The sequence below is a fragment of the Agelaius phoeniceus genome, chromosome 5 (genome assembly GCF_051311805.1).
Source record: "Agelaius phoeniceus isolate bAgePho1 chromosome 5, bAgePho1.hap1, whole genome shotgun sequence".
Classification (NCBI taxonomy): domain Eukaryota; kingdom Metazoa; phylum Chordata; class Aves; order Passeriformes; family Icteridae; genus Agelaius; species Agelaius phoeniceus.
The window spans coordinates 53,961,784-54,105,962 of record NC_135269.1 but is presented as its reverse complement, the minus strand read 5'-3'; the positions used below and the strand labels follow the sequence as shown (position 1 = coordinate 54,105,962).

The 144,179-nt window shown below is 38.0% G+C and overlaps 3 protein-coding genes across 7 annotated transcripts; 1 reads left to right on the top strand and 2 right to left on the bottom strand.

Moving 5' to 3' along the window:
• Nucleotides 1–45,688: 45,688 nt before the first annotated feature.
• IL17REL (interleukin 17 receptor E like) lies at nt 45,689–91,138 on the bottom strand. Of its 3 annotated transcripts, XM_077179051.1 has the most exons (16): nt 90,719–91,137; nt 72,827–72,854; nt 66,665–66,814; nt 65,808–65,917; nt 63,869–63,983; nt 62,234–62,278; nt 61,277–61,416; nt 60,937–61,008; nt 58,122–58,176; nt 57,280–57,443; nt 54,950–54,997; nt 54,234–54,291; nt 53,725–53,870; nt 51,185–51,244; nt 50,084–50,141; nt 45,689–46,523 (listed from the first exon to the last, which is right to left on the bottom strand). In XM_077179051.1, the coding sequence occupies exons 1-16, from the start codon at nt 90,818–90,820 to the stop codon at nt 46,519–46,521; spliced, it is 1,356 nt and encodes a 451-aa protein (XP_077035166.1). In that variant the 5' UTR covers nt 90,821–91,137; the 3' UTR covers nt 45,689–46,518. The 3 variants fall into 3 exon arrangements, with proteins under 3 accessions (XP_077035166.1, XP_077035167.1, XP_077035165.1); XM_077179052.1 differs by lacking the exon at nt 45,689–46,523 and having other exon boundaries at nt 46,554–50,141; nt 54,950–54,994; nt 90,719–91,138; XM_077179050.1 differs by lacking the exon at nt 45,689–46,523 and having other exon boundaries at nt 46,554–50,141.
• Nucleotides 91,139–97,639: 6,501 nt separating this feature from the next.
• Nucleotides 97,640–111,763, bottom strand: MLC1 (modulator of VRAC current 1). 3 transcript variants are annotated; one of them, XM_054631491.2, is made up of 12 exons: nt 111,605–111,763; nt 110,744–110,927; nt 108,541–108,630; nt 106,464–106,517; nt 106,214–106,315; nt 104,494–104,595; nt 103,539–103,610; nt 102,955–103,071; nt 102,187–102,243; nt 100,956–101,078; nt 99,380–99,547; nt 97,640–98,205 (listed from the first exon to the last, which is right to left on the bottom strand). In XM_054631491.2, the coding sequence occupies exons 2-12, from the start codon at nt 110,921–110,923 to the stop codon at nt 98,131–98,133; spliced, it is 1,140 nt and encodes a 379-aa protein (XP_054487466.1). In that variant the 5' UTR covers nt 110,924–110,927; nt 111,605–111,763; the 3' UTR covers nt 97,640–98,130. The 3 variants fall into 3 exon arrangements, with proteins under 3 accessions (XP_054487466.1, XP_077035163.1, XP_077035164.1); XM_077179048.1 differs by lacking the exon at nt 111,605–111,763 and adding an exon at nt 111,461–111,596; XM_077179049.1 differs by lacking the exons at nt 106,464–106,517; nt 111,605–111,763 and adding an exon at nt 111,461–111,596 and having other exon boundaries at nt 106,214–106,300.
• Nucleotides 111,764–115,788: 4,025 nt separating this feature from the next.
• On the top strand, nt 115,789–143,389 carry MOV10L1 (Mov10 like RNA helicase 1). The gene is made up of 26 exons (XM_077178011.1): nt 115,789–115,867; nt 116,945–117,129; nt 118,272–118,428; nt 118,833–118,945; nt 119,741–119,931; nt 121,950–122,090; nt 122,970–123,196; nt 123,328–123,523; nt 126,015–126,209; nt 127,438–127,552; nt 128,870–129,047; nt 129,679–129,749; nt 130,126–130,217; nt 130,956–131,014; nt 131,558–131,673; nt 132,776–132,806; nt 133,917–134,095; nt 134,607–134,753; nt 135,529–135,650; nt 136,441–136,540; nt 136,942–137,106; nt 138,540–138,713; nt 139,495–139,644; nt 141,247–141,354; nt 142,039–142,176; nt 142,934–143,389. The coding sequence occupies exons 1-26, from the start codon at nt 115,789–115,791 to the stop codon at nt 143,027–143,029; spliced, it is 3,525 nt and encodes a 1,174-aa protein (XP_077034126.1). The 3' UTR covers nt 143,030–143,389.
• The last annotated feature ends 790 nt before the right edge of the window (nt 143,390–144,179 follow it).

Here is a 144,179-nt window from a genome sequence, read left to right as displayed (position 1 = left end):
TTCCCCCTCTTGCTTCCATACAAATATCTTGAACAGAGAAGTCACATCTGTAGCTTTTGTTTGCATTAGCAAACCATGTGTGGAAAAGTCCAGCACAAACCAAGACTCTGTTCTATAGGCCTCAAGATAGTGATTTCTTCCCAAATATAAGTATGGTAACCTAAAGTAGATCATAGATTATTCTGAGTTGGAAGGGACCCAGAAGCATCACAAAGTAAGTCCAACTCTGAAGTCCCATAAGAGGATTAAACCCTCACCATCAGTGTTATTAAGGAACAGAGCTAATCTCAGGGTCAAGTAAGTCAGTTAGAGAGTTTATTCTATAGACTATTAAAGAAATGCAGTCAGGATACACTAAAGAAATGTATAATTTTAATGCCTTCAGTACCTTGGAACAACATCACAGCCATGCATCTTAAGGCTCATACACTTTTATTTTCCATTAGAGATGTCTATAAGGTCCATTTTCCCCACTTTTTTCCTGCAGAGAAGTTATAAAGTATGTGGCCTTCAGTTCTTTCACATACATTGCAGTTTTGTCTTGCCAAACTTCGAAATCACACTTGAATGTTTATTGGTTTTGCCCAGTGGGATCTTCCAAAGGCAGTTTAGAATTATGTTAAACTGGGCTTTCAGCATATGTCAAAATTATTTAATAGAAAGAGAGAGATCACTCATCAGCTTAATGAGATTTAGAATTGCATTCCTCTTTCTCTACAGACCATCAAAAACAGTAGCTTTGATGATCAAACTTTCTTCTGCTCCCAGGTCTATACTTTGTTTTATGTCAGAGTTCTTTTATTGATTGCCTCCCACAGCACAATGTAGGTGGGGACTCTGGATTGCAAGTAAAATACTATAGTCTGAAATGTTCTTCTTGCAAGCGTCAAAATGGTACAATAGTTCACAAATGAGTCAAAGCTGCAAAGACTCAAGCACCTACTGCATGTGAAGAATTGTCAGCAGTTTTTGTTGGCTTCATTAAGTCATGAGTGTTCACAAGGCTGCAAACAGTTTCATCAGCTGGAACTTTATATGTGTACATAACTTTTAAGTTTGACCAGAACAGAGCTTTCAAAAGGAATTTCCTAATCATTCCCATTCATAAATCAAACCCCACTTTTAGTCATAGCACAGAGCAGTCTCAAGGTGTCTGAACTCTACCTCCACATAAAATATTTTGCCTGGAATGTTGAGATCTCATAAGCTTCCACATTGATGTGATAATTATGCTCCATCACAGCCTTTCCCACTCTTAAATGGTTTGTTCTCACTTGAGTTTCTCTACCTGTCCAGAGAGCCTTCTCAATACACTACAGGGTGGCCAACATGCATGTAGATGCTCTTCGCAAAACAACCTCTCTGTGGTTTATCTATGGAACTCTTGGAAAGGAGGAACAATCTGAGAATCAGCTCTTTTGTATGGATGATGGAAAAAAAAACAAGGAAAGAGAAATATAAACAATCAGAAACTGAGTAAAACAGGCTTAGGGCCTTGAGGCAACAAGCCTCAAGGAATTCTGGGCTTGCCAGAAGACTGCAGGCTAGATCTGCTCCTTTTCTTTATCCCTGGAGAATACCAAATTAGCTTTTGATGATGTATAACATTATGGGAGAAAAATATACACTAAAGATTATAAAATCATCTCTCTAAAGTGCTTTTTTGTTTCACTGGCTAACTTTCTCCTACTTTTAGTGGAACTATTTGGTTGCATACTCTCGAAGCAGAGAAATGTAGCTGAGCTGGCCCAGTTCCATAATCGGGAGTTAACAGAAGTGGGATTGTTTCTGGGTCCAGATCTGGGAGGGACAGAAGTGCTTTTGTTTCCTTTCAGTGGGATCCTGCAGGAAAGTTAAATAACAGAGAGACCCCAACAGAGAAGTGATAATTCTACATAGACTATAAACTGTACAATGCACAAAGATACACATAAATAACATGGGAATTATTAACACTCTCCAGTTTTCGGCTGTTAATTTAATGAACTGCTCTCAGAGCCATCAGGAAGAAAAAGCCCACACATGCACATACACATTATGTTATGAAATCAATGTTATTGTATGCAGTAGTCTCAATTGATAACTGCATCATTATTAATTAGATATTTCACTAGTGTATTTAGCTATATTTCCCAAGTGCAAGTACCCTGAAAATGTCTTTGAAACAGTTTCTGAAACTCATAGGGCAAGTAAAAAAAACACATTTTCCCTATTTGACTGATGCCTACAAGCAGTGTTTGAAGTAAAATTTTATTTCCATATAAACACTTTGTCAACTGCTTCCTTTCTCACTTATGTACACAGTCGTGAAGTTCATGATGGCCCATATTTAAACACACATATCTCACAAGACACACGGCCTGTATATTCCCCTATATCTCTGCTCATGGTTCATTTCACTTATCACAGCTCTGACACAAGTGTCCATGCAGTTGTTCCATTGAGTACTTTTGCACCCTTGTTCACATCCAGGGCTCAGTGCCAGCAGTCACAGCAAATCCCCTCACAGTGAGGAGCTGGGTGGCAGCTCCCAGCCCTACTTCCCTAGGGCCAATCCCACAGGACAGGAAGCAGCACCTCTCCCCAGTTCCCAACAAACACTACAAGAAACAACCTCCCTCCCAACCTACAAACCTGACTTCTAGCACTACCAGCTGGATTCACAATATTTTCCCCTCAGGGGACTTTTAGCATTAGATGTGCCAAAAATTTCATTAAAACGCAACATTGACTTAACAGCTCAAGTCTCTGGCGGTTTTCCCCAGGAAAAACTGGCAGGATCAATTCCAGGCTGCTCGTCCCATTACACAACACCACAGTGCTTCCTACACACACCACTGAGTCACAAGGATTCCTTAAACTTGCATTACTCTTCCTACTCAAACAAGATGTTGGGTTTAACGTCTGGTAATAATACAGCAGTATTTTGATGATTCAGAGTGTGGTGGCTCACAACTCATTTTGTGCTATTGAATTTAACACGTATTGCCACAGCGGACAAAAGTCTCATGAATGCGAGCTTTGGCTTGGAAGAAAAGGTCTTCTGGGAAATGTCTCAGTTAAGAAAAAGCCTACTAGCTTTTTTTTTTAATTTATATATTTTTAATAAACATTCCCAATATCCAAGCACCACAAAGGCTGGTGGGTCCTACAGGGTCAGACACTGAGGGTGGTGAGAGGTCCCCAGGAGACCCATCTGGGCAGGGCCTGTCAGCCATGCATGTCCCACCCCAGCCAGCAGCTGGGCAGCAGGAGAAGCCCCAGCCCTGGGCATCAGGCCGCTCTCTGGGAATGAAGAGCTGTGGAGGGGCCCTGCTCAGCAGAGCAAGGCTGTGGGGAGCTGGAGACCAGCCCTGCTCCAGAGTCACCAGCATGGGAATGGTGGCCCCAGGGGGGCTGGAACAGTGCCCTGGACCATGGGCAGGGTGGTGCATGTCTGGAACTGCTCACAGGAGGAAAAAGGCTGGAAATGGCCCTTCAAAACTACATAGCTTCTCAAACTCCTTTAAGAAATAACAGTCAAAAATTGCTGTCAGTCCCACATACCTGACTGCCCAGAGTCTGCATTGTATAAATATCAGATAACAGCTACTACAGACTTTCGAAATACAATGCTATAATGCATGATACATTGAACTTGGAGGCATTGTGATAGAACCTGTATTTTGCATGCACAAGCAATATATGCAGATTTGGAGTGATAGTATATGTGGACACATAATTGATCCAGCCAGGGTGGGAGTGTTAGTGTTGGCTAGAGTGTTAGTACACTCAGCAACATTCTCCCATACACATTTGTAGCAAGAGTGTCACTGTTTCAAATCACTAAAAATATTGAAGGGAGTTTCCTAATAATAGCTTTTTTCTAATACACCAGAAAGCCTGCTGTGATGGAAGACAATGTTTTCTCAGCTAAGACACATGTTTTGCAGTCTCCCAGCTCTTAGTTTTTGCTGTCTGTCCTTGACAAATCCCATGCGATGACAGAAAAATTGAACTCTGCCATCAATTAACATTCAGAATGGATGAGCATATGCCCTGGTAAGTACTATAAATATGAAGAAAAATCTTAAAAACAATTACTTTTATTCAATGGGAAAATATAGATATGAATTCAGACATTTAGAGTTTTAAAGGTTGTCTATATAAAAATCATTTTAAGAAAAAAGGGAGTGGTATTTTTCAGGAAGGGTCAATTTTAAATAAAAACACTTTCTCTTTGTTCAAAATTCAATATATATCATATATATATTCAAAGCTCAATGTATATTAAATAATCCATACTAGAATATCTTCAAAAAATGCAATGAATACAAAGCATAAGGAATAAAAGACTAAGCATATCTCAAGGCTGTATTAAAGGAGAAGGAAAAAGTGCACTTTCAAACATTTCAGCTTTGACATTCTGACCTGCAGGTCATTTAGCCTCTATAGAGTGGTTTTACCCTTTCACAGACTCTATTCTTTCCTTCAAAAATCAGCTGATTCATTATTATCATAAAAAAACTATGTTTATTGGCTAGAAGTATCTTTCTTCATGGACACATCAGCTTGAGGAATAAAAAGCCAGACAAGCGGACCATTAAAATGCCAAAATCCAATATAAAAGTGTAACACCAATTTTAGTTGAATCAATGACGAGTTTGATCTTCAGTTGTTCCTTGATCACAGTTGTAAATGCTCTTTCTCATTTGGTGGACTTGTGCAAGCCAACAGATCTTGGAAACTTGGAAGTGGCATGCCTTTGTGTTTGTTCTTTAAATTTTCCTTGAAGGGAGTTTGAAAGGTCCCTAACCAATAAAAGTAAAATATCTTTTAAACAATAAATAAATAAATAAATAAAATTTTATTTATATGTCAGGTGGACTTCGTTAATCAATACCATCTCTTTCAATTAGCAAATATTGTATCTTTAAATCTGACCTGCTGTTTTATAATATACTCAGATATTGCAGGTGGGAAGTTACACATTTATGAAGGAAAACAGTTTTTCCACCTACTACTTGTTTCAAAAATTGTTTTAGGAATCAGCTCTGGTTTTGACAACACTGAATATACAACTGGAGGAGCAGTTGATCCCAGCCCTTTACAAAAAATACCTAGAAGCAACATAGGAGATTTTAAAGGGATCCATATAAGTATTTTCAATTTCTAAATTCATGAAAGAAGATTTTAACTGTGATCAAAGTTTGACTTATTTTTAATGCTTCCTTCCTTATTAAATGGTAATTGTATTAAGTAGCCACTATGCCAAAAGAATCCTTTCAGCAATTACATCTTCCTTTTACTAGGAGTTGATATATAGGCAGAAGTCTCAGTTTGACATAAGCACAACTGGGAACATATGCAGGCAAAGAGAAATACATCAGACCTGGTAATTAGCCTTTTGCAGGGAAATAAGAGAAGGTTTGTAGAACTGAACTGAAATGTATGCAGCACCCATACATTCAAGCAGTGTCCATATTTATTAGTGACTCTCAGGATTGTGGTTTCAACGTTGGACTTTCATCTGATTTGTCTGTAAAAGCATCCACAGTAACACTAACTATTCTGTGCAATGAAGCAGACCTCCTCTGTGATAAGAGATGCCACTGTATCCTTCTCTAAATATAAATACCTGGTGTTTATAGCAGTTCAGATGACTGAGGGTGTTGGTGTGAGATATTATGAAAAATTTCTTTACTGAAAGGGTTGTCAAGCACTGGAACAGGCTGCCCAGGGAAGTGAACGAGTCACCAACTCTGGAGGTGTTTAAAACTTGTGGATGTGGATCTTAGGGACACAGGTTTGTAGTGGACTTGGCAGTGTTGGGTGAGCAACTGAGACCTGACGATCTCAAAGGTCTTTTACAACCTAAATGATTCTGTGATTTACAACAGGAAGTTAGGCCACAGAAGTCCCAGCATATTCTAATATTGTTATGGAACACAAAGGCTGTGGACAGCAAGCTGTATCACAGGTCAGCTAGGGCAAGACTGTGCATTTAAAAGCATTTTCTTACTCAAATCCATTTCCTTGACACTTCAAAACAGAAGTTGCTCACATTCATTCTGGCTTCTTGACTGATGAGAGGTTTTCAGGATAGAAAACCTCTATACGAAGCTTTTTATAATGACCTTGTATAGGTCAGATTATTAAAAGCTAGTAGAGTAATATTGCTTAGAGGCATTGCTCTGTGTGTATGTCATCCATTGAGGATAACCAAAAAGCTAAACCATGAGTCAGCCTCAAAGAATGCTGAAAATAAAGAAGATCCTGCAGGCTGCTTTTGCATTTTTATCCCATAAACAAGGCTTTTTCTAAAGAATGAAGTATGATTTGTCAGACTTCTTGGTGGTCAAAGAAAAGATAAAAAATAAGAAATAAGAATAAGCTAGAAAAGCAGATGAATTTTCCAATGAACTGCAAAAATAATTTAATTTTTGGCATTTATAGAGAGGAATGAACTTGCTTAAAAACATTCATATATTTAGGTTGCTTTGCAGTTGACCAGTTCTTAAATCCTTTGTGTAACCATGCCAGTGAAATTCTCAGTTAGTCAGATTAAAGACTGAAAACTGTACCTCTTTTAAAGACAGGGCCTTGCAAGTGCAGGAACAGCATTGTAAACAGAACGTTAGTATCTCCACTGGTTCCACACTGGAAGATGATCCTTCCTTTTGAGACCTGTAACACATAGGGTTAATGAAATTCTTATGAGAAAGAAATTATAAAATTAGACAAAAGCTAAATGCAAACAAAATATATACTTGGTTAAAATTTCCTTCACAATCTCCTCTATAACAGATGAAGGAAACACAGCAGCAGAAATAGATTGTTTTTCTGGAGACAGTATCAATGAGACCAGTCCCTAGACCATTTGCTCAAGTCCTGAGAGGCACGGAAATAAAAAGAAAACCCTGATATGCATTCAGCATATTGCAAAGAATTTGGTTACTGGAAAAAACATTAAAAACTTAAACAATTGTAACAAAAAGAAGACAAAAATCAGGCTTATTCGCCCCGTCAGTAAGAGTTACAGATTTTTCTGAATCAATCACTCATTGATGATTTAGAAGTTCAACTCCTTTTCGAATATGTTTGCTCAGTTGCCTTGCTTGATGGAGCATTCCTAAACAGCTGCCTAGAGCTGCTTCCCCCAGTCTTTGTAGTCAGAGTAAGAACAGTCAGACTCATCTACTTGCAAAGATGGAGCATACACTTTTCAAATGCTCACTGAATGCTGTTGCTCCTTCCCGTGACCACCCCAGTGTTCCATGTTCCCTTTCTCCTGGGATATTTCAAGTCCTACACCCTCTGCCTTGCTGAAGGTGCTGTTACTTCTCATGTAGATAGAAAACTCCATTTGACTTCAATGATTGTAATTCAATGTACATTGAATAGTTTCAGTCATTGCAAAACACAAACAGTGTTCTTTTATTTGCTCTAAATGTGATAGAGAATGACTGAAGTCATCAATACTTTACATGTTGAAGTTACATACTTTCAACAAAGCTGGCTGAGGATGGCAATGTCATATGAAAAAGTGACTGCATGGTTGTGTTTCCCTGGCAATTTAAAGACCAAAGCGAATCCACTTGTTACTTTCAACACTCCTCAAAATTCTACCAACTGTGCAAACAATATGTTTAATGGCACCAGACTAGCAGAGCTTGCTTGAAATTAGATATGTGCTCTGAATATCATTGGAATGCCTGTAACAAAAACTCCCCTGAAACTGCAACACGACATGAAGTATGATATGTCCCCTGCTATCTTCAGTGGAATCAGAGCAACCATGAACCCAGGCCCACAACAGCACCAGCTCCCAGGAACCTGAGACCAGTTAATATTTTGCAAGAAGTCACAACCTGTGAGTTAAATCATAACAGAATATCCAGGAGCCCTCATTCTGGCCTTATACTATTACCTGAGAGGTAATAGTTCATGTAATTAGAGTCTGAATGCTTAGATAAAGATACCAGGCTGTAGAGAAACATTTATTTTCAGTAGGATTGTGACTTGGATTACATTTCTCTATGAAAAAGAAGCATTGCACATTACTCCAAATGAGCTATTTAGGGCATGAAAAGAGCACTCATTTACTCTGATAAAGCACAGATAGGGACACTTTTCATTCTTCAGGGAAGGAAAATAGTGGACTACTGGTAAGGGTAAACTTCAGACAATATGTATCTTGTAGCACTACAGAAAAATATGGAAGATAAATAATGAGCATAGTATTTACATAAGTGAGTAGGAAAAGCTAATGAATAGGATGCCACTTCTTCCAAAATTGGAGGGATCTTCCTTGAGCACAACATGCATGCTGTGTGAAACTCTGTGGACAATCCAGATTTCCTGGAATCTGTACCATTCCCACAAGCAAACAGAAAAGAGCAAGTCAGTTACCCAAAAAAATGGAGCATGATATTGCAACAGCCTCAGGGTTAAAATTTTTCTCTACATTGGAGAAGAAGAGATGCTGAGGGAGCTATGGTTTTTCTATACATATCCCAAGTACAAAAACTGGTTCCAAGCCATTTCTCAGATGCTTTGCTTTCCCAAGCCTATCCTCAAAACCAAGCCTGGATCTACAACAAAGTGAGTAGCACACTCCAACCCTTCTGTTTGAACAGTTTTTCCATTAAGAATAGAATGCATGATTTGTAAGCCCAGAAGAGAACAAAAAGGGCCCTAACAGTACAAACCTGTTGTTCACCTTCTCTGAAAGACCATGGCCATTCCTTCCCTGCAGAGCTGCTTTTGCATGGAATGAGTGCTGGGTAAAGTTGCAGTATCAGCAGCTATCATCTATTGGCTGTGTGTTTTGGAAGGGAATAGCTTAATCACCTTTGAGCATCAGTGGGAATGTAACTGAATCACAAGCCATGAGAAACTGCCCTAATAAAGCCAGTAAGGCCAGAGTAGTGCAGCACTAGAAAAGGAAAATAAGGTGCTCTGAAGTCACAGCTGGTGGCAGACATGCTAAGCAAGACATGTTTTCTAGACCAGTGACACAGATGTCTCAGGGAAAGAAAAGACTGAAAAAAACCCCAAACTATATCATCATCCCCTCTGTGCCTGGAGGCTCCAAGTCACTTAGCAAAAGTCCCAGGGTCACAGTTTGAGTTAGTCTGGTTAGGTTGATCACAAAGAGCCAATGCCAGGGAATGCAGCACTTGGCCAGTATCTATATCGAGACACAGTGAAAGCTGTGCCTTATTTAAAGAAAGTCCATGGAGATTTAAGAATCCCAGTAGCACAGACAGAGGTTTCAACACTTCTGAGAAAACTCTGATATTCTTACACCTAGTTAGAGAACCAAAAAATCCAGGATTCATGTTGCTCAGGATATACAGCTAGATGCTGTCATTGGAGAGCAAATTTGAAAGAATGTAGGTCCCCCTAGTTTTTCATAAAAGAATCTGTATTTCTTAAAAAGATGTGCCTCTGAGAAGGCACACTCCTAAATCTGACAATAAATCTGTCTTCTCAAAGTAAAACACAAACCATGAGGTTCTATCCATCGTCTAAAATGCCACATAGTTCCAATGATATGCACCTAAAAGAAATGAAAACAACCACGATCACCCATGGTAAAAAGTTTCAGTAGGTTAATTACAGGCTCTCTTTCCAACAAGGGATATATTTGGTTATATTTGGGCTAAACTTTGAAATGCTTGTCATGCTTCTCCAAATTTGAAATTCACATTTGTTCATGCTGTGCCTTGGATCTCTATTTGAAAGAGAGAGGCAAGAAATATTTACCATGCACATGTTGTTCCAAAACCTGCAAGGAGAACAAAGATATTACTCTGAAATTAGATGCACTGCCCTAATCAGTAAGCCACTTCAAAATAAGTCTGAGAATAACTTCTTTCAGTCTTTTCCTGCCTTTTCAGTTGTTTAAAAACAAGCATTATCTTTCATGATGTCTGCATTTTTAAACTAAAATTTAGTTTAAAAAATTTAAACAACAGCTAAATAACATTTATCTGAGCTGATTTGGAAGAAGAAGAAACTACTTGCATTTGGGAACTGCCATTATTTTGTCAATAATAATTGAAAACACTGAAAGAGTTGTTCTGCAAGACATAAATCTTTAATCAACCAATTAACAGCTTTTTATACATTAATTCATACTGAAAACAACATTCCCATGTCAGAACCTCACAAATACAGGAGTACCACCACATAGAAACCATCTGCATATAATCCAAGTTATCACTGTTTAGCAAAAGCCTGACAAGCTAGAGGTCCTCTTAAACATGTAAGAGCTGCTTCTTTTCATCACATTCTAGTTCTGTCAGACTGACTTTTTGACATTAAAAAAAAGGAACAAGCCTATGCAGCATAGCTGGACAGCTCTTCCAAAATTTTAGACAAAACACTGTGTAAAAGTTTTTGTCAAACACACCTGCCCATTCCATTTGCTTATATGTCAGTGCACAGTAAGTCTTTACAGAGCTCCTATTTTGCAAAGCACCGTCAGCACAAGGCTTTTTTCGACTGAAAGGTTCTGTTTCACATGAAGTTGATAAGCTGATAAAAGTAAATGTGTCTTTCCTTTAAGGAAGGCTTGTAGCTACTAAAGCAATGAACAAAGACAGTACTTGGTCTGAATTTGCTCAAGATCACATACTGGCAGATAAGTAACTGCAAGTCACATTCATGTACAAATGCTCCCATTAGTCTTTGTAGTTTTGAGGTTTTGCTTTTTCTTTTTTTTCTTTTCTCCATTATAATTACTTATCATTCAAAACAGTAAGTATCCCTGCCAACTTTACTTGATCTCTCATCAGTCCCTGATGTGGAGGGGCTTCTGACATGCCTGCAGGATGTCTTAAGGCTGAGTGAAATATTACTTTACAACAGCTTGTTCACTCCTGCTTGGTTGATACTACAAGGTTGGGATGGGCTCTTGTGTCTGTTCCCTAAAGGCTTTAGTGAGTGCAGTCTTACATCTTTCACAATGTGGTTTTACTTTCACTCTGGGTCTCTCACAGGTGGACAACCTTGAAGGAAACAACAAGGAAAGTATTTGGGCTCTTGTACTTGCGATACAAGAAGATGCAGATTCAAGGAAATAAATATTCACCTCTTCCTTATGTCACACACACTAACAGTTCAGCTTTAAAGTATTTGAAAGATACAGGATATCTGGACTTAAGCTTATTTGGAAGGATACAGGACCCCTCCACTTCCTAGAATCAGTTAGACTAGCATCCCACCTCCCAGGGAGATCCTAAACCAGTTTAGAGTATACTTGAGTGCTGTTCTTAATCATTCCTATTGCAATAGGTCCACTTTACATGAAATATCCACCAGGGGAAAGTCATAAAAATAGGCAGGACAGCAAAGTTCCTATCCTTTCCCCACAAAGATTTTAGTATTCTGTGCAATGCTGAACAACATTAGAAAGAGTACTTGAGATAAACCCACTCTGGAGTAACACATCCAATACTGGCTGGTGATCTCTGTTGTGAGATAATGGGTTCAAAATCCCCCTCAATTGCAAAGAGAATTGAATCTGGGTTTCTCACATCTTCCAAAATTACAGTGCAGAATAACTGGGTAGGAAGAAGCAAGAAAAGAGTAATTTTTCTGTCTGGCTCTTTCGTGAACAATGTTTGTCACTTCTCACTTTTACCACAAATTTGTAAAAATACAGTTGTCAAAGCTTGTCTTTTTCTTTTAGACACAATGTTTTAGTGAATTTAGCACTAAATTTGCTGAGAGTTTTGACAACTAAAATAAAACCCCAAACTATTTTTTCTTGTTTCATTTATAGCTTAAAAAACCCAGGGCATGCAAGGATTAGAAATCACAAGTTTTACTTCTGTGAAAATATGTGTGAAGGAAACTGAAGCTATGCATTTAAAAAGACTCTCAGCTTGACTCCCCCTCCAGTTCTCCTTGCATCTCTTTCTTAGTTTGTGTCTCATGGTTTGGGACCTATTGCACCAGTCGCTTTTTTCAAAGATCTCCTGCCACACCAGAGTATCCACATGAGTATTTATCCTGCCCCAATCTGCTTCATCTCAATGACAAAGCTAAGAGTAATTTTCTAACCCCTCACAAGGCAGAGACAGCCTCAGAATGAGTTTTAAATGCATAAAGCAGGCTCCAGAGATCCCATAATTTCTGTAAATAGAATGTGCCCCACCTATCAAGCCCAAATCTAAACAGACTTCACAATAAAGAGCTGGGTGCTCTGCAATACCCATCACTGAAGAACAGATGTGTGAAGGAAGACTTTCTTTCAGAATATTTTTTATAAAATGTGAAGATCTTCTTTTTCATCAATCAAACTATTGCATTCTACAACTTGTTTTTAGTTTGCAGAATGCTCCCTGAAGGGCACCAAAGTGAAAATTTCTCATGGTGGGTTGAAATTCAATCTCAGTGTGGTGGGAGACAACAGTGTCTACCATCATGATGATCCAGATAAAATCCAGGTTACTTTCCAGAATTCCTTTGCCTTCACTGTCTGGGGATGGGATGGGATGGGATGGGATGGGATGGGATGGGATGGGATGGGATGGGATGGGATGGGATGGGATGGGATGGGATGGGATGGGAAGGGAAGGGTCTCACATCCAGATCCCCACACCATGTGCTGGTTTATCGGCCAGTTGGTGAGGAGTACACAAAAACTGACCAGGTACTGCTGCCTCTAAGCTCAGGGGGAAATCAATGAAACAGTTTCAGAAACTCATTTGCTGTCTTACAGCTCCTTCTGCTGTGCCAGTGGTGCAGGGACCATCCCCACAGACTCACAGAAAGTACTGCAGCCAAGAGATGTAGAGAGGTAGCCTATCTTTTTATCAGATACTTAGGAACAGAGCAAAGACTGGCACTGAATTGAGAACAAAAAAGTTCATTTTTCTTATGCTTCTCTCTTAAGATTGATGGCAAGCATTTGAGGAGGGAATCACTAGATTTAAATAAGTTGCAACTTTGGTCAGATATTTACCTATTTTTATGTTCAGTTTTCTAGCATTATTAACAAACACAATGAAAAGCTCCATTGTTTACCTCCATATTAAGCACCCATAACAGATCACAAAATGGTTGTTCTGTATGTTTCACTTCAAATCTAGTTGACTGCTAGCCATCTTTTTGTTCTGCATGGCAGCCAAAGATATCTTGAGCTTTTATACTCAGAAATGCAATATTGTCTCTAAAATCGGTTCTCCCATCTTACATTTCTTTTTTTTTTCAAGACAGTGAAAAAGAGACTGCAATAAGATTTAGTACTTACTGTGAGTACTAGGTACACTATGTCAAAAAAACAGGTCTAGCCTGGATTTGTGACTTTCATAATTTCATTTCATTGTTGCTGTGTTTGCCAAGTCCCCAAAACAACATAATTTGATTTCATATAAGTCAAATTACTACAAGTGTTACATGGTTGGTACAAATGAACAGTGTCTGAGGAAAAACATAAGACCAGATTCATGTAAACATAAAGATGATTCATTCTTGGAGTAATTCTGTGTCAATGGAAAATACACCAGGTATAAATTTGGCCCCATGACGCAGAGCTTCCAGGAAACATGAAGCTATTGTAACTAGAGATCTCGGCTGACGTATGAATTGAAAAGCAAAATAGAAATGAGGCAAATTCAGCATGGACATAAAAGAAGTGACATCAGCCCTATTAATTACTGAACTGAAAGAAAATAAAACCTGGATCAAAATAACCTTAAGTACAGAGAGAAAAGGATGAAAACATGAGGCAAGAGGAACAGCATGATGACAGATTTGAGAAGCAGCACATAGTAAATACAATGACTAAAATGGAAAGTGTTTTCCATGACATTCAGAACAGAAAACAAATCCTTGGCTTCTGAGAAACACAGTTCAGAGAGTGCTCAATGAACTATACACCTTTCGATAAACATCCTTTACGCCCATTAATAACCAGAGTAATAGAGCTTCTGCTAATGCCACACTCATGCATAAAATTGTGAAGAGCTGGCTTTTGATCTGATGAAATTAGGGTAAAGGTAATCTGTTCCTACATAATTGGTATTGACATTTTCATCACTTCACAAAGGGCACAAGTACTGGTTCCTCTCAGGAGATGCCCCACACTTTCAACGTAAACTCTCACTAGTGTAAAATGTAGGTGGCAGAGTAGGGTGCAAAAGAGAAAAGGTCAGTATGTATTTTATTACAAATAAACCTATTGGCACATATTTTTCCTAAATTTGAGAGAGAATGTCAGAATCACCATTAACCCTGCTGTCCCAATCTTCTGTCTTGGGGGAGCTATGAGAACATTACATCCTCCTCCTTCCCTGCCTGGTTTTTCTGCCTAAGGAGGATGAGAGAAGGGGGCCACCTACAACTTACGCCAGTGTGGTTAGACACGGTCAGGACATGCACTTGGTGCCCAGGACTGCATGCAGCAATCATCCATTAATGTGCACACATTCTACTGTGCAAAGAGATAATTCAGGCCAGAGAAGAGTGGAGACATTTTTCTTGCAGTTCTTTTAAGGAAACTGGCATATTTTATTACATTAAGGTTCCTCCTAAAGCAGGTAACTTATTAATGATGTCACCAAATATACTATAAACCCTTACTTGTCACATGGAAGCTGTGACAAGTCAAACTGTAGATTTCTTTCTCTGATAGCTTACTAAATACAAGAAATGGATCATAAAAACTCAGGATGACAAGTTCTCCAAGAGCAGTGAGGAGAGGTTTAGGCTCACTTCCAGTCACCTTATCTTTTCTCCTGATAATTAACCAACAAAAAGGGATGGGAGAATGACAAAGAAAAATAAACCTCAATGGCCTCTCTCATCCTTGTGACACAGTAAATAATTATGGGTTGAGAATTTACCTTTGTTAAAACATGAATGTATTATTCTTGCTGAAAGCTGAGGGCATACAAATGATCTCACCAAGCTGTATCCATAATAAACTGTACCATGTGATTATGAGTATAACCACTGTATGAAGTTCATAAGCACAAAGGAAATTTCCATGTACCGACAATCCCAAAAACGCAACAGAGGTGCAATCTGGTTTCTCCACATTCTCCAACATGGGACTTAGACATCCCATTCTTGTCAAATGAGCTTATTACAGTTGTGTTATTTAAAATAGTGTCATCAGAGGGAACTAGCTCTTTGTGACACCCCTGTATCAGACTTATACCTACTAGATTGCAGGTCTGCAATCTGAAATCACTAACAGCCTATACTTGGCTATTTCTGGCTGTAAAAATGACTCCAAATAGACATATTTGAGGGGATTTTGGCAATGGTAAACTTATTTTTTCCAAAGTACTAGAATTGCAATTACTGTGAGTTAGTTTATAGAGCTGACTTGCTAAATAATAGACTTTCTAAAAGATAATGAAAACAGATATACACAATGTCTTACTGCAAGTTTCATCATGGAAGTATTTCCATGATGAACAATTAATATTGTTCTTTCTTGGCTTTATTGTCATGAATTATTTATCTGTTATGATAGTCTTAACAACAAAAGAGATTTCTGTGTTTAAAAACAGAAATCTCTTCATTATCTTTTCATTATTCATTATCACATTAATATTAGTTAGTCTTAATATTAGTTAGTCTTTAAAATACTACTAAGTAAGGAAAAGAATATATTATTCTTGTTAGTCAATCCAAAACCAAGACATTTTTGTTCAACAGGAAAACATGTCTATGTTATTATCTGGGTTGATTTTTCTCTGTCATATTTTTTAAGGAAGACTTGTAAACAGGCAGGGATTTAGTAAAAGCCATTTTCTAAATAAATAAAAGTAAATTATTTCTCTGTGACAACCACCCTGAAGATTACTAAGAGAATCCTACCTAGTTTGATGCTTTTTTTTACACGATAAATGATGACCAACTGTCCAGGCTACTGAGCACAGACTGTCTTACAAAGTAAGGCAAGGTCAGAATCTTTACACATCTGAGTTGGCAAACAGCACTCTCAATATTTTACAAGTGCATCCCTGACCCAAAGTGAAAAATTTGGTGCAGGTGATGCTACTTAGTACTTGAATAACATAAGCCAATTTCTGTAATTATTACTTGATCCTGAAGTCTATCTTCAAAATTGCCAATGAGGTACTGATAATAGTTCAAGATCTGAACTATTAACTTCAGTAGCAAAGAATTTACACATTGCCCTTCTGAGGATTTCTGTGATAGATACGACTAATAAACCTATCCAGGAACTGGACAGGAAAACAGAGCTGAATGACTGAATGATAGACATAAAGTGATAACTTCAGGACAAGAAGGAGCTAGAGAAGCAGTACAGGCACATGTTATCAGAACAGGAAGCAGAGAGAGGAAAAGAATTTCCCATCAACCTCCCTAATCTCGCTTCCCTTGTTTGCTTTCCCATTATCATAGGAGAAAGAAGGAGAGGAAGGTTGGAAGAAAAGCTAAGCAGAAGAGAAAGGGGAAAGTGTGTTTTTAGTTCCTTCCTATCCATGACAGGCAATACCACAGAAACAATAACTAAAACAGCAGATGCAAAGGATCAAAGTGGCCTAGAAGGACCAGGAGGGAGATGTCATGTAGATGTGGGAATCACCACATCCCTTGTTATTGATACACTGTAGCAACCCAGTCTGCGGATGAACATAGGCTCATCCAGGGCAATAACACCAGCTTCACCAGTTCTCCTTACTCAGGAAATCCTAAAAGGACAGACATAATCTTTTTGTTGTTGGCTTGGAGTTGGAGTTTTTTTACACATAACTTGGAGTAAAGTGAATTAAACTGTGGTTTTCTCAACTTGCTATGTGGCCATGATCAGAGAAAAATGTCTCATATGATTTGAGTAAAATCCTCTACAGTGAAAAATAAAACATGATATTTTCTTTCAGTTTTACCAGCTTCTGTTATGGATATCAATTAGCCCATTTTATCGATAAGGGCTTGAAGTAGTCAGAGCTGATTCAGAGTCCAGAGGTCTGATTTACCAAAATAAATCTGCATGGCCTCCTTGTATAGTCTCTTCCCCCCCATCCTCACTCCAACTCACTGATATGTTGAAGGCATTTGCCATGCAGAGAAAATAATTCCTTCTACCATGTCTCACCCACATCTTAAGATCATTAATTTTAAATTACATAACTGGATCAGAAATTTAAATTACATAGCTGGATCAGAAGGAACCAAGAGGATCTGATGAACTATTGCTCTGATTCCAAAAAGCACTGTTCGTACAGCTCTGAACTCTCAGGGCTTTGGTCTGAGGTCTCCTTGCTTAGTTACCACATCAAATAACCAAGGACCTCTTGTCCCAGATCAGAGCATACACCTACAACACAAGATTAAAATGTAAACATATGTCCTACACTATTTACATACCTGACACCTAACAAAGGTTTCATAGACTACTTGCTCTCTTTTAGCTAGCTACAACTGCTATGTTACTGTACAGGGGATGTGCTCTGAGAGGCAAAATGCATAGTGAGCAAAAGATAATAGGATGGTTACATTAAATTTAATAAAAGAAGCACCTCCTAATTATAAAGCAATAGGCCTTATCTTCAAACAATTTTATCTTTATTAAAAGTAACTATCAGTGTGTGTAATCAGTGTATGAGTAGTGCTGCGGATGAAGTTACACAAAGAGCTATTTTTCTCTATCTTAACTAATTTATTTTGCCAACAACTAATGTTTTTAGTGTATTATACTGCCAACATCTGTGGTTTTGTCATCTATAGAAATTCATGCTACACAAGTCACCTCACCATGGAAAACATAACACACAGAAATTGAGGGAGAAAAGTCAAGGAAAATGTGATGAGAAAGAGTAGGGGTATTGGTGAATATCACAAAAATGTAAGGATTATTTTCCTTAGGAAGCAGGTGAATAAGAGACAATGGGATTTAAAAATACAAAGAACACGACTTATATTAATTTTCTCTGTGTCAAACCACAGAAGTAAAGATATTCAATCAAAATACGTTATCATCTCACATGATCTTTACTCAGACTCTGGAACTGCATTTCCAGATGTCACAAGCATCAGGGCAGCAGCATGCTTGAAAAGATTACAAATTCAGAGGTAGCAGCTGAAAATACGGAACAGAGCTAACAGCATTTCTGAGCAGATTAATCTTCATATTTTAGGGTGCAGTGAAAAAGTATCTTAAACTTTTCTGAGGTTTCTGAGCTGGCCACTTTCACAGTAGGATTGAATGTCTGATAGGGCCACCTACTAAACTACTATGTTACATTACCTCTCAGACTAGTCTTCACCTGCAGAGTGGAAATGTTGAGACTGAGCTAAATTGTCCTTTTTTCCTGTAAAAATCTAGGCATAACCTAAAAATGCATTCATTTTCCACCCCAGTGTGGTATCTGCCCACTATCCATACAGGGAAAGATTGCTTTTGACAGATCAAAATCACATGTGTACACATACAGAAAGAAGACACCTAGCATCACCTTCTGAAATGGGATTTATGTTGAATTCATAACTGCTGTAGGAATCCAAAAAGAGCTACATATGCAAGATCTAGGACATAAAATGCAGTGCTGTTCCTCTTAGATCCGTTTAGCCTAAATCACCTATGTCTCACAAAGAGCTGGAGGGACATCTAGTGGGCTTGTTGACAAGCAGGAAGGCCTTTGTGCTATCATTTTACTGCACTGCTGCTTCACGTGAGAGGTGCTAATGTTGGTGTTCCTGCTAAATAAATATATGAAATCTAAACTCTAAATCTAGCCCGATACTCATATCCAAACCAAAACACAATTCAAAGCAAATCTACACTTTGCTGATACTGTATGATCAGAACTTGTTCAAAATACAGACCTGAGGCATTTTAACTACAAATATAAATGTAAAGTTCACATTGCACCAGCCTTCAAAAGGTGTATATGGCTTAACACCTACAAAAAAGCCTTTACAGGGTGCAAGCAAAAGGTAATTCTATTTTTTTTTTAATCTTATATAAAAGTAAAAGAAAATTATCTTCCAGCTTTACCCCAATCCTATTGGCTTCAAGAGGAATAATGTACTTTGGAAATCAGAATGAAACATTCAGCAACATGTATTTTATAGTAACTATTCTTAGGATAGGAATTTCTACTTCCACTGGCCTTGTTCAATAATAAGCCCAAATATTTCCAAGCTTCTTGGGAATGGAGTTACAAGTGTACTTACACATTCAGAGAATACGGAAGAGCAGAGCTGTGGAATGCTCTGATTCTGGGGAATAATCCTACTACTTTCAAGTACTTTTGAAAAAAATTCAAGCGATACTATATTGGAGAGTGTAAACATTTCTAGAGCCTGAGTCCAACAGATGCATTCCAAAGCAGCACACCAGCCTAAAATCTGTATGTTTAGGAATATCCTTAATTAGTTTTGTAATTCCCACAAATTTTAATTTGAGCTTCTTGACCTGCAAATGTTTTCAACTTTGTTCCAGGCACGGGCAATCAACTTTATGCTTAAACAAACTCTTGAGGTGCTTTAGTCTAGAATCAACTTAGGGAGAATCAGGCAAAAGCCATTTCCATCTTCTTTTCATCCAAGAGAAAAGCTAAGTCTCAGCTTTTCTCTTTTCAGTTTTCCCTCTATAGCTCTCTATAGATGAAAATACAGAAAAATCCCCCAAACAGTGATTTTCAGTAACATTTTCAGCTTTTCAAATTTAAAAGTTATTTCATTCTATGGTTTGTTTTAATTAATATGAAATGGGACAACTTCAGGTGGGTTTCCATTTTTCTCATTGATTTCCCACAGACCTAGACAGTGTCTTTGTTCCTTCAAGGTTTGGAGGAATAAACTGACCCTCCTTCTACTTGTTCTATGTTCCTTTATTACTTTTTTAGTTAGGAGATCTCATGTACTTCTTCCTGTCTGTAGCAGACACCCACTCTAGCACACATGTTGGTTGCCCGCTAACCCCAGCTCTAAAGCAATCAGTTGGCTTATCATGCAAAGTTCATTTTCATGTACGAGAAGAAATCAAAACCTTTGGCAGGCTGACCTTATGAAACACAAGTGTGCACAACCCAGAAAAGAAGCATGTGCTTCCTGTTGCTTTGACACGGGAACTCTGCAACTTCTGCTGCCTCATCTGGACCCCCCTTTTACAGGCTGCAAGAGTACACAAAGTATGGTTTAATAACCAGACAGTATTAGTCCACAGCAAGCCCTGAGACACAAAGACAGATTACTGAGCATGACACTTTCTTTCACTGACATTTTGACTAAGGAATGGGGATTAACACCAGGATGTGTCCAATGCATTTCCTAATTTGATCATATTATAAATAGATCATATATACACGTTTCAAGATATCTCCTGAAAGACAAACATGTTCAAAAGTCAGGCCTCTGTATTTCCTAGCTACACAGTATTTACAGAAAAGCTACAAAGAGGATTAATAGTTACACAAAGCCTGAAGCTGATATTTGCCTTGAGTAAGGATCTTACACTGTGTAGTTTAACAAAGAGAGGCTGATTGCTATGTTCCAGTTAACCTCAGGGAGCATCCAATTGGACCCTGGACTGCAGAAGCAAATGACTGCACCCTGTATTGCTAGATGTTCTAAATCCGTTCAGAGCTACAGTTTAAAACTTCATTTTCATTTCTATGACACTCAAAACATATAGTTAAAATTAATTTTTAAAAGTTTACAGTGAACAAGTCCACACATACCATTTCAATGGTAAAGATAGCTTATACCTGCCTGAAGATGACAAATAAACTTATTGCTAATCTCCCTGCTGAAAAAGGCAGCCAGCCAAAACACAAGGTTTTTCCAAATGGATTTACAGGCCTGGAAAAAAAAAGTCCCCCTCTCAGGCTTGCAATCCTTTTAACTGAGTAATAATAGAAGTATTTTGTTTACCAGTGCCTCTCCTGTCCTTATTCATGTTTTTACCTAACTCAATTCAACAACAAAAGAGAAAAAAAAACCTCTTATCTGTTTCAGTCTTTAGCATACAGAGACCAAGGGAAATATTCTCCTCACCTACTGCCTTTTTCTTCTTTACATTTCTTTTAAAAGGAAGACAACATGTCTGAGGTTGGCAGGGACCTTTGGAGATTATGTGGTCCAATCTCTCTGCTCAAAGCACAGTCACCTACAGCAGCTTCATGCACATGATGTTCAGCCACGTTTCAAGCATCTACAAGGGCAGAAACTTCGCAGGGTCTATCAGCAACATGTGCCTGTGGTTTTGGCACCCTCATAGTTTAAAAGTTTTCTTTACATTCAAGCGGGATTTCTCACATTTCAGTTTGTGCCAATTCCCTCTTGTTCTTTCACTGGATCCACTTAGCAGGCTCTGTCCCATTTAGTGTCCCTGCTCAGATATTTGCACACATTGATAATAACCCCTTGAATTTTCTCCTCAGTAGTCTACACAGTCCCATCTCCCTTAGCTTATCCTTACACATCAGGATTGGATCTAATCCCCTAATCATCTCCGTGATCCTTTTCAAGGCTCACTCCAGTATGTCAATGTCCTTCTTGTCCTGGACAGAGCACTCCAACTGCAGTCTTGCTGGGGCTGAGCCAAGCTGGGAGAAGTAACATCTCCCTCCATCTGTGGCAGGACCCTTCCCAGTGGAGGCCAGGGTGCTGCAGGACACCGTTGCAAAAGGATGCATGTCTGGATAATAACTTTTATTGTGTCCCAGGTCCTGCTGGCAGTGCTGTTCCCCAGCCAGTGAGTCCCCTGCTGCCCAGGTCCCTCAGTGCAGACAATAATTCCACAAGCAGTGCAAGTGTTCACATTGCCCTCCACTGTCACCACTGAGGCAGACCAGTGTAGCGGCCGACATTGGAAAACCCAGCATGGAAACTACTTCTGTTTTTTCCAGGATCCCCTGGATACTGCCGGCCTGCCCTGTAATGTCAGAACGCTCAGAACGCCGAGGGAACGCTGCTACTGTTACACAGCTCAGCTTTATTCAACAGCCTCGCTCCGTGATGAGCACCGGGAGGCTGGAGAGCAGTTTCTGTCCAGCCGTCCCGGCCGATCGATGGTAAAACCCTCAGAGCGGAGCACGCTCAGCCCAGCCCCGGTTCGCCTCAGGCGGCAGGGCGGGCTCGGGGCGGCGCCGCCGGCAGGGGGAGCGCGCAGGCCGCGGCTCGGCGGGGCCGGGGCAGAGGCGCTCCGGGCCGCGCTCACTGCGAGCAGGGCCTTTCACGGCTGGATCGGGCTCCACAGCGGGACTCACTGCGGAAAGGAGTCCATCTGCTGAGCCACAGCCACATTCTTTCTACAGACAGCGGCGGCTGGTGCGGTGAGGCGGGCAGGGCAGCGAGCCTCCCCGGTACCGGGACCTAAGAACAGCTGAGATCCCAGCAATGCCATTTTGGACCATTCCCAGATGGCGCTGAACGAGTCGTAACGGGTTGCAGGGGTCGAGGGTCGTCTCAGGGACGAAACTCCACGCGAATTTGTGCGTTTCGGCACAGGGAGTTTCTATGTTTGGAGGCGCGGGGGTGGCTCTGGGAAGCGGCTGGCTCAGGAAAAGGGAATTCCACCCAGGACTGATGATCTCCATGAGCATCCTGGGTCCCAGAACTGTGCTAATCATTATTTGCGTAAGGGGTTGACTTTTTTTTTTTTTTTTATTCCTTGGTGTGAGAAGGAATAGGCAAGAAGTGAATAACAATTTGGTGTCATTTATACACGCAGTAACAAGCAAAAGAATCGAGTGTCCCATTCTAGGTCATAAACTAAATAAGGGCCAGAATTCTGAATCTAGCCCACCTTCCTGTCCAGCACCAAACACTAGTACCGTACTTCAGCAGTGAGTCACTGTTCACATCACTGTTTAATGCTTCTCATTGTGCTACTACTTCACCACAACTTTAAATTCATAGCAAGTCTGGCAAGATATCAATCCTGAAATGTGCTTTGCATTGGGGGAAAAGAACTATTATCAGCTTGGGATACTAATTCTTGTGTGTAATCACAACAAATTTCCACAAACACAGCCAGAACCAAGGTTCCATTATAGCCAATTCCCGCCATTTCAGCTGTGCAGGACCATGTCCACAGTTTATGGACAAGTCACAAGAACACTCTTCCCATTCACAGGTGCAGTTTCTGAACTTCCCCTTATAAAAGATAATCTCACTGACATCATCTGAATGTGTCTTCACCTAGTTATTATCCTATTAAAATAATTATGCCATCATTTTGAGCAACAAGAATTTTTTTTCTTATACCTTTGCATACATAAATATTTCCTGCTTCCTAGATAGGACACAAATAAGCATTTATTTCATTAGGATCATGTCTTGGTTTTATTAACTGTCCTCTGTATTGCAGTTATAATTTCCATATTCTTGGCAACGTGGGCTCCAATGTGTAAAGTCTTCAGATGGGTTCTTGGAATAAACAACACAGCTTTCTGAAACAGCCAAAAATAGCTGTTCTGAGTAGAGCCTTGGAATATGTGTGAGAGGCTGGGAGAAGTGGGAGAGACAGTTCAGACTGGCTCCTGATCAGGGATTTCCAAATCATATGAGCACCTTGTGGTGCCTAAGACATTTCAAAACCTCCCCTGTGTAGGAAGGTACAGAAAGAAGTTGACACTGAATTGCAAAGGAGGAACTCACAAGTTTACATTCTTTCTAGGTTGGTTATGAAGTTGGCCAGGTAATTTCTAGTCACTGTATAAACTAAAAATTTTAAAAGGCAGTTCCACTGCTACTTAAATTCCTGTACATGGGATAAAACTGTCATAGCTGAAGTTAATCCTCAGTTCCTGGGAGCCCAGTGAAGACAGCCTATTCTATATTGGACTGACAACAGAGCAACACTACAAAGCCTTTACCATGGAAAAATTACTGGTCAATAGCTCCTATGAAGGGGATTGTCTTTTGTCATTTGCAGTGGAAAAAGTTGAATTGAGAAGCTGTTTCATGCATCAAATGTATCTTTTTGCTCTTCTTGTTGCATTATTTTCTTTCAAACTCTTTGTTGTATAAAATACCAACAATTTGATAAAGTGACTTGCCCTCCATTCAGGTGTTGTATCACAGGTGAGAATGGCTTTACTTATCCACTGGGAAGTGGCTTAGAGAAAAATAATTTCAAAGAGTTATTCAAGAAAACATAGATCTTCATTTTCAGACATGAGCTGCAAAGTATGCTTCAAGAGTACAACAGGCAAACAAGGTGGTGGCTGCTGTGGTTGTCTGAGGTGAGTCACTGTTCTGCTTCCACACTGACAGGGCAGAAACTTGGATTTATCCTGGCAGTGGTATGTTCTGGGGTGGTAATTTGCCTTTGGGTATATTTATGACGTATTTTGTTTCTCTCCTCCCATGTTCCCTTTTTTTACACCCATTTGTACTGTGCATTGCTTATGACTGAGTAAAAACCTTTTCTTCAAAGCCTGGAGACTTTGGTTTATTGTACTCAATTTAATTTAATTTTCTGACTGTTCTGCATGGAAGTGCCAAACAGTGTGTACCTGTGCTTATTAGTGAGGGACCCCAGGGTCTGAGCCTGGACCAGTGACTGAGTCCTGCCTTGCTGCCAGGCAGTCCCTGGCAGAAAAGTTACATCAGTGATGATACCAGAGCTGCCATCACTCTGGGCTGTAAGACAGCAACGAGATTGTAGGAGGAAAGCAGCTTTAGAAGTGAGAAATCATTTTAACTGTGTGTGGAACCGTGCAAGAACTCCTGGCATATGCATGGCACCCATACCTGGCCTTTTTGCTGTGTATACTCAAGAGACAACAGGGTGACTTTGTAACTGTGTGTGCCTGCCTATATCAACTCACAGAAGTCATGCACTCTGTGGGGGCTCACGCTGCATTATGGGGGCACAAAGGACACCCTGTGCCTGTAATATCTCAGTTCCCTTGCAGAGGAAAACAAGGCTTACAATGGTAGGCAGCACAGTCTGAAAAACTCCAGCTACTGTAACAGAAGTTACCTTAAGAGAACATATCAAAAGGGAAACCCTTTGAGGGGTTTTCTGTTGTGGGCAACACCAGACTCATAATATGCAGAGGTGAAGGAGAAGAGTAAGTATGGGAGTGCTTTGCTAATTATTAAATTCAGAGGCTTCTGTAATTAAAGTGTCATCAGAGATTTATATTTTCTTTTTCAAATGTCTTTTTTTCACTGACACTGCTGCGACATCTCTGATGCTTCATTTTGTTGCATACGAAAATAAGTGTAAATATGGTAACATCAACAGAAAATGGTCCATTAAAATTAAAAAAATACTCTTAGATTCACGACCAAGTCCATCTTGGCCATCTTGTAAGAGCTTTTTATGCAACCTAAGGTCCTTTTGGAGAGTCTCTAAATAGTTGGAGATTAGCATTGGAGCTTGGCATACCCTCTGCCTCAATCATGGCCAATAACAACACTCACAGAGAAAGCCAAAACATAGAATCCAAAATTCAAAACATGGGATACATAAATTTGATGCCACTATTCCTATATGGGAAGTATGGGGAAAATAGTTCTGCAGAAAAACATAACCGGTTTTTTAGGTTATCCAAGATTCTCCATTCTCTTTCTACAGAGTGGATTTTTAAGAAATATCTTGTCCAGTAAGTCAGGATCTGCTATTGTAGCATGATGTAATTTAGGAACAGGCTGCTTCAGTGCTTCTTACATCTCCAGGCAGTAGTCAAGGAGTTGCAATATACAATGTTAGATAATGTCTTTCAGACATAAAACGCTCTCTATAAAGCTGCGTAGTTCCGCCTGTCAAGATTTTGCTGATGATATTTAAGGTAGCAAAGATTAGTAGAGAAGGGATTTTCATTTATCACAGCAACCATCTAGCTTTAGGCTGATGGGGTACTCTTCCTCCCACTTCCATTCTGGGACAACAGAATAGGGTACAGAAAGTTTGGGTTGGGTGGAGTGATGGGCTTACCTTACCCTCTGATTTTCTAAAAAGCTGTAGATCAGAAGCTGAGAGCTAGCTTACAGAGATTCCTCCATTGTCCAGGAGACACTGGCAAGGCATTCTTAACTCTGAGGTCTTCAGAAATTAAAACAATAATTGCATTTCTTCTTGGTGAGTCCTGCAAATAAGTCAAACCTACAGCAAGTACAAAGAAAATCCTTGTTATTCAGAATCTATGACTGCTCACTTGTGGTGTTTAAAGATATGTCTGATTAAGTTATCCACCAGACTGTTCTAATAACTGCAGCACAAAGTGATATGATGCCATACGCATGAGTTCAAAAGCTTCATTACCTCCTGGCAGTCAGAAAAGCTCTTTCTGCCTTTTACTTCATTGTCATTGTCTGTCATTGTCTGTCATTGTCTATCATTACTGACACTGATTAACTGCAGAGATGCTACAGACATCATTCACAGGCTTTCTGGGCTGCTTCAGACTCTGGTGCTGGAGGAGTTTGCAAACAATGTCTGTGTCTTGGGCAATATAGGCAGTAAAATACCTGACAGAAATTTACCCAAGTGTGGAAAAATATGAAATTCAAATCAAATATGTTTTGTGCCTGCCTCTGGGCCCTTTTCTGTCTCAATCTGAAGTTAATATTGGCAAAGGATTTCACTCCAAAAGGCCTGTTTCTACTCATTAAAATTACCTAGAATTATATCATTAGCTCAGTCTGTGTGGTTAAGTTACATTCAGAAACTGAACCTTGTTCACTTTCCAAACAGTGCCTGTTTCCTTCCAGTAACTCTAATAAGAGAGCAGACAACCAGCTCAGCAGTAGATGTCTACACCTGATCAGATGGAACCCATCATCATCAAAATTATTGCCCCAGTCCTAGATTAGAGGCTTCTCAATCCCTACATTTTTCATTGTGAATCCATGTTTTCTTTTGAGAACTCTGCATAGTCACACTACTTCATTATGCTGGGTGTATGATGGGAGGTGAAGACCTTAAAATGAATCATTTGGGCTCACTTCAGTAAACCAAAGTGGATTTTTTTGATTGTGGCCTATGATAACATTTCATTTAGATTTTAAAAACAGCAGGAAAACGTTGAGATTTTTAATTAAAATTTGTGGGAACATCTTGTTTTCTGGAGAGCTACATGCTCACGTTTTTTCTTCATGTGTAATAAAAACAATATTGAAATGTTGGAACTCTTTTCTCGGGACTGAAACTGGGCTCTGTTTAACAGCACTAAAATCATACTGAATTCAGCCAATTAGGTCACAAAGTTACAGAAGGACATTACAGCAAAGGAGACCCTACCATATTTAAACAGCTTTGTTGTGTTTTCCTTTCCCATTTGTGTAGCAGACCATGATGTTGATTACAATGAAATACTGGCTACAGCTGGATGACTGGGTTATGTTTTCTGACTATGCAAACGAATGGGATGGCCTGGCTTGCTCACAGCAGCACAGCTGGATCCTTTCCACAGCATGGTCTTCACTACACCTTGTACTGCAGCCAGTCTCTGACCTCGTGTTATGTGACGGTGTTCACGGGGGTCTTATGTCGATGGAAGAGACGGAGATCTGACTCCATGTTTCAGAAGGCTTGATTTATTATTTGATGATATATATTACATTAAAACTATACTAAAAGAATAGAAGAAAAGGTTTCATCAGAAGGCTAGGCTAAGAATAGAAAGAAAAGAATGATAACAAAGGTTTGTGTCTCGGATCTCTGTCCGAGCCAGCTGTGCTGTGATTGGCCATTAATTACAAACAAGCACATGAGACCAATCACAGATCCACCTGTTGCATTCCACAGCAGCAGATAACCATTGTTTACATTTTGTTCCTGAGGCCTCTCAGCTTCTCAGGAGGAAAAATCCTAAGGAAAGGATTTTTCATAAAAAGATGCCTGTGACAGTGTTACCCTTCAAACCACTCCTGGCCACCTTGTGAAGCAGTGCTGGTTAAAAGTTCATGTGGCAAAAGCAGGCCGGGTAGGGGGCTAGTAAACACCAGACAGTAGAACTTATAGATGTCACTTCTCAAGCCAATGCCTTGGCACTGTTTAGCTTGTTTGCAGTTTGCCTTTTGTTCACTACAGATGAGTGGAAGCCTCTAAGCAGTGTAGACTGGCTTGTGGCCACACAGTAAAGGTTAGCTCCCTTCAGAGCAGGTATCCTTATACCTCAGTCATACCTTGGTGCCTCTAAAATGCAGCTACTACATGATCTGCTGCTTTCAGCTGAAAGTGTTCAAAATACTGCATTTTGCAGTCCATCAGGGCGTTCTGATAGTGACATGTAGTGTGTGTATTGCATGCCCAGGGATGTACTGCAGCAGTGAATGGAAGGCAAAATGTATTATGGAATGACTATAGAGGGGAAGGGAGACAGGACAGTTCCATATATTTTGGGGAAAAGAGCCTGGAGTGAACTCCCCAGAGCCATGCCTGGGCTGTGTCCTTGCTAAAGTAGATGGGAGAGAGACAAACCAGAGCCATGCAGTGAAGCTACAGCTAAACAGACTGAATGATCAAAGTCTCTCTCCCTTGTCCCTGTGCATTTAGTAGGAGCAGTACCTTCAGATTGTAATAAAATGTGTCCATCATTGGCTTTGGGAACTCCTCATGGATTGGAGAACTGGAATCTAGTCAAACCATGCACAGCTCATAAGTTCTGTAGAACCAAAAGCTTCAACATCAAAATTTCACTTTTAATTTTAGGACAACTGGCCTTAAAGGGAATGTACAGTTTCCACAGAAAGAATAACACAAATATTTGCCCATCCAAGCTGAAGCATTTTTGTGTATGGTTTGTGGCTAGGCTTTGAAGCAGCACTCTGTTGCATGGTAAAAGTCAAAGTGACACAACCGTCTGTTTTGCAGAGATACAATTTTATTACAGTGGTGCCTAGTGAAGAGTCCTCTTTAATAAAAGAGTCATAAATGCCTAATTTCAAAAGGCCTTATCTGAACCATAAAATTTATATTCAGGCATAAGCTATAAAATAAGGCTGTAGCACTCAAGCATGATTTTATCTTTTGGCAGCACTGTAGACAGTATGTTTGAATTTGAATTGGTTTGCCCCGATTCAGTCCTTTTTGGTAACTTAAGGGATGCCACAAATCATAACCCATTTTTATATTGTTAGATTTTTTTAACAGATTTCATAAAAATCCAAAGGCTGGTTTTATGCCTGTAATTTTTATGGACCAATAAATCTGTGAGAAGGAGTGGTTTTTCACAGCCAAATTCCAGCACTGTGAAAGCACATCATTTTTATTGTCTTTGTAAAAATATTAATTACTAAAACTAAGATTCTCTACAAAATCTTGTAGATACAAGTTTTGTCATACTGGAAGACACCCTGAGGAATCATAATGGGGTTTTTTTACATTTTTATGTTTAAAGACTGACTGGGGACTCCTCACAGAGAACTATGGTTCAGAGCAATAGCAATAAACAATGTAATAAATGTGAAATCACCTCAGATTTGTGTGATAGCATCTTATGTCAATTAAGCCAACTCTATGTCTAGAAAGCCAACTGTATCCTGGGCTACATCAAAAGCAGTGTGGCCAGCAGGATGAGGGAGGGGATTCTACCCCTCTGGTCCACTCTGGTGAGATCCCATGTGCAGTGCTGCATCCAGCTCTGGACATTGACCTGTTGGAGCAAGTCCAGAGGAGGCCGCCACAATGGTTACATGGCTGGGGCACCTCTCCTGTGAGGAGAGCCTGGGAGAATTTGGGGTTGTTCAGCCTGGAAAAGAGAAGGCTTCAGAGTGACCTAATTGTGTCCTTCAGGTAAGTGAAGGGAGCCCATAAAAAAGCTGGAGAGGGACTTTTTTACAACAGCATGTAGTGACAGGACCAGCGTGAATGGCCTCAAACTGAAAGACAGTAAGATGAGATTAGATACTGGGAAGAAATTCTGTACTGTGATGGTGGTGAGGCACTGGAACAGTGTGAGTGCAGAGAAGTTGTGGATACCCCATCCCTGAAAGTGTTCAAGACCAGATTGGATGGAGCTGTAAACAACCTGGTCTAGTGAAATGTGTCCTGTCCATGGCAGTAGTGCCAGAAATAGATGACCCTTCGGCTCATCAACTCATACCATTTTATGATTCTATGAAGAGTTCTTTTTTTCATGCACAGCAGTACCTAGCCCACTTTTCTGGGCTGGGAGGTGGTAGGGCAGGGCCCTACGTGCCAGGCCAGGCACAAGCAGATATTGACATCCAGGAGCAGTCTCTGTTTCCTCAGACTGTGTCCCCAGACCCAATGGCTGCACCAGCAGCCTACCTCCAAAATTGCCAGTGTACCAATTCATTGCCTTCTCTTATGCATCTCCCAAAAACCTTATCTAATCCTTAGCACTCCTAACACCCGCTCCCCTCAGAACCTCAGGCCTCCCACCTGTCATCAGGTGTCTCAATGCCCAGTCCCATGTGTAGTTCCTCATTGCAAATCCATTATCTGCTGACAGATCTGTGGTGCTTATCTGCAAAGCCATGTGATTGCTAGCTACAGAGCCACAGGGCTTCAGAGCCAAGAGTTATTGTGCAGCAAGGCCACCCCAGGACATCCCCTGTCCATGCATTGGCCATGGTCACTCCACTCTGTAGGCTGAGGTTTCCTTTTCAGTTGGTTTGGCGAAGAGAGCGAGCACCAGAAATAAACCAAAAGAAGCTTCAAAGGGGTGCAAGGACCTGATAATATAACCAAAAAGCAGCTTGGGAAAGTTCATGCTAGGAAGTAGGTAACACAGAAGTACTTTTGTTTTTTAGGAAGAACTGCAAAAATATTGTGATTAAGATAAAATGAGGTGTCGTCCAAATGAGCTTGTTAGTCAAATCATCTACATGACTGAAAAGGAATTGCATCTAAACATTTTTTGATGGTATTGCCAGATGGAAAAACTTACCATCTTCCATAGAATCATTAGGATTGGAAAAAACCTGTAAAATCACCACATCCAGCAGTTAACCCAGCGCTGCCATATTACCACTAAACCATGTCCATGGGAAGGAAGAGAGTAGAAGAAAACAAGTGGAGATATTAGCCTTCTGAGGGAGAAGGAAGAATTTCTATAAATAACCGTGTCATTTGGTGAGAAGATTCCAGCTGCAGGAGGCAGCTCCTTGCTGGAATTAGCTACAGAGAGAGAGGAACACAGCACACATTCAGCATGCCAGAAAAGCAAGCAGCTGCCTGAGGATACCCCTTAAAAAGCTTTTGGACAGCATGTGTCTGGTGTTTCCAGAAGGGAATGTTCATAGGGTGACAGACTGGTGATACCTACACTCCGATTCCCAGACCTGTTCCTGAAGTAAAACTCCACGTGCTTCACTGTCACTTCTATCTGTACGAAACCAGCAGGTTGTACTTAGATTTTAAAAATCCTGGTAATTTCTATGAATTTGCCTTATCCTCTGTTTTTATTTCACAGTCCCCTGAGGACTTTTAACTGCCTGCATCTGCACTGAAATTGTTATTTTTCTTCTGCTGCTTAGCTGTATTTGCTCCTGCTTGAAAAAAAGAAGCTCATAATAAATTTACTCTTTCCTGTTTAATTCTGTGTAAGAAATTACATTAAGGGACATGGTCCTTTATGAAAGTACCTATTAGCAATCTTTTTGTCTCAGAGAACTCTTGACCAGAACAACTTATCAAAAATACACCCCAAATGAGTTTCTACAGAGAGAAAAAATTGAATTTTTTCCATTCTATACTGGATTTGAATTGCATGTTATAACTGTGATCAACACTATCATGATTCAAAAGCTGGAAAAATTTACTGTCATTTCCGGTTTAGCATAAATTTGTCATTGATATTTCAGATAGATCTAATCAGAATGATGTGTTCAGAGGTAATTATTTTTCCAAAAAGTCATTACACAGTACATTAGCCAAGGAACAGCATTTTAATACCTGGCACTGCATAATTAATTCAGCCTACACATGAAACCTGACAAGTTCACCCAAAAGAGGAAGTAGACATTTCTTATCACCCTTGACTTGCTTACATTCCTGTGGCTTACTGCATATCAGCAATAAATTCCTGCTAAATATTTCCATAATTTAGATTGATGTGTCATCATCCAAAAATCTGGCAGGAGCTGGCCTGCAAAAGGGCAAGGATCTACAGCAAATGGAGCAGATCTGCCTGTAATCAATCGCTCTCTCAACCTGCATACTTGATGCGCCTCTCTAAGAGTGAAAATGGTGCTTCATTCCCACAACACCCTGTGGAGAGGAGCGATTATAAACCACACAGCTTGGAGTGTGCTCCTCATGAGTGTCCTCAGATGCCCAGATCCCTGAGACAGCTGGAGCTCTCTGGAAAATGGAACTATTACAGCATCTTCTGACTGCTGCAGCCTAAAAGCAGGAACTCCATGTGTGATCTTCTAGCAAACCCCAAATACCAATTTCAAATTCCGAGCAGCGTTAAATGTGAGTGGGTAACCATCAGCTGAACCACTGCAAAGCCTTCCACCTATCTTCTGCAGAAAGTACCCAACTGGAAGGGGTAGTTTCCAGCAGCACAGTACAGGCTAGATGATGCTACACTTAAAGCCTCCTCTTCTTCTTAAAGATGTTCCAAATACCCAGGGAGTTGGCATACCATATTGCTTTTCCTCCTCTGAAGGTTACATATCTTGCTCCCTTCATGGGACATCATTAAGAGAAAATAAAATCTGTAGAGGTCTTTAATGTTTGGGTGTTTTTTAATTTAATGTCATTAATCTTGCAATTTGAGTAGCTGGTAACTGGCTCAGAACATGATTAGTTAGCATGGCAAAAAAATCCCGTGGCTCACACCTTCCAGACTCACCTTTGCCCTTCACTGGACAAGTGACTTTTGTTCAGTTCTACAACAAACTAGTAAAGATCATTCAGATGAGCATACCCTGGGCAGTGGAGTCCCCTGGGGAGCCCAGAAAGATCCCATCCTGCAAAGGCCAGAATTTGGTGTTACCTATGCAAATTTCAAGGGGTTTTCCCAAATGAAATAGCCCATAACCAACAAAGAAGAGGAAGTTACACTTCCTCACAGCACCACATGAAAAATGATTGACAGTGATGGCATTTGCTGCATTGTGGTAGTTTCTCCCTTTGTCACTCTGTGTTGCTCTGTAGTTCTGTCAGTGGTTCCCAGCACTGGCTGGCTTGGTCTTATCATGACAGCCTTACTGGAAACTGTTGTTCCCACTGTTATTCTTCGCAGAATTCATCTTTTTTTTTTTTTTTTATTGCACCAAGAAGTGCTTGTCAAGCGGAAATTCCCAACTTTGAACAAATTTACACAGATTACAGTCTATATTACATTTGCCTAGTTCCCTTATAGGAAACTGGGAACAGGTTGTGCTTTTAGAATTACCTGGTTTACTTTCCCTGAGTTACCATCCCCTGAAAATGAAAAGAAGCTGTGTTGCAACTGGAAAGGATAACCAGTTTTATGGTTATCCTTTTTATGGGTTGTATGTCCACTGTTAACCTTGGTTATTGCCCTTTCTGTACTGAGGCTTAGCTCCCCAACATTGCAGGCAGCCACCAGAGCCAGGAAAGTCACATAATTACCTGAATGCTGCAATCAGCTGTTCCCTGCAATGGCACAGCCACCATGGCACAGGCATTGATTCCACAAATTTTCCCTCTGGATTCTCTGGCATAATTCTCTAGTTTATATTATCTGCTTAAAAGAGTACCTGGAATTCACCTGAAATCTTTCTCATCTGCAATCAGCTAAAGCTAAAAAAAAAAATTCTGGAATGAGAACTAACATTGAAATGGTTGCCATTGATGGTGAAGATCCAGTTAAAAATCAGTCCATGAGTTCAGCCTGAAGACAGAAAAGTTTAAGAACTCGAACAAGTTTCACAGGGGTCTAGAAAAAAATAAATGAGGAAAGAGATAATTTAAAAGATAAAAGAAAAGATGATTGATTACAGTTTTCAGGTTTTTACCTAAAAGGGAAGCAATTCTAGCAACAAGTCAATAAATTAAAATTCACCTGAAAGACAAATACTATATACCTTTTCCTCCCCAATGACAGATTATGTCTTCCCACATAAACAGTTGGAGGATGCAAATTACTATAGTAAAGCAGATAACAAATTACTAAATTAAAATAGTTGAGATGAGAAGAAAACAGAAAACCTACATCTGAAGCCAGTTTTTCAGCACAAGGAACACGTAGGGGCAAAATAAATATTTTAATATCTCTGGGAAAACTGAGTAGGAAAGAGAGCGTATAATCACAATGCAATAAAACAATATTATCTCGATGGGCTTTTTTGTTGGGTTTTTTTTGTTTTTTTGGTTTTTTTACTAAATGAAAACTAAGAGGAAAGAAGGGCTAGTGAGAATGCAGACCTGGAAGCGAATCTTGGATGCGCAAGGCTGGATACAAGAATGCTATAAACAAACAGAGATAATTCTTTATGCAATAATGGGAGACACATTAATATAAACTAATAAGTAATACCTCTGTAACATAAGAAGCCAGGCTTCACAATCAAGCAATTTCCTCTCCTTAGAAACTATGCCCTATTGTGTGCTTGTGTGGTCCCTGATGACTTGGACCTGCAATTCATTCCTCACTCATAACCTCATAACAAGGGATAATTTGACAGCAGATTTATCCTTTATATATTGTTTCAAAAGGTGCTACATTAGTCGTAACCTGCACATTCCTCTCATGTGCATTCCTCTCATGTATATCCTTTCAACCTTCTTCTTTTTTCCCTTTTCATCTAACTGGAATTCAGATTTTTATAGGAAAAAAAGTTTGCAAATTGCCATTTGCTTCCCATGCTTGCCCTTTCAAAGTGGAAGGACCTCCTGCAAGGTCTGATGTTGCTAAATTAATAAATAAAGTTAGTCAGAAATCAAGAGTAAGATCTGTGAAGTAAAAAATAATGGCTTGCTGTTTTGACTGCGGTTAAGTGTTCAGTTTGAAAAAATGTTCTTGGAGCCCTGAAGATGAAACAAACATCATGAAAAGGAAACTGCTGAGGATAGATAGAGGTGGGTGGGAAATGGGTGTCTGAAGATATGTGAGAAACAAAAGGGATGTGAAAAAGTTGCTTAGCTGCCTTGTCAAAAAAAAAAAAAATAGGGAACTGGATTTCAAGCCTTGCAAAAACTTCTGTGACAGTTCACAGCCTTGTGCCCATTTTTCCTCTGAAAGCTGTACATGGAATAACACTAGGGAAATCAAAAGAGCCAAATCTATGGGAGATCCTACAAAGCCCCTCAGCCATCATGGCAATGCCACCAGTGCTTTTCATAAGGAAAATCATCCTCAGGAACAAATACCATGAAACAATAGAATATAACATATTAATCTGTAATTGGCTTTCATTTTCTTTTATGAACCCAGATTTCTTTTCCTGTGAAGCAGCAGGGAAGTCACCCCCAGAGTAATCCTTCCACCTCAGAATGAGCAACTCTCCTCTGGAATGAGCAGGAGCCAAAACAGAGCCACACCTGGGCCTGCCCCCTGTACCTCATCTGTTAACCAGCATTGCATGTGCATGTGTTTGTTTCATGAAATGCATGTTAGAACAGGAGGGCAGAGCATTTCATCTGTCTATTATATATACTCTTTCCCAAATAAATGCTTCAGAGATGTTTTCCTGGCACACAGTTGGTTTTCTCAATCTACAGTCTGGCTCAGACACCAGGTTTTTAAGTCTATTTCCACTGAGCCACAACATTGCATTCCCTGCTTGCCCCAGAGTCACTGCCACAGAGCTGCAGTGCTGCCTATGCAAATACCCCAGCACAGCCGTGTGCTCCAGGGCCAGATTCCTTGGGCTCTGACCAAGGATTCCTGCTCCTTCTCGTGAGTTACTCACACACCAGGCAAAGGCAGCTCAAAGACACATCAGTGTCAGGATGTTGATCATCACAAGTTTGCACTAAAATTTAGTCTCACCAGTCCCCAGAGGAAGATTCCAACTTTGTTTGTTCTCCTCACTGTACCTCAAGACCCTGCTTTGCATTTATTATTGCGCAGTTGGATGGCAGTCCATCTTCCCTCTCCTTTCTCCTCTCAGATCCAATAGGTAATTTGCATACTTCCCAAATTGTGGAGACAGGGCAGTATAAAAGTCAGTACCAGAGCTAAGACACACATTGGCATTGGCAATCACCTGGCTTCACCTCCTACTGACTAAGCTTCTGGTAACTTCTAAGCCATCACATCGTAGCCTTCGGTAATCCAGTGCACCAAGAGAGGGAAGGCCTCCGTTTCCTCCTTGCTTCACCACTTTTGAGACAAAGAGAAGCTGAATTGCTGCTGAGGAGTCTTGCTGGGCTTTGAAAACACACAGAGCAATGGCAGCCATAAAGTTTTCCAAATGGACTGACTAAAAAATCAGAGATTTGTCAAGAATGCCAAGGAATGAATAAAGAAATTAAAGGAAAAACAAAGCAGTTAACTAAGTGTCCTGGGTCTTGTGTGGAGAATTTTGTGATGCAGTTTCAGCGGAACTATGCAATTGGGGAAGTACTTTTCAACACAGGTTGAAATTTCCCCATCAGACTCCCAAATGCAGCAAGACTTGAGCTGAGGCCCAATGGGTAGTCTGTTCTTTCCTTACCAGTCATTATGGCTTAAAAACTGCATTCAGTTTTTCACAATTAATCAAATAAATGCTGAACCTACGCAGCTGTTGAGAAACACTTGATAAAAATCACAGCTGAGAAGGTGAAGAAGAAAGACTAATCCAAAGCAACCACTGCTTTGCATAAATTAAGAGATTAATATAGAGAGATGTATCATTCACTGCAGCACACTTCCCTTTGGACCACTTCCCTTTGGAGCACTCCATGGCTAATTGCCACTCAGTGCAATGCTGTTCCACAGTTTTCCCTTTTGTCCCCAGCTGTGCTGCTAACAATCTGTCTGAAGACACTGATATCTCTAGTGAGAATATGAGGACAAGATAAAGGGTGTGGAAAAGGTATCTGGCAATTAAAGAAGAGATACTGATGTACATTTTTACTGCTAAAGAGGAAGTACGTGTTGATTTCTCAACTGTTTAACATGCTTGTAAAATATTCAGCTAATAGTATACAACATTTGCCAACGAGCCTACAGTATTCAAGCTGAACATGAAAAATTACAAATGGGTTTTGCCACAGTGAGCAGCTGATGATAAAATGGTAGGTGATTCTCAAGGCTGATAAAAAAAAAAGTGATGTGTGTGGGGAAAGAATCCATCCTATCTCTGCAGCTACAGAAAACACTGCTGACACCATCATGACCATCACCACTCCTACCATGAACCTTAATGAATGCAGAATGTGTCCTGTGCTGGCTCACAGGGCCTTGGTAGACTCATGAAAACAAACCTACCATAATGAATAAGTTGCAAAACTTTCTAAAGCTGCCTGTCTTGCACAAAAAGATTATAGTCCATATCTGATACTGTCAGATAGCCTGCTGCTCTAGACAGAAGGGATTTGGACTAGAGGATCAGAACTCTTTTCCCTTCAAATCCAGCCCTGTAGAAACAGCATGGCCACACCATATATACCATATTTAGCAACTTACTTACTATACAAACATCCCAGTAAAGAGTGAACATCCTGTGCCTGGGTCTTCCCTGCAGATTGGCTTAGGGCATATTAACACTCATGGAAGTGTTGCCAGAAACTGTCTAATGCAAGGGAACTATCTAATGCAGTTGTCTATTTTTCCTTATGAAATTGCTTAGTTGAAGGGATATTAATGAAGCATCTGTCTCTTCTGTCAAGTCTACAAGAAGCAGGGCCTGAAGAAAGCATAAAGCTGCATTTTTTTGGTAATATAGTGTGTTATTGTGATTTAGCCATAACCACCAAGGATTGAGATCTTGGATTTCTAAGAGTTCTATGTTGTCAACTGTTCAGTACTTAGAGTTACTTGTTCAAAACAGGCAGGTAGTTGTCAGCATTATTAGATGGAGAAGAGAGAACTGGACAGAACATCTCTGTGCTGCTGTATAAAATCATACCTTATCATATTTTGAATACTGTATACAGTTCAAGTGGTTGCCATATAAAGAATGACTAAATAGACCTAAATTCTTCAAAATGACAAAAAGATCAAGAGAAGATAACATAGCAGTCAATAAAGAATAAAGAATGTGGGAAAATAAGTACCAAGAAACAGTTCTTTGTTCTTTTTGGCATAAACATTAGAGCTCAGTGAATGTCATAGTGGCTGGAGACAGGTTCAAAGCAAGGACAGATATTTCACATATCACCTGCTTGGACTGTGGAGTTTAATGGAATGAGTAATAGAAAATGCAAGATTTACATGAGTCCAAAAAAACACTTAGGTAAATTTCTATTAGAAAAACCCTTTCAGATATACTAAACACATAAAAATAATTCGTTCATTCACATAAAAATAATTCATTCATTAAGTTCTTAAGAAATGCAGATGAACCTGTTGAAGACAGAGTACAAACTAGACAATCATTTGATTTGATGCAGTACAAACTCTCATATCACCTTACACAAAGTTAGGGAAGCCCAAGGTGCCTGGATAGATATGTGGAAAAGGTAATGAATGGTTCAGAGAAGCTCTGCTCCTGGCTAGGAGCACTCTGCAACAGATAGGGAAGGATGGGATTTACAGAGGAAAATATTTAACTGTCTGTGATTTCCTACTTTCCCCAGACAGTGGTTTTTGCTTCTTCCAGCTCCTTACCATCAGTTTTCCCAGATGTCAACCATCTGGACTCCACAAACAGGAGAGAAAATATATTGCTGTGTGGCAAAATGGGAATGTGTGCCTCTAGCTTCAGCCTCACAGCCCTCCTTCAGGGTGGACTTGATCTGGAGATGGCATAAAAGGAAGCAGCTTGTTTTGTCATGAGATGCAACATGGTTGAAGGAGGACCATCTTTGCCACAGGACACAATGAAACCCCACAAAATATCCCAACATCATCCTGCCCTGACTAGTATCAACAGGGACATAAAATTTAACCTTTAGAGGAACTAGCAAGGATGTCAGCAAAAGCACAGAGGCTTATAATGTTCTGATCCAAAGCCGATTAAAATTTGCCTAGTGAGAAATAGATTTGATTCCTCATGCATATGATTTGTTCTCTCTGAAATAAACCTATAATTACCTACATTTCAAAAGCTGTTCCCTATGCCTCATAGTGTAAAAACTTAGTTTCCATTTACCTGGAAATGAATCACTGGACTTCACAGAAGAATGCAGAGGTTTTGTGCTTCTGGGAAATGAAACTCAGTAGTGTGCACATATTGCCAAGCAAAAAGTAATACAAAAGAAAAATGGAATCCATATATGACTGGAATCTGCTACTAATTACTACAGATGGCTCACAGATCCGAGGCATACTTTCCTAGAGCAGGACAATGTCTGTTTTCTTCATGACAATACTAAGTGAGCAGGGAACAATATAGTTTCTGGCAGGCATGGAAATTGTTGCTGTCAGGCAGTGGTTCACAGGGCAGATGATACACAAGAGAAAGTTTCTTGCAGTGTTCTTTTTTTGTCTCCCTTTGTCTCAAGCTTCACACAGATGAGCAGCACACACCCTTCACAAAAATTCACAGCTATCAGATTAGACATAGGGAGTTGTGGTTATGAATTATATTACAATGAACATTCTTGTAGTGACACTCACGCTTTGCTGTAGTTTTTCAGAATTCCATAAAGTTGCTTATTATGCTTAAAAGCCATTTCTTTACAGACCTTAAGAAATAGATAGATAGATAGGTAGAATGCTGCTACCCTGTATGCTGAGTCATACAAAAATTATCTTCATTAAAAACTTGATTGGATGGTTCTTCATTTCTGTGAGCTAGAAAGAATATATTGGAGTATTTTCTGGAGAAAGAGAATGGAACCTTATGAGAATCCGAAATTAATTAACTTGTAGAGTTTGGGCCTTTTAAAATACTGGAAACACACATGGTGCATTCTTGAAACACAGTCTCTTCTCTTGTACTGGAAACAGAGCATTGGTAAGCTGGAGTACAGCTGAGCATCCATTCAGGAATCACAGAATTCTCTTTCATCTGAGGCAGTAGCACAACAGCAGCAATTTTTGTACAATTATTTCCTGTGATATCCAATGTCTCTGCACCAAGCAGTAACAAACCGCCCTCAAAAGTACATTTATATTATCTTTGTGGTCCTTTTCATTGAATAAATCTTGGTCTGCTTGTGCAGCCTAGGTTGTATATATGCTGCAGCACAGCAACAACTGGTTATTTGGTGAATATTCCCCTGACCATAGAAGCAGATAGAAGTCTGGTCACCTTGGTTCTTACAAAACAATGTCATCTGTAGCATAGCCTTGAAGACCTAGAAATGGGCCTCTTGAAAGAAGCCTCATGGTCACAAAACACGCTAGAAGTGAGCAGCCTGGAAATGTGACAAAGGATTTGAGTCAGGTTTGATATTTATGACAGTTTTCTGGTCATCATTCACTCACAGCCTCAGCTTGAGTTTCTGAAGGAGGGGACTGTGACTGAAGTAGCTCATTTGGCACCGTTCAGTCTCATACCTTAAGTAAGTCAAGACAAAAAGGGTGAATTTGGGAAACACATCTCAAATAACACTACATAACATATATCCAGAAAAAAGGCTGGCATTTTTTATATAAAGAAGTGAGGACAGATACCAGATTGCTGTCTGCTCTTGCAGAGCAAGTTATCCTCAATCTGGAAACCACATTAGTGCTGATCAATTAATCTATCCTGACTTCCAGTAAACCTTTTCAGATTAGCCATATTCACACAGAAATACAGTTAAATTACTTCCTACTCAGCTACACACTCAGCCATCTTAGATCAAAGACAGAAAATGCTTGTACATTCTAGAAATACTCTGACATTTTCAGACACTCATAGTTCATTAGTGTAAATAGGGTAGGGCACAGGTAAGGAACTGGGTAGACAAAAGAACACATCAATGGAACAATCAGAACATTCAAGGGTTATCATGATATTGGTATTTGCAGACAGACAGAGAACCATGCCTTTCCAGAATGAGCTGGCAACAGTCCAATGCGAAGCCTCTCAGCCTCTCAGCTGGCCAGGGTCTTGCAGAAAAATGTCAGTGAGTGAAAACTACAGGTGTAGAAAGACATTCTGGATTTCACAAGGAATGTGAACAGAGACCAAAAGAGGAAGAGCCGCCTGAAAGGAAGCTGAACTACCACAGAAGTCCAGTCCTGTAAGATTCATCATAATATTACATAACTAAAGTGAAAATTTGCTTCTAAAAAGTTAAGGGAAACTGATGTAATGCAAAAGAAAGAAAAAGCAAAAGCTCTGTAAATTGTCACTTGTTTTAAGGGGGAAAATGGTCATGCAAGAACTATCAAGGGTGTGTGGCCACTGTGCATCTTGGTGTTTCTCCACTTGTTTGAACTACCTTTGCTTTCTCTCACCACTGATAGACAGTTATAATTGAAGAAAGAAATAAAAATGACAGGCTGCTTCCACAGATCCAACAGACTGTGAAGTCCCATAGGTAAGAAGCCCATAGAGTCACTGAAGAGGACTCCCTGTTATACAGAGAGGTTCTGGGTCAGTTTGCCTCCCACTCATCCTGGCATTGTGCCCCATGAAGAAGGCAACAAGATAATGTATAACAGGCATGAAGGTGAGAAGCAACTAGGTAGGCAAAATGTGTATATTGAGTGCAGAGCAGCACATCTGTGGTTATTCTCCACTCCTTTTCCCATTTTACCTGGAGGTTCTGAGTGAGGAGTAGCTGTGAGTCAGGAACACAAATGACGCCAGGGCTGCCCAACTTCACTGCCCCCTTCCCTCTCCCACCTCACAGTCTTTGTCCCCTCCAGCCCATCTCCCCTGCCTCACCTCCAGTCTCCCCACCCTGATTTCTGCATGTCTGCATCATTCTTCATCCTTTATGGGCTTCCTTCTGCAGGCTCCATGTACAGCATTTCCTTCTGAGTGCATCTCCCTGCCTGTGCCCATAGATGACTCAAAGTACCCTCTCCCCACCTTTTATCTCTGGGATAAAAAAAGTACATTCCCCCCATCTTTTATCTCATCCTATCTCTGGGAATTCTTTTTGCTTTTCATCCTTTCCACTTCTAAACACATCATCACAACACATCACGAGAGAGGGAATCTCTCATGACAAAACTGTCCATCAAGCACAAATCCAGATTCAGAGTGCATATAAGCAATGTAAGCAAAGCTTGGAAATCTCTGCGGTATGAGATCAGACACTAGAACCTGTGAAATATATGAGAATAGTGGCTGTCAACTCAAAGGCAAGAGTTGGTTTATTCTATTGGCTGTGATATGAAAAGGTACAAAACCTTAGACTACTCACGTGGAGAGAGCAATAGAGAACACAATCCCATCCACACATTTTGAAAACTGACTTCTAGAGGTTAGATAGGTACTTATATACCTTTAGAAGAGGATGATTTAGGCTTCATTCTTTAGAATGCAGTCAATGACAGAAAATATATCTGACAAATTTCACCTATTAAAAAAGTAGTCTAGGAATTAGGATCTGTTTCTCAGTAGATAAGATGTCCTGGTTTTACTGTATCAGCTATATATTAAGAAGTTATTTAGATCTATACTAGATGGAGTATTAATCTGTTTGATGGTTCCTAGAAAATAATAATTTCAAGAGTGCTTGTGAATCCAATACCAGAACTAACCCTTGTTCGTTTAGATAAAGGTTTTCAAAAGTGGCACCTAGTGCCACATGAAAAGGCCTATTCCTGCAAAATATGAGTCAGCAATACTGGCAGTGGCTTGATATGCTTATCACAGCACATGTCACACAGTCGAGATGGCCACAATACACAGAGGACCACCATTCCATTTCAGAAGGCTTTAAACATCCCCATACAGAGCAACACCAGACCTCATCAGAAGACTTCAAGCACCTGCCCTTCTTGTTCTTTAGCCCAACCTTTTATCCCCCTCATGTTCATGCACTGCCCCTGTGTGCCCTCTGTTCCCTTTGGTGTTGGTCAGTGCCCCTGGGCACCCCATGGCTCATTGCTGTCAGTGCTGCTCACCTGCTGCTCACAGCTGTGCCCACTGGGGATGGGGCTCAGCCACAGCCCCATCCCAATCACCACAAACTGTGTGCATACAGCTTGAAGTGGTGGAAAAGCAGCCGGGGGATGGGAGGAATAACTCCAATCATTGTTACTGGACTTGTAACAGCTTTACATGTTTACACAAAAGGGCTTTCTGAATAAGAAAGAGAAATTGTTTTCTCAGTCCAGGAAAGATATTTCTGTGTACAATAAAGAAACTTGCAGGGGATATGAGATGTAAGATAAAGTCACCTTTTTTTTAGGCCAGCTGTTACAGGATATGAGTAAGGGGAACTTTTCACACTAAATTGAAGCAAGTGCATTTTCTTCTGTTTGTTAAGCACAGGTGTGTTAGACTTCAGGTTGAAGTCTATTGTCAGTTATGACAATTCAGTCAGTCTGCCATCTAAGGACCTAATGAGCACAACTGTTTGCACTCCCCTAGAGCTGGGCTCCTTCTGCTGCCTCACACAGGCCTGATTGTGTAGTCCAGGAAGTGAAATCAGCAGTAAAGTACAAAAATACAAAAGCAGTCATAATTTCTCTTCCCATTTATTTTCTTGAAGTAGTTTATCAGAAGTCCAAAAGGGACAGGTCAGGAGCAGAGCAGGACTAGTTCTGCTGTGGCTGTTGTTACAGCTTGGTGTATGCACAGCTACTCTAACGAGGGATGTGGCAATTCAAGCACGGCACTCAACTGTAACTTGCTGATACCAAGGAAGTGTAAGTATTACTGCAAATAAAGAATACTGCAGCAGCACCAGGCTGGTTTCCCACACCAGACCACATCAGCATACCAAGAAAATAAGTCCCTAAGTAAGCGGAACAAAATTGTTTTAATTTATGTCTTAAATTTAAATGTTAGTTTCAGGTTTGTGCAATGCACTAGAAAATAATGGAAAGTCTTAAAAGCATAACTAAAAAGCATCTTATCAGTCTTTTTGCTATAGCTCAATGATACTCTGATACACACTAAGATCTCAGAAGAACTGGGATATTAATGCTCTGTGATAATACTGAGAATGTAGATATTAAATGAAAAACAAATACATGCAGGTTATCTCAAAAGAGGGTCCACAATAAGCTTATTGTGGACTGGGCCTACAATAGCAAGAAGGGAATTTCCTTCAACAAAGGAATGGAGGCTCTAGACAATTAGCCAAGTCTATAAGCAACACATAGGGGATTTTTGCATTTGACTATTGCTACAACACGTTTACTTGTACATTGGTCAATATTGCAAAATTATTGCATATTTTGGGTGAGAGAAAGAAAACATTTCAGTGGTCAGCAGAGTGTAATGAATACTTACAGGGTTAGAAAGATTTTATTACTACCTTCTTTCAGGACTGACCTACCAGTGTTTAAATGTCTTGTGAAAAAATTTAAACACCTTTACTTTTGCAGCTATGAAGTCACAAGAACAGACTGTAACTTCTCTAGAAAATACTGTACCTGAGAAAATACTGTACCTGAGTGGAACTTCTTTCAAATGTGTTGGAGAGCGGGAAAGCTGCTCCCAGAGGGAGCAGGAATTTTGTAATTAGAAGAGACAATGTTTGGCTGAAGCCAAAGTATTAGAAAAGGACTCTTACGGATCTGCTCTGGAGTCAGTCAGAAAAGCTACCAGCATTTTCTCACTACACAAATGCAAACAGACAGACCTGAGCCAAAGTACAGAGATACTATTAAGGATTATTGCAAACATTTGCCACCAGCAGGAGTGTTTTAAGCACTTAGGTGGAGCTGCCTTGGCTCCCTTTAAAACAAGTGTCCAAGCAAAATGAAATATGCCTGGAAAGTACCTTTCTCTCCCCAGTGGCCATCATGGGAGCCTAGACTACTATCTTTGGATAAGCACTTGACTCTAAGGTTAAATGGCATCTGCTATGTCCCCTGTCTAAATTTTTCTGTAAAACAGGGCCTTGGTATGGCTATTTTCTTTGGTATTTTCAGCACTGCAGCCAACAAGAGATGATGTAGTGCAAGAGAGTCAGCTTCTATGCAGCTGAAACAGGACTTTCTCACTGAAAGCACAGGGCTTAGTACAGCTGTTTTGCTTCAGCTTGTCATTGGAGGTGGTGTTTTGCTTTAGCCTTAGATACACCTGTATCATTTTAATTAATTTTCAGTCTGAGGACATATTCATAAAGTTGATCTTAAGATATCATGGCAATAAAAATCACTCTGTACAAAACAACTTTTCCTGCAGAAAAGACTTTTCCACTGGAAGAAAGTGAAGAGAGTAGGGTTATGATGCTCTCTCAGCTGGATGGCTGAGTGTCTTGCTCCTGGCTGCAGCCTGAAAGGTGTAAGAGGAAAAGCAGGGTAGGTCAGAGCTTCAGGTTCACAAAGTAACCCAGTGCTCTAGGAATGCTGCCCTGCCACCTCTGCTTTTGGAGCTGCAGCACTGCCAGGAATGAGACTAGATCTAATAGATGTGCAGTCTAAAGAATAAAACTTTTTTATCAAAAGAGTCAAGCAGAACCTGACCTCTCCAGGGCACCTCAAAAATGCTTGTGTCTCAATGCAGTGGATATGTCTCTTGTGTTTTTTTACTGTGTAAAAGTGTCCATAAATACCTTGAAACAAAACAAAACAAACAATTCTTAAACCCCACACATTCAGATGGAAAATATTTTTTATTGATCAACTAACTTCTTGTTCCCTTACTCCTCACCCATATTCCTGATCTCCCATGATCAATTCCACATGGTTTCAGGATATGCTATTAATCATCTTTTATTTTACTTTATTCCCATGTTACACAACAGGAAGCATGTTTGACAGGACGACTCAGTGAAATAAAGGCCAAATATTTGTTAATCAGTACAGTGTGTAATATTATCCTGAACAATTGAGTATAAATACTGATATAATGGGGAAAAATATTTCCATTAAACTGTTTCTTTCTAGACAAGATTTCCACAAGACAGTTTTAAATAGCTATCAAACCAAAGACATGTACCACCTCAGACAAATAGGATAATTATCTCCAAGGCAAAAACAAATGCAAACACAGAAAGCAGTTGTTAGATATACTTAAAGAACATGGTCTGTCATGGTGAGATCATCAGAATGGCATGAGAAAATCAAGACAGGAAATTGCAAAGAAGAATAATGTATCAAAGCTGAAAAAACTTCCTCCATTATTCATTTCTCAAAAACTTTTGCTTATGGTTTAAAAATGAAAGCTACCAACAAGAAAATCTGAAATACTTGTTTTATAGGTACACAAAGTACCATGAAAGTATTCACTTACAGCATGTTTTTTATAAAATACTACTTTAGATGGGAAATGTGGACCTGATTTTCTAGGTGATCTAAGACCCTTTTTTAAAAATACTGGGAAATAAGGAATCCAAATCTGAATTTGTCATATTAGAGTAGGCTCAACTTGCTAAATTCTTCACTCATGAGAATAATCTCACAGTAACTAGAAAGTACTGTCATGAGACATGACCAGTTAAACCAGATTTGCAAGTTGCACCAAAATACAATGTTGAGAAGATACTGAGGACCTTGAAAACATGTTGTTAAATTTAATGCAAGGACTCCACACTCTTCATCCTAGGAGAAAAACAGAAGAGGAAAGAAGATTGTTGTGAGGTTATTTTCTCCAAAGTGTGAAAAAGTTCATTGCTATAGTTAGTATAAAATAACAAATCTGACCATTTGTCTACAGCTTGTGTACTTGACTGTCACAGTTCAAACAGTGTTTATATGAACAAATAAGCAAAATCAGATACTTTTTTCTGAGTGGTTTCTTCTGACAAGGGAAAAGACTGCCTCAAGGCAAGGATGGTAGCCCCTTCTCAACCACACGATTTGCAAAGCTTTTGCAAGGCTGCATCTTTTCCCCACTTTTGAACAAGACTTTTTCATCTCTATTTTCTCTGGAGTTCTAGGTAGCTCCCACTCTTCTAGGTTGGCTCTGAAAGGTATCCCTAAAGGAAGAGAATTTTTAAGGGCTCAGGGTCGACCAAACTATACCTCCATGGGCTGCATTATTTACTGATTATTTGTCTATAGCCTAGGAGAGGTGTTTAGTAAAGGACTGTAGCAATAAGAAGCAGCACTGGAACAGCTGAACAGACATGTTCAGTGTCTAATCAGTGAGAGCACAGAGGGATCTGACCTGCGTGCAAATGTCAGTGAGAAAGCAGGGGACAGGGGCTAATAATGTGAATATCATGCACAGCACATCTGAGCTTGTTCGAGGGCTCCGAAGGTTCTGTTGTTAATTGACAAATTTCTCACTACCACTGGTTCTTTGCCTCTCTTTCTCCTCACTTTGGCAGCAAGGCAGCTATCTCTGATTCCAGACTAAACTGCAAAGAGAGAAAGCAAGAGAAGAGAGAGCACAGAGGCAGGGAATGTCTTCAGTGGGAAAGGGAGGGTTAAGAACCTGATATTCCTTCTAGCTGTATACAAAATTCATTCAGATATTCCTTCTGTGCCTGTTACAAGGCCAGTGATATGGTTTCAAGATTAAAAACCCCATCCATTCCCAGAGATGTTTCAAACTGTAAATTAGATGGATAACTGTGTGTCATGGCTTTTGGTGGGTTTCCATCGCTGTATGACTGACCATGAAAACCTGAGGGAACAAGTTCAAATATAGGTTGCCATTTTGTTTTAATTATGATTCACATATTTATTCCCAGAGTAACTGATATGGGTTATTGTTTCATACAAAATACATAAAGTTCTTATTTTTTAGGGGAAATAATGTCTCAAAATGCTTGGCTTTATTAAATAGAATCCAGAAAAGTGGTCAAAAGAAATAGAAAATTTGAAAGAAGCACAAAGTATTGCCTCCAAGTCAATGCTATTAAATTCAAAATTTAAAAAAAACCACCACATTATTTTCCTATTTCCATCCATTGTAGAGCAAACAAGACCAAGCCATTGTAATTCCCAAAGTACAGCTTTATAGAAAATATAGAAAAAATATGTACAGCTTTATAGAAAAATGCTATCCATTGTAGAATAATAAATTATACATGCCAGAAAGCTCTTCAAAAAGCTTGATTAAAGAGCAGCCTTCCTGATGGTTAGACACAATGAGTTTTTTGTAACAGATGGAGTCTATTTTGTAATATGACTGGAGTCTTGTTTTTTAATAACATCATGAGTCTTCTGAACACACTGACAGTGCTCGTTATCTTTAACAGTAACACTTAACATGCACGTTTCTATTTTACAAAGATGTACACAGTATATATTTTTACTGTGCCATTACAAGATTATTTGTCATTTTCTCTGACATTTGTATAAAACATATTGTCACAGATTACAGACAAATCTCAAGGTTAATATTGCCTTCACTTTTACATGGATGGCTTTCCTTAATATCTTAGGCCGAAACACAACAGCATCCCAGTGTAACAATTATCACCCTTGGTGACTGCTTTAAGAAACCTTCATCACATCCTGATTTTAAAAGGCTAGTGTTTAAGAAATACCTTTTTAATAGAAAATATGCATTTAAGAATACAAAAGCCCTTAGTAGTTTTGCTGTCACTGATACATTAAAAACTTTACACCTGAGAAGCAGCTGGTGGCTTCCAGTGAGTCATTAAGAACATTGGAATTATTGCAGTGAGACAGACCAACCCAGTTCAGTGTCCCATCTCTGACCCTGACTTGTACCATCTTGCTTACTGGGAGATTTTGGGAACACTGGTCCACAGAAAGAGATGGATTGATCTACCAACTAATGTAGATCACATCATCCCAAAACCATAAATTATGTCAGGATCCATGAAGCATGAGGTTAATGTACAACAAACACAGTGATCACATATTACAGTTCTGACATTCTTGATAAGTGCACATTTTCTCCTTTTTTTCTGAATTGCCACAAATTCCTAATCAGAAGGAAAAAACCCAAAAAACAACAACCAACAAAAACTCCACAGAAAAACATACAAACAAAACAAAAAACCAAACCAAACAAGCTTGTGAGAAAAAGTTCACTATTTAAATATTTAAATCAAATATTGTGCACAAAAAGTTCTTTAGTCAGCTTTTGATGTTCTGCTATTTTCATTTACAGCACAGACATGTTCGCTCCTACTATGAGGTGCAGGGAAATTCCAAGACTCCATCTCTAGAGCTTTTAATTATTTTACATGCTTTTGTCATACTCTGCATTTTTAAATAGAAAATATGAAAAAGGAAAATGCATCCACACTGCATGAACCACAACACTGATAATTTAATTTATTCATCTTGAGTGGGCTTGTCACAAGCTTTTCAGTGGAGAAGAAACCTGAACTGGCATTATATGAACGATTACACAGGGAACTACATTCAGACCACAAATTCAAGCTCCCTTCTTTTTATTATCAGGCTTCCAAATCTGAAGCTCTAGTTAACTGACAGGTGTTTTTAGACAACAGGGAAAATCTGTCACAGGACTTACTGTATTTGCAGTGAACTAGCAGGAGATGTAGGTTGGTTGGTTGTGTGAGTTTGGGGAAGTGTTTTTGGCAATGCTCAGATTGAGGCTTCTCTCAGCATGATTCCTTTTAGACTTTTTAGTTCTAAATTAGTCAATCCACTGCTGTACTGTTCACCATAAACCCCACAGCCTTAATTTGCTCTGAACTCACTAATTTCTACAACACCTTACTTTCAGGGCTTGGAGGTTCTAGAGTATTCTGGCTCCATAATGTATCTGAGTGTACCTCAAATCATCATCATAATAATGTCCAGAAGCAAACTTCTGTTTGCTGGGAAGTGGAGGGAAATTTGCAGGGGGGGGAACTGACAGCAGGGCTGTGCTGCAGTCACTGCAATGGCAGCAGTGTGTGCCTCTTGCCAAGGTGTATTTTTAGCTAGTTACCTCATGTACTGACACCAAGGTAAATACAGGTGTGACACACAGAAATTGGCACAGGGTGGGAAATTCACCCAGGAAGCAGAGGCAGCAGCCAGGCCCACAAGTTGCCCTTGCAGAGCTAATTAAAGTAGCTCATGAGGTATATGAGTCCTCTGTCTATAAAGGACTCTGAGCATATTCAGCTCTCATGCACACATCCACATTCAGTCAGGTGAATCCAACCTCAGTTTCCCAGTTTCAAATCAAGACCCAAGCTTCTTTTGTTAACATGCCTACTTACCACAGAAGGTATCACAGATCTGCAGGGGAACTGAATAATCTACATCTGTTCTCCAGCCCTTTCAAAAGAAAGAATTGAGGCTTATTCCCCTTTCAGCAGAGCTGTTACTAAGCACTTGTGTTGACAAAACGAGATTGCTTTATTAGTTTACTCAAGGGACTGCATTTTAAATCTGTTTCTAAATATACACATATGGAGATTGCTGGTCTAGTATATATTGAGTTGCAATCACTTTTAGGTCTCTAAATGATAGAGCTAATCATAATTTTTGTTGTTATTGTTGTCTGACAGATAATGTCTTACTTACAAAATAAATAATTTATGCAGGAAATTATCAGTCTCCCCACCAAATTTCATTTCTCCTTAGGGAAAGAACTACTACTCTCATTACTCAGAAGGCTTTTGCCAATCTCACTTTCATCTTCCCTCTTTCTTCCCTGCAGCAGAAAGTGAAGGTGAGAAGGGCCTTCCAGGGCAGCTACTGGAGCCTGAGAGCTCCACTCTCACTTTCATTTCTTTCAGTGTCTGCTGAGAACATTAACTCCAGAGAGGCATAAACCTATCAGCTTCATGCTCATTTTCTATGAACAAAATTTCTTAATGAAGTTCAGCTACAGAAATAGTGTGCAAAAATGTCAGAAATAATTTGCTCAGTTCTACTTTCCTGAGTGCTAATTCTAGGACACCATGCACTTGCTCTGCTGTTTACTGTATGCCTCACCTTTTCTAGTCAATGTCAATTTTTGAAAATTCATCTATTATTTACTTGGATCTTTTGATAGCTTGGAACTTTTTTTTTTTAAATGAAGGAACACATAAAGACAGGATTAGCAATATCCTGATGATATCCTTTTATCTGCCACTGACAAAGGAGCAAGATCATGGAGAGCAACTTCTCAGTTAATTAATGTCATCTCAAAGAAAAGTGGTGGCAGCATACCAAGCTTTAAATAATGCTCTTTGCCAACTTGATTTGCACAGTAATCAGATTTAGCTGGGAAGAGAGAGCAGTGAGAGTACCTGCTGCTTTGCTTGGTGTTTTAATGATTTGTTTATTAGTTTATTTTGTACAGGGTACCTGGCAAAAAGCAAGACACATACCTGAATGCAAATTGTTGACCCACACATTTCCTGTGACATAGTGATTGAAACAGGATCTCCCTAATGAATAAAAAAAAGAAGTTGAAAATCACTATTTTCCATACCTGGAAACAATGAAAACATACTGTGTCTCTTCCAGTTCTTTGCTTTGGTTTCCAATAATGCTATTAGAGTTCTACTGTGTTAGAAAATCAATGGAAGGTTATTTCTTTTGAAAGCTAACCACAGATCTCAAAGACCATAAGCAGCTGGTGTAGTTTTGCCAAGCACAGTGTGACAGCACAGGAAAAGGGCAAATGTTACTGCATTTTATGGAGCATCACATGGAGGACACTCTCCCCCCACTTTTTGGTTCCTCCCATCATCTTCACTTCTTTTCCCTGGTGTATGAGCTGAAGGAATGACTGTCTTTACAGTTCTTCTGGACTTCCCATCCCATTGTATGCAGAGAACAAGCTGAGCCTTAGGGCAAAATTGTCCTAAATGACTGGCTTGACATTTAATATTTGATTGATTATGGTTTGTCCTCAAAATAATGTCTGTTACTGCACCAATAGCTATGCATGCTACACTGCTCTCTTCTGGGTGGCAAACTCCTAAAGTAATTTGGGGGAAATTAGGTGAATAAATTCAAGCATGACTGAAGAGGAATTCATAGTTAGAGGATCAGCATTGGTTTCTGACAACACAGAGTGAGGTCTTGATGAAAACTTTGTGTATAATGCTCATGGTGTTGAGACAGGAACTGTGTAATTGATATGGGGTCCCATTCTGTCACAGTAGCAGAGGACATAACAGCTCTGTACCAAAGGGAAGAAAACAGCATTTCTAAATGCATCAGTGCCTTCATGAAACACACACTTCAATATCTATCTGTGATTTATTGGTGCTCCACCATTACCCCTTTCACTAAGCTATTCACACAGGGAACCTTTAAAACTAAGAAAATATAAACTCCACAGATTTCATGTGAAATAGACCAGCTGAAGGGAACCTTCCCAGAGTGTTGACAACTCTTCTACAAGATCTCCATCTCTGCCAGTAATACAGAATTTTCCAGACAGCTTTTCCCTTTAGGACAGACTCTTGATATTACCACCAATGCCCTCTGTGGTCTGTGTTAATTAGGATAGATGTTTTTTCCTAAGCCTTTTGCCATGATTATTCAGCTCTGGGAACTCCTAGAGGAGCAAGATTTTGTCTTCCATTTTTGCATGTCCTCAGATTGTCCTGAGTTGGAAAACTCTTTGTATCAGCTTTTTTATCAGCTGTTCTGTTACATTCAGCACCAGAGGTGCTAATCTAAACTGATTCATTAGAAAACAAATTCAGCATTCAGTGTCCAGCCCATCATGTTGAGAAATGCTTGTTCATAACTGCCTGGTATGTGCACTCTTCTCACTAGAAGAATCACAAGTACCTGAAAAAGGCAGAGTTGCATTGTGTCCCTGCATAGTGACAAATAAGTACAGCTGGAATATACCTTACAGAGAGGACAGATTTAGGAGCTGTGCTTGAAAACACATCCCCCTAATAGCAGAGTGAAGTCAACAGGCATAGCCAGGAGTAACAATTCAAATCACAATATCTAGATTTCTCAAATTTCTCAAAATTCATCATGTGCCAGCTCATGTGCCTGGTCAGTGAAGCAGACAGCAGGAGCACATATTTAGCAGTGCATCTGAGGGTACTGAGGAGCTGGCTGCTGACCCAGACAGATGTATTTCAGCATGGTGGTCCCAGTAGCTACTAGGATCTATCCTGCTAATATTGTCCTGCTTAAAAAATAATACTATGGCCTCTCTTTAGCTCTTTGACCTCACTTTCTAGATGTGTCTCTCAGCAGATCACAGTTTGGGCCAACAAGGTAGCTGATAGGCAGGGTTAAAGGGCAAACCACAGTGCTGCACTGAAAATGTATGGGACAGAGACTAAGTTGCAAGAGAGGAATGAGGTTCTCATGACTAGCTGCTGCCTGACACTGAAATCTGACCCTCCCATAATCCTTTCCCACTCTGTCCCCATTTTGTTGGATGAAGCAGTTGTGTATCCACACCATCAGCTGGCTCAAATAGATAATTTGGCTGAAAATGAACCCTTTTTGCGTGTTGAGTTTGTATTGCCAGCTGTGATATTTAGAGTTCATAATGGATTGATGCCTCAAGTCTTACATTTCATGATGTGTGATTTGCCAGGTCAGCTGTATCAGTGACCCATACATGAAATATTAACAGTAACACTTGCTATATACATAATACAAATACCACACTACAAAAATGCCATTAAAAGAATATTAAAGTTCCCCTCGATAGTCTCATCATTTGATGTGACTCACTTGACTTCAGGATCTTTATTTATTTCTTGTTTCAGTGTGAGATCAGATTTAGAACTACATGCTTTTAAAATGTTCCAGTAATTGTTGCAATATGTACATGGTTCATTAATGGATTCAGGCTGCAGAACAATATATGGAATAATAAATGAATGAAGTTAGGTATGTTTAAAAGCCTTAAAATGTTTAAGAAATAATATATACAAACCACAGAGACTGAATGGTGCATCCCAAGAGATTCACATGAAGCCATCTGCGTCCTGTTACACACAAGCACTGAGAACTGTGCCTTGGTTTGGGATGTGAAGAAAACTTGTATTTGTTCTGCAACTGCAGCAGTCCTCATTTTCCAGGCTGATATTAGGGGAAAATACTTACTTTTAGATGTACAAGGACCATACAGTATATTCTAAAATTTATGCCTAAAATAAAAGCTTTTTGTATTTTTAAGTGTTATCAAATGATATGCAAGTAATTATTTTTCCTACAAGTTACTTTTTATACCGATGAACACTAGATCTACTGAGGATACATAGAAGTAAAAAGCTGTCAAGTCTCTTTGACTTAGTTTACAATTTACAGTGCTATTGAACATTTCTCACTTCTCATATCCAGTGATTTAAATATTTTCCACAATATAATGTTATTTACAATTTCCACAATATAATGTTATTTACAATTTAATGTTTGTTTACAATTTTAAAAATATATATTTACCTGGAAATTCTCCATGAGCAAATGGACATTTAATCCAAGATCCTCGTTTGGTGGTAAACTGAAAGCAGAGAAATCTGTTATGAAAACTGGATTTTCCATTTCAATCTGTGGCAAATTTTCAACTAGTGATGATCAAGGCATTCCAGAAAGTTGCAGAAGATCAATTCACAGCTTTCCTCCTTTATTGTATCTTCCAAACCTTGACTTAAATTAGATCCCTTAATTCTTCAAGTATCTATAATCATGCATATTTTATAGAAATATCCGGTCCCACTGACTTGAAAGTAATTTAAAAGAAAACAATAATATGCCTGTATTGGCCTTATTTGGATTTTTTTTCTCTCAAATAGAATAGTAAAAGATTCTCTATTAAATGTACTGTTTTGATCATTTTATTTTCAAATATTTACTATGAAAAACTTTATATGTTAAATTTAGCATATTCTTCAGAGTTTGCATTGACCAAAAATATTTTTTCCTGCTTTTCTTAAACAGACAAAAAGGAAGGGAACAATCTGACCCGTGTCCTATCTATCATTGCTGTTGCACTTTAAAACTATCACCTTCTAATCTAATCCTTCACTTTTCCTTCATTCTCAGTTCCCATTTATCAGAGCTATGAAACAAAATATTGATCATAAAGAACATCAGCAGCTCATTTATTTTAGAGACAGAAGGGCAGTTAATCTGAATTTCTTACAAAGAAATTCCTTTACCTTCATGCAAAGTCTTGGGTGAGTGTCCACACGAGAATATTTAACCTGCTGAAAGACAGAGCACTCAGCATTAGCTAGTTTTATTAACTAGTTTCACAAAATCAACTTCTGAAATCTTCATGGCTTGATTACTGCAAAGGCAACTGATTTGTTTAATTCATAAATATCCCAGGAAGTTATTCACATAAAATGGTTAGAAACAACTGCTGCTTTGGATTACTGAATAGTTTGCTTCTTTTTATCTGCAATATGTAGCATTTTTTACTGTCAGACTGACCCATTAGAGCTAAATTAATTGATTCTATGGTGGCTTGTGCAAAATTCTGATTACAAAGTCAAATTGTTTCAACCCCGTATTTTCCACTCATGAACAACTCATCAGAACACCTAAGCATACATCCAAAAGTATTCCACCATCAGTTGGGAAATCTTTGAATTTTCCATACCCATATTTCAAAACAGGGAAACATAGGCTGAATTTTGGAAATACACTTAAGCAATCCAAAAAATGTTGTTTTTCTTGATTAACAATTGTTTACCCACCAAGGGCTTCACCACAAAGAGCCTTTTCTTGTATAAACAATAGCTACACATATTGCTACATGATCAATCCTACTTAAATAAACCCTGCTGCTAAAGTGACTGAACACCCTACACAGCCAAACACTTCCTTACTGTAACTTCTTTTGAGAGCATAACAACAGTGTCCCAGGAGATAGTTCTGTAGGAGTCTGCTCAGACCTGGAGACAGCTTTGTCATTGACAGAGAAAGCCCAGCCTCAGTAAAGAGAAGTGATGCAGCCTTAGTCCCTAAGTCAGTACATGTGAATAGTATTAGAGTGTGTGGCCTTGTCTGGATTTACAGGGCAGCTGGCCCTATCTGAGCAATCTGCAGTAGTTTGCAGCATAGTACAGGGATGGTTTTCAGGGTTACAGTGAAATAAATGGACCAAATTCAATATCAAACTTGTTAGAATTAATGAGGAAAAAAAAGAGAATCCATTCTGTCCATGAATGTTAATGATCCTTGTGGGTCCCTTACAGCTCAGGACATTCTATGGTTCTATGATTAATATTAATGTTCAGTCATTAAATGCAATCAGTAAATACAGAAAAACACTCATACTCTGTAATAAGTTTGGTTTCTGTTCTGGTGATAGATACAACCATTATCAGCCAGACCACATTTTAGTCTTATTTTCTTTTTCTCTCCTGCAAGCAATGAATTGTACTTGTTGCCAGCAGATAAATGATCCCAGAGGGATCACTCACATCTAGAATTAAATTAATCTGTTTTTTCAGGATCAAAGCTTTGTTGGAACTCATAAATGAAGAATCTGAACAATCACTAAAGGCTTGGCCAGGAGTTCCTAATCACAAAAGCATTCGACAGTCTGGAGTCAGCCCCACCCCTTCCCCAATCATGTCATCAGAATAACAATATTAATCCAAAAGTTTCAGAATTAATCTCTTGTGTTTGATTTTTTTTTTTGCCTTTTTCGTTGTTACTTTAAGTTTTCTGCCTTCTCTCCACAATCAGACAAGCCTGAAACTTACTTTTCACAATAAAACAAATTCTAATGAACTTCAAAAAACAGAGCATTCAGTATCATCAGATTTCAGATTGAAGTGTTAAGCCATTCAAGACATATGCATTTGAAAACCCTTCTCAACTTGAGAAAATAAGTTTTCTTATTTTCTTAATTGGAAGAATTAAGGGACACAGTATTTCAGCACCCACAATTTCAAGACACTGGACCAGGTTGAGGAAGACAATTCAGGAAGATCTTAATTACAAAAAAATTGTGCCCTACTAAAGTACTGTTATGTCTCCAGAAATATGTAAAGAGATTTAGCTTCATTTAATTTATAATTCTGGTCTAAATGTTAAATACCTACATCTAACCTAATCACAATAGACTCCTGTGACAGTAAAAAGAAGGTGGTACCATCAGAGAGAAATCCTTCCAACCTACCATGCCTATCTAGAGATGAGAAGAGCTATCCTCGCAGTGTGTCTGTTTCTTACTTTAAAGGGAACCTGACGTGAACTATAAATAAAAAGCAGATCCTATTTGCCCCAAAGAATTTAGCAAACATTACTAGCTGCCCAGTCATCTCCACTTGTTATTTCTTTATAATGAGTCAGTGACTATTTTGAATAAATCATGTGATTAGTGTGCAAGAACAGACTGTGATTATGAATCGTTTTAAGTAGCAGAGAAGAGAGGAATTTGCAACTGCTCTTATTCCAAAACCTAGCTCTTCGCATTTTGCCTTTGGTGATGTTTTTCAATCTCACAGTTTGAATTAATCCACACAGCTCTTACTTTCTCAGAAGAATTTTTGAAAGATTTTTCTATATCTTCACAGTGGTCATTCGACTTGGTGAACCTGCATAGGTTAACCATGACAAGGACAGGACAGGCTGGCTCCCAGGCAAGGGTTTGTGTTGATGGGTTATAAACAATATTGTCCCATAGCACCTGTGTATCTGTGCACAAAGAGAGAGAGAAATCATTACTCAAAATGTCCAGAAAGGAATCAACACAGCTAATAAGTCTGGTACCTCTACATGTGCTTTAAACCAAAATCTTGGACTTAACACAAAAAAACACTTTTTAGGCCACACTTTTTTCTATTTGCCTGGTAAAAAAATTACTTTCATATGTGTGCAAATAAGACAATTTCTTTTTCTGTTTTTCTGTTTCTGTCTGAGCTGTCATCTCAGACAAATTTCTGATATTGCTGGAATATTTGTGTGAATAATTTCCTGTTAAGCATAGAACTCATATATAGTTAACTGTCTCTTTTTTCAACTCCTTGCTCCCTCCTTTAAGTTGGGTATTGGACACCCTCAAATGGCTCCTTGAAGCCCTCTTCTCACACCATTTCTAAGCTGACCTTTTATTCCTTCTGCCCAGTTTGTATGTCACTTAAGCAAATGTGGGAAATGACCAGAAAGTTACTTAGTGTTTTTGTTGGCATAAACTTGGTGAATTATTTGGTCTGACAGTAAGTTGTTTCATTTACCCACAGTAAAACAAACCAATATGATTACTTCCTTGAAGTTTTGCAATACATGATTTTCAGTGTAGATTAATTTAAACTGTGGCATACTAATGGAGCTGCTCAAAGTCATTCCTATAAAGAGTAAGTATGCAGTACTTGCCATTTTCAAAGGGGCAAAGTTGTATCCTCCTTGCATCTGGAAGTGCCAGCCAACCCTACAACCAAACAGTGGACCTCAGTTAGAGGTTGTCAATGTTTTTTAACATTTTAAAATTTTTAAAACATTTTTAACATAAATGTTTTTAACATTTCAGGTGGATTGTGACAGAAATTCTTCCTGCCAAAGATAAGGATGTTTGTTAGAAAGCTTTGGAAATTATTTTTTTAAAGTTTTGAACCATTTTTTATTTTGTTGTTCATCATTGGGGCATTGAACTAAGGTGATCCCTTCTAACACTATATTCCTATTTCTAAGCTGTATATTTGGTCCAATTTCATTTAGAAAATCGTCCAGTTTGATTTTCATTAAGTTTCTTATATTGCCATTACTTTCTAGGGAAATCAAAACATTCAATAATCATAATATAAGATCTCCTGACCTGGGCAATGGCAAAGGATGCATCCTTAAAATCTGAAGACTAACACTTAACCCAATCTTCAAGTATATGTGCATGGCTGCTGCCATGCCCTATTTATTTAGATTCATCTGCAAATGTTTCTGTTTGCTTAGCAATCGTATTGCAGAACTTTCTGCATATACACTGAGAGAAATAAAATTTTTCTAGTGATCTCATATTTTCAGAGTGGAATGAAAAAATTCCCTAAGCTTCAACAAGACTTTGTGGTTCAGCTTGCCTATTTAGGTATGTGATTTTAGGTGCCACAATGTAGACATCTAAGTGTCACTAAAGTGCCCAAATTACTGTCACAGTAGCCTTATTTAGACCTAGCCAGTGCAGCCAGTGGAATCTACAGTGCAGTCCAGCACATCCCAAAAGGATAGGCCATCTACCTTTGGTCAGTTGAGCAACTGACTGTATTAATTAGATCTCCATTGACTCTAAGAGTTTACTCACTTAATTCAAATGTAGATATCTATATTTGGATATCTACATTTAGGTATCTTAATCTGCAAGGTAAATCCAACCCCAAAATTCAGTGAGAAAACTAACTTCACATAGCATCTTTCTATGTTATCAGGATAATTTTAAATTTGTTTGGGACCTTTTATTCCTTGTATTAAAGACATTCCAAAATCTCACTTCTCAGGTTAACATAAAAATCTGTAACTATCCTGAATATATGCATGGAATGAACTTTATCCCCCTTCATTCTCATTGCAAGAATGGCTTTAGTTTAAAACATATCTCATTTTTCCTTATAAGTGACCCTTCTGGTCTGTATTTGCACAGCAAACATAATTTCTCTTTGCATGTGTTTTACCAGGCTAATGGAAACATGGTATTTGAATCTCCTTTGTAAAACAGTCTCTTCATTCCCCAGCCACTGCAGATTTTTTATGTGCATCTTCCTTTTGAATTAATCTTTGTTGAATATGGATACAAGAATTCCTTACAGTTTTTCAAAGAAGGCCTTGCCCATACTTTCCTGTTAGCTTGGAATAATCTAACTCACTACACTTTTGTTCATGTTTACATGTTGACATCATTGAAGCAAGCTAATTAATCACCCTGCGATCACCTATTTCACCCAGATCTTTTTTCTTCCACTGTTATTTCTAAATCAGGACTCACATCTTACAGCAAGAATTCTTTTTATCAGAGCAAATGCATGAACTTGCACTTCATCCTTTACACTTCATCATCCTTCATTTATGTCACATATGAAGATCTCTAGTCTCCTCCAATCACCCTGACCCCCTTCCATTTTGATTATACATCCCAACTGTGTTCCAGCAAATCCTATTACACATTCCTGCATTTTGTCCCCATGTCATTGATGAAAGCATTTATATGAGAATGACTGTAAGTGTCATCCTTAAATAACCTCCCTACCAGTACAGGCTCATCCAACAGGAGTTGCTGAGTTAGCCCTGCAGCCAGGTATTTGTGGGAAATTGGCGGGAGAAATGCGGCACTCAATATGAGTGATCAGCAAGTCTCAAACTTTATTGATAGTTCACACATATTTATACTGGTGTTAATCACTCAATATGAGTGATCAGCAAACTTTATTGAGTGTCATTTAAGTGATCTCAAACTTTATTGATAGTTCACACATATTTATATTGGTGTTAATGAAGCTCATACATATTGCAAAGCTGAGCTCATCATTGGTTAACTACTTATCAGCCAACCATGCCCACTTCTATATTCTTATGGTTATTCTGTTACTTCTTCTACATTCTTGTGGTTATTTTGCTGAAACTATCCTCATATTTTTGGCAAAAGATCCTCTCCTCTATCCTGGTGTTGCACCAAGGGCACAATGTCCTTCTCAGAGGTTGGACACTGACTGCTGAATCCTAGACTTGTCTCCTTCTAAGTTAACCAATGGTATCATGTCGACGTGACCTTTCTCAGCTAGCCAACTGTCCACAAAGCTCTCCACAGGTATTATCTACCACTCAAATCTTGCTATCACTCTCAGTTTCCTCAATTCCTGTTCTAGTTTCTCATGCAATACTATTTCAAATGCTGCTGACATTCAGTCAGATTAAGTCTTCTGTCTTTTCATTGTTTATAAGAAATCAGCCAAAATAATATTACACATCATATTTCATAAATTATTATAAATTTTATCCCATTTTCTTCTGATTGCCATGTTTTAATTCGCATTTCCTAAAAAAATCTCTTCCTTACATTTACGTAATTCCAAGGTCAAAAAAAACCTTAGTCAAAAACTTGGGTCTAGAGCCTTTTTCTTCAGGTTTTTCCTCCTTTCTTAGCACAAATGCCTGATAAAATTTCTTCAATAAGAAACACAAATATATACCAAATTCCAGACTGTATTACCTCAATGCAAAGACAAGGAAGTAGCTGAGAATATTTCAGAGAAACGGATTTAAAAGATTCTTTTCCTTCTATCTGAAATGAAAAAGATGGTCATAAATCCAGGACAGTAAATTTCTTTTAATAAAGCTAAATGATAGATATAGATATAGATGATATAGATAAATATAGACAGAGATTATATAGATATAGATAGTTACAGATATAGATAATGTAGGTGATACAGATGATATAGCCTTAGATATAGACATAGATGGCATTTCCTGTGACTATGACCTTAATGAGCATTGCCACCTGCAAAGCACCTCCCACAGTTCCCCAAAACACCAGGAGTTTATCTCACCACAGCAAATGCCCCAGCATCTTCACAGGTGAACCATTTGTGGCACAGGCGAAGGTAATAATCTTGATCTCGGGGAAAGTTGGATACATTCACTGTTACAATTTTCCTTGCCCTGTCTAAATTATAATCTAACTTTCCAGCTGAAAAAAAAATAAAATCAAGCATGAAATTATTATATCTGTTTCTTTATAACTTTATTATTTCTATTTTATCTATTTATAAAAGGGACAGAACACATTTCATAACTTGATGGAGATGAAAATCAACATCTATAGAATCTTACCTAGAATATTTGAAATTATTATTACTTTATACCCTACTAGTCCTCTTTTTATTTTTTTAATGAGATATAATTTTCATTCAACATTATTTAGCTTAGCACTTCTAATACTGAGAGGCCAAGACACCTACCAATTTTACCTCAACCTTAGTACTTGGAATTTTATGTAGTTTATGTACAAATATTTGAAATATACACAATAATACTACTATAAGGGCTGATTATCCCAAGATAGTAATTTTCTTACATAGAAAATATGTGGAATTATGACAGACAAGTGTAATATGTGGAAGGAATATTTTTTAATACATATATTCACAGGTATGCCAAAAGCAGTATAGCAGTTTGGAAAATCAATGTCAATCTATTTATGAGGTCTGTCAATAGATAAAACATAAAACCAGCAATCCAAAGTGCATTAAAAGAAGACAAATCTATTTCCAAAAGCTTATAAATCAAATAGAATATCTAAACCTTTACCTCCCATGTAGCATTTTCAATAGAAATACATAGAAATACATTTCCAGAACATTACCTATCAACTACATGGTAATTATAAGTAGTAGTAGTTGGAAATCATAATTTTTTCTCCCTGCTCATTTAACTATGAAAATATGTCATTGTGTAGGTCACCAGAAATATCTCACAGCTCAAAGTTGCACAGGAGATCAGCTCACCTGAACAAGCTGGAATGTATTTTCCCACATCACTGTTTCTGCAATCTGCAAGGTAGAAGGCAGAGTCTGTTGCAGTGCTGCTTATTCACATAACTGTGTAAAAAAACTGCCAAATTATCCAGTAGATTCCCAACAGGAAACCTCTCTCATACCTCTTTTTAAGGGCAGACTCGTATACACTTTTAGATAAACTGCAAAAAAGATAAGTACTCTTCCCACACACAGAGATTATATCACAATATGCCTTAAGGTAAGGACCTAGCTCCCTATCTGGGGAGATACTGAGAAACCTCATCAGCAGTAAAGGCTACAGTTGATGATTTAGCACCACACTTCTTTACCTAGAACCTAACAATAATTTGAGCAATAATATTAATTTTGGTTACTTTTTCCTCGAAAAACAACTCCCGTTGTTTACCAGGCTCAGTTCTCTGTTATCAATAATCCTGTATTTTTGCTATTCTGACTCCAGCCTTAGAAAGAAACACCCTATCTTGCTCCCAGGGAGCTTACCAGAATTAGAAGCCAGGCAACACTTTCAGAATATCTGGTATTTTTATCTCCAAAACTTAACTCTTAAGAACATTAAAACAGCTTTTCATGTGTTGCTTTCACCCCTCCTTGCATAGCACAGTATTGGAGCAGTACTTTACTCTAATTTCCTCACAGAATCCTTTTCCACCAAGAAATATTTCCTATTTTCATTTTTTCACTCACCCTTGTAATGTGTCTTAAAACTGGGCTTTGTAAAACCTTGTTTCCTCCCCTCTTTGTTCACAAAGTACTTATATACTTCAATAGTGAATCAGGACTGATAAGAAAATTAAAGGCTTTTTCAGCACTAAAAGGCCTTACTTGTACCCAAGTGTCAAACCCTACAGCAGGGATGACACTGTACCAAGGGGGGCAAGGGCAAGAATCATCCACCCATGGGCTCTGGAGGTGGGAAGGCAGGACAATCCCAGGCACAGATTGAACAAGGGGTCTCATGTCATTTTTTGCTTTTTACTTCTCTGGCCACACTGTATCTTAGTTGGACAACGGTGCTGAATCTATTTTTGTGTGCACATGGCATAATTTGTAAAAAATTCATGGGCACTTCACCCCAAAACATGGAAAAATGCTACCTAATCTTTTCCAGTTACATGTAACAGGCTATAGAATGGGTAGTTAATGAAAGTAAAAATAGATTTCTATAGACTTTCTTATTAAGCTTTCCTCAGCTTCTGAAGCCACCCTTGGGCCACCCCTGCAGAGAAGCAGAAGCTCCATCTGAGGCACAGAGAGCAGGCAGGGCTGAACCTGCAGGCAGAGAAGGAAGACGTGCCAATCAGAAGGGCAACATGGACAAATGCATAGTGTAAGCTCAGTTTTCCACATACCTTTAGACATAAACTCTGGGTTTTATACCAAGCTGAGGCCTTCACTTGCTAACAAAAAAAATCACTGACACATAAACGATGACTGGTCCTGGCATACATGAGCTACCATCAGTTAGGTCAGTGAGTCAGGTCATATTGCAGAATGTGATTTGGATGTGCTTTTGCCTTTGAGGGTTTTTTTTGGTTGGTTGGTTTGGGTTTTTTTATTTTAAAGATATTTCTTGAAAAGCATCTGATTTAAGATGTTTCCTACCTTCAACATAGTATTGCTGACTCAGCTTGACTTCACAGTAATGTGGTACAGTTTTCATGGTCACATAGATGTGTTGTGCTACATTGACTTCAATGCAATTGAATTGTACCTGTACCTGTTTAAAACATTGATAAAATTGAGTTCACATATGACTTCCAGATACAGCAAAACCTTTGGTTAAGATAGTCAAGAAAAATATTCTTTGTTCAGATATATTTACATTTAAAAGCAGCATTAAGCAGTGTGGTGGTTTGACAGGAAATATGTTTTCTGGGATGCTGTGGTCAGGCCAATGGATGCTCAGATTTTAATATTGGCACCTAATTGGTACATTGGATCCGCCTCTGAGAGCACGGGGTTAAAGCAGGAGTATTCAGAAGGGTGATGCCAGACTGAGAGTCGATGATTTGGGGGATGGATTGTATTGGGAATTTGGTGGGGAGGAGGAGGAGATGTATTTGTGAAGTTTTCATTTTCCTTGTGTGTTTCTTTTTTTTTTCCTTTTCCTTGTAGTTTAGTTAATAAATATCTTTTTTTCCTAAGTGGGAGCCTGCTTTGCTTATTCCTGGTCACATCTCACAGCAGAAACCAGGGAGAGAGTATTCTCATGGAGGCACTGGCATTGTGCCAATGTCAAACCATGACAAGCACTGAATAAGGTAGCAGTAGGAAAGTAAAAGATGCAGATACAACTTGATAAAAGGATTTCAAGGAGGATTTCAATCATTATTTCTTATTGCTATCACCTTCACCTTTAGAAATCCAGATATCTACAAGCTATCAAATAATCCTAAAACCATAGAAATATCAAAAGCCCCAGTCTATATGCATTTTACAAGCACAAACATTTGCAGAATGGAAAAAAAAGTCTTAAGTATTTTAAGTCTTAAAAAAAGTGTTTAAATATTTAATGGCAACTGCAGAAAATGTATTAATTACAATAACAGTTTATGAAACAGAAAGTAATTTAAGAAACAAAAGTTGAGGTCCAGTTATAGCAGGTCATTCCCTCACTGCTATCAGTTAACTATTAAATTCCTTGTAGGTTTTCATGTTGGATAGTCTCCTATCTGGTAAAAGGCATTTGGAGGGTAAAAGATGTCTTATGTTACCATTTTAGTCACTGAACTGAAACTAGGAAAATTTCATTAAATGTGTTTGTTGATTCTTGCCTATAAACTTGCTTTACTCTAAAAGCTACTGGTTGCTGACTGGTGGCCCTGCATTGCCCATAGGGATGGATGTTCCATCATCAATAGACGCCAAGTGCAAACTGCAGCTGCAGTTTGGGAGAACTTTGTTCCATATGTGCAATCAGTGTAACATTGTACAAAGTACATGAAGCAACATATTTGTGTACAGGATTAGTAACCATTGTCCACCAGTAACTGCAAAAATTCATGCCTTTCAAACAGTTGGTCAAGGGTGGTTCTTTTTTGCCTCAGTTGCAAATTTTAGCAATACTTCCCCTTAACAGATAGTGCCCCTTCCAATGGCTTAGGACAGATGAGCACAAGTGCTTAGGCACCTGTCTGTCTTCTAGATGTGTAAACTCCAGTGATATGGTTTGACTGAAGTAATATGCACTTAAAATCTCTGTAGCATTGATCTTCCTAGACACTGGAGTCAGAAAAGCTTCCACACAATTTGGAGGGCACAAAAAGAAAGCTAGCAGGACTGGTATGAAAATTGAGCTCTGCAGAGAAGGGTTCCCTTGTCAAAAGGTAAGTGGAAGAAGTACAAAGATGGTGGAAAATTGAATTTATATGTTGTAAAAGGGAATTTTGTTGTGGATTTTCATTTGGGTATACTGAAGCATATATTTCATTGTAGTTTTCCACAAAGTCAGTAAGAAAAAAAAAGAGATGCAAAATATTTTTTTCCAAAGGCTTGTAAGTGTTTAAATGAAAAATTACTCCCCCTCAAAAAAGGAGTTTACCTTCTTTCCATTAAGCATCTTGCTTTTTTTCCTAGTGAATCTCACATTTATGCATTGAGATTGCTGTGTGTCCAGTGAAAAAGAACATATTTCCAGCCCACGAACATTCTCTGAAATGAGTTAGGAACAGATTGCAAAAGTATAATTTAAGCATCTTTAAGACCATCAAAAACATAAATTAAAATAAACCATATCATAAGCTTTCCTTCTAAGTGAAAGGAACATGTATCTCTGTTAAAAAAGAGGCATTATATGTAACTCACACATAGGCATAGGAACAAGGATTTAATACAGATTGCTATAAATGAAGCTTTAATTATGCAAGTTTAAAAATAAGCCTATAAACTCTGAGAGAAGCAACTAGGAAATATCTAAATGTATAACATATGAAGCACATGAATGGCAAGGTGTTAGTAAAAATAGACTATGCACAGGAACTTCATGTACTTTTATTTTCTTGCAGTGCAGAACTGTTACTTCAGATGAATAAACTGTTTCTCCTTCTGTAGGGGCAGTCACTCATGTTCACATTGTCAGAGCAAACAGAATTAGTGTGTTTGCCTGCATGGATGCCAGAGCAAGAAAGCAAAGGGCAGCTGTGTGCTTGGGGCACTGGCAGAGAACAAGTTACATGGTCTATATTGGAAGCCAGAATTCATTATCTCAGTTCTCATTCACTTGAGAAGGGTCACAACTTCATCCTGTTTTGTAGTAAAATGCTTTCACAAAAGTATTTTTCTGAGAACATTACATGAAAACAGCTTGGTCCCAAACATTACAATATGGAACAAGTTTTGGCTGAACAGCCATAAACAGAAGGTGAACAGAAAGGGCTCAGTAGCAAAGCTGATTCCTACCGTCCAGACTCAGTGTTCCTTTAATGTTTAAATGAAGAGAGCATGGGCTTCCTTGGACACATTTCATCACTGTTGAGATCTTCATGCTTTTCAGTACCATAGAAGATAAAGATGCAGGAGCATCATGGCAGAAGCTGTTAAAAATGCCACCTGCAAACGCAAACACAAGGGCAGAGAAAACTCATTGCGCACAGGATGTCTGGGGGAGAGCAAACACTACAGGGGAAGTTCCTGAAATCAGTAAGAAAGTGACCAGCAAAGCCAGTACTTCACCTAAGACTTTCACACAGCAAACATGGCTATGTAGGGGCTTGGAATAAATTTGTAGGCTTAGGGAAATGTTAACCCACAAGAGGAAGCAATCACACTTCTAAAAACTAAGGTTAGCAGAACACACCTTGACTTATACTGGTTCTAATTAATTAGATCTGCTAGATCATGGCTAAACTAATAGTTTATATAAACTTTTTTCAAAACCATTGCCTGTATATTGTGAGCACTCTCATAATAGTACTTTAATTTTAGGACTTTCTGACGGTCTCCATTGCTATTAAAATTTCTCTTTCACACAAGAGGGCACCATTGCATTCCTAGTCATGGAAGAGTGGGATTTCTTAACCTACAGGGAACCTACAGGATTTCCTTCTCCTTTAGACCAGAACAACAAGAGTAGAATAAATATTATCCAGGTCTTCTTCAAGGCACAGAACACAGTAATCAATAGGTACAGAACACAGCTACTATGTCTTCTTCTATTTCCCTGTGTAATTTATTCATTCCAAAGCCTTAGGAAATGGGTTTGCTGAGATAAAACTGTAGGCTTGTATAAAAGGAAAAAATAGTCTTATGGCTCCAAACCTCATCAGTTAGCATATTTCATCTCTTTCTACTTCTCAGTCTGCCCTACACAGAAATCAGTTATTTATTTATGAATTTATATTGGTACAGTGGATTTAATCCCCAATGTATTCCTTGGACTTCTCTACTTCACATCCATTGTTTGTAGTCCCAAAACCTAGTAATTCAAGAAACTATCAGAACAAATAACCAGGGAATTGGGTTTTGTCCCTTGGCTTTGTTGTATGCAATGCAGCACAGGTCTTTTTAGCTGTAACTATGTAGCTACTATTTCTTTGAAATATATCCTAGATTTCTCCTTTTCATACACAGCATGAAAGTTAAAAACCACACAAGTTAAAAAAAAAGTATTTTATTGACCATTCTCCTTCCTCTGGTGAGAGGCTAGAAGAACAAAAACAAAATAAACCAAACAAAAAAAATGATTCATATAATTCAGCTGTTCAAAATGCTCCTAGAAGGAGTTCAACAAGTATGACAAAAGGTATGGAAGTATGAAACAGCAGTGCCACAATACTGTGCTTGCCATAAAATTCAGGATAGCACTCTTAATAGAATCATCAGGAAAGGGCACATCCCTCAATGTCAAGCCAAGAACTCTTGTCAAGTGTGGATGTTCATTGACCCACATGGATTGACATCCACAGTTCTCACAGAGGAAAGGTATGGTGAAGGAGGAAATACAAAGCTTATCCTTACTTATCCCTCCAACCCTTCCAGTGAAGGAAAGTGCTCTAAATTCAAAGACTGAGAGTGTATTAACCTGAACAGGACTTCTTCCTGTCTTATGAGATCCTCATTTTCCCAGTGTCCAGTTGCAGCTGAAGGCCATTGTCAAAGATCAGGAACTGATACTGCAGGATGTGAACACAGGCTGACATAAATGTGGCACCTTCCCTTAAATCTGTTAAATCTGTTAGGCCTTAAGTGCCCTCACACCGAATATCAGGAGAAATAAGTCCTGTGTGATACATATCACATACACACAGTCAGAAGAGACAAACCCTTCACACCCAAATCTCCATGCTGTTAGCCTGGTTTTGTGTCATTGACCATATTTTGGAGGCAACAGAACACGCTGATAAGAACCAAGTGGAAAAGCATGGGAAAACAAGGACACTTTATCTCAACTGGCAGTTGGTCAACTGTGAATTATCCAAAGATATACTGACAACTAGCAAAGACAATTTGTGCAAACCAATGAAAAAACACAGATCACTCAAAATACACACATAAGGCTTTAAGAGCAGTTGGAATACCTTGACTCTTGAAGAATTTATAAACATTTCCACAGAGATGAGACAGCCCTCAGAAGTACAGTGCACAGCAGCTGGATATGAACACTGTATTCCATGTTCCAAGAATGGGTGGGGTAATAATCCTGAAGGTATCTCAGGATGGAAAGTTATTGCACAACACTCAATTAATCCACCCACAACAAACTGGAAGTTTATCATATCGCAGTATTACTTGGTAATTATTACTAATAATGTGATAAGTGATGATTAGTTTGAGCTCCATCTCTTTGCTCAAAAATATATTTTCCTGACTGCATCATATGAGATGGAGTTGTGGATACCCAATGGTATCTGGGAGTAATTGTTTCTGCTTAAGGTTTGGTTATTGGTGTAAATTTCTTGATCCAGGCTTATAACCTCACCCATTGCCATGTCTGCATAGAAATTATTAAAGGACAGGGCATTGTTTGTAGACATATGTAGATAGACAGGATAGATAGATAGATAGATAGATAGATAGATAGATAGATAAATACATATTCAAAATGGACAGGTCTTTACAAAGCATTCTCTTTGGGCGTATTTGACCTTATTTTTTAGGGGGTGGGGGGAGGAAAGTGTCATGACTTAGCTGAATTTTCTCCTTAGCTGTTACAGCCTGAGGTGTGATATCATCAGATGTCCCAGGGTTGGAATTATCACATGAAAATTCGAAGTCAGCCTGGGTACATTCCTGACATTGGATCAGCATCAGACAGATGCACAAATACTCTGCTGTCCCATCAGCAGAGACACTGTTCTCCTTGATCACAGTTTCTACTTTCAAACTGAGAACAAATATGTTATGCACTGAATAACATGAAATTATGCTTCCACTTTGGATTTTTTTCCATTAATTTTATGATAGATTTTGAGAATTGCAAAACATGCTGCAAAACTCTTTAGTAATAATTTAAATGGATCATATCATGCATGAGGATACTAGCATTGGATTACAGTAAATACATGATACAAGGATGACCTGACAGAAAATAATTTTCATTGCATAAATCATCACAGTATGAGACTCATTTCTGACTAATTCTTCAGTAAACTCCTACTTTATCATCTTTTAATCCCCCCTTAAGATATTTTCTTCTGGAACACACCCCATTTTCCTTTTCACACAAGTAGTTTTATCTATTCCACAGAAGACATAAAGATACATCTTGCTACACAAACCATCTGTTGGGTAAATCTTACCTAAATTTTCTGTTTATGAATAATAGCTGTAATTAGCCCTACATGAGAGGGAGATTGTTGCTTTAATAAAAGGTCCCTTAGTTATGGGCACATATAAGCCCAGGCATAAAGAAACCAAGGCTTATTATTCAGCATGTAGACATTTCCTTGTACTTTTGCCATCAGCTCAACCACAGCAGATAATTTTTTTAATCTGATGATGCAGCAATCAACCCAGAACTGTCACAACAGCAAATCACACCTTATGTACAGTTGGATAATAGAAGCCAGAGCTGAGCAATGGATATGCAAAAGAAATGAATAGATGGATAATTTGAAGCCTCAGGTAAGAAGATGAAATAGGAGAAGAGCATGAAAAAAAAGGCAGAGAAGACCAATTAATAACAAGACTGAGAAAACACCCAATAGAAAATCGTAACTGGTTTTTTATCTGATATATCTTCCCTAAAGTATTGTAAGAATCTGAGCTACTTAAGGATACTGGCAGTGCTAAATCTGGGAGCATCTCTAGAACTGCTTCACTGGCACATCAATCCATGACTATAAATTACAGTAGTATTTCAAACCTATTTGCATATGATTTACCACAATATCTGATGTATCTGTTCATTAGGATGATTCAACAAAATTCGTCAGCAGAGTAGATATGCAGTCCTACAATAACCACATGGTGCACTTCAGTTAATAAATACCAAAATTCACTACTTGTAAGTACTTAGAGCAATTATGAAATTGATTAAATTTTAGACTGACAGCCTCTCTTTCACAAGAGATTGCAATGCACAGTAAATTAAAAGGGTTTCATGGTTATGTGTTCAGAAAACATTTCAAACTTTTAGAGATATTGAACAACACTCTGATATACTGTGCCAAATACATTTTCTGAAAATGTAATTTTTTTTAAATCATTGATACTTTGATATCCATGTATGGATATATTACAGTGAATTTCAAATACTACAGTAGTTCTTATGTCTAGAAGAGCAGGAGGAAAAAGGCAGAGTCAAAGTCACATTCCCAAATACTACTGAGGGGGTGGTTGCAAATTTTAGGAAATATCTTTTTGTTGCTGCTAAAAGAAATTACTACTGCAAAAGTCCTCTACTAGTCCTAGTTAAGGTCTTTTAAGGTAATCTTAACTCAAATAACAAGTAATTTTAAAAAATAATATAGAAAAGGAAGTATGCAAAGGAGTATACACCCACCGTTGCACAAGTAAATTAGGATGAAGACAAAAAATGCTTTTTCATCACCCCTCTAAGGCTGAGTCATTCTACATGTTACTTGTGTTGAAGATAGCTGATAAGTTTTTTTCAGATAGCACTGAAAAACCTACAACCAACTTCATGTATATCATCCTCAAAGATATGGATCTTTAGTTTACAAACCCTTCAGTTCATTCAACCCTTCAGTTAAATGAAACATCTAGCTTATCTGATGTGCATCAACTGCATGTCCCTGCATCAGGGCTTGGACCAGATGACTCCCAGAAGCCCCTTCTGACCTCAGCTCTGAGCAATTCTGGCAGTCAACAGAGAGTGACAACCCCTCTTGCCTCTCTCCCTGCATAGAAATTCCCTTGTCCTGAAATGGTTGGAATGAATCACCACCTCGTGGTACCTGTGAGTCTCCACTATCTAGATCTGCAGTTGTGTAACACCCAGCAGAGATTTTAACTCATAACCAACAGAATTACGGGTGTTCTTCCCTTTGAGAACAGGCTGAAGGGCTTGATTCTCTCAGCCTGTACTGCTCAAGGATGTTCTTCCCTTTGAGAACAGGCTGAAGGGCTTGATTCTCTCAGCCTGTACTGCTCAAGGATGTAAAGGCATGCTTCAGCTAGGGTCAACACCCCTGTTTCTTCTTCTACCTTCCACATAGTTTGTGCAACTACCAGCTCAGCTGCCCAGTCCTAACAAGATTCATTTACAACCCCTGAACCAGCCACCAAAGGCTCACTCTGCTGACCGGCAGAAGACAAACACATATTCTTTCTCTCCATCTCAACACAACCCCATAAATGCCATCCATTCTGAGTAAGGATTTGTGCCAGCTGGCATTCAGCATCTCACATGCTGGAGCTCAGCATTGGATCTTCCCCCTGTCTATGCCCTCACTGCCATGTGGATTCAGGAAAGGCACTGTGGACACCAGCAGTGCTCAGAGCTGAGCCTCCAGCTAGGACAGTCCTCTCAGGGGAGACTGTCCTCTGAATGGGGACTAGGACTGTCCTCTCAGTGGGGACAATGACTGCCCTCTCAGGCAGGACTGTGACTGTCCTCTCAGGGGGGACTAGGACTGTCCTCTCAGTGGGGACAATGACTGCCCTCTCAGGCAGGACTGTGACTGTCCTCTCAGGGGGGACTGGGACTGTCCTCTCAGTGGGGACAATGACTGCCCTCTCAGGCAGGACTGTGACTGTCCTCTCAGGGGGGACTGTTTGCAAGGCAGCTGCCTCATGCTTCCCTGCAAATGAGTGTGTGCACTGGAGGAGTGACTGATGGAGGCTTCAGAGGTCAGGTAACTCAAGGCCCTGTGTTATTACTGTAGGCAATATCTATAATGAGTATAAGCAATAAAATCATGCAAAATGACTTAGCAAACTCTCTTTCCTTCACTATGGTAAGGAAAACTATTAAGCTATTGTCATTATTAACCCAATATTTATCAAAACCTACCAATTTCCAATGTTTTTTATGAAAGAACTGGTAGCAAATACTCTTTCGTGACAGTGATCTGATGTCACTAGGATAATGGATTTAATATCTTTAATAAATTTTCTTTAAAAATAAACATAGTAAAAATGTAAATTATGTATACTCACCAGAAGGTTTGCTTTTACAGTGAATCCCCTGCAAACAGAAAAAAAATATTTTAAAATCTGAAGTAATAATAAAAATAAATATTGCTCAATCATTGTACACAAGTAAACATACCCTAAACAGATAAACATATTCATAGTCCACAACAGAAATAATTTTCAAAGTTAAACAAATTATTTTCTAATACAGTGAAAAAGCACATCAGTGCTGCATATGACAGCCTGATATATATGGGGATACAAGATCAGCATTATCCTCATTTTCATGTATTTCTACTGAGGTGTTTAATTGCTTTAACAAGTATGAGTTCCATCAAATAAAGACATTATTTATCAGGTACTACCATTCCTACTGACCAAGAGTTCATGCATTATTTCATTAAACTCTACAATGGATTTGTTCACCAGGGCAAAGAAACCAAACGATTTTATAATGGACGATATCTAGAACATTACTGAATATATATTGTTTTTAGAAGATCCTACTAGAAAGGAAGAATTATGGCAATTGCAAATGAAGTCTAGAAATAAGACTTTTTATTTCAAACATCTGGTTTAGAAGACTGAAAATTAAATTACTCAACCACAGTATTTATTGTGTTCAAGGGAAAGTGTCTTTGTAAGAGGCAAAGTGAACCTGGCATTGAGATTTTAACAAGCTTCCAGCTATCTTTCAGACAGACTACATCCATTTTCCCAGTAAAATAAACATTTAACCACACACTAAAATTTTGTAGAGTACAAAAATAACAAATCTTACATTGACTGCTATGCATGACATTCTAAAGAAAGGCTATTCCTTAGCCAGCAAACACTGGTTGCTGCTGTTCTGGCATAGCCCTTATACCAGTATTCTTTTGCATACAGAATATATGTTCCCATGTTCTTCCCTTTAAAAGCAGTGTCCTGTTGACAGAGATACTTTTATCACACCCACAAAAGTAGCAGGCAGCGCCTTGTCTCCTCTGCTCTCAAACGGGATGGCAGCTCTCAGTCCTTTAAAAACATTTTAGGATCTTGTCAACAAACCAACAATCTGTGAGCTTCAGAGCCAGAAAAGTCTTCTGGTGGACATTTAGAAGTTCTTTAATTGAAACACAGAGGCTACAGCCTGGGCAAGCATTAGCACATCATAAAATAACTATTGCTTGGTTTTCCAGGGGGCTTTCATCCACAGGGAATCCTGTGCTCCTCAGAAATAAAGCTGTGGAGCAAAACCATGTTATTGCAGCAGGTGAGAAATGGCAGCATATTCACTCCCAGCTGCCTGGGGTATCTGAGAAATGTGTCCTGTCCTTCATGACAGCTTTTTATTTGATCTAAATATGCTCCTTCTTAAAGGAGGCCTTTAGAAAACCAGTGACCATTGTCTAACGTGTATCAGTTCCCATTCTTCTGTCATTTTGGCAGTTCTATTTTTTAACAATCACTTTTGGACATAAGTTGTCATCTTTTACTACTGGCAATTTGGTACTATGACTCAAAAAAGTGCAAATGCATAAAAGGTGGTATTTTAAACCACATTTTATAAGACGACAGATGTAGTCATATACTGTCATAGACTAAAGATTAGAAAAATTATTTGTGACATTGTTAAAGATATTGGTTTGGCTGCTTCTACAGCATAATACATTGACACTCAAATTAGGACCTGTTGCAACAGACAAGGGGTAATGGTTTTAAATTAAAAGAGAGTAGATTTAGATCAGATGTAAGTAAGAAAATGTTTTACAGTGAGGGTGGTGGAAACATTCAAGGCCGGGTTGGATGGGGCTCTGAGCACCCTGATCCAGTCGGAGCTATCCCTGCTCACCACAGGGGACTTGATGACTTTTAAGTTCCCTTCCAGCCCAAAACATTTTATGATTCTATAAAGTATACCAAACTTCTTCACATAACTGTTCTAAAACTGGGATACTTCTGTTTCAAAGGTTTTATAATTTCCTCAAATCCCCATGAAAACTGAAAATGGTAACTGATAAGACCTAATTTCTGCTGTAGAAATACTAGTTATTTATTAATTATTTCAGAAAGGAACTGCTGGATCAACTAATTTTTCAGCATTTACTGGAAGAAATTAATCTTTCGTGAGGCTGATCATTCAGCAAATTACTTCCATATTCTTTACTTCCCATTTTGCAGCCAGACTGTTGAAAATATTTTGGTTAGGTGGCTTGACAGAGTTCCCAATTGCCAGTCAAAATTTCTTAGAACAGCATCTTTAACTTCTCTAACCATTCTTTCTGGTTACAGCCTTAGTGCAAAAATTGTATTTAAAAAAATCAAGATCACACTGAATTAAAGAACAAAAAACTCACAAATATCAAAGGATTCAGCCTTTTGATTAGTGAAGGTCATCCCCCTGTTATGACACTTGAAAATTGAAAACTGAATGTAAAATAATTAAATTAGATAAATTGCAGGGGAAAAACCAAAACACCCACTTCTGTGGGCTATGGCATGATAAAGAAATTATCTTATACCTTATTGTCTTTTAGTCTGTCCTAATTAATTATTGGTTTTCACTATTGCATAGAGGAATCCTTCTATCTGAACTCTTACATTTATTTTCTTGTCCTTTCCACGGGAAAGAAAGAAATATCCTTCTGTGACTTTTGACCTGGTAGGGAGCTGTTTTGACATTCTTGGGCACTTAGTTGTGTTCTGGGTGAGGAGTCGTTGGGAAGATTTACATAAATAATCAAATATTTGCATGAACACTTGCCAGTTACAGCAATATTTGTTCACAGCCCAATTTCTTATTTTTTTAAGAAGTGTTTCTTTTTATTGTACAATACCAAGTGGGTGGGGGTGATATTTTCTTTTACAATCACTTTGCAAAACAGTCCAAAGAGACAATTTGTCTGAAAGAATAACTCAAATGAATTAACCAAGTTCCTCTCCCACTTTCTATATCTTTTGTTTTCAGGAATTTTCAGTGATGAGTGCAATAAAAAAACATAACATACTAAAACAGGAATGGAAATTTTCTTCCCCTTTTTCAAATGCCTAGGGCATCTTTTATGCAAAAATAAGATCCTGAACATGATAGTACATTTTACTCCTATACAGGGAGAATCTTTGATTCATATCTTCTTTGGCAAAGAGCCTAAGTAAAATATACTTACACAATGCACAAACAGTTAGGGATTTTCCTATTTCTCTGGGGTTTTCCCCATTTGTGGTATTACTCAACTGTAGCTAGAGGTTATCTGAACAGACACCACCAGCATGCAGCATTCTGAATAGAAGATGTGGTGCCAACTTTTTAGCTAGCACAGCAACTTCTCCTCAGTCTAAGACAATTGTAATATCCCATTGTTCTAACAACTGCAGAGAAGAGAGTGAGATCAGCAGAGGAAGACTTGGATTAGGGGCACAGAGAGTGTTTGCATGAATTAAAATTGCCAAGAAAAAGAAACAAAGATTAAATCTGCTTCCCATTTCCTCTCATATCTTCAGGCACTAAATCAAGTGCAGAATTGAGGAAATTCTTCCCTGGATGTTTTGTCATGCAGGAAAGAGTCTGAGGAAAATTTGGGTTCACAGTCTACCTGTTAGTTCTGTTGTACTCATTCATAGAAGAGCTGGTGGCAGCTCTTCCACAACTCTATAAGGAATAGTAAGAAGCCTGAAAATTCCTTAAAATGTATTCTTTGCTTGAGACCAGGTTGACAGACATTTAGCATTCATTCATTAAGACACCTACATTAGTCAGTGAATGTAGGATCCTCCCTTTTGAGCGATGCTCACTGGCAAAGCTATTAGCTACATTTCTACTTCAGGTTCTGTTGTCAGAGAAGGCAGAGACAAAGGAACATGACCATATTCTGATATTTCCCTCTATCTATTGTTGTTTCCCAACAATCTATATTCTTTAACCACCATTAAAAGCAAGTATGGGATTCTACATACTTTTACAACACAGGGAAAGGGTGGGTTTGCAATAATTGATGTTCATATTGTAGCCAAAAGGCCAGTAAAGATGACTAATCTGAACATGCTAATTTTTGATTTCCAATTGAGAGGAGATGCTCTGCAAAAATCCATCTTATTCTGCACACAAATATAAAGTATGTCCCAGATCACTGGGTATAGTCCTCTGATAACCACAAGTACCATATAATCTAATCCCTTTCAAAAACTGGCAAAGCATCATTTTAAAATCAGTCAGGCTTTCATGTGCACTGCTGTGAGAGCCAAGGCTATTCCAGAAGACCTGTTGTCTGCTAGCACCAAAGCTTTTAATTTCTTACATAACCACAATAGTGGTTGGCTTCTACTGACTTCTGATTGCACTCATTATCTTTTCACTTAAATAAACACTTTCCACCCCAGAATTTACTTTTCCACCCTAGAATTTACTATATTACTGCAACCAGTAATATACCTTTTCTCAGCTTTTTTGTGAGACTGTAAAAGCCAAGCTCTTTTACTCCTCTCTAATAAACTAGATTTTCCTTCTTACCATCACCCTTCTCAGCAGCTTTTTCTACTTTAATGTATCTGTCCAAATGGAGTGACCAAAACCATGCACAGCTGTGAAAACATTGGGGTTCATTTTGTGCCTTGTAAAGTCTTATTGATCTTTGTCTCAGTTGGGAACACCACAACCATGTCATATCCTCCACCATAGAGGGGAAGCTGCTTACCCCTGCTGTGTAAACAATCCAGCAGAAGCTTTCCTTTCTTCAGCTGCTCACCCATTCAGTTCACACAGGGAGGAGCCTGCAGAGGCTGGCCCATGAGAGTCCTCAATGATTTCTCATGGTCCCTAGTAAAAAACCTGGCATGCCAGTGTGATCTCAATCACCTCCATAAGGAAAAGTTCTTTGAGCAGAGGACAGCCACAGTCAAAGTTATATGCATCTCCACCATTCTAGAACATTGGATGGAAACAGAGAAGATTCAGAGCTCTAGGTGTATCAAAAGCTCCATAAACCATCAACAAATCACTGAAATTCCTTTCAGAGACATTCAGCCCCAGAAATTATCTAGGGATTACTTAATGGAGAGAAATAACAGAGTATGCTTCAGCTTTTTCCAGAGCTATTTTCATAGATAAAGGCCATAATGCCTTTGCAATTTACACATCATTGATGCTGATGGGGACTGGAACCTCACAGAATTTTTCTCATTATGTTCTTAGAAAGCTCACTGCTGTATTTATCTTACCAAATGTATAGAATACCAAATGTATCTTTCAAAATGTATGGAAACAGAATTCTTGACAGTAAAAGAAAGCACAGTGATAACATAATGATTCCTGTCCTACTGAAAGAAGACTTAACTATATCATGGTCAAAAATTGGAAGTGGGTGAAAAGGAAAAATAATAGACCTCCAAAACACACTTGGCAAGTGAATTAAATTGTGGTCACATTTACCAAGAACCAGAGAAATTGCAATGATTAATAGTCTTAATATGAAAATTTAGAACTATTAAAAATTCATAGTTAGTACTGCTGATACAGTTCCCTCAAAAGACCTTTTCTCTAAAGGAGCATTTGTATTTGTTTTGACATCAAGTGTAATTATTCTCATTGCCAAGGTAAAACTATGTTACTAAAGACAGTTTTCAATTTTTGGCAAACCACGAGGTTGTTCTTCAGCTTTTACTGACAATGTGGTGATCTGATACATGTGAGCAGCGTGCAGGGGGATTAGCAAAGCAGGCATAGAGAGAAACATTTGGACTGTTATCCATGCAGAAAAGAAATAGGCACCCAAACTTATGGCAAAGCATTATTTTGGACTATTTTAAACTACAAAAACACCTGGATGCTGCTGGATTGTTTTACAGAATGCTTTAAACAAAACATCTGAGTCATGTCTACACATTATCCAGCTCCAGGTCTTTTCTCTGTGTGTTCCAAGTGGAATGGAAAACATCCCATCACATTAGTGCAGTGCTGAATCTGAAAGAATAATTGCTACTGAGAAGTGGGATATCAAGCTCAGGCTCAGTACAGTGCTAACAAGGTCATGCACTTTTTGGATGAGAGCTGGCCTGAGTCTGGCAGAGCAAGGTAACATTGGGCTGTGTTGCCGCTCTGTTGATGGGCTCTGAGCTCCTCAGTGAAACAGCCATGAACAAACAGGGAAGACATGATTGTGTTTACTGAAGATTATTGGACACTCTCCAGTAAGACTTCACAGGGATCTCTAGCAGAGACTGTTACCAATTGTCATTGTACCATCTTCCATTTCACCTGTAAATGCAAAGGTACAGAGCCTGTCTTCCACAACCTGCTCCTTGTCACAAGGCAACACCTCCATCACAGCTCAGCAGCACTTCAGGAGTGCAGGAGCACATGACTTAGACCTTCAGCCCTCTTAGGTTTTCATCCTTCTGTTTACCTGCTATTAGTCAGGTATAACAGAGATTCCTGTTTTCCAGGCAGTATGCATTTCCTCCTGCACTGGCTGATGCAGAGGAATCTTGTTCCTACATTTTAACTGCACTGTTCTGTATGTTATCAGTACTGCATGTGACATATAATATCTTCTGGCCCTAGCAGGGGCCACATGGCTGAACCCTTTTCACAGAGCAGAACCACTGGAAGACTTAGAAGCAGTTAGAACTCTTGGCAGTGACATGCATTTATCCTATAAGTGAATAGCCAGACAAAACAATATTGCTTTGAGGTCTCTCAACTGGGAAAAATATTCCTTGCTTCTAATTTTTTTAAAATTAATTTTATTTAAAAGTAATGTTGAGATACAAAAAAGGACCTATATATAAACCACTGGCTTTTAAATTTATTGGACCAAAGGGAGCTATGACTGTCTGAAATAAAAGCTGCCTGTTCTATTGTATGCTTCAGCTCCAGGACTAGAAGCAGAATTTGCTTGAAGCAACAGTATGCATTAACTTCTTTCTTTTAGAAATTAAAAGAACCAACCAAACAAACAAACAAAAAATTGTCAATCATTTTGATGTCACATTTCCTACACTGTTAGCACAAGTTGTTAACAAAACAGAATAGCGTACAATAGACACAGTAAAATTAAAATGTTCTCTGACTGCCATACCGTCAGCTGGTATAAATCAGCACCATCCCATACACAGACTGTCAAAAATTTCAGACCACTCAGCTACATAAAAGGAGAACTAATCTACCAAATCAGCACTTCTAGTATAACAATGAGACAGGGACACTCTGACACAGCATTAATTATTTCAATTACTTTCTGGAGATCTCATACAGGGATGAGATCAATCGAATCAAAGAAATGTAGGGTGGAAGGGGTTTGTGAAGGTCACCAAGTCCAGCCTCCTGCTAGAAGCAGTACTGTCACCACCACCAGATCAAGTCAGCAATTATTTTGGTCATTTCTTGAAAAACTAGAGGACACAGATTCCACATGCCCTCCAGACAACCTTGAGGGTTGCTTTGAGGTTAGGATGTTATAATGATCTTTGCAGCACAAAACAGGCTACAAGAAAAAAGCTCCCTCAGCAACACTGACAGAGCTGAGACTAGCAGTCTCAGAGGTGACTGGATTGAGTGGGCTGTAAGATTGCCATAGAAAAGAACAGAGAAGGAAGAAAAAAGATAGCAAGAATTCAAGTGAAGATTATGAGAAGATACTCTCCAGTATAGAATTGCTCCTCCTGCTGCTGGAGACAGTAATAATTCTTTCATTTGGAAATAAGTATTTTTATTTTTGCCTGAAGATACTTTTCTATTCCAGTTACTGTCTTCTCATCTATCCTATCCTGACACTATTGCTCAGCAAAAAGAGGAGACATACTGCAGGCCTTGTTTTCCAGTGTTCTGGCATACACAGCAAAGCCCTCACTGTTTTGCTCTAGGCAACTATTCTTTTAATATATGCCTAGAGTCAGTCCCAAGAGCAGCACTCAGTGCTCAGCTGTACATTGTGAAATTTATACATGAAAAATGCCACACTGCTCACATCCAGAAATTGTGGAAGACTTTGGTTGGGTGAGACACATTCCACTGATTTGAATGAACTTTGAATCTGATGCAAATGGGGATGCATTATTTGCCTATTGTGGTGGGTTGCCCCTCGCTGGATGCCAGGTGCCCACCATAGTGACAGTGCCTTTGTCACTCCCTTCCACAACTGGACAGGGAATAAAGAATGCAACAAAAGGCTGGATGCCCTGGTTTGAGATAAAGATAAGGAGAGATCATCCAGCAGTTGCCATCACAGGCAAAATACATTCAGCTTGGGGAAATTAGTTTAATTTATTCCAAATTAAAATCAGAGTAATTTAATGAGAAAATAAGGAACAAACCTTAAAGCACCTTCCTCCCACCCCTCCCTTCTTCTCAACTTCACTCCTGATTTGTCCACCTCCTCCCCCTCAGCAGTTCAGGGGAACAAGGAAGGGGGGCTGCAGTCAGTTCATCACACACCACATCATTGTCTCTGCCACTCCTTCCTTCTCAGGGAGAAGACTCCTTATGCTATTCCTCCTTCCCCTGCTCCAGCAAGAGGTCCCTCCCACGGGAGACAGACCTTCACAAACTTCTCCAAAATTTATCCTTCCCATGGGCTTCTGTTCTTCATGAACTTTTCCAGAGTGGATCCCTTCCACAAGGTGCAGTCCTTCAGGAACAGACTGCTCCAGTGCAGGTCCCACACAGGGTGACAAGTCCTGCCAGCAAACTTGCTGCAGTGTGGCTCCTCTATCCACAGGCCACTGGTCCTGCCAGGAGCCTGCTCCAGTATCAGCTTCCCACAGGGTCCCAATCTCCTTAAGGCATCCACCCGCTCCATCAGGGGATAAAGAACGCTGATATCCCAGAGGATACCATCATCACTGAGGGTCGAGACCAGTGGTGGGTCTGTCTTGGAGCTGGTTGGCAGCTTCTTACAGAAGCCACCCCAGCCCAGCTACCAAAACTTCACAAAGCCAACACACCTATGCAAACATCAGCTTTGCCAATGAGAAAAGGGTCACATAAGTCCGAAGTAAGGCAATTTCTCTGTGGGTAGTGAAATAAAGCAAAGGTTTTCAGCCATTTTCAAAAGGATTAAGTCAGCTAAATCTAGAAGAGGTCTTAGGTACCTGAAATATAATTTAAGCAAACTGTGGTAACCTCAGCTCAGAACCATGATCTATAATACCCAATGAATTGCCACACAACACTGGGGCACTTAACCTCCTTTTCTGATCTGAAGTAGCCCTGGATGCATGCAATTTGGTGTTTAGTTTGTGACCAGAACAACACTGCAATGACCTCTAGCTCATGTCAGGGATAGCAGACACTCATAGTGAGAGACATCCACATCACCTAGCATAGCACGTGGCTGGAGATTTAATAGTAACAGGGTAAAACTAGCACAGCTCAAGTTTCCTTCAAACTGTAAATATTAGAAGAGGAAAGCAGAATATGGGCATTTTCCACCTTTTATACTCTAGCTTTCAAGTTATTATCTCAAGGGACCACCAGGTTCAACATCCTCCTTAAACTGAAGCAGTTCTGAGCTGCCTGTTTGCCACACAGCCTGGTAAATGAGAGGGTTTCCCAGGCCTCCTGTCAAAGCAGTCAGAGTGTACAGAGGGGAAACAGAAGAATGCTGGTCTGAGAGAAGGACAGGGAAGACACAGTGAAAATTTTAAGCTGAGTTTTTTGAGTGCTTTCAACATTCACATAGGAGATCTGTTTCCTACTTATATTTTATCCTAAGCAGTGACCAGAAAACAAACCAGAAACTGAAACTTTGAAAGAGTAGCTCTCAGCAGCTGCTCCACAAGAGAACATCTTTGTGGAAGAGAGTTTCCACAAAGAAAATTTCACTCATAACTCAGGTTTGTGGGTTCTACAGAGTAGAGATCAGACTAACTGGGTGCTTAGCTCTTTCCCTTGCCTTTCCAAGACTCTCATGCTTTCTCATGATCTCCACTGCATCTGTATTTAATAACCTAGGAAAAAAAAAAAAACCACAGGAACACAGCAGCATCACAAAATGGGTGAATGTTATAGGCACTACCCTGAAATGTGCAGGAACTTGAAAACAAAAAAGAATTTTCTAGCCCTGCCATCATGGATCACAAACTCATAGTATAATTTAGAATAACATAGCACACTTGACAAAAATTTCCTGTAACAATTCCAAGATTTTGGAGGCCACATTTCAGGGTTGAAACTCCCTTCAAAGCAGGAGCACATGTTTCTGGGTTTTGCAGCTCTGATTAAAATGATGTTTCTCCCTCTTCTCCTTAAACAAAAGAAAATTTGAAATTTAAATAATCATGGAACTATCCCTGATTATATCTCTTCCAGATGAGAAGTCATTTTTAATGCTGACTTTGGTTTTATTCTAGCCTTAGCTTGTTATGTTGTGTAAGGATGTAAGGCCATACAAATGATCCCAAAGGACATGGTAGAAGCCATGGTAGTCTCTGATGACTGTCCTGGGAGGCTTCTGCATTCCTGCCTGTGCCACAGCATCAGTTAAGGAACTTCCACTATTAAAGACACTGCTAAACAAGCCTGATTGGCTCTAAAAGTGCTTGCTTTAGTTACAGAAACATTCTAGCCACAACAAAATGAGGGAAATCTTAGTACATGAAAATTTTTTCAGCTGTATTCTTTAAAATTTTTGAGAGAAAACTTTTTCCTAGTTATTCATATTTGTATTATTACGTTGTCTGAAAGTCTGAATCCTGCATCAGAAACCCTATACCAGCATCCCTAAATGCATGCCTTTGCTCTCCTATCAAAAGCAAGAAAAGCCAAAAACACCTTTCCCTGAAAGAATTAGCTGTGTGAGTACATGAGAAATTTAAAACATTCAAGATTTACTGTGTAGAGAAACTCTACTGAAAATATCTAATCTGTATTGTAGCTGAAACATTTGCGGTTTGAGATAATTGATAGAGAAGCTAGTAATATATAATTTTGGAAAATTTAAAGAAAAATAAATCATATCCAACACAAATTAATTATTTGAAATGTCATTACATATGTCTATTTCTCAAAATTTTTACTAATCATAATTTACTGGGGTTAATCATAATTTTGCGGGGTTATGGGGAAGGGGGAAAAAACTCCGTAATAATCACATAGTTTACCTTTTTATAATGTGTAAATAATCCTCCTTGTTCTGTAGTTGCTAAACTTAACACAGGGCAATTAAAGGAGGCAGAGGTCCAAGATGAGGGCTTCTAAAGAAGCAGAATCCTACTAATTTTACAAAAGCTAAATAAACCCATCAGTGTTCACTACTTTCATATGCTGCTTTACACTCTGCCTCATTTTTAATGATAGCACTTACTGAAAACCACCTATGCCATACATTTGCTTGAAAATTGTATGTGATTTTTAACCTCTAAGTGGAAGAGAAAATGGTAGGCAGACTGAATGGTAACACAGATCTGACCATGCTCTAAAAATTATTCTATTGTATCACATATAAATATAATATGTTGAAAATTAGGGGGGGAACCCCAAAGAACAGATATTACTTATCAAAACTGAGCATGAAGCATCACACTATAATGGTAACTGCAATTATGAAAAATTGTCACAAAGACATCAAAATACAAAAAGCAATGGAGAAAAATCACTACAGTCATAGAAAAAAGAACAGCATGTCAGGGAGATGAGGAAGTGGGAAAAAGATGAAAGAAGTTTGTATATGTTGGGATAAAAGGGAAAAATAAAACTGGGTACAGTGAAAAATCTTAACTGCAATAAATTCTAATTCCTCAAAGTTTTTCCAAGAAAAGACAATGAATGTACATCTAGTACTGTACAGTGTTGTTTATGTGATTCATACTCTCTGAAAATATGCAGACAAGTAGAGGCAATAGCAAGACAAAGAGTTTTCCAGAAATTATTGAAATTTACCACACTTATTCAAAGCAACTATGTTGAAACATTTCCTTGCAGGAGGAAGACCCACAGGTAATTTGCAAATTAAAACTTAAGCTCTCTTCATTTTTGCTTAGACACTTCCTGAATGAGATTGCATATCCCATACAGTTTTCATGGTGAGTCCTATATTTTGCATGCCGGAAGAACAAGACATGCCATAGAGCAAAACAGGTCTTTGGCTCTGCTGTTCCAAAGGATTAAGTCAAATATTATTTGAAGGACCATCTGTAGATCCCACAAAAGAGGATGAATGAATGAAAGCAGAGATACTTGTCTTAGAAAAATCTCAATATGTCATCTACTCTACATTTCTGCCTTAGGAAGAGAGACCTTTATCTGAGACATATGTGAGCTACATTAGTTATATCTCAGCTATATTTTCTTAGTGTGTGCGTGGAGATCTCTATAAGCTCCACAGGCTATCCATCCCAGTGCTCAGCATCACTGGTTACTGTGATTTTCCAGTCTGTTCATGACCTTAGAAAATTTTGACCCACTGAATTCCTGTGGTTGTGAATGCTGTGATTATCTGTATCACTACTGAGTATACATTAATTTATTGGTTCTGTGATCATTCCCAGACAAGTATTTCAGAGTTGGTCTGAAATTTCCTCAGCAAGACACTGCAGTTTGGGGCATACTTTCTGGTTTGTATTTTTAAGATGACAAATAATTTCCCAGTTTTTAAAAACTAGCCAATAAATGTTAACAAAATCAGGAAAAAATTATAAGGAAATATATTTTTCTGACAGTATGAATACTACAAAAACATCTGTAACATGTTGGTATATAAAACCTAGGGACCTCTCTTGGGGATAATAGTAACAAAACTCATAGAACTTCAAATGTGGGATCCTGGTTTGAACAACCACCAAGCCACAACACAGCACAGGGAAACTTGTGGCTCTCGGAAATCAAATTATCTTTAGGCAGAGATAGAAGGAAACTCCTTTCTTAGGTCCAAATTTATCCATCCATCCATCCATCCATCCATCAGCAAAGCCTAGCATTTCAATGCTGAGCCAAAAAGCCTGGAGAGCATCCAAACCTGTCCTTAGAAAGAAGTCTTTTAAACCTCTTTTGGTCCTTCTCATTTTTGATCATCCCTGGTTCTCTCCTATGTGCAGGTATCCTGGCAGGAGAGGAAGAATGGAGTAGTATAAATAGACATGACAATGTAATAGGTACAGCACTGCCAGCTCCACAAAAGTGCAAATTAAACTATTCCTAGACCTTACTGCAAGAATTCCAGCTAAGTCACACCACGTGGTCTCATTAAAGTTATTACCACTCCTAGAAAACCTGTCCCACCCAGATTTGATCAAATTACAGGTAGTTTTCCAACTGCAAAGCAGTCAGATGGCTGTGGAAAGCACCTACTTCCAAATCTCAATACCCACTACTTAGTTTTGTGTCCAAATGGAGCTGAAGGACAGATAAGATCCCTAAGATTAGGGATGAGAAAATTCGTGAGCTAAAATTCACTGCCAATAATAAAGGCCAGCTGCTCCCATCTTCTGCTTAGCTTGCTTACATATCCCTTTTTGGATTTATCAAATATGTGTCTCCTGCTATTTGCAAGAGATTATATACTGATTGCACATAAGTGATGCTGATGTCTCATGGTGAAGCTTCTAGCACTGCCTTGTGTATCAGTTCCAAGACACTTTGTCCACTTTTTCCAACACCTTTTAAGTCTATGCCCTCAGCTTCATGACTTCTTGTATTCTGTGCTTGCTATTCCAGTGCCTAGTCTCTTTACAGACCTTGCAACCTTCTTCTGGAGTTCCTGAGGAAGAGAGAAGGGAAAAAGTCCAAAAGCTACCATTGCATTTTTTTGCCAGTTCTGAATTGCAGAGCTTTCTCCATCTCCACCTCTCTTATAGGAGCTGGAGGTACATGCTGTAACACTGAGGAACACTGCAGTAAGTCCCTGTTTGTACCTGTCACTGGGTGTTTCCTTCTCAGGGGAAGAGGAAATGTGACAGCACCAAACCAGTGGGAAAGGACACAACATGAAACTGTCCTATATCATTGCAAAGATATTTTTGACCCAAAGAGCAAATGTGAAGCACAGTCTAAGAGAAAAGCCACCCAAATGTGCTAAATTGCAGCTCTTCTTAGCACCAGCAGAGAAGACAAGCAAAGGTACCTAAGCAAATGGGTTAATATCACACTAATACAATGACTCAATGTGATTGAGCCCCTGAAGTTTTAACTAATGAGTACTTAACTCATAATTATAGTATTCAAAGCAGTTAATGAAAACATATAATTAAGACACACCACACAGGAAGGTCAGAACTCTTTTATACTTGTGAAAACCAGAGAAAGGAAATAACTTGAAGAGAGCCACACAAGTGATTCGATGCCAGGCAGCGAAGTAGACTCCAGGCTTTCTGTCTAGGGCATGCTCTCGTGGCTTGTACTGCACCTCAGCAAATATTAGCAAAGGATATGTTTATAATTTTATGCATCTCCTTCAGTCATCAGATATATCAATGCATTTACAAAAAAGTCTGTGTTGAATTGTACTCCTATGATGAGATTTCATGTATCTCTCTCACTCACCCTGAGGAAGTCAGGTCTCTGATCAGTCTCTTTAGACATTTGCCATGTCTAAAATTATGTTTTCAATCAGATTTTAGAGGACAACTGAATTATGTCACTCACATTGTCATGTCCATTTTCTAGAGTATTGGGATCACTTTTAAAATATGAATTGCTTAATAATGAACAAAGAATAGCAATTTATGTCAGCTGACTTTGTGAACTAAGGGCTATACTATATCACTGATTTTGCAGTGTGTAGTATTGAGCAAAAATGGACTGATCCATATCCAGTAAACACCACGTATTTGATTATGAATAGCAGGAACAACAAGGATTTGCTGCCAATAACCTTTATAATTAGAGGGAAATCCCAGATTCAGTTTAGTGTTTCCTTCTTTATCCATAGCCTTTGGAAACATTACTGCATTAAATGGCAGACAATACAAATAACATTTCATAGTGTTCTGGGGAGTGTTTTTTAAATGTAGTGCTCTTGATCTTTACCAGTTGTTGAATCAAATTTGGCATAAGCCTATTTCTTTGTGTACAGCCTGCAAACAATGTGGATTGTAAAATGAGTAGGGCACAAACCCAATTTCAATTGCAGGCTGGGATTCCCCTATGCTTTTACAGGGAAACTTGGTTGATAACTGTGTTTCCTATTGGGTGGGGCATGGAGACCATGCCCATAGCACTTAATCTTTGAATACTAGAATATCACATGAGCTCTAAAGCCAAGCTATTAAAATAAAGAAGAAGAAATAAATCATCACACTAATAAAAGCTTAGTTGTTCATTTGCCATCATTCAACCCACAGCTGTATGGTTTTCATACGGTTTAAAATTTTACATAATACTGGCATAAACATCCAGTGTTCTTTTTTTTTCTTTTCCTGTACTGAGCAGATGCACAGTTTGTGTTACAGTAATGAAAACCAAATATTGCCTTACACAAGGTAATGTAAGGATATCTTGCTGGATACCCATGGTAAACTAAGAATTATTCATGAAGTTGAGATAACAGTTCAGTGCAGATGTTTTGCAAGTCATATGCCTCAAAATAGTTATGTCACTATTTGCCTCCTAAGTAGCAACCAGTGCTTTACTCTGATAAGAAGTACCCATGGAGGTCAAAACTGCTCACAAATATCTAGTGGACACAGCCACACTAAAATCTAGTCTACTGGTCAGACTCAACAGTTTCAGTTATTAAACCTGCTAAAAAACTGCTGACAATACCCATAGTTTGAAAAACGCAGAAAAATGCAAATTATTGCTTTTCACATCCCTTGCCTTATAAAGAACCACACAGCTTCAAGTTTGAATGCAAAAGAGAAATTTGCTGTAAAAACTTCTGGGAAAACTTCATAAGAAAAAAAAAATCTATAATATTCACTTGTAACAACAGCAGCTGCAGAAATCTCTGATAGTTTTAAAATGACAATATCTCATTATCACATTAGGGAAATTGCTAGAAAAAAGTCATTGATTCTCTACTTTTTGATCTGATGTGCTATAGCAGAAGGGAGCACACACATATTTCACACAGACAAAGGCAAACTGTAACTCCTGACTAGTGTCCCTAGGAAGAACACATCATGGGGAAGACTGACTGCTCCCTTTTAGAATAACTCATGAGATGGATTGAGCCCACAAGTCATGGTCAATGATGCAGAGAAATTGAAATTAATTTCAAAGGATAAGGAGAAAGAAGTTTCCTTTAATAAGTTAGTCATGAGATTCTAAAGTTCATGTAGCTAAAGTGCTTTGCACTAGATTGAAAATGCTATGCTGGCAGTAATTTATCCTGATGAGATCATTGTTGTTCCCTCAGAGAAAACATTTTTGTCTTAAAAAGTCATTAATGCATTCAAGATTCTACTGAATACAACTAGCAAGAAACATCACACACAGAACATGAACTGAATCCTGTCCCTAATATCACAAATGATTGATTGATTGATTCTGCTATACTGGAAACAATGTATTTCCCCTGTAAATAAGAAAAATAAAACACGCCTTTCTCAGTTAATCAATCTTCAGTATTGGAAAAGTGTAAGACACACTCTTGAAGGTAGAGAAAGGGATCCAGTTTGCCAAACCTTAGGGCTATGTCTAGAGGCAATTAGTGAATCAGTCTTCATAACACACATACCTAAGGTTTGACAAAGGTAGCCTTTAGGGGCCCCAGAGGTAAATCCTATCCCCTAGACTGAAACCCATCAGAAAAGGTGATATTGATTTTTACATGCTGAGTCTGATAGTCCTACACTCTTTGGAGGAATAAATTAGAATGACAAATCATTTCTATTTTAAATTCTCATTGCAGCAGACCAAGGAGCATAAATTATTTAAAATACATGTGTATTTGCATTCATGAATATAAGTTCATAAAAATTCTTGAAAAGCATTTGGGTACATCTAGAGATTAATCTCTTATGGCTATATTTTATTATTCTAAAAACATCTAAGTAGATAGAAACTACAGAACTTGAATACAGGAACATAAACTATAGTACATGGATATTTAAATATAGAGAGGGCTTTTTTTGCTCAATCTAGTATTTTATAAGGATCTTTATTCCTACTGTTTTTCCAGGATACATATATTAAATATAAAATAAATTACTTTAACATGAACTAACTGAATATCTGGGAGTACCACCACATTTAAACAATAGTTAGAATGTCTCACTGGTTGTCCTAAGTACTGAAATCTTCAAGCAGTTTATACAGACAGCCAAATTCTTTCATAATATCAACTTTACTTCTCTGTAGGTAGTACACAGTTATCATCCTCCACTAAGACTGAAAGTGAGATTGCCTATTATTTAATCCCCCCTTTTTTTAAATTTATCTTTCAATGTACTCTATCTATGTTCACAATTTCAGAATGCCAAGAGCAGACTATCTCCATACTGCCCCTTTGCGGGGATATTTGGAATCGTACAAACCCAAAGCTACTAAAGGCGGTATGGTTCACACCCCTTTCATGCACATACAGAAGTCATTAAATTTAATACTGGTTACATTCAAACCACAAAATGAAGAACATGTTTTACTCTTTCTCATGCTTGATTCATTTATTCACAGCAAATTCAGTGTTTCATATGTTCCTAACATAATTAGCAATTTCTGAAACCTCTCATTCCTCCCTCTCACATCTCTTAGGCACCACTGCTGTTGTAAAAACTGACTCTGGAAAAGTAATGAATATTAACAAAATCTATTTTTTCAAATACAAAAGACAGATTTGAAACTAACAGCAGCAGTTGCAAACAGCATAAAGATGCATTTTCCTACCCTTTTCAGAGTAATTTTTGCCACTTTGGACACAATTCAGAATGACAGGAATATAAAGTGAATGTTCAGGACAGCTGAAACATTTTTCCCTTTTTGCTTTCTTGCTTTTCCTACAATTACTTTGGTAGCATATAACTACTATATTAATAGACAGCAAATTGGAACAAGTAAGAGATTACCTGAGAACATGAAAGTCCACATTCTTCAATCCTGGGAATAATCTGACAATCAGCATTCCAAAATAGAATTATTAGAAGAATCTGAACATAAGTCCTTATCATCCTAAATTGAAAAAAAAATACAAAAAGCAAAACCTCAGAAGAAACCTTCAACTCTGACAATTCTCCCTCTCGTGCCAAAACTTTAATATGAATTTTAGTCCCTCCCACAGCACCTCTGAGCTCCTCCCTCTAACACTTTCCAAAGACAGAAAGTTGCTAGTTCTGGGAAATATAAAGCATGCTCAACTCATTTCATATGTTCCAAACTGAAAAATAGGAAACAGTGATTTCTGACAATCACAGTAAAAGCCTCTTCCTTCTGGATTTCATCACATCAGTATTAGATCAGTTTCAACAGATTTCTTTTCTGTAAATTCTATATATAAATGGGAATTTTGTTTCTAGAGAGATGTACCAGACAAGTTCATGGGTATTCAAATGCATCTTATTTTTCTGGTTTTCTAGTGCCTTCAATGAGAAGAAAACCAGCTTTGCCAAGATGGGTGGTCTTGGAAGACTAGTTTCCTCTTTTTCATCAGCAGGAATACCAGATTCTTTCATCCTAGAAATCTGAGCCTTTAAATTTTTTCCACTATTATCTAATTGTATCAATAGGAGCATCTTGTCCTATAGCCTATCTCCAGCTCTGGAAATATGCATGTTTTTTCAAAGCTCAACACCAGCAACTCTGAGAGCAGGGTAGGAGTGAGCCACAATACCTCAATACCTGTTAGAATAACAGAATGCCCAGGAATGCCTCTCTGGGTGCTATGTTTCACACAGTCCCACTACCCTTTGTAAGGAACAAGTATGTCAAAAACACACCCTCTGGTTGGTATGGAGACTACATGTGACATGCCTAAGGGGAACAGGGAGTTTTCCTCCATAGAGAGGGCTTGCTCACCACTGAGAGACATCTTTCAGTAGGACAGTGCCAGGGCCCAAGTACTCAGTGCTCTTACAAAACTGTTTACATCAGTTACAGTGGGGAATATACAGCTAACAGCATCTGCTAGGATCTGGCTTTACATATAAAATACAATGTCTACTCAGCCAGTGTATCTATTGTACTTGTATTTTAGATACCCTATGTGAGTCTGGTTTGCCAATTTTCCAAGAAGACTTTATTTTTTAGATAAGCAGCATAAATCACCATACTGAATAAAATGTAATTTAAGTGTTTTGGTTAAAAAACAACAACTAAATTTTGTCATCTTATAGAAGCTTGGACCTTAAGGAGTTAATGCATTTCTATGCCTCAAACACTGATGGCCACTCAAGCAGGCAAGTTAGAACAGGTGGTGGCTGGAAAGGGGGACCCTGTGGAAGTAGGGCAGCATCTTTCTGGGGCCCACTTCCCTGTTGTGGTCCATGGTGACTACATAAGGCACAGAGGGGATGACAAGGAGTCAGGAGCTATTGAGAAAGGGTCAACCCAGAAGAGGTGGATTGAGACCACCTAAATACCCTCAAAGCCCCCTGGCCCATTACCAAATAAGTCCAGAAAAACTTTGACCATGGGCATCAATGAATCCTGACTACTCACAGGAGTGGGATGTGACATCTATGCACAAAAATACTAGAGATCAAAAATCTGCCCAGTCCACTCTCCTGTGCCTAAGAGGATCAGAGGATGCTTAGAAGAAATAAGAAAGTTAAATATCCTACTTCCATGGATTATTTTAACATGTATGCTGACAAGTTCCAATGACCTGCATCTTACAGATTTACTGAACCAAAAGCCACGTGCACATCACTGATTTTAATAGCTGCTTCTGGAACTTTCTTAAATGTATTTGTAAAACAACTCTTTGCATCTATTTATCCTTTCAGTTTTCAAACCTTCTTGGAACCATGAATTGTACAATTAACCTATGTTTATTTTCTGTGTTTGGATTTTAAAACTGCTTCCAAATAGTTCCATTGCGTTCCCCCTTGTTGCTTTAAAAAATACAGAATATCCATTTTCATCTCACCTTTGCAAAATAGTCACAGCTTTTTACTATACCCTTTTGTAAGATGAGGGTCCTGCAGACAATATTAAAGAGTGAGCAGTTCAAGAATGTTTTACTCTCTAGCAAATGCCATTTTGACTCTCCTTATACCTTCAGTTTCCACAGAAATTAACGGTGTGATTTGCCTTAAGAGATTTTATTCTCTCACTGTTTCTGGTATTTCTTAGGGCACCTCTGTCACATTCTGAATAAAGCTGATCAAAGCATAGATCTAACAATGTACTCTTTCTATGCAGGAACTGTGTTTCAGTCAAGAGCATTTCTGTGTGGACTGAAGCTGTTATTAAGTTTATCAGGCAAAAATTTTATTGTTATTTGTTTCATTTGAACCTTATTTTTTAAATCATGTCTAAACTAGCTACTTCACTGTTCCTGCATGATTTGTATCCTGGAATTACTGTGTTCATCCACTGTTTATATTATATCAGGTTTCAGAACCCCCGTTAAGATTCTCATGCCACATTTTTTTGAAAACTATCAGTTATGTAGAAGCATTGATGCATTTGAAATTTAGAGGGACAATATCTCTTAGGCTCTGTGCTCAAATGGGACTCTAATTCTTGATCATAATTTTGAAAATTTTTTTCTAACAGATGTCATTTTATCCTTGTTAGTTACTGTACCTTACCTATATTTTAATCCACATTTGTCTTTAGTTTGATGCTTTCATTACTTTATCCCTGAAGAACGGATGATAGCAAAAGGTATTGTTCTGTTTCTACCAATGCTCCCTCCATCTTCAGAAAAAAGATCCTTTAAAAACCCTTAATAGGAAGGGCCTTCTTTTGCACTTTGAGATATTTTAAAATAGAGATATTTTGCACCCTAGATCTTTATTAAAGCACTGGTCAAGAACACAGAAAAGCCAGAATCTAAACATTTCAGTCCAAGAAGGTTTGGGTCCAAATCTTGCACATTTCAGGATGGTGCCTTGGTGGTTCAGGGTGTTTTTAATGAAGTGCACAGGTCAACCTTAGAGTACAGAGTGAAATCCAGTATTTTAGATTCCCCATTTTCTCTTGGGTCAAGTTTGATCTCTGGACCATCAGGTCATGTACCTTTTTCTTAATTAGTCAAGTATGCTTGGATACATACTTGGCCCCCTTCAAAAGAGAAAATCATTCCACCACTGGTCAAGTTTGTACGGGAAACGTTTGAAAATGAAAGTTAGGACAGATGTATCACCAGACATACCTAGGCAGCCAGAAATGGATTTTGTGACCTGATGTGTTGGAGTTTAAGCACAAAACTCCCAAGAGATTTCTGCTTTGGCTATATTACTTTTTGACTTTGTTAAATTAACATCAATGTCTATGCTGGAAGGCATGTCCCTATCACATCCATGTTGGAGAAGTCCCAGGCTTCTGTGCAGCACAATAGCCACATTCACACTACATTTTGCAAGAGGACCCTGTGACATATCACTATGTTCTTCCCAGTTTCACTAACACAGGCACACATACAATGCTATAACAGTCCCCTGGCTATTATTTTAACCCTGTGTGCAGTTGTATTGCCTGCTCCAAGCAACAGACATTGTGTCTCCAGACCACATACATTAACCATAGGACATTATAACTTGAACAGCTTCTTGTCATACTCTGGAGTGGAGTGGTGTGAGGTGCTACTATCATCACAACAAAATACTCACAAGGGATTCAGAGCTGCTTGGGAACTGCACTTTTCTGGGATCGTGCCTGTATCTCCTGTCCAGAGTGAGCCTGTGCAGCCAGGGCAGGTGAGCAGCAGAGGTACCAGCAGGGCACCTGTAGCCCAGAGAGACACAAGACAGGCTGGTGAAACACAAGCTGCCCAGTGCTTCTGTACTCAGCAAGTTACTGATTCACAGTCCAAGACAACCAGTACTCTTTTCATCTGTGTGATTCAAAGGGACCCTCACTCTCCTCACCCACCATCCCTTTCCTTCAAGAGTCAGGAGCATTCAGCAATGACAGCAAACATAGGCAGCACCTTAGGTGCACTGCTTACACACCAGGCAGAACCCACAGATGCTGAAGACTTTCTTTTCCTAAGATTAGAATCATACAATCATAAAGTGGTTTGGGCTAAAAGGGAATTTTAAAGATAATCTAGTTCCAAATTAGGTTGCTGAAAGTCCCGTGCATTATTAAAGAAATAAAGGAATTTTTTTATTATTATTTAAAAAAATCATTTTAGACCTCTCTGAAATCATTAATAAAATTATTAAAGAAGAAAATGAAAAACTTGAGTGTTAAAAAAAATCTGCTTAGAAAAAAGTAAAAGAATAATAAAAAATTATTTTCATAACTCTCCAAATTTTTTGTGGACAATCTATACTTCTATGAACTTAAAGCTCAGAGAAACTGGAATTATTAGCACATGTGGAGGGGTTGCAACTAAAAGTAAATCATTCATGCACCATGTGCACACAACTTATTTTTTTTCAGGAGATGCTTCAGTCTTCTTTTTTTTCATCTTACCCAGTTAAATCTTTTCTTAATTTTAGCTATCTTTTTTAAGCTAGGAACCTAACTCCTGGTATAAGCTAAGCAGTCAGCCATGGCATTAATTGCAGTGATACCCAGCAAGGCAGGAAATGGCACATTTCCAAGCAGAAACCCTTCTAACATGGCACATAGACATTTTCTTCACCAGGCTGACCTCAGAGAGGGATATGATTTTTGTCCTTTAACAGGTTTTCTAGCTTTGCTGTGGAAATAGATCGTCAACCAGCAGACCCTAATTAAAGCTTCAAGCTATCAAGATTTACTGTGTCAAACATCAATACAAAAAGTCCTTTAGTAAAGAAGGATGGGGGTGTTGGTTTGAGTTACAAAAACATTGACACACAGAGTGAGATTTACAGTGAAACTTTCTCTGCCTGAGAAATGCTTTTCATGTCAGCAGCCAGCCCTACATTAATTATGATTTTAAAAGCCTGCCTCTTACCTCCATGATTTTTCTTCTGGCAGAGTATGAGAAAATTCAGCCTCCAGAGAGGTATCCATGGTTGGGGCTCCTAGTTTACCAGGCATGCAGGGAGATTGTCCAGTCTCTGCTGTGCTGAACAGAGCAGGAAGGGAGCCATGGCCAGGCAGGGAGCCCTGGGATGTTCATCTTCACTGCAAAGCAGAATCTATGGCTGGCAGCTCTATTACAATCTTTTTTTATTCCCATCCCTTGTTAATCTAAGATGACTAAAAAACCTCAGATACACTCATATATCTTAAATATTTCTTATCTCAGGGTAAATTCAAATTTTAACTCAATCATCCTGTTAAGGCTATTTAGTTTTTCTCTCTTTTTTTGATTAATGCTATTTTCTTCACGTCTTATTAAAACACTTTAGCTCCCCAAGAGAAATGCAAACATCTCCTATTATATATGCTTTGTTTCTTCATAGTCACTCCTGACAGAAAAAAAAAATAAAATTTAAAAAAAAAATCAGGAGCTGTTTAAAATGCTCTCACTTTAGAAGACAGCACCTCAAGCCATTTGACTCAAAAGGAAGTTAAAGTGCCTTTGTCTGCTTTGTTTGTCTAAGCATTTTGTGGAAAGGAAATTCCATCAGCTCTGCAACTTCCTTTAATTTCTTTTCCCACCTAAATCATTTACAAAAGTAATATCTACTTATATCTAACCTGGATAACCAATGCCCATCTTCACTTGACAGAAAACATAGAGATAATTTATTAAAGATACAGATTCAGTTGAACAAAGTGTTTTACCATATAACATAAAGCAAACCATCAAGGAAATGGTTAAGTTACATTCACGCTATTCTACATATTAATCTCTTTTTACTTTAAATGATTCATGAAGAACTTCTACACTCTACAGTCTTTTTCCAGTTTCATGCATGAGATTTAGGAAGTTAGATGTTTATTTTTAGGTAGAACTGTAACTATTTCTTTGCAACTTTCAAAAATATAGGGTACCGCCAACCTAACTTTTCCTACTTGTAAAATTGGTAGGATTGTAGCAGATACACAATTAATTATCTGTTACATTGAGAGAATGGTCACACAAGTACCACCAGTACAGGCATGAAATTTTGCAATAATTAAGAAACAGCAGCTGCAGCCTGTGGTTGTAGTAGTCTGGACCAAAAGCACACCCTATTATTTTTAGGTGGACAGGGAGGTTGCTGTATACACACTCTTAAAAAGCAAGTGCTCTAAACTTGAAAGAGTAGCCTCTATGTATTTAAATCCAGAATAACTGTCAGCTTTCCCAAAATGAAAAGAAACATGTTCCTGTGCCTGAAAGGCTCCACACACTACACACCCTTCTCTCTTTCTTTCCCCTTCTCAAATGCAAAGAGGGAATCTTTGCAGCATGCTCTGAACAAACAATCTGAGTTATTTCACATTAAAAAAGAATGAACTTCAAAGTCTATAACCTCTCAAAACCCAACAATAAAACAACAAAACCAGAAAAAAAATAACCTCACCACCTTGTCAGCAGCTATCACCCTGGTTACCCCAGAATTCCTATTAACTTGGAAATTCTAATAGAGTTTGAAATCTACCCAATTGTACCCATAGTTCAGCTACAAGAAAAGGCCATCTGTATGGGGGATGTCCCTTGTTTCAGGGCAGCTAAGTTGCATAGCTTTTAAAAATAGTTAGGAAAAGAAATAAATGAGAAGTAATATACCTAAAAATAAAAAATAAAAAAAAATCTCTTTCAATATCAGTATTATCTTCTGTTATTTGGCCAGTTGCTTCTGTTTGTTGGATGTTTTAGTTTGGCTAGCAGCTCTTGTGTCCCAGCACTCAGAAAAAGCCTCTCCCCCATTTAATAGTCCAGAAACTGAAGTTTAATGGGAAAGAATATTCTGTTGTCACCTCTCAGATTAGAATGTCAATCCACATTCTCAAGTTTCCACATAATAAAGACTTTTATTTATATAAAAGCAATAAGATGCAGAACACTTTACAACTCCTACAAAAGTGAAGTATAAGCAAAAACATCAATTATGACTTGTACTCATAACTTTACAAAAGCATTTATCAGTCACACTGACTGCATAACTGCAGTTACAACAATCTCTTGCAAATATATGAAGCCTACTACATATTGCAATATTTTACTTTGCCATCAGCATAAATCCATGTGACTCATTACCTTTTTCTAAAGGTATCTTCTAAATACTAGGCTACAGATACCAACAGAAAAGACAGATGTATTAAAAATATTATCAACAAATTTTAAAATTATTAGAAAGATACATCATTTACTGTGTTATTCCATGGCTCCTACTGCTGCAACTATAGTGCTGTTTAAAAATGTAAGTTTTTAAACCTTCATTCAAACAGTTGATTTATTTTATTGGATTGTGCTGTGTTGGCTGCATTTGTAGAATCCAAACTACTGAGCCATCTGCACCACAACTGCCTTCCAAGCTTTATCTTTGTCAAAATCCTTTAAGGTATTATTGGAAACCTAAAAGTAAACAAATTTAAGACAAATGCAATAATGAAAAAATGTTTTGATTAAAAACTGAAGTTCAAGCAAATAAATACCTGAGAAAATCTAGCAGAATACAAATGTAAATAGGTACAGCCAGAGCTATTAAAATATTCTGTACATTTGTAAATTGTATCGTTTTGTATATTATAGAGTTTATATTTAGGATATAAAATGAAATAGTGTAAATTGTACAATACTTGAAATATTTGGGTCTAAGAAACTTGGCCAAATTTGGCCAAATTCCCATTTTAAACAAGTAACTTAGAACATTTTTTCAAGACTTTTTCTAAAATATGACTGAAAGCCTTTGCACCTACACCTTTAATCCCAAAGCCAGAAGCAGCCTATCATGGTGCAACTGAAGCAAGATTTACCTACATACATGCAAACAAAGTAAGGTCTTGTCTAAAAACACAGACTTCTGAAAAGCCAAAGGGACTTGCAACTTCACCTCTAATATTATTCATGTGTTTAAATACTAAAAAGTAAGCAAAAAATGTTGCTTTTGCAGAGAAAGTGCTCCTTTTAGCATTTAACTCACACCTAATTTCTCAGTGACTCACAAACCAGGAATACTTTTGTCAATAATCTCCAGCAGAGATCTGTTTAGCCATGCCATGACCCATGCTCCAAGACATGACTTGCAGCAGTGGAAGTGCTGCTGTGCTTCATCATTTATATAGAACCTAAGTCCCAGGACACAGATCCAGCAAATAAACAACCTACACCAAATAGCCTCAGCAGCCTGAAGGGACATAATTCCAAAGCTTCCACTTTCCATTAGCAGCTGTTTACTGACTTGACTGATTTCAATCTCTGCTCCCAGCACTTTCTATCCAGTGCTAGACTGAATCCAGCACTCTCTTACTGCAGTAAGCATGAGTTACACTCTGAGAGTTTTTAAGGATACAGGGTGTAGCTCTGTACAGCAAAGGAAAGCCTAAGGGGTACAGTTCTGTGCCCCATGTCATGCCCAGTTATCATCTAACCAGGAAACTATTATCTCTTGATTACAAAATTAAGTTTCATAGAACAGCTTTTAATTGTGGTCTGAATTAAGATCAGAATTTAAGACCACAAAATATTACCCCAAAAAAGTATTTTAAAATAGGTATTTTCAAATTTTCTAGTGGGTGTAAATACAAACCTCTGTTGTTCTGTATTCCTGTTTTTTAACCTGGGATGGTGTCCATGCTGAATCTTGTAGTTTCATTTTTGTCTTGTAATTCACACACTGTATTACGGTTCCAATAGTAAGGCATGCCTGAATTAGCAGCATCAACATCAGAAGCAACAGGAGTACATCATAGGATTGCTGAAAATAGACATATGTTGTTAACTACCTGAATAAAATATTTGATAATGTTCCCATCTCTATACTTTAAAAATTCCTATCTAGACTTTTTAAATCAAATTATAATTTATGGTTTATTTCAGCATAAAGTTTCAACCAAAATTTTAGTGCCTGAGTTTGTTCAAAGTAGAAGAGATCTATAGCTTCTAAGAAAATGTTAATCTGTCAAATTATCTTTTCCTTTGGAAACAGAACAGAATTGAGAAAACTATCCTCTAAAATAGTGTCTAACTGCTGGTTCTGACCTAAACAATGTCACAGCTGTGTTTGGGCCGTGCCTTGCTGGCTCTGATCATGCCCTGCTGACCTGAGTTCCCGGATGACCTTGGATCTGCCTCAGTACTGTGGACTTACCTGGCAATCACTGCACCTGGCTACTATGGCTGGACCTGCCTTCCTTTACTATTTTTTTGGGGTGCTGTAGGACTGCTCTGCTTGCCAATGAAGTTACCATTCTTTCTCTGTCTTGCTGTTTCCTCCTGCTCCATAGCTCATCACCCTGTGCAGAGCAGCCCACTCTTGTAACCACACACAAAGCAGAGTGAGAATGTAAGACATGCTCTGCAGGGTCACACCAACTGTCTAGACAGTGTAGTCATCTGTCTCCAATATGTGTGACAGGAGAAGCTACTTAAAGAGGGGATGTCTCCATAAGCTGTCACCATTCCAGAGGTTCAACAACACTCCTCCAGAATAAGAACAGGATCACATACTCAGCAGTTTATTTTCCAGTCCCTGAGATATTAGTTTAACAAACATTTTCCCTCTTTTCTTCTAAAGTTACAAGACTCCTTAATGACTAGTGGAGACTCTTAATGACATTGGTCTAATGCCCCTAAGTGGTTCTTTGAACAACATCCGGGACTGGCAACACACTTTGCCAGTAGAGCACAAAAAAGCTCTTCAGCAATGCACAGGTAACATTTCATACTGAAAGGCTTTAAACTTTGCAAACTTTTTCTTCTCTGTCCAAATCCATACTTTGAATAAATCCAGGTGTAAGCTTACAATCCCAACGATTGATAAGCATCCTAAGAAACAGAAAAATGTACTCTTCAAGGACACCTCGAATCTTTAATTTAAATACTACAAACTATAAAAGTCTCAAGGACTCTAGCATGCTATATATTATTTTATGGTGTCTTTAGAATAAAATCCTATATTTTTAAAACTACAATTTCAGGGTGCCAATAGATGCAACATACTTTCAATTATATAATAAATCAAACAAGAGTTTTTAAATAATTTCTATAACATTTTATTCAATCTTTATAATGCAGTACCTTGTCTTCATATATTCCCTAATTTGCTACTGCCTTGCTATTGTAACATATAGAAGTTTATTTTTCAATTGCATAAAAACACATACTTTAACAGCAGGTGGATAACTTTTAAAGATGTCAACAACTTGCATGATACTGAAGGATAAATATGCAGAAGCAGTGAACAACAAAGGAGAGGTAACACTGCTAATGGCAATCAGGACCTCAACCTAAAAAATAAGATAATAAATGTTAAATAATAATCTAAAAAATTAACTCTGGTTTGCGAGCTATGTCTCCTTGAAGCAACATAACAGAAGCGTGTAAAACTGTGTAAGATTATACATAAAACACAAATACTAAGAGCTATCCACATTTCATGAGGATACAGAAGCAAGCTTTGTATAACCTAAATTTCCTAGCCAAAACACTGCTGGCTTGTAATTCATATTTCATTCAATACAGATGATGACATTTTTGTTTTATTTTACAAGTGCCTTCCACACGCACATAGAGGAAGTAACACCCCATCTGGAGAGCCAGTATAAAAGCCACCATTTATTCTTCAATTTATATGAAGTAATGAGAATTAAAAACAAATATTGCAGACTTGCAACATAAAATATCTTATGCAAATAAATTTGAGTGTCCTGAGGCAAATTTACTGCCATACAACAGCAGCTGAGTTTCACTCAAAAATCACCCCTACAGGATTATATTCTGACTTCAGTTGTGGTTATGCCTCATTACTCACTTAAATATGGTCACATGACTATTAATTACAACAGATATTTTAAGGAGCCTTAACTACACATCTAGAACATTCAAGGAATAAATGCACTCTACTGAATATTATTAGTTCTTGCTGCTAATCACAAAGATGAAGAATTTGTTTAAAATAGGTTCTAGGTCCAGCACAGCCTGCACACCTAATTTTCTTCTTTCAGAAACCACAACTGATAATGAAAGAAAAAGGGAACCTACTCTCAGGAGCTTGAAAGCAGTTCTTGGCATACCATATGAGGTATGTCATTTCTCTATAGTAGTATCTTTTCCCAAGGAATCACTACAAATTATCAAAAAAACAAAACAAACAAAACAAACAAAAAAACCCCTAAACAACCAACCAAACTCTTCAAATTCTTTTCTAGAACTGATGAAATGAGGCCTCCAAAGGGGCTACCGGAGTTCTTTTAAGGGATACCAGCTAACACTCCTGCTACATATTTGTCACATTTTATAGAAGCAGCTAAAAACAAGCCAGCAAACTTAGTGCTCACTATCAGGCAGAGTTTCTTAGCATTATTCCACTCTAATTAAAGAATTTTACACACTTACCAGACATTTACTTGGATATTCAGCAGCTACATGACTTGCAATAGCACTTGGAAAGCACTAAACAAAAGAGTGTAACAAAGTAAGTATTTATTGACTTGAAAATTACAAAAATTATAATTGAGTTACAGTAATTCCCAGTATTCACAGCTTTTTTCTTTTGTGAATTTTGAATGCTGAAAAGCTTGTTTATGAACTTTTTCCACTTCATGCAAAGGGATTTTACAGACACATATATATAAACCTAGTGGTCATTGTCTTCTTTCTCAAATCCTTCGTGGCGAGCAGGGTGGCACAACATCCTTTATGAATCCACTGCTCCTGGGTACAGGCTGTTATTAGGGATAAGGGTTACCAATCACAGCCTCAGACTTTTAAAACAGGTTAAACTGAGAGGTTAAATAAGATGTTCTAAGGATTCTACCATGCTAAACCTAAACTCAACATTTTCTTTTGCAACCTAAAATATTCTAAAACCTATGACTTTTTTTGACAGATCACCTCACTTGTAATACCCTTGTTTTAATACTCATTTCCACTTTACTGAATTGCGGACTGAGAATGTATCAGAACTGAAGTACTGCAAACCAAAACAGATCAAAAATATTGCATAAATATATTAAGTATATTGAAGTTTTAATTAATTTGCTAAGCAGCAATTCCCAAACAGTATTAGAGCCAAATAAATACTCCAGTGGGAGGAGAAAAGTGAAAAAAAAATTGAATAAAATACACTGTTTTAAAGGAGTAGCTTCTATTTGCACTACTTACAGCAACTAAGATCCAAAAGAATGTTACTGAGAGGTATGGACCTGAGACTAGAACATCCATATTCAAAGCAATTATTCCACCAAATACTGATGAAATTCCAATAATCACCTCAATTACCTAAAACAAATAAGAGCACACAAATTATTAATAACATATTTGAACACAAAATTTCCTACTTGTGTATAGAAAGGACCTCAGCAGAAAGAATAAAATACATTTATGCTACTAGCTAGGCATAAAGTCTATGTTTTCCATATCTAAACTATGGCAAAACACTAGCTAGCTTAAGTGAAAACAAGATCAGCTTCATTATACATATTTATGCTTTCATTTATTAGTTCTCCCAAACAATAGTTCAGCTTACACTATTTATCCTTAAGTCATTAGATAGTCTCCTTCCCATAATAAAGAGCAGTTGTGATTTATTTTGCAATCTTCTAAAAGGAAATATTTTACCGTATCTCTCATTTTTGTCTTTATTCTTTCAATTCTTGGCTACAGTGATCTCTTCCTGTCTTTAAAGAACTTTAGCACTTAGAAAGGTGAAATAATAAATTGATTCAATGAAACAATGCTTTTCTTACTGAGTATGACTTCAGAATTCGAGCAGGAAAGCTGACATTGCTCAAAACAACGGCACTGTCGTGTGCAGCATTCTAGAGGGGAATAAAAAAAAAATCATTATAAAAAGTATACAAAGCAATACATTTCTTTCTAGAAATCTTATACAACCTCTTACAGGTCCTAACAGTGGTATGTAATGTCTGGTTGGCCCAGAAGAGGTGACAGTGACACATCACGGTGTTCTCCAGGGTCAGACAACAGCAATTACATGAAAACCAAATTATTTAGTACCAGATTAGCTGTTCAACAGCCACCATTCAATAATGAAATATTTTCATCTTGTCTTTCTTTTACACCTTCAAAGAATATACTTTTCTCCTGAGCCTTCAGGTTTTACAGATGTGGATCAGCAGGAGACAAAGGAAGACAGGGCACTACACAACTTTATTAACCAGTATTTCTAATGGCATATCATGTTTGCTTCATTCTAAAAGAAGTACTGTTGTAGAAAAATGAGGGTGGGGTTTGGGAAATCACTAGTGAATAAAGAAACTTTTATCAGTAGCCCCCAAATCCTGAAGCCAAGAGTTGTGCAGATACCACCAAACTGGCATACAAGACAAATACTTTCTCTACATCAGGCTTCAAAAAGGTTTTGTTTGCATACATGCAAGTTATAGTACCCTAATCTTTCCAATATCAAGTTTCATTCTACAAAACAGAAATAAAAAATTTGCCGTGCCCATTCATGAGATATTCGAAGAACTGTGCTGTATAATTTTCAACAGGTAATTTAGCAGAGGAGTCATTGCACTTTTAAAAGATAAAAGAAGAAATAACTGTTTAGTACATTACTTTTATTTATATTTATTTAGCATGCAAAGTTATATACTGGTGTTGCCAATAAATTTTCGGCATATGTAATACAGGAAAATGGAGAATTTTTTACCATGCACAATCCTTAAGGGTACCTACTTTCTTTCTTGCACAGCAGTCTTCAGTAGACCTAGCTGAAATGATCACAGTAGTTGCCATGAAGATTTCCAGCAGAATAAGTAGAATCAAGTTGAAATTTATCTGTCAGTAAAATCCCAGATATAAATGAGTTATGTCTTCCATATCAAAAATAAAGGGGCTGAGTCTAGCACGATTAGGCAGGTTGTCTAGTTTCTGTCAGATTTAGACACATCTACTGATTACATACTTTGTTATCTATTTTCTTGGCTCTTGACAAACTTCAAGAACAATATAATACTCAGAATGCCTAACCTAAGAAAGAAACTTTTAGTTCATTTATGCAAATATTCTGCCTGAAGATTTTATTGCTGTCCTCCAGAAGAGGAGTTTATGATAAGTGAGTGTTTGCTGGGTACGTTTGCTTTTTGCAGGTCCTTCTATGTGAACCCAGAACACTGCAGCAACTAATGGAACATTCTCAGGGGAAGGAGGGCCACAGGTCACAACTCCTAGGTTGCAATCCCAAACTGTGTGCTACCATATTGGACACTGAATGAAAACACAAACCAAAGAACTGCACCAAGGATCCCAGTTCTGTGCCCTGCTCAGTGCTGGCAAAACATTCACAAACACTCTTCATGGGTTCACAATGCTTGCAGACTACATTGCAAAAACATGGGTGCTGCCATTGCTCATATTCAAGAGACAAATAAGTGAATGCAATACTTAATGTTGCTTTTTTGTTCCTTATTATTCTCATGAAAAGAGGTAGACACCTACACTGCATGGACTGAATCATTTCCTAGAGGCACACAAGTTAGGAAGAATTGATCACCCTATCTTGTCGACAAAAGCACCATGTTTTTCCATCAGCAGCCCAAAAAAACATCTGGTAGTCAGTCAGGCCATTGGGGCAAAGTACCAAAAGTCTAGGAAGAACTGACACTATTCCAAACCTATAAAATTACAGCAAACCATTGTTCAACAACTTAGAACAGAATTATGTTGTTTCCTCATGTCAGACCTGCTTTGTTGATGATGAAATCTCCATCTTTCTCTGACATGTATCTTGCAGCACATGTTTTTTGAAAAATGTAGTAAGTGGTAGATTTAGGAGGCTTTTTTGGACGCTGAAATTCACTTTTGCTTAGGAAATGATAATTGAAACTATGTGCTTTGCTGTACCCAAAAGACTGTACAGTTGTACTAACTCTGCAAACAGTGATAAATGTCATTGAGAAACTTCTAGAAAATGTGCCACAATGAAGAATACAGTACTTGTTAGGCAAAAGAAGTGCAAATGTGTGGCCTGCAGAACAACTTAATCCAGATTTAAAATTCCCATGATTTAGACATGTCTTGACACAGCACTAATACTGATATGAGCTGGCAAGGCCACATGTCACACTTGGCAGTGCAGTGCCAAGTAGATGCACAAGTTTGACTCCAGAAGCACTGGAACTGAACTGATGGACTATCTATCTCAATTAGTCCTAGGTACATGAAGTAAATAACAAAAATTGAAAAAGTAAGAGTAAATAAATTAGATTCTTCTGAATATTATTGCAGGTAACTAACACTGGGCAAAGAGAAATGTAAGGTTACTGCTGTATGATCTCTCCTCACAGACCAAGCAGGAATAGTGGGATATTGGCAGCAAAGTAATGACATGTCCTCCCCACCTTGTTTTTTAACAATGATAAATGTATCACAATTAGTAATTGTTTTAGTAACTTACATTTATAGCTGATGGATTGAGGACAAGTTTGCATCCAAACCAAACTAAACACGTCGTTGTAACAGCAAATGTAGAGACAAAGAGAATCTGAAAATTTGGTATCTGAAAAACAGTTTCAGAATGGGGTTTTTCTCTTATTTTAAACACGGGGGAATATGAACACACATACAGATATACAGAGATAGATTATATAGATAGATATAGACATATAGAGAAATAAACAAAATTGACAATAAAGTTTCATACTTACCACATTAATTTTATTCCTTGCTATAGCAAAGCTCACAACTGCTGAAGGAATACACTGGGAAAATTAAAAAAAAAAGACTAGTGGGATCTTCTGCACAATGAATTTTATATATACTTCTATAGATGTATTTTATGTGTCTGAATTCATATTCAGTACACTTAGACAAACAGAAGATCAGAAACTCTGAAGAAAAAGTTTCATTTGACTGAAGTCATTAATCACAGTCAGTGTCTGAGAATTACAAGAAGTTTAAATATACCTTCCATATCCCTTAGTTTTTACTAACTACCCAGCATAATGTGATGAGTAAAAGAAAGAAAGTCTTTCATGAGGTATTTCATGCCTTCATTAGTTTAAATTAACTCTATAAGGCCTGAGATCCTTGAGCAGGAGAAAACAGTGCTACTCCCAAACTGGGCCTGCACATTCTTTAGACACACATCATCCTCAATGAGTAAGCTAAAATTTGCCCAATCTCAAAACAGTTCTGAAGAACCTTGTGAAAATCTGCTGAGTCAAGACAAACTTGGAGAATTGTGCCTGGGATGTCCTTTTGGCTCACTGGGAACTATGTTTCCCTACTTGAGGACATAGATAAATGGAAAAGTCACGCACAAATAAAAAGTCTCACAAAGTAATTTCTCTATCCCTTCGCTGTTCCCCACCACAACAGACATAGCTCCATTACAGATCCAACTCAATTTTACACAAATGCCTATTAAAATTATAATAAAAGTGTTCTTATGTTAAATAATGAATCATGCAATAAATGCCACATTTCTAATTCTCTTCCCACACACCTGAACCCTAATGGCTTAACAATGGAACACTATAAAGAGAATAATACTGATATGTAAAATTCTTGGCAGCACTTCCTCAACACCTAAATGACCTTTACTGAATATAATTAAAACATTCTTCTATGTCCTGGATACACAGGAGTTCCTAGAACACTACAGGACTATGTTTAGGCAACTTAATTCAAGTACTAGTCCAGATGGTGACAGTCCAGAGAGCAACTCAGCTTCGGGCTAAACGAGACACTTGGTGGCCAGCCGGCTCCACATCTCTCTAGGCTCTTCCGACTGCACCAACATCACCATCTGCAGCAGGAGCTCCAACACCTTCCTCACATACAGACACCAAACATGCACACCTTCAAACCCAAGGTGAAAACCTGCTGCAGCCAAAGATCTACCAGGTCTCTGGAAATTTTCAAACATGAAGCTCAGAGTCAAGGTTTGGGCAGAGAAAGAGACATCTCAGTAACTAAACCAATGTTGTAGAGAATAAGGTATCTGTGAGGATACTGACTTAAACTCCTCCAACTTTAACACTGTTAGTGGAAGCCCAAGTGATAACTCATTCACAGAGCAACTCCTGGGACTTGTTTGTCTCAAGTAATCTTGAACCTAACTTAAAAACAAATATAAAAGTCAAGTTGAGAAAATAACAATGACAGAATGTTGCCATAAACAAAGCAAGTACATGAGACTTATTAATATCTAAAGCTCAAACTAAGTATATATAATACAGTAAACATGTATATGCACCCCTCAAAGTACAGAAAAAAATATTGCACTCTGGAAAATGTCAGCCATCTTTAATGCATATTATTTTACTTTAATGCATTATTTTACTAATAAAATAATAATATTCAAGAGAATTTTAGTCTGCTTCAGTACATGGATATTATGGCAAAATAAACTGAAAAATTAACACTTCACAATATAATATGAAATACATTTTGATAGCATATAGCCAGAAAACTTTCCAAATACATAGCAACAAAATTTTTCTTAAAATCAAGCACAGGAAAACTGCTCAGCAGATTAATCTTGCATGCCAGTGGTGAGCTGATTAACAAAAATGGTAGCACAAACTCAGTTGTCTTTATGACAACAGTTATTCCTTTAACCATGCAACAAAAATCCATTTAATGAACTGTTAAATATAATTAAATCTTCCATGAAGAAAAGCAGTAGAAAAAGAAAGAATAAAAGACATAAAACCACAAAAATTATTTACTATTGCATTTGCTGTCAAACAGCCACAGCAAATAATTAAGAATGCTTACTGAACCTGCTGCACAACGTAAATAATCCATTTCAGATGGAAAAATATTTCCCAGATATAGTGAAAATCCAGAAGTAATAAGGAGGCAAGTCTGCAAAGCAACAAATAAAATAAATTTATATAAATAAAACTGTTAAAAAAAAACTAGTCAGACATAAATCAGTAATCAACCCCTTTCAAACTGAGCTACTTTTAAGAATGCAGTTTTTGTGTGAATAAATTTGAAGAAAAATATCAAAATACACTGACTTCTGAAGATATTTTGCTGGTTACCAAGACCTAATAATGAACAATGTTCATGTTTAAATCAAGAATTTTGTCCTGACCTGGCAAATACCTCAATATAAGTCAAAAGGTAACTGCAGTGTTTAGTGGTAAAAATGTTTCAGAAACCTCAGCTATGTCTCTACTTTGCATTCCCTGCTTGAGTCCACCAATATTCATTATGCATATGGGCAGCTGGGCAATTGCCAACTAGAACACAGGAATAAAAATAGTATTGGGATACATTAATGAAGTTTCTTCCACTATATTCCTACATCCCTTCATATTCTCCTCCTGCCTTCATTCAGTGGCACATCCAAAAATGTTCAACTGCTCCTCTTACCTTAAAAAGTTTATTTCATAACTACCACAGCTACACACTCTGCAATAAGCCAGTAGTGTCTTCTACTAACATTATTTTGGTTTTCCTTGTCATTCCTCTGAGTAGGCATTTCTTTGAAGGAGCTGGGAAAGGTAAGAGACAGAACTGCTCTTTTGTTTTATTTGGTTATTTTTTTCATGTTAGAAAATTATTGGGGGTATTTAAAGAGTCCTTGTCAAAAAAAGACAGAAAATAAGGAAAGCATATGTGCATGTATAAACACACACAGAAAATTTTGGCAGACTGTTAGAACAGTCTATGGAACCACGAGTTGAAATTGTGCTTGATGCTCATCAAATTGTTTCTGCCCCAAACCAGCCCATCAGCCACTTTGATGTCACTGTACAGTTGGCATCTGCTCCCTGAAGTAGATGGTTCTGTTCACTGTGACTTACATTGCTCAGCATGCAGACTTTCTCTTCTGGACACTGTCTTTCAGAAGGGTTGATAGAGACTAAACACTTGGAAGAAAAATCTAATTGGAACTTAATCTAAGAGTTTATTAATAAAATTGCATTTTCATTTTTCCATGAAATTCATTCTTCTTGATAATATGACTTCAGCAAATGATCATTAAATATTATTATCTCCAAAAATTCACAACTACTCAGTAAATTACAGACAGTTGTTCTTTTGGACAATTAAGTGTGAGAAAATTTAATGCAAATAAAGCCAGCACTTCTTTTGCTCTCTTTTCATGTGACAGTATATCTGAAAGGAAATCCAAGGCTTGCAGTTTGTCAGAAAAGAAAAAATGCTCAGCTGTTTCCACAAAAATAAGGCAATACTTTTATTCACTGTGCATAAACAAGCAATTACCATATTAACAGTGGGACAATCTTAGTTCTTAATAAAAAGTATGCATCAAAACACACAAGCTGACAGAAAAAGAAAAGATCAAATTCTAATTGCTATAATGAAGTTTAATTAACTTGGCTCAGAACATGGAGAAACATATGATGTACATGCAAGATGAGTATCCTGTCATTCTAGCAGTGAACACAAAAATTCAAATCACTGTGTTGTTTCTGTAAGGAGCACAAGTATATACCTCACCACATTAATGATTATACCAAATAATTATGTGGCTATTGAACCCTGATAGATTAATGTGGCAATCAATACCACATATCTTTTTAATGCCAAAATGGTATCATGGCAGCCAGAGTACATTATATAGATAGAAGTATTTTTAAAAGAATACATATGGTCTGCATACTTTATATATTCTACCAAAAGGCACTGCTTATAGATACACATGGGCTGATATTTACCACTACCAAACTTATTCTCTATTTATATGGTTAATATCAATGATAAAAATAAGCCTTCATACACCACCTCTGATTAGTAAAAAAATAGTCAAAGAATACCAGCAATCTACATTCCAAATTTGCTAAATATGTTTCTTTTCTATTATTACAAAGATTTCTTTTCAATACTATCAGTGATGAAATTCTTAGTCTTCAAATGATGTCAAACAGAACAGAGCACTAGGCACTAAGAACTGGGCACTAAGGCCTGTATTTTTAAATTTGCTATAATTTAAAGTACTTACTCCCATCAGCAAAGAAAATATCCATGTTTTGTAACTAAAGCAAGGATGCAGCCTCTTTGACAGCTGAAGGTCACTGGATTTGATATCTGGTATATAATTTCCATTCTCTTGTTTTCCCCGCTCCAAAGTTGGCATCCTGTCATAGCTAAATTCTTCTCTGTAACCTTCTTCCCTGGTCATAACACTTCACAAAGGCAATTAAATAATAATAATGCAAGTTACAAAGAAAGAGAAAAAATATAATTTAGATCCTTCACATACCAAAATCAGCGCTCAACTAGTTTTTTTTGTATTCAAGACAAAATATATAAACACAATGTTTAGCTACTGGATGTATTTACATCTCAAAATATGTGAACTTTCTAACAACTTACTTCCACACCTTAACTAAATTTCATCCTACAGCCACAGTTCATAATGACATAGTAAAAGTACCAACATATTTAAAGTTTGTGTATCTATGATACCCCAGCAAATTATTATTTCAAGATCTAAGAACCAGTTTTAGAGGTGTTTAGTTAGTGCATACCTCTATAAACAAAGCTTTTTTTCTTTTTCAACTCTAGGACAGCAAAGAAAATCAAACAGGTTTCAATATAAATTCCATTTGTTTTCAACACTTTTTATCAGCTATATAAAAATGACAGACTTCCCTATGAGACCCATGAACACACATACCCACAATAACTCAGCTACAGCAAACTGTTTCTAATTTACCCAGTATCAACCATTTCTCTTGTTCACTTCATCCTTTTTTGTTCACCTCACTGCTTCCCAACCTCTTAAAATACCACGAGGAGCATCTTATATTAGAATTAAGTTACTGTAGATTTTTCAACAGTTAAAAACCTTGGTGCTTACCTTCCACTGAAAAGTGAACTGTCAGTTTCAAACAGCCCTGTGAACACAGCTGCCTGTACACTTTGTGATATTCTCACCGTTCAGTGAGTCATGCCGGCTTTGAAAAGTTCTCCCTTACACTTTGGCTTTCAACAACATCTATTCAGATATGGAACAAAAGCACAGCAAGAACTTCAGTTAAGCCAGGGAACAGGAAAATGCCTCCTGAATTTTAATTAAGAGAACACACTAGAAAATGACTGTACTACATCTCGTAGGGCTGCCTCCAAATCAGACCAACAAATTAAAAGTTTCATGTCCCTTTTTTATTTGAGTACTACCCCTTACTTAGCATCTTAAATAAAAGTTTCCTCACTTTTCCACTTTTGGCTATCATAATACCCGGTGATCATAATATCTAACAATTGAGCTCTTGTTTCAAAAGAGCAAAATGCACTTATAATGCAATATTCTCCTAAAAAAAAAAACTACAGATAAAAGTTCAAGGATTACAGTATCTCAACAACATTGGAAGCTCAAAATTTAGAGGTTATAAATCTATCAAGATTATTCTTTTCACTGCAGGACACTTGTCTGTCTTTTTCCACTAAGCCCAGTTTTCTGGAGTGCCCAGACAAAGCTGGCACATTTCAATCGTGCCGTCATTCGCACTTACAGAGCACCCAGATGACTAAACAACATATTTTCAGCCCAGCAGGCAGCACTGACATGCAATGGCCAGCGTACATTGGACCCAGTCCTCCTGCTTATTAAGCAATGAAAAGGGGGAAAAAAAGGACGTTTTTATCTTGAAGATGTTGGCACCTTGACAGCTACAGCAATGACAGGGTCTTTTGTCTAAACTTTAAACACTCTTGTAACCAAGACACAATTAAATCTTCAGTATTCTGAAGGGCATCACCTTCAAAGTATGCTAGAAAAACTTCTGAACAGCACAACTTCTCAGTTTGTACAGACTGTAGATTTCCTTTTTTCATAATGTCAGCCAATACTGAAAGAATATTAAAATGTTACAGTTGTTTTAATAGATTTAAACAAGGGAATTAGTACACCATACACAGCAATAGACACATCTGTAAACTGTGCTAGAAAAGAGGGGGAAAAAAGATTGCACAGTCAAGCAGAACTTTCTGAAGTAATTAAGCCCTACTGTTCCTCTGCTCATGGAAGAAACACTGCACAACTATTTCCATTATCTGTAACTTTCCAAAGACCATGGTTTAATGGAAAATGTGTATTGCTTATCTGACAGCTTTTTCAGTGAACACTAGGAACTGATTGACACAAATCACCATAGACACAAAACACAATCATATTTTAACCCTTTTGATCAGTTTAGGGAGAAGGTTTGTGGGTTGTTTTTTTGTTGTTGTTGTTTTGTTTTGTTTATTTTTTACACAAAATCGGTGAGATAGTCAGGTATTTACTTGATCTAATCTCTTTGAATAAAAAGAATTTTTAAAGTCCTGCACCACTGACCAGAGCAGGGTTCAAACCCTAGAACAACTTGTTCACAGTTCCAAGTGTTTCAGCCAGTACTGTTCCTGAAAGTTCCCTCTCTCAAGCATGGTTATACAGTGTTTTCTCAGGTTATTGTGAAATTCCTCCTACCCCCTTTCCTGTGTACTTCTCAGTATTTCCCATTTCCCTTTTGCACAGAGGCTCATTGCATAATTAATGCATCCTCTGCACTTGGCATCAGCATGAGCAAAGAACACTTAAACTTCAAAGTTTAGTTTCTACTCTAAAAATTTTCTGGGGCGTTTATTTTATGTTCCCTTCACCTCATGTTCCTGATTCCAGAAAAAGTCTCTTTTTTGTGCAAGATCAGAACCCAAGTCATTGACTAAGACCTTCTAATGCTAGATAAGGTACAAATGTGATGTACAAAGAGATTCCTCCTTATTCTAAAGAATGCATAGGAATGTTCCACAAAGGTTGCAGCAAGTATAAAATTTCAAACACAACAAGAGAAGCTTCTGAAAAGGATTTACAAGTTAAGTGTTTTGATTTTAAGTTAGGCCAAAAGATGCCAAGGGATGACAATTAAATCGAATCATGAGCAGCTATGAATAACTACATACTTCCACCACAGGACTGACCACTGAATAAGTCAGTGTGCCTGAAGCAGCTATAGCAGATACTTGGTCATTTGCCTCAGGCTGTGTGCAATGCAAGCATCACCCACAGTAATGACAAAAGATAAAAAACAGATTACCAGTTATAACTCAAGTGCCAAGGGATAGTGTGACAAAAAGGTACATAAACTTGTCAGAGTCCTACTTTTGCTATCAAGGACTGAGGAAAAAGCATTCTCTCCTGGGCCATGTTCCCTAGCCCTGAAGGAAGATTCACACATACATTCCAAAATCTAAATGAAAACCACACCTGAAGCTCTGGTGAAGTTTACATTTAGCATCTGACCAACTCTTCCATTTTCTGAGGAGTTAATAGCTGCACTACACTTGTGTTTTTTCATACAATATTTAATTATGATATTTTAGCTCATTAGCTGTATTCCTTGTTGAGTATTTTTACCTCTTTTAAAACCAGCTCTTTGACCTATTTTATTTCTCTGAAGCTGACTCCTCAGTCCATGTCTCACGTCTTGGGGCACGTACTGAACCAAGATCAAAATGTAGATGAAATAGCTTCAAATGGATGCCTTGCTCCCCTAGAATAACATTTGCTCTCCCAGTATAAAATACTTTGGATTTAGTCCTTCATGTAAACCATCATCTTTTCCAGAAACACAATCTCTTCAGCCACCACACTTACGCCAGCTAACAGTCCCCTGTCAGCACTCCCACTGGAAACTCAGTGAAAGAAAACAGTAGTTAAAATTCTTTAAATCAATGTATCCAAAAGAGGCCAACGCTCTCTCATCACTTTTCTAAAAACAGCACTGGCTACAGACACGCACGTTTCTCCTTCCAATGGCATCATCTCAGTTACTTCAGAATGAGACACTGGAACCTGTGTGCAGTTACTGGCAACCAGAACTTATTCTGCTCTAGGAACTGTACAGAACTCTGTAACAGTGTTAAACCATCTGAAATGCATTCCTAGCCCTTCTTTTCCTAAATAACGCTGAGTGAACCATACAGCCAGAAACTAAAAAGTTGCCAAAGACAACTGCTGCTTTAGTCACACAACTTAGGCAGTGTATTTTGTGATTTCTACAAAAAATTACACACTGCTCTCTCCTCAACATCCTGAAAGCATCTCCTGGAACAGCTTTATATGGCAGTTCCTATTTAAAATACTGGGATGCCGAGTATCAACTAAAAAACTTTGCTTTGTGAAACAGCATTTGTTGAACAAAATGCAAAGAGGCCTTACACAAGATATCTGAACTGCACTGTGTGAAGAGAACTGGTAAAAAATACAGATAGTAACTACAAGGATAGCAAGCACAGAACTACAGAGACAGTAACTCTCTAGAACCACTGAGATAGATCTCTAGAACTACAGAGATAGTAAACAAGTCAGTGAAATCATATTTCCTCAAGCACTACAGCAGCTCCTTTATTAATGACATTAAGTCGAAAGCACCTTCTTTTCCTGTTAGGCAAGTTTACCACGTTCTGGAATTTATCCTATCATTTTGAAACTGGCTGCTACTGAGAGCATCACAAACCACCAATGTGCCACGTGCATGCTCTTCCAAGCCCAGTGTTTCAGCACACTGGAGGGGCTCCGTGCCCGGCGTATTCCCAGAGCCACGCAGAGCTCTCACCCCAGGGGAGGTCACAGCCGGGCCGTGGGTTCTCCCTGGTTCGGGCGTCCCATCGCACGAACGCTATCATACACTACGAACACAATTTCAGACAGCACCACCAGCAAGCAACAAGCTGCACACACTCCCTTCCTTTAAGCTCTTCCGTGGTAGCCTCGTGCGACTCCACCTTTCCCGCGCCCTCAAGCGCCGCCGGCCGATCCCCTGCAGAGGGCAGCCCCGCGCCCTGAGGGCCCTTCCCGGCGCCGGGGCCGCCCCTGCGCGGGCGCGGGGGCGCCCCCGAGGCGCGTGGCGCTGCCGCGTGACCCGGAGCGAGCAGCGCCATTGGCCGCGGCAGCCGCGCGGGCTCGAGGCGGCTGCAGGGAGGCGTCGCGCGCCGGCTGGGCCCGCGGTGCGGCTTCTGAGACGGGCCTGGGGCTCCGGCTCCTTGCTAAGGCGTTCCGGGATGCTCTCTCTCCTCTCTAAGGCGGTCTCCTACTTGTGGAGACGCGCAGATGGTGAAGATGAGAGATGGGCGACCTTTGGTAGGAATTTCGGGCCTGTTGTGGGTTTGTGGTGCAGTTTCTGAGCCGTGAGGCTTGCTCGTCCCCCACGTGCCTGGAGCTGAGTGCAGCCCTGTTTCCTTAGGAAAGGTTGTAAGGAGGAGATTGAGATGAGAGGGCATTTTTTTGACTCCAGAGCCTGTGCAGTTTTCCCGGAAGTGCTTTTTTAGCCTTTTCCTGGGTAGGACAGGTTACTATTGCTGCTGAGAATATGGAGTAAGGAGTAGGAGCAGTGCCCTGGCAGCCATGAGGGCCGGTCATGTCCTGCTGGGGTGCATCAGGCACTGCATCCTTGGTGGGTGGCTGGAGGGGGGGATTGTCCTGCACTGGGACAGCCTCACTATCCTGTGTGCACTTTCAGATGCCTCAGTACAAGACCTACATCAAACCATTACAGTGAGTGTAGTGGAGGCTGGGCAAGACGGTGAAAGGTCTCGGGGGTGTGACTGAGGAGGAGCAGCTGAGGTCCCTCGGCTTGTTCAGCTTGGAGGAACGAAAGCTGAGGTGTGACCTCATCGCAGCCCACACCTTCGGGAGGGGTGCTGGTCTCCTCTCCGAGTACCAGTGACAGGGCACAAGGACATGGAAGGAAGCTGCATCAGGGGAAGTTTCAAATTGGACAGTGGGAAAAGACTCCTCACTGGGAGGGTGCTAGTCACTGGAACAGGCTTCCCAGGGAAGGCACCAAGTCTGTCAGAGTTCCAGGGGCATCTGGATGATGTGCTGAGTCATATTGTTTAGTTTTAGATAGTCCTATGAGGAGCAGAGAGTTAGACCCGTGTGATCCCTATGGGTCTCTTTCAGTGCAAGATATTCTATTAATTTATTTTTTTATAAAGAGCTTAAAGTGTGTTGGTTTTAAAATGTTTGTATTTAACTAGCTTTCCTAATTGTTTGAAACCATAAATTGCCATAAGATTCAAGACTTAATTGTGAAAATTATTAGTTGGCAACTGTTGCTATTTCCATTTGGTCTTTTGATAGAACGGATGTCCCTTTTTGCATAGTTCTATAAACAAGTGATTTGGGTTTATGTCAACACTTTTCCTTTTGATGCAGATGAAAAACCACTGAAAAAGGTACAAGGAGTAGTGACAAGACTTTGCCATGATTATGGGATGATAGATGACACAATAGTCTTCACAAAGGATGTTGTTACAAAAAACATGTTGCTGGCTGTTGGACAAGAAGTTATTGCCACCGTGGAAGAGGATAAAACATCAGGTGGCCTGAAGGCTGTCAGGGTAAGAGGTGAAGATAACTAGTAGTCTCACTTTCTCCATAAGTACCTTGAGGCTTTGTTTTGGAAGTTACTGTAGTTTTAGCCTCACAAATTCTACAAAATAGGAGAAATTGCAAGCTGTTCACCTAGAGGGGATAAGCTGGAGTTTGGGGGTAATTTTATTGTTTCATTCCATTGCCTTTCAAGTTATGTTTAATACAGGTGTAGATGTAGTGAATAAGAAGCTATTAGTTGAGATTATTGCATCAGAAATTTAGTCATAGCTACTCCAGATCTGTGTAACTTTTCCGAGTTTCAATCAATTTGATGTTATTGTTACATGAATGGATAAGAAGAATCCATTATATGAATTATATATGAATGGATAAGAAGATCAAAGCAGTTTGATCTTGCGCAAAGTTTGCTCTTTTTGCACAGGAGTAATTTATGTTCTTGTGAATAAGAACAGAAATTTTAAAACTTCTTGTTGTATAAATTGGTAACTCAATGTTATTGACAATTACAAAAATGGAGATCTTGCTATTGCAAATGGTAACCATTATGTTCAACAATATAAATCATATAAAATTTAGTATGATAGTATGCTTCAGATTGGATCAGACTTCAGTAAACTTATATCTGAGGTGGTGATATGAAGAGTCTGTTAGAAGCTGCTCTAGGGGTTTTCTTAATCAAATTACTAAAAAGTGACAGCATCAGTCTGTATATAAATACATGTAGTGTTTATAAATACCATCTTGAAAACATATTTTTTGCTTTCTCAAATAGTCATTTTCTACTTCCAGTTTTGTACAGACAGATTGCTGGATATGGTGTTCCTGTCAATTGAAAAATCTTAAGTAGACCTATAGCAAGGGAGGTATGAGAAAGTTTTGAAAAATCAGCATGTAATTATAGCAGTAGTCAGCACTGCAGCATACATCGCTCTTTAAAAGAGAAGTTTTAAAGTTTCTCTTTAAAAGAGAAGTTACTGTTTATTACTTACTCTTTTTGTGTCCAAAAAGTAACAGCTGTAGTAAGTAATTGTCTTAAAAGAAGCTTTGTCTCCATAAGCAATTGAAATTTTGTATATTTATTGTAGGAATATGTATTTAATTCTAAGTGTCAACTGTTTAAATGTTTGGGTTATTTTTGTATTAATAGGTAGACACCATCCAGAATACCCAAGAAGAGTCCAGTCCCACTTGTGATGCCTCTGAACTAAATAAGAAAACATTAATTGGCAATATTACCTCTCTCTCTGTGGATGGTGGCTATATTAATCAGAATACATACTTTGCAATGCAAGACGTCTGGGAAGGTGTGTAGGGACTTCTTGTTTCCTCTTTCTTAATAATTTTGTGTATAAAATAGAAATATCTTCTGACAAACTTGCAGTTGTCATCCCAAATAAATTCTAATGGAATATGCAATGAAACATAGTGAAACAGCCAGACATGGATTGAGAAAGCTGCCTGTTCATTCTCACTGAGCACAGCCTGCATTTAAGCAGAAGTTACATGTTAGCAGATGTATTTTTCAACTAGCATCTCCTATGTAGTTTGCCATAACCTGCAAAGCAAAGGACAGCAAATAAACTTCGGCCTCAGTGGATCCGAATAATGCATTGTTCTGGCTTTTATTTAACTTACACTGATTCTGTAGGGGAGTAATGTAAATGGTATCAATAGTAATTAACCTAGAGAAATGTTCTGTTTTGTATAGATTTCAAACCTTGTGAAGGTGACTGGGTGCAAGCAAAATACTATATTAACTCGACAACATGGAAGACTGAAGCAGTTGCTGTAAGGCCTTTGAGGTATAAACAAGTAAACAAGGTAAATATTGTGCACATTGTTTTTGGCAATAGGAATCCTGGGTGAAGTGGGGTTTCAAATTGGTTTCAGTTACAAATATTGGTAGATCTTCTATAACAGATCTTTAATTAAAAAGATAAAAATGTATTAATTAATCCATTTAGAGCATGTGTGTAAAATAATTTTGTAAAAAATAATTTTGAAAATGCATACATAACTTTCATTGATCAGAAAGAGTAACTAACTTACCTATTATGAATTGCTGGTTTGAATTCTTGCTATTAGTTATAATGAGGATGTTTCATGATTGGGAATTTATAAAGTTTAATTTATTCAAGTGTTTCAGCTTAAAAACAACCACAGTGCCTTCTTTTTATTTTAATGAAAACATTTGTTTGCTCTAGTAATGCATATGCTATGCTAGGTTTATGGTTTATTGTCTTTGTCTTAACTCTATATATTGAATATTTGCACATCAAGCATACGAAAATATTTTGTCTCATTACTGCTAGTATGGAAGTGTAAATTAGTTAAGTTGACATGTCACAAGAAAGATATCATGGTTAAGTGTCATGTTGTAGTATGCACTTCAGTGGAACTTAATGCTTATGTGAAGTACTTGTGTTTCTTTACTCTTCTAAATCTGAAAACGGGCACAGTGGTTCTGGGTTAGGGCTCTGTGTTTATCTCCTATGAATAACTGAAATTTCAGAATGCATTTTTGTTAATGCTAGAAGGGCTGCTTCAGGTGAAAAACAGTATGTCTGTTAGTTTAAAAAGATAATATCAAGTAACAGTGAATACAAACTATTACAGGTTCGCATTTCCAGCATCTGTGGAAGAACTGGGACAATAGATGACAGTATATTTTTCACTTTGGATTCACTGAGACTTCCTGATGGCTACCTACCTCGTAGACATGATCTAGTGAACACAATTGTGGTGGAGAGCAGTCAGTCCTGTTACATTTGGAGAGCTCTCTGCTTGGTGCCAGTCAGCCAGGATGGGTAACATTACTTTGTTCTCTTTATAGCAGTTAGAGACCTGGTGTAGTTATGCAGCTGACATTTTATTGCATCTGTCAAGCAAGAAATACTGTGAATATTTCCCTAGTTGACTAGAAGGCATAATAGACCATTGGAAAAATCAGAGCATGATATGATTTGGCCCTTGTTTGGGTTTTTTTCTCCTTCCAGAAGGCAGGAACATGAGTGCTACTAGAGAAGGAAAACTAGGAGCAGCTGCTCTCAGGGATATTGCTAGGCAGGGAAGGAGTTTTGCATACATGTTAGTAAAATGCCAAGTTCATTGTGCTCCTCTAGTAAGGACTTCACTGTTTGAAAACAAATCACTGCAAAATTCATATAAAATACACATTTCTTTAATCTATTTGTCTTAAGTTACAGTGATTGTTCAGATATCTGTCCTAAAAGGAAAAGTTTCATGGTCTTAATAATAGATTCATTCGGCCTGCAAGTATTGATCTGAGAGGTTCTGCAGGGATTTCAGATGTTAAATGTGGCATGAGGAGGATCTGGATACACTGCAGAAGAGGTTGAAAAAAGTGGATGATCTTCATTATGGAGAAGAAGCAAAACTTAGGGAAATAATCAACTACACAAAAGTAAAATGGGTAACTAGTCAATAGCAGACCTCAGCAAAGATCTGGAATTTGACTTTGGAGTTTAAGTGTCTGTGCTATGAAACACACCATTACCACCTGAATAAATAGATATTTTAACTGTAAAATCACTTCACATGCTGAGGTCTTGGCAGGATTACGTAGTCTAACTCTGCAGGCCAAAAAGAAATTGTCAATTGGAAAGTCCAAGGGGAGAGCAAAAAGACATTCTGATGTCTTTCAGACATCATCTTTGGGAGATCTCTAGGAAATTTAGCCAAGGCCATATGGCCATATATATGTCTTCAAAGGATCTACAAAGAATGATATAAGCTGTTTTGTTTTCTCTAGAGATAACAGATATAATAAGTTGCACCTAAAAGAAACTTGAAGTGTTTACATAATTTTGCAAAACAGTACAAATTGTTCACAATTTGTTTTTCTCAGTTGCACCTATTTTTAATGATGGATTTTATATAGAAAATTATTACTGAGGCCAAGTTACAAAAGTAGACCTTAGGGTTGATTTCTCAGGTTTAGTGTACATCTACCATATCAAAAACTGCAGCTTAGGCTGCAGTGGGAGACATCTAGTGGGCTTGGCTAGTAAATTGATACAGCTAATGAAAAGCAGCTGCACTCATTTTCTGCTTCAGTATGTCAGATAACTCAGGATTAATGAGGGCGTATACATACTAGTGAGATTATTAAAATATTTCTAAATTATTTCCATGCCACTTTATCTAAATTAATAGTTTCTTTATTACAGAATAGGAACTATGTGAAAATTTGTTTTACAGGTAAAAGACAGGAGTTTAGACCTGTGCTCAGTGTTTTAGACAGGAAAGAGCACATCCCTGGTTTCATATGCCTTTAATAAAAGTTTTCAAGGATAATTTTTGGTTTTCAACTGTTTCTTAGTTTTGTCCTCAGCTTGCTGATTAGGAACATAAGCAGAAGACACAAGTACCTAGGGTGAAACACTTCCAGTCTAGTCATTTTATCTCTTAGCTGCAGTGCTAATCATGACTTATGCTAAGGAGCTGCTCTTTGTTGTGTCTTTGTTCAGCTCCCAAAGAGAGCCATGAAAATGAAATTACTTCACTCACCATTTGATTTAGTTCTTTAGCAGGGATTTGTTAACTCCTCCAATCATTTTAGTCTTGCATCCAAAGTTTTATGCTGGTTTATTGTGCTGCTGACAAAAGACTTGTTGCTGCTTAAATTAGTTAATCTAATTTTCTTGGAAGTATAAATGGCTGAGAAAAATATGAACTATCTCACCTGCTTGTTTCTAAATATTGTGACTGTGCCTTGGTATAGTTTCTTAAATTTGTGCTGAGTCAAAGATATTTCCTGAGGCTATTAGTGTTTAAAAACTGCTACTTAAAATTATTTTTGCAGACCATCTCACTCTAATGAAGGTAATGTGGATGAACCTTATGAAGACATAATGAGAGACAAAGGAGAGTTGAAAGTATCAAGAATGACTGACTTTGGAACTCTGAAGCAGGGGGAATCTAAAAGAATGATGGTCTGGATAGAGTAAGCCTTTCTGATTGTTTGAAGATTTCTTTATTTCTATCACTCTATCTCTTAACCTGTTTTACATTCAGAAGTCTCTTCTAGTTGAGCCTTGTGGTTTGTGATATTTAAGTAACCTCCAGATACTATGGAATTAAATTCACAGTGAATTTAATGTCTGTAAGATAACCTTTTTGATATTGAGCATTTATTTTGCAGACAGTGTTTTGAGACTCTCCAGTTCTGTATCTCTTTTCAATCCTAGAACAGTCTTTCCTAGAACAAGGATTGAAGCAAAAGCTTTTACTTGTGTGTTTAACTTAAGCTGCAGATACTCTGCCATCTTCAAAATCTTAGAACAAGAGGACTGTTGCATATTTGTGTATTAAAAGCAGAACAGATTTTTTTTTCTGTTTTTTTTTCTTTTTTGTGAACTTAGATGCTGAAGAACTATGTCGGTGTATCCTTAGGTTTTGTTTTGGTGGTGGAGCTTTTTTGGGGGTTGGTTGGTTGGGGTTGTTTGTGTGTGGGTTTTTTTTCACATCTGGGCATCAAGGCTTAAATGAAGACAGACCTGCATATCCATTCTTTGTTATTCTGTGTTCTCTCCTGAGAGTTGGTTACCCAATGATGAACTTTAAGCTCCCATTGTTTATATTATATATGGTATTTGTATATGCTTTATATGGTAGTTGATGCGACCTAGAAATATTAACGTAAAGCAGAGGTTCTTGCTCTCATTAGTTAGAAGCAGCAGTGCAATTTCTTTCTGACAGCAATTATGAAATAAGGGGAACTGACCTGCTGAAGACATTTGTATTTGACTTCAGGTAGAAATAAACTTCTCAAGAACATTCACCCTGCACTTAATTATGTAACTAATCACATAACTGCTTCTAGGAATAAAGGGAGCGTACCACAGTCCTTAATCAGCTGCAGATTAGCTGGATGGGTGAAAGACAAGCAATTCAGTGTTGAGATTCCTCAAAACTGTGAGAACAGTCCATCTTTTCCAATAAATCAAGAAAACCTCTCAAAAGCTGCAATTAATTCATTTAACAACAGTGAAGGAACAACGTGTGAGTCATTGAGCCATACATCCATTATGAAGAATGGAGTCATTCCAGGTACAGTGAGATGAGTGTTTGAGTGCTGAGTGTTAGCTCCTCAGGAGACCAGTAGGTTTGTTTGAGAAGATTTGCCTATGTTAGCAATAGAAATTTTGATAACAAAGTTTATTCTTATACATTTACTACAGAAGGAATTAATTTTCAAGATACAAATTTATCAAGGACAAAGGAAAACAATTCCTTGGTGAAAGATGAAAATACGCAAAATGGAGAAAGTGAGCAAAAAGACCATGTGGAGCAACCAATTAAGCACAGCAATATTACTCCAGAAATTGTGATACCACCAGGTGAAAAAATATCCATAGTGATTACATGCACAGCTGTGTAAGTATTTCTTTCCATTATTTTTAACCAGCACAAAGCCAGGAAGTAATGAAAATAAACTTAACAGTTCTGTTTCTGAGCACAGTTCTCTTCTTGGCATGTTGTGCTTTAACCCCAGCTGGCAGCTGATCCCCATTCAGCCACTCGCTCACTCCTTCCAGTGGGACGGTGGGGACGATGGGACGAGTAAAAGTGAGAAAACTCATAGGTTGATATAAAGAGAATTGAAAAGGTAAAGCAAAAGCCACTATCAGAAGCAAAGTAAAACAAGGAATACATTCACTTCCCATGGGCAGACAGGTGTTCAGCCATCCCCAGCACAGCAGGGCTCCCTCACACATGATGGTGACTTGGGAAGACAAATGCTGTCACTCAGAATGTCCTCCCTTCTTCCTTCCCCCAGCTTTATGTACTGAGCATGATGCCCTATGATGTGGAATATCCCTTGGAGCAGTTGGTGTCAGCTGTCCTGCCTTCTCCTGTGTGTGTCCCCTTCCAACTCTGTGTGCACCCCTGGACTCCTCACTGGTGGGACAATATGAGAAGGGGAAAAGGCCTTGACTCTGTGCAAGCCTTTTTCAACTCTGTAGAAACATCCCTATGCTATCAACACTTTTCAGCACAGATCCAAACCAGAGCCCCATACTAGCTACTATGAAGAAAATTAACTCTACCACAGTCAAAACATGGTGTAGTGTAAAGTAAGCCAATACATATTAGCAAATCATCTGGAAATCTGTGACTTTGAAAGTAGTTACTATTTCACTGCTTGATTCTGATTTTTTATTGAAATAAAATTGTAGTAGCTAATGAAACAATATGAGTGGGAGTAGGTTACATCTCTAAAATGACACAGTGAGGTGAAGATAATGCCTGCAGATGGATATATTCTTAGTAGTAAATCCATGGCTCCATGAGCACTAGAGCTAATGCAAATTTCCTCTGTTATGTCTGATGTGTTTCTTCTAGTCTTTAGTATCTTGTATTGCTACATTGCCTGATCTGAAGTTTTCTTGTTCTGTGATGGGAAATTCAAGTTATGTATGCTGAAATAGAAAAGAAAAAGCTTTCTTCACTGAAGGTGTAATTCACAGAGGAAGTGGTTTGCAAATCTTAGAAAACCCCTGAAAAACAAAAAATAGCTGAGCATTTTTTGTTTTTCAGGGTTTTTTTTTTTTTTTTTTGCTATACAAAATACTTTCTTCATTTAGTTAAGAATGGAAAGTGGCTTTGTGGGAGCTCCTGCATTCAAGTAGGAGTATTACATTTGTGTAACTTTCACTTGCTTCCAGCCGTAGCTGTACAGACCTTGTGTTCCACAGCCATTGATTCCTAGGATGGTAAAGGAATAGTTGGACAGGGGAAAACAAGTTTTCATTCACTGAAGTAATGCTGCAATAATATTCACACTACTTCTCATTTTAAATAGTGAAGTAAGGGGTAAAAAATTTCTTAGGAGGATGATTTAGCTCTAGTTTGGAAGATAGAGCTGCAGGCATGGCTTGCCTTCATGGAGATACACATGTAGAAAGAATGATTTATATTTCACTGTAAATCCATAAAAGACACAAAGTCTTAGAGTCTTCTAAGAATACAGAATAAGCCACACAAAGCTTCATGGGAGGCTGCAGCATGAAGTTAATGAGGGTTTGCTGGCCACTTAAGAGGCCATAGAGACTGCAAATGTAGACCATAAATTTGGACAGTTTGGTGTCTGTTTTGAGTTTTTATATCAGAAAAAAACAGGATATAGTTTTAACCTGAGCAGATAGTCTTAGTTGGCAAGAGTGGTTTTCCTGCCAAAGAGAAGGTAAGCTGGAATTCTTCTGGGATGCATTTGTTTCCGGCACTTGGTAGCGGTATTGGACCATGTAGTTAGGGAATTGCACTGTAGCAGTGCTTAAGTTTCATAGAAACCAATCTGAACAAACCTCCTGTTTTTTTCCCTTGTGTCACTGCCCAAGGAACACTTGCACTTATAAAGTATGTTTTCCAGAATTAGAAGATCTTTCCTACTTTCTCCATTCATGTGTTTACAGTTAGGGCTCAGTTCTGAGTAGCCTTTCACAAGGTGCTGCAGAGCAGTTACTGCAGACAGTGAAGGGATTTGCTTCAGGTTCCTCTGTTGGACCTGTTTGGCTCTTGTTTTGCAGTAGCAGTAATTCCAAGATGTTCCTTGTAACAGAAGTATTAATTCTATGCCCTAGTGCGTTGAGTGGAGGGATTTTGCATTTTACCCAAGATTTTGGTGAAATTGTGGGCTTGAGATTTTTGCTGGGATTTTGAGTTGGCATTTTTTGGTTGAGTGGGTTGGGTTAGGGTTAGGGAATCTGGATTGAAGGTTTCCCAAATAATTGAGGTGGGGAGCGTTGAGGAATTACCTTAAATTAGCAATTCTCATATGTAACTGTAATGAGAATGTATCTCATGGCTGGGGAAAATGAGGTGTGACCATGTTGGTTTTAAGAAGATAACTTCTGTTTACTTGAAGGATTCATGGACACAGTAAAGAGCTCCTGTTGCTTGGCTTTTCGGATTTTACTGTTGGCCGCTATATTGAAGCTACTGTAACAAATGAAGAAGAATTGCTTATAGCACCTGTACAACCTTATTCTCCAGGAAAGCCTAAAAATATTCCAGATTCTCAGCTAAGGAAGACGACAGTGGCTGCCCCTAAACAAAAAAGGTACTGTCACTTTGAGCATAAAATAATACCTAAGACTGCTCTGTTTGGTATTGTTATATCTGATCTGTAATGCTGAGAAAGAAAGTGTGAAACTGGGAGAATCTCTACATGTTTTTACATATGCTCGTATATGTTGTAAACAAGATGGTTGTGGACATTTTTGATAGGAGAGGTTGTTTTAGTAATTAACTGCTTGATTTCTTTGTAGGTTTTTTAAACAGAATCTCTAATGTGTAGTATGGTAATAAGATAAAACACTGTTTCTTTAGTTATCTACTTAGTAACAAATGTGTTATTGTGTGAAAAAATGGGAAACTGAGAATAGTTTTCTGAGATAATAAGCTTCTTAATTCTTTACACAACTTTAATGTTTGCATCTGACTAATGTCTCCCATCTTTCATTCAAAACAAGGTTGTCCATCTTTCTTATTGGTGTAGGTCTCTCTTCAGCACTGCTCTGCATCTGAGGGAGTCCTCAGCTCCTCCCTATTTAGTATCGCTGGCAGACTTACTCAGTATACCTTCAAATGCAGCTTCCAAGTCATCTGAGAGGATGTTGAAGAAAACTAGCCCTAAGATGGAGCCCTGTGAAACCGCACTAGGGACACGTCACCAGTCAGATGTCACCCCCCTCACTGTAACCCTTTGTGCCCAACCAGGTCTTTGAGTATTCAGATGTCTACCATCAGGTCCCATAGATTAATAGCAATCCAGCAGGAGCAGCAAATCCTGCAGAAGTTCAGGCTCAACTTGGTGTTTATCGTTCTCAGTCATGACTCTCCAGCTAAGGGCAGTGGCACTCCCTTAGCCCCTCATTGAAGTTGAGGACAGAGACAAAGAAAGCATTAAACATCTCTGCCTTGTCTGTGTCCCTGTGTGTGAGGTGACCATCCTCATCCTGTAATGGGCCAATAGTCCTTTTTTGCTACTGGCATATTTTTAAAACATTTTTGTTTTCCCCTACAGTACTGGACAGCTTCACCTTCAATTGAGCTTTGGCCACATGCATTTTTTTCCCTACAGTGTCAAGGAGCATCTTCATAAGATCTCTTACCTTTCTTCCCAGTATAACAAACTTCTCAGTTGTCCCTTTGAAGGAGTCATTAGTCTGTTGTGTGTGTGTATGTGTTTTAGGTTTATAGTCACGGTGTTGTGGCATGTTAACCAGCTGGTTTTTACGTACATTACTTAAGCAAGCTAAGTGTTATGTTGTACATTTTCATTTTAGAAATAAGAGAAGGTGGTGTTCAAACTTCCTCCCGCATTTTACCATACCAGATGAGTTAAGAAAATGTGTGGAACAGCAATTAGACATACTGACCTTTCAGCCCCTCCTAGCAGAGGTATGTAAGTGCCGGTTTTATATAAAAATATTTTTTGATACGATGTTTTTGTTCAAGCGCCTTTAACTCAGGAAGAATGTATAGTCCTTAGTGTAAGAGAAGATGACATAACACTTGTCAGTTAGACTCAAACTTCAGTTTGGATCCCATAACCTCCATGGCTTTCAGTATGTTACAGAATCCAAGCTTACAAAACCATAAAGGCATAAATGGGAAAATCTGGAAAGAGACTTGAAGTGTATTGGGGGTGGACATCACAGAAGCTAAACAAAGATTTCTCTGTATTCTCACTTTTTAGGCATCACTGGAAGGGGTTTTTTGAGATGTCAGGAAAGTTGTTATTTCATAGAAAATCGCAATCTCTTAAATTACTGCAATAACAGAGGAGTCTTTTCTGATTGTTAAAAATTGTTTTTGTAAACATCTTCAGATGTAATTCACTAAATCTTGTTCAAATTCTTCCCACAAGTATAGCAGTTTCAGAATACATATAAAACACCCCCCAAAAAGCTATAAAGTCTTAACAAGAATGCTACAATGATTCCTTCTCCAAAACTTTGCTCTCATTTCTGGTAGAATATGGCTGCAACTCACTTGTTTTTGTAAATTTTAAGTACTTATAAACTGGAGCTGACACTTTTTTAAAATGTAAGAGGCTATATTGTCTGCTGACTAAACACCTCACATTAAGCTTGGGATCACATTAAGTTAGTAGGTTAGCTATCCTCTCTTAAAAAGGTAGATAAAGCTCTGTAGTGTTTATAATAATTTTACACTGAAGGCCTGCCATTAATGGTTACTTTTTTTAACCACACCCTAACCTTAGATAGAAGTTGGTGCTATTGGAGAATACCTCTGCAGTAAGAGCTGTTAAGCTCTGAGGGAGAAAATTCAGGTTCTTTCAGCTCGCCGTAAGTCGCATGATCATCAGCCAGGGCCGAGACTGACATGACTCTCTTTTCAGCTGTCTCTGTCCATCTATTTAGATTTTTTGCTTTCTGGGCATAAACTGAGCACAGAACTCAGTCTGTAGACTGCCCCTGAATTCAGATGGTGAAACTGCTGCTGTAGTAGGGAGAGACTTAGTTAACTCTTTAGCTGAGGGGCTATTGTATTTGAGCTCAAGGACTAAACTAATCTCATTTTGGCTATTAAGCAGGTTTAAAATATTATCTAGTGTATGGATGCATTTAGGTATCTTATTTGGCAATCCAGTTGCTGTGCAGTCTGTCTCAAGAAGTGTTTTGTTTAATGTTAGCAATAGTGGGTTCTGTATCTTAGTGTACAACAATAATGTATACTGGGTTTATTTTTCAGCGTCTTAATCTACATAATTATAAAGCAAACTTTTCTACTCTTTTATGGCTTGAAGAGATCAAAGCAGAAATGGATTTAAAAGACTACTACATGAGTGGGGTTACTTTAAAAAGGAATGGGAACTTGTTAGTGCTGGAAGTGCCAGGAGTAGAAGAGGGCAGACCTCGCCTGATTCCAGGTAGAAATAAACCTGAGATAAAGTCAAATGGCATGTTGATCTGTGTTTTCACAATGCAAACTATATTGTTTATTCATTTGTTTAAAGAAGTCTTTCAGATATTTGAGCACAAAGTTATTCATTTAGGCTACTTGACCGGAGACTAGGGACAGGGGACTCAAGGACACTATGTTAATGTCTCAGTGTTATAGTGGCTGCCATCTGAAGCAGCATTGCATGTGTCTGTTCTTACAGATGTTTCAGTACTTTAGGATTTTTCTTTTACAATAATCAGTGGGGCTTTCAGCAAAAATAAACTGTGCGATGTAGTAATAGCTTAAAAAGCAATAAGTGTAGCAAAAAGACTGGGAAAGCAGCTAAAATTAAATTCAGAATTTCAAGTAATATATTATACAAGATAGTGTTTTCAAGAGGTGTTGTCTGATGGCATCAATACTAGATGCCTTTTATAATATACAACTACATATGGCATTTCAAAACAGTACTGGTGTATACAGCAACTTTGCTGAAGTTAGGCTCTTCCAAATTCCTATTTTAAACATGCAGAAGGGAAGGAGAAATTACATGCTGCAGTGAAAATGTTACTATTCCTTGTAACAATATTTTGCCTTTTAACTTTGTTTTCAATTAGGTGATAAGGTGATACTGAAAAGTCAGGTCTACTCAGATCATATAATAGAGTACATAGCCTATGTCGCTGAGGTAAGCAAAGTGTTTCTCCTCTTGAAAATACTGTGGTACACAGGTTTTATAAGGAAAGCTTGCAATTCCTGCAGTTACAGACTATTTTAACCTGACTTCTGAGAAGATAGGTTTATTTTATGTATATTTTGAATGGTGATTTTGTATTTTTAATGTATTTTTGACAACTCTGGCTTCCCTATTCTTCTGAGATTGTAATCTTTGCCTGCTCTGAAAGAACTTTTAACATAATTTAGATATGTAATATATTGTTAGAAGGTAAATCTAGATTTACATTTCGGAGTTGGTGGGGGGTTAAGTGCTTTCAGAGATGTTTATTTATGTTTAAAGTACTAAATCTTCATCAGTATCCTGACTTTTTTTATTTTTGTAACAGATATGTGAGGAAGATGTTACTCTTAAGGTTAATGCTGACTTTGAACGTGCTTACAACTTGGAGCCCATGGATGTGGAATTTGTTCATTGCAGGTGTTTTTATAAGCTTCCATAAAGCTGTGTTTAATGATTCCTCTAGTAGAATAACTTTTAAAATATGACCATCAGCTATTTATTTTGGTGGACACAGAAAGACATAATTAAGATCTTGCCAATTTTTTCTTTTTTCTTTCCCTGAACACACCTTTGCCACCATATTCATGGTTAAAAGACTGTAATTGTACCAGTGTCCAAAGAGTTGTTATCTTAATTATTTCTAGATAGCCACACCAATGCCAGACAGAAAAATGGGGAGGAATGAGGTGGGGTGTTTGGGGGTGTTTTTCTTAGGTTTTTCAGTGGTTTTGTTTTGTTTTTTTTAATGTACTAATATGGCTGCAAGACTATGCAGGAAGTAAAAGTAGCTGGTGATAATCTCCCATTCTTTTATACTTTTGTTTTGTTCATGGGATGTTGTTACCTGTTTAGAGTTACATAATCTTCTCTGTAAATTCAGCCCTGCAAAGAAGTTCCTTGAAAGTGTTGAACACCAGATCATCTTTGTATCACTGAAAAGCTAGAGACTATGTGTGTCAGTATTATTCATAGCTAAGCTGTTTATAGTTCTGCAGCATATTTCTCAGTAGATTCCTTTTTTTAAAAAATACACATTTTTATATAAAACTTTTTTTATGCACAGTAAAAGTACCAGGTAACTCATAGGAGTGTGCTCTCACAGTATATGGAAATGTAAGCTTTTACTTTAATTACAAATCTGTATTCTGGTTCCAGTATTCCTAGCAGGCGATGCCAGTTGGCCATTCAGCAAGCTGTGTACCTGGGTGAAAAAGGTACGTTTCATTTGGTATTAAGCTGTCTAGAGGAGTTTCTTTGTGCAGAGTCTTGTGGGTTTTATTGCTTTCACATCAGGGTGTACTGGGAAAAATGCATTGTAATCTGTTCTTACAGGAGTTTTCCATGCCTTAGGGGCTTTTTGGTTTGGTTTGGTTTTTAAGAAGAAAAAACAATACTGAATGTATAGAAGGTTTTGTCAAAATTATTTCATCTGTCAGCCATCACAGGCAGGAGGATAGGAAGCAAACTTTGTGAACTGTTAGAGCCAACAAGAAATGTAGGAATCATGCATACTGCTATAATAATAAACAGTGAAATGGCCATGCTTTGTGTTGCCTCAGAATTTATTAAAAAATGCTGATTTCCTGTTCATTGAGTTGAGCAATGCATGTGAACCTCACATATTACCACCTTAGTTCTGATAAACCAATTTTTAGCAGCTCAGACTAAGCTGATGTATCAACAGTAAAATTAATCAGTGAAACATGCAAAGTGTTTGTTTGAAATTTCTCTACTTTCTTTTTCTCTGCTTAATTTAGTGTTATTTCCAGAAAGGCTTGTGTTACAATCACCACAAGCTATCAAGACCCAGAATACTACAGAGTATTGTGCTGTTGATGATGGCCTTAAACAACCTTCACAGCAGGAAAGTAAGGTAACTGTTCTGTAAATGTTCCTTAAAATGGTCGTTCATTCAGATGGGTACCAGATACCTACTGTACAGCTATTGCTGGAAGGGAATTGCATAATGGAGTATCAAAGAATCAAAGTTGTATATTCTGCTGCATTCTAATGACAGAAGTTTTTGTTTGCTGCCTGGAGATGGGAGATTTTATGACAGCTGATACTATAAAGCTTACAAAAAGGAAAGTGCATATTAAAAAAGTGTATGATTGTGGTGGAAATTGTCAGATTTGCCTTAGACTAGTTTTCATAGCTACTGTTGAGCAGATATGTAAGTCCAGTCAATGAGGCAGGAAATAATTTTGTAATAGAAGATCATCATCCTTTTCTGAGTAGATTTACCCAGGCTGAACTGCCACTTATAATATATTAATGAAATGTAGAAAGGACTTTTGGAGGCTGCCTAATTCTCTTTCCTTTTTGAAGCAAGACTGTCACCAGCACTAAATCAAGTCAGCTTGGGGCATGTGGCAGCATTTCTGGTTTTTTTTGTTGTTTTTTTTGTTGTCTAGAATTTTCACAGTGTCTGCATAACCTGTACTTCACCACCTTTACTCTCAAGATTTTTTCCTAATTCCCTAATTATTTCACCTGGAGTTTGTGCTTTACAAAAAGGAGTAATCAATCAATGTGGTTTGGAATCAGTATTTTTAAGATGATGTCCAGAACCTTGCCAACACCACATTCCCTACAAGCAGTTTTCTCCTGTGCTGCCATCTAAAGGGACATGTCCACCAAGGAGGATGCATGTATCTTTCAAAGTGGTCTGGAATTTGACTGTTTTTGTGGAAGCAAAAAAGTTATGTAGTCATGGCTTCAGAATCCTCATCTGAGCCTGCAGAGTATTTGTGAACTAAATGTCTAATGTTAAGAGAACAAAGTATTAGAAATCTTAAACTTAACATGGAAATTCCTGGCACCTTCTCCTACTACTCTTACCTTTCTGTCTTAACGGTAGGTATTCTATTTAATGGGAAAAAAATTAAAGCTTAGCAACTTCAAAAGTATCAGGGAAGATAGTTGCCTGTCTTCTTAAGGTTATAAACGCATTTATCTTCACTTTCTCTTTGCAGGTCAAAAAAAAGCAGAACAAACAGACAAAAGGTATGACATCAAGGGAGGTGAACATAACAGAGGTGATGAGAGTAACTCTGCAAAAAAGCCAACCTGGTATATTTTCTGTGCTTAAATAATAAGTATCACATCAGTAAATCAGGCTCTGCCTTTAAAGACAAATTCTAGAAATACTAGCAGGAAGTTTCTATGGAGGCTTTTGGTGCATGACTTAAACATCTCTAATTCGCAGAATCTGGAATGATTTGGGTTGGAAAGGACCTTAAAGATCATCTAGTTCCAACCTCACTACCACGTCCAAGAACACCTTCCACTAGACTGGGTTGCCCAGAGTTCATCCAGGCTGGCTTTGAACACTTTACTTTGGGGGAAGGGGGAGCATGCATCTGATGATATATTTTGTAATAAATAAATAGTTATTTCCCAGTCATTTACTCATGACTTTTTGATCATATTCAGAGTTTTCAATTTGTTATTGGGATGCTGTTTCTCATCTTTGGGAAAGCTTTGCTAAAGATGCTAAAACTTTTTCAAGTATCCCAGATTATTCCTATGCTTTTTTTTGGAAAGTATGACTTTAAATATCATTGTAGTGAAATGCCTGAGAGGAGAGTGATCATGTCATTTTTTATCAAAAGTATGTTTAAGAATTTCTGAGAAATTACCTAGAATGTGCCTCTGTCCAAAGGTTAATAAGATTCTACTGTGGAAAGCTTAAAGCTAAACTAATTCAGACAGGATTAAGAAAAAAAATTCCAGCAGTTGTAGCAGAGGGCTGATATGTAGTACTGGTACCATTCCCAAAGTGCCAGTTACTGGAAGTTTCTCAAGTTTTTCTGTTCTAGGACAAGAAAGTGAACTTGATTCTAAAATTACTGAATAGAGTTTCTATTGATTGTTTGGTTATGTAATGAGGGTCCTTTTCTGCTTTTCAGCAAAGAGCCAGTACACTTTAGAAATATGAATGGCTTATTTTCTACTTGGTATTCAATGAAAATGGAATTTTAGAGAAATTCATTGGTTGTTACCACAAAAGGAAAACAAAAAATGTGCAGAAGCATATTGTGAATTGGAATTGCTTTAATCTACATACATTAAAAATATATGTGAGGTTCTGAGATATGCTTGTCTCTATTATAGCTGGTGAAACTGTGGCACTTAAACAGAGAGATGGTGAATTTTTCAATCCTGTGCTGAATGTGCAACAGAAACTGGCAGTGAAAAGGATACTGAGTGGTGAATGTCGCCCAACACCTTATCTTCTCTTTGGACCACCAGGAACTGGAAAAACAGTAACAGTAATTGAAGCTATTTTACAGGTAGTAGTAAATAACAAATCAGTCATCTCTAGTCTTTTCAATGTTGGAACATTTATAGTATTTCTGTAAGTGCCAGCATATCTTTTTCCAAAGGCGTTTTCAAAATACTCTTTTAAAATAATTTTCTACAGCTCCATAAAAGGAGGAAAATCCATCTTCATATGGATTTAACAGAATTCTTAATGGCTTATTTTCAAGCCTTTTTGTCTTTAAAACTTCAGTGAACAGTATCTACCTTGTGATTCCGGTAGTGCATAATGTATTCATGAAGCACAGTGTACATTAATGTGATAATCATTAATTAGTTCTGTTATGGGTACACTCAGTTTGAGACCACTTAGTCATGACTGCTGGCAGGAGCATAACTGAACTGCAAAAGAATGAATGGAAATCACACATGTGCAGAACTCTTCTGGGTTCTGTATTCGGTGAAATAAAATGGGAATGTTTGCACTACTGCTGCTTCTTAAATAACCTTTTTTTTTTTTAATGTCTGTCTTCTTTAATGTAGATACACTTTACTCTGCCAGACAGTCGGATTTTGGTATGTGCACCATCAAACGCTGCAACAGATCTGATTTGCTTGCGGCTGCATCAAAGCAATCTCTTAAAACCAGGAACTATGGTTCGAGTTAATGCTGCCTTCAGGTCAACAGAGGTACATATTACAGATACCTACCACTTAAGGTGTCCATTTTAATATTTTTACCTTAAAATACTGATTTTGTATTTTAACTCTCAGTGGCTATGAGGCTGCTTAGGTTTGCTTAGCATCCAGAGTATTACATTGCTTCAGCTTTTCCAGAAGGTTAACGGGAAAGTTGATCATAATCCCTAATTTGATTGTTATAGCATAAGATCTTCACCTTTTTCTTTCTGTGCATAACTCTATAAACAGCAAATAGGTATTGGTGGGAATGTTTGATTTAATTTAGGTTTTTTGGGGTTTTTTTGGTTTTTTTGGTTTTTTTTTGGTTTTTTTTTTGTTATCAGTCCAGGTTAAGACTGCTTGCACAGAAAGTAAGCAAGTAGGATTGTCATTTCTATGCAGGACACACACCTTGTGGGTTCATTTCATATATATTTATACATATGTATATGTATTTACTTGTAAATGTGTATATGTAGAGATATACATTTGTATGTATATACATATGTGTGTGTATATATAGATGAGTACATAAAATAGCCAAATGTTCCATTTTGATCCTTACAGTAAAGCACAGATGTCCTGCATATGTACTATTTTCTTAGGAAAATTAATTCACTCATTTTGCTGTATAAATGGGTGTTAGTCTATGTGTTTTGCTCAGCTTTTAAAACAGTTTTTAGAGAGCTTTTCTATTCAAATTTAAAATTTCTGTTTTAGGCTGGCAAGTTGTTTTATCTTTTTATTTATTTTTTTACAAGTTTTTTTACTTTTTTTCATGCAGCAAATTGATGACATGGTGAAACCTTACTGCAAAGATGGTGATGATATTCAGAAGGCATTGTGGTCCAGGATTGTAATTACAACATGCAGCAGTGCAGGATTGTTTTATCAAACAGATACACGGTAAAGTACCATAGATAGCAGTATCACTGAGGTGGCTGAATGACACAAACCCCAGAGCTTTTACAGACTGTCTGACCTGTGACTTGGGCTGTTTTAATAGTTTATTGCATGAACCTGTATTGTGTAAGAGAGCAAAGCACTTGGTTTTAGTAATGTTTAAGCAGAAACTTTCCTCATGATAAATTTAAAAATTATCTTTAGAAATGTTTAAGATATTTGAAACAATAATGTCTCCTCTGCCCCCTGTGGGAATTACATTGCTCTTGACAATCACTTTGGCTCAAAATGATTGCCACACTAAAAATTACAATGTATTTGGTTTTTATCAAGTCACCTTTAATAACGGTAAACAACTGTCATATCAAGTTCTTTTACCCAAGGTTGTCTCTGACTTGGATTTTAATTTTGGAAAAGGACAGTCTAAAGCCTTACTATCTCAAGTTGTTTGGCAGAAACAAAGCTTGGGGATTGTCTTTGCTATACCAAGTGCATTGTTTTAATTCAATATCTTAAGGAAACTGAGAATAAGGGAAGCTTTTCTAACTATCTTAACGTTGGTACAATACTTCAGTTTAAGGTTGTTTATATCAGAGTATGTAAGTGAAATCAAAGATGAAAAATGAAAGTTAGGGGATTGTTTTTTCTGTATTTCCTTCTTTGCTTTGTGTCTTTGGGGTTGCCTGGCATACTTGACAAGGATGTTAACACAATTGCTGAGGTCAACCACAGGGTGGCAGAATGAACTAATCTGAAAACAGCCCTGTTTCAGGTTAATGTTACTTAATTGTAGGCTTGGACATTTCACTCACGTGATTCTGGATGAGGCAGGTCAAGCAAGTGAACCAGAGAGTCTCATTCCTATTGGATTGATTTCAGAAGCTGATGGACAGGTAATTCTCTTAACATCATTTACTGAAAGGGAAAAAGCTTGTTTATTATTTCCATATTTTGTGGATTATGTAGAGTGCAAGCAGCCATTTTCTGGTAATGAGTTTTTTAATAGAGATTATTCATGCATAATATCAATTCTCAACACTTAAACAAGTTTCTTTACGTCTAGAACAAGTCTGTGTTGGGAGGACTGGTTCTGTGTGGAAGCTATCAAAATAAAAGATGTATTCTGTTTAAGACAACAACATACTTTTGTCCTTTGCAAACAAATGTTTGAAGGAAAGCAGAATACTTGATATGAATTGATCTTTGAATTCAGAAACATGTATGCCATTATAAAATAAAGTTTCAGTAACAATTCTTTTGATCTAAAATGGATGTTTTTAAATTTCATATACAGATAATTCTTGTTGGAGATCCGAAGCAGTTAGGGCCAGTAATAAAATCTAAACTTGCACAGTCTTTTGGATTAAGTATGTCCTTGCTAGAAAGACTGTCATCAAGAGAGCTGTATCTGAGAGATGAGGATGCTTTTGGTGCCTGTGGAGCATACAATCCTTTGTTGGTAAGTTAAGCCTTCCATCAACCTTTTTCAGCTCAATCAAAAAAGGAGAACTTGTGGTTTCTTACCACCATTTTGCTCCCTGATGCTTAATGATAAGTCTAGTTTGAGCATGAATTCTCTAGAAAAGCTTGATTAATTTGCATATGTAGTCTGAATAGTAAAGATGCTGAGTCTTCCAGCATGGTAAAACTTTTCTTTGAAGGGATCCTCTATTCTTAAGTATCATAAGTCAAATATGGTGCACAAAGCACAGTTGTAAATAATAGCTTAAAATTCTCTTTCACATTCATAGTCCAGGTTTACCATAACTTCATTTTCCACAGATGAAAAAGTACAATTTCTGCTTTTAACATAAAAAGACAAACAGAGTCTCTTCTTTGAAGATGAATTTTGCAAACACCATGTTTCACAAAGGGAAGAAGAGAAATTGTTCTTATTTAGTATTGTGTCTTCCTTTGAAGGATAGCTTCCCCAGATTTCTCTATGGGCAAGTACCTAAAATCTATGTTAAGTGGCAGAGGTAGCATATATTTAAACAAGTACAGATGGTTGAGCTGCTTTAATTACTGTCTGAATCCCAAACATAGGGCTGATGTTAAGCTTCCTAAGATGCCTTCCTATTCTCATGGTAACATACTTCAAAGGACTAAACTGAGAGCAAAAGATGACTAAATGATCATGGAAGTAGAGAAGGGAGGAAATCTGATGGCAGATTTAAGGGTGAAAGTGAGGGTGTTTGGACCTAGGCTTTAGGTCAGGTTCAGCCTGCTGAAAAACCTGTCACAATTCCTCCTAAAAGCTGTTAGTGCAAACTCTGGTTGTTGTGTTCCTTACACAGTGCTTGAGGAGAATTGGCATAGTGAGAGATCAGGAAATGGGAGGGCTTTAAGGATAGGTTTTGACTGGAATACCCTGTGTTATCCCTTTTACAGGAATGGGGTTTTTTGAGCTGGTTATTACTTTCTGGAATGCTTCTTTATGATTATTCTTTCATTTAAAGACAAATACTTTTTAGATGTTTTAAGGCCAGCTTCTGTCAGCTGTTCCGATGGTCCCTGTTTGCCTGTCAAGACTTTTTCAAAAAAAGACATTGAATCCATTGAAATTCCATGGAAATAATCTGACTCTTATAAAAAGGAGTGTGTCTATACATCAAATGTTTCAAGAAACTGGAGAATGACCCATTTGTCTATCATGTACATTCAATTCTCTTTGTCTCCCCTTTGGAAGGGAAGAAGATGGTCCTTCAAAAAACTACTTTGGTGTACTTCTTACTTACAGAAGACCAAACTGCTGTTTTTGTCTTGAATACACTTCTTTGGCAGCCTTAGAAATGCTAAATGCTAGTGGATGGTAAGGTAGTAGCTGTGTTCTGAGAAGTCTGATGAATAATTACCTGTTTCAGCTACAGATTTTGGATTTTGTCTTTCCAGATCACTAAACTCACAAAGAACTACAGGTCTCATTCTGCGTTGCTTGCCTTGCCATCTAAATTGTTTTATCATAAGGAGCTAGAAGTTTGTGCAGATACCTCAGTAGTCACTTCTTTCTTGAATTGGGAGAAATTGCCCAGGAAGGGGTTTCCATTAATTTTTCATGGAATAAGGGTATGTAAAATGTTCATACAGTGAACTAAATGTATAGGCTTGCTAGCAGCTTGCTGATTTTTTTAGAATAAATTCTAGAAAGGATATGAAAAAAAGCTTAATATGCCTGTCACAGGTAATGCGACTTCCTGACCATCTGGTTTTAAAAACAAATACTTAAGTCACCTATTTGCTAGGAACTTGAACAGCTGCCTCTTGAAGTGCACTGTAGAGACATTTTCATGGAAGTTTAAATTCATAGCAGATGACCAGACTGGAGTTACTATCAGCTGCTCTAGATTGCTTTTGATGAGAGTTTCCTACATTCAGATGGATACAAGCCTCTAAAACTAAAGGATCATTAGAGTTTAACTTGGCAGGGGAAAAAGTAGTACCTTGGGGGAAAAAAAAATTCTTTAATCTTCCAAGAAGTTAGTAAGAAGTGGTAATATCTGCTGCTTGGAGAGACTTGGTTTGGAACTCTTCCACCTTGAAAAAAGCAAGATGACAGCTTATTAACATGTTATTATGAGTTGAGATATAACTCCTTTGTTGCATACTTAAAATACTTTTGTTATATCACTTATATTTATAAATGTGTAAAAAATAGATAAAATAGATAAAAAATAAAATGTGAGGTGATACTTGTTCTCTAGAAAAGGTGTATAGAGAGGAAGAGAAATTATATATAATATTCCATCACTTTTTTTGCATTCAGGAGGTATAAGAATAATGTGTTAATTAGTACATAGTAATTTCTGCACGTGATCTCCATCATCGCATTTTCTTTCCCCCAATACAGGGCAGTGAAGCACGTGAAGGTCGCAGTCCTTCATGGTTTAATCCAGCTGAGGCAGTTCAAGTAATGATGTACTGTTGCCAGCTGGCTCGAAGTGAATACTCTGCAGTGCCAGTGACAGATATTGGAGTGATTGCACCGTACCGCAAACAGGTATAATGTTTAACAGGTCTGATGTCTTCAGAGCCTCAAAGTTGCTGTATTTCATCTCATATATTTATATGGTGGCTGTGTTTGTTAAAGCAGGGGGGCATATCTTAAAATTCCACCTAGATGTATCCTGATACGCAGTGTATTATCAATCATTGCAATACTGCCATTGAAATCTAAAATAATGACAGCAATAATGGCATTCTACTGGTTTTTCAGTTCTAAAAATCTACCAATTAAGGAGACCAATTTGGAAACAAAAGCAGATTTTTCAGTTGTTGGAAGTAATGAGTGCAAGTTAAGAATTCATTATCCAACAGCTGGAACAGCAGTCTGCTTCTGTCACTCTCTGCACTGAAGACTGGATCCAAAAGGGAATTATTATGAAGTAAATGGCATGACACCTTGTTGTGATCTTGAGGAGAATAGAGGAAACAATTACTGTGACTTCTTAGCTGTCCTATAGTCAGACGTGAAGTTTGTAATGCTATTTAAACCTCTAGAGAATGTTAAGCATGAACTTCAAATGCTGTGTTTTATTTTTAAATGTATTTATATCCAGGTATGTTAAGTATGTGATGTTTACTTTCATTTTAAAAATAAACTTAATCCCCTTTCACTTCCAGGGGAGATTTTGGCCGGTGCACATAATTCTTGGTTTTCACATCTCAGTATTCATAACCTTGCACACGTGGCTTGGGGAAAACACTGCGGTGTATGAAAAAGACCAAGCCCTTGTGAAGAAATCTCACTTGCAAATTAAAGCTTTGCTTTTATTGATCCAGCTGGTCAGGTGCAGGCACCTACCTGTGTTTACAGTTATTTGTTTTTTCCAATACCATAAGTATTCATACTGTTGATGTGACTGAATTTCTTACACTCTATAAACAATGATGTCATATGAGTTAATGTGATTTTGTCCTTCATCTGCCTATAATACAAGGCATATGATAGTAATGTCCACATTAAAAAAGTCACTTTGTATTGCAGGAACACTGATTAGAAAGAAGTCTTTGACTGTAATCTTCAGCTTAGTCAGGCAGGATTTCTTCTTAAATCTTTTGGAGCACTCCAGTTATAATCTCTGAATAACTTTTAGCAGATGGCAGTACAGTAATCCCATATGTACCAGGATCCCAGTAGCTGAGACTCCTTGTTCTCTTTCTCTTTTGGTGGGTACTTAAGATCATACCTCACTTCTACCTTTCATTTTGCATGATGCACCTGGCAAGCAAAGGGGGAATCTTCATAGTCTTCTTCTTCAAGGGCTGATGGAAGCTGCTTGTCTTTGGATCTGTCATATGCATGGTTTGTATATGATGCACATTGGAAAAAAAAGGTTTAAGGATCTGAGTTATCTTTAAAATCTGGACTACTAAAAATCTCTCACCTTCTGTTCAGTTTATGGTAGAGAGTACTCCTTTACCTAAGTTGTGTATTAGCTGTGATATTTTCTTGTAGGAAAAGTTACTGTTCTATTTGAAAATCTTACTAGTGAATGATTACTAAGCTTGGTATATGTAGTATGGTTTTGATTTTAAAGCAGTCCACTCTCAAATGTAACACCAAATTCTCTCAAACACCTTTTTTTTTTTTTCTCGATAGGTGGAAAAAATTAGATTTCTTCTCAGAAGTATTGATTTGGAAGACATAAAGGTTGGCACAGTAGAAGAGTTTCAAGGGCAGGAGTACATGGTTATCATCTTATCAACAGTGCGTAAATTTACTGTGGTGCTATTGAGAATTTTTATGTGTCTAATTCTCTGTGTTTCATTTTTCATATAGGCCTTTAAAAAATTTAGAAGCTATATTTTTGTCAGTCTGTCACAGTATTTGAAAGCAGAGCGTATTAAGTGCATGCCTCTCTTTAAAATATGGATTATTACTTACTCTTCTGTTTAAAATATGGATTATTAAAAATCTATTGCTTTCTCTTTAAATTTTGATAGTAGTACTTCATTGCAGCTTGGAGGAAGAGTCCCAGGATTTTCTCACTTTTTTTTTTTCCTGAGGGCAGTGGTACTGTGCTTACTTTTACTGCTCCACATCATACCATAGCTTTTCAGTTCACTATTAGATCTCCCTTAAAGTAGTTCCATGTATGTACTACACTCTTATTTATAAGAACTCATTATTTAGTATTTTTCAAAGATAGGTTCAAGTATGGATGAAATATGGGTAAAAAATAATGAGTCATAGTTTTAGCACACTACTTGCTTTGGCTGTTTTTCCTATGCTAAGAGAAAGCACACTTAAAGAGGCATATTGAAAGACACATTGTGAATTGTCATTCAGCTGAGTGAATTTTTGCAGTAAGGAAATACTATGTTAAAATTACACTGTGGTATGTTTTGTTCTTGGCATTTTATTTCTAAAACTATCCTTAATTAATTTTAGGTGCGATCTCAGAAAGTGGTAGTTGATGATGAAAAACACTCTTTGGGCTTTCTCTGTAACCCAAAGAGATTTAACGTAGCAATTACTCGAGCAAAGGCTTTGCTGATTGTTGTGGGAAATCCTCACATTCTTGTGAAAGTAAGTTTTGGGTTTATATCTTTGAATTGCATATGTTATTTGCCACAGCAATTGAATGATTTTGTGGTTAATCTGATGTGAGGAGGCATCAGAACATGTTAGGAACTTGTACATTGTCCTCAGTCTGCATTTGAGAATATCCGATCTCCGTGTGTTCCGTACAAACAGCCAGTTCAGGCACACACACAGTAGATTTCCAAGCACAAGGGAAATCATGCTCTGTGCATACAGACTCCTCGATCCTTTTTGTCCCCAGCATGGGGGCTCTGACCTCCTCTCAAGTTCTCCAGCAGCATGCAAGTCCAGTAAGCATGTTCTGAATAAGCTCACACAGTTAGGTTCTTCACAAAATGTAGTTGCATGACTTTAAGTGGAGGGTGGCAGAAGTGATTGTTCCAATTAATGCAACAAATGTCAAGGAGGAAGACTCCTTTTGGACTCATGCATGGTCCTTCCACAGGAATAAGTTCAGCTTGTCTTAATATCTCATTTTATTTCTGACTTCACGAACAAGGAAAACAGTGTTCCAGAAATGGTCTGAAGGAAAATTTAGTTCCCCCACACCTAGCTGGTATGTAATTGAGAGCAGCTATAGGTACCTTCCTCACATGTTGCACCATACTTGGACCATTTGTAGAGCTCTGTTTCTGGAAGAGGTCCTATTAAATCTCTTACATTCATGTACCATGTTAATTTGTTTGAAAATTCACTTCACAGAGCACCATGATTACAGTAATATATTAATTTTCTCTTGTAGGATCCCTGTTTTTGTGCACTGTTAGAATACAGTTTAATGAACAGAGTTTATATAGGTTGTGACCTGCCCACAGAGCTGGAACACCTGCAGAAGTAAGTGTCTGGTCTTCACTTTAACCTTGCCAGATATTGATCATTTTACAGTATTTTTAGAGCTGGTGTCATTTGGAAGATTGATCAGTACAACGATCTGGGTCACCATAGTAGGATTGGATTTTGCATTCCTAAGTAAACATTATGTAAACATAATGGTGTAATGTAACCCTGTTTTTGCCCGCCCCATAAAAGAGTCTGACCATTAATTATTAAATAAGAGCTATTGTTGACTTTGGTATCTTATGTATCCCCAAATGATAATGGCATACTTGATGATCATTAAGATGGAGGGTACAGCAGAAGTATTTAAGGTGATTTCACTGTAATTAAAAACAAAGTGCTTGAGATTTTAAATATGTTCCTTCTGATAACATGTAATAAATACAGTGTTCAATGGTTATTATATACTAGATTATACTATTTTTTTCATCAAAACTGTTGTTTATGGGAAAGGTAGGCAAGATTTTTATGTTATTCTCTTTAATTGACAGGTGTGACTAGTTTTTTGGTATTCAAGATGCATTCAAGAGTTTGGTATTCATCTGTTTTAAAACTAAAAACACTTTTGCAAGAAATTCAGTCCTGAGCAGATAAGCACTTTTTGTCCTCGGGGAGAGGCACATGTTCTGAAATAGATAGAAGTTTCTGCAAACAAGATTTTTTTTCTTTTAAGAAGTGAAAAAGTTGAAATTAATAGTGTAAAGTAATAGTGGCACCTTATTAGCTTTTCTGTTTAAAATGTGTATTACTGTGCCTCTGCAAAGAACAGTATGCCTGAATCCTCCAGGCTTCAGGAGAAAAGTATTGAAGGACTCCTATATCAGCTTTTCCATATTCTATAATTGTTTCAGCTTCTAGTTTTCTCAGACTTGTGAAATGACACCTAAAACTGGACTGTCCCAAGAACATAAATGTGTGTCATTGTTGTGGGAGCTTTACAGTAATATGTGTATGATGTGCACTGGAATGATACATTAAATATCTCCCCTCAACAGATAGTGAGTACCTTAAGCCAAAACCCTACTTCCAGTTTTTAAGGCCTTTGTATATACAGCTGAGCTCACACAGGGTGTTCTTGGTTTCCACTGTAGTTTAGCCATCTGCTGTGGTGCATGTCAGAGCAATGCCTTAAATGGTGGGTTAAAGAAAAA

Bases quoted from the DNA above. Each gene is read 5' to 3' on its own strand.
- IL17REL (XM_077179050.1), bottom strand. From the start codon at position 90,820: ATGATAAGGACTTATGTTCAGATTCTTCTAATAATTCTATTTTGGAAT. The intron at 65,918-66,664 runs GTAGGAATCAGC...AACTCATTTCAG, and splicing joins AGGAACACTGAGTCTGGACG to AGAATGTTCGTGGGCTGGAA. The intron at 62,279-63,868 runs GTAGGAAACATC...TCTACCTTGCAG, and splicing joins TCAGCAATACTATGTTGAAG to ATTGCAGAAACAGTGATGTG.
- MOV10L1 (XM_077178011.1), top strand. From the start codon at position 115,789: ATGCTCTCTCTCCTCTCTAAGGCGGTCTCCTACTTGTGGAGACGCGCA. The intron at 135,651-136,440 runs GTAAAGTACCAT...ACTTAATTGTAG, and splicing joins TTTTATCAAACAGATACACG to GCTTGGACATTTCACTCACG. The intron at 141,355-142,038 runs GTGCGTAAATTT...AATTAATTTTAG, and splicing joins TGGTTATCATCTTATCAACA to GTGCGATCTCAGAAAGTGGT.
- MLC1 (XM_077179048.1), bottom strand. The intron at 104,596-106,213 runs GTAAGTTACTAA...TTTTACTGACAG, and splicing joins TCAATCCATCAGCTATAAAT to ATAAATTTCAACTTGATTCT. The intron at 99,548-100,955 runs GTATGTGTTTTT...GTCTATTTTCAG, and splicing joins GTTATCCACCTGCTGTTAAA to CAATCCTATGATGTACTCCT.